The sequence below is a fragment of the Moschus berezovskii genome, chromosome 12 (genome assembly GCF_049115385.1).
Source record: "Moschus berezovskii isolate FMDL1 chromosome 12, NW_MosBer_1.0, whole genome shotgun sequence".
Classification (NCBI taxonomy): Eukaryota; Metazoa; Chordata; class Mammalia; order Artiodactyla; family Moschidae; genus Moschus; species Moschus berezovskii.
The window spans coordinates 62,968,282-63,093,912 of NC_142471.1; the positions used below are offsets into that span (position 1 = coordinate 62,968,282).

Sequence of the window (125,631 nt, forward strand, 5' to 3'; positions counted from 1 at the left end):
ACTGTGATCGACTTTCTTGCCAGCTCAGAGGGAACCAAGATGGGCTTAAGTTAATATAAAGAAAATGAAGGTAGCGAAATTTCTTAAGTACCTAAATATGATGGTTTGAGAAGGAATCTGCTCCATGCTTAGACAACCAAACAAAAAGCAGAAAATGACAGGGGCTGGCGCTATGGGAGGCTATGCGATTTGGCATAGCTGTGATAAACCATGGCGTATTATTTTCTGTTTGGGAGCAGTCTCTTTTTCACAGGGCTTTTTCCAGCTAGGCAGAGGAAGGAACTGGAGGGAAGTTAAGTAGAGAAGGGGGAAGAATTCTTTTTCCTCACTGATCTTCTTCTAACTTGCTCACTTTTTATAACATGAAGCACAATAACATAACTGTACATGTGGTAGATAGTTTTATATTAGTCAAGTATTAAGGAAGTATTATTTCCTGGTAATTTCTTCTCCTTTCCTCTAGTTACATGTCACACTTGAGTATATCCTGTGTTGTCCATGTTGTCCATCCTCTGGATTATGGCGGCAGAAAAAGCATTGTCTCATCAAACAGACATTGTTGACACATAGAGCACAGATCCTTGTGCTCCCGTGTCTGTCCCTCCCACAGATACTTTTCTCAATCAGCAGCTTTCTCTTTGCCATTGTAGAGGCTCTGGAGCAGGGACCTCTATGAAATTTCCATTTTTTTTCCTGGAAAAAATTAAGGTGAATGGTTGTGTGGGTAGGCTTCGAGACATTTTCTATATGTAGTCTGTATATCTTTAATTCTAAAACGTGATAAAAAGAGATTTTTAATGTTCTGAAAGTAGGCATGTGTCTTGTAATTAAATGGCAGAAGAACTCCGTCTGTTTCCAGGCAGAACTGTAAGTTACGCTGTGTTTGTCATTGTGCACAAAGGTGCTCAGTTGCACGGAAGGTATCTTTTTATCTGACCACCAACTCAGCAGTTGTTCGCCAACTCAACAAATTTGTAATAATGCTTAATGTTCAGTTCAGTTCAGTTCAGTCGCTCAGTCGTGTCCAACTCTCCGTATGTAGGTGTATTTTAATTTACATTCTTGATTCCAAGTTGGCTTTTGAAACCTTTTAAAGATTACAATTCAGCAAACCTGACCTTTTATTTTTTAATGTGGCAGATTAGCTGTCATATGCCGAGTAATGAACGTAAGAAACAATAGGAATTGTTACATACTTTGGACTAGATCAGAAAATTTCAGAGTTGGAAGAGATTTGTATGACCAAGTCATGGACTGAGAAGGAGTTTCATTTGAGAATGGTTCATCTAGTAAAACGGAAAAGGCAATGGCACCCCGCTCCAGTACTCTTGCCTGGAAAATCCCATGGACCGAGGAGCCTGGTAGGCTGCAGTCCATGGGGTCGCGAAGAGTCAGACATGACTGAGCGACTTCACTTTCACTTTTCACTTTCATGCATTGGAGGAGGAAATGGCAACCCACTCCAGTGTTCTTGCCTGGAGAATCCCAGGGACGGGGGAGCCTGGTGGGCTGCCGTCTATGGGGTCGCACAGAGTCAGACACAACTGAAGTGACTCAGCAGCAGCAGCATCTAGTAAAAGGTTTTAACTAACTTTTTCCCCTAAAATTTAAGCACATATTCAAAACACTGGCTTGGGTGCTCTGGGATTTGAAAGGGGAGGAGAGAAAAAGAATTTGTAGTCAGGCTCAAGAATTTGAAGTCAGACTCTTAAGTTGTGTATATGAGATAGTCATGTTAGTCGCTCAGTCATGTCCGACTCTTTGTGCCCCCATGGACTGCAGCCTGCCAAGTTCCTCTGTCCATGGGATTCTCCAGGCAAGAATGCTAGTGTGGGTTGCCATTCCCTTCTCCAGGGGATCTTCCTGACTCAGGGATTGAACCTGGGTCTCCTGCACTGCTGGCAGATTCTTTACCATCCAAGCCACAGGGAAGCCCTTGTATATGAGCTAGATCACACTTGAAAAGAAGCTGGAAGTGCAAGGCATTAAGCAAGTGCTATTACTTAGCAACTTCCCTTGTAGCTCAGTTGGTAAAGAATCCACCTGTAAGGCAGGAGACCAGGGTTCGAGTCCTGGGTTGAGAAGATCCCCTGGAGAAGGTAATGGCAACCCACTCCAGTGTTCTGGCTTGGGAAATCCTATGGACAGAGGAGCCTGGTGGGCTATAGTCCATGGGGTCACAAGAATCAGACATGACTTAGCAACTAAACCACCACCAAGTTACTTGGCACTTTGAGAGGAGAATTATGCTCTCAGAATTTGGAGGAGCTTGGAAGTCTTTAAAAATTTTAAGTTTGAACTAGACCTTGAAGGATGAGCTGGGATAACCACGCAATTAATAATCTCAAAAGTAGAAAAATCACTGTTATCTTTCTCTACTCTTGATTTTTTCAGGCTCTGCTGGCCCGGAATGGATGAAACGCCTAATGTAAAGAAGCGCAGGATGCCTGACTTTGTCCTTGTCTCTAGTTTGTCACCCCCACTAAGCTCTGCAGAGGCAGAGACACTGACAGCAACATGAATACCTCTTGCTTCAGACTGGCCTGGTATTGTGGCTATTATTGTCTTCAGAAAATGAGTGTGTGAGCCACCATGTTAAAGTCTTGAGCATAAGACTCTAGAAGCCACGCGTTCTTTAAGAATTTCTCCTGCCTCCTAGCACTAGCAGTGTCCTGAATGAGAAATTTATGTCCTTGGCAGTCTTGATTGCTTAGCAAGTATGGTCCAGCACTTAGGGTCAGTTAAGTGTGGTGAATTTTTCTTAAGTACAACTTGTTTCCTTCTCAGAGCTACTTTAAGTTCCCCAGGCAATGTTCCCATATGAGGGTGGTCGTCTGGAGAAGCATAGGCATTCTCCTCCCTTTTTTTATTATTTTTTTCAGGTTCTGGAACCAGCAGTCAGTTCTCCTTCCTGCCCTCCCCTAGCCCCAGAGTTTGTGACTTCTCCCCGGAGACACTTACTGGAAACTTTTCGAGCCAGTGAGGCTTTTTTCCTTTAGACCAATGGGAATATTGTGTATCATGGATGAAAAGATTTGAGTACTACCATTATCGCGTGGAGTCTGTGTAACAAGACTGTTTCCGTGTCTTGGCACAGAGCCCGAGTTAACTTTGCTTTGCTGGATGTAGGGACAATGAATTCTGTTTGAACAAGAAATCATGTGTAACAAATACTTTTGTAAAACCATGTCCTTTTAGCAGTTATTTTAGTAAAAATGTCCTTCAGCATTAGTTTCAGTACAACAGATGCATTTAAACACATATACAATGCTTAACAACATATTTTTTAAAAATCAACTTTTAATTTTAAAATAGTTTTTGATTTACTGAAAAGCTGTAAAGATTGTACAGAGACTACTCATATACTCCATATCCAGTTTCCTCTATTATCTTAGTGTGATCGATTTGTTATAATCACCTCTACCCTTGCCTGTCTGTAACCTTCCACTCCCACAATTGGAACCCTCACTCATATTGTCATCTGTTTACATAATTGTCCAATGCCAGTATACATATGTAGTAGTATATGGACTATGAACCCGTATCCCCGTGGGAAACAGCTGTATCAACAGAGTCACATGTTTTTGTATGGTTCCTTTTGCCTTTAGTTTTACAAACTTCACTCATTTCCAGAGTGACTCAGGGCAGTACCCTTTTTCCTACTCTCTTCAATGAGGTTCTTTCATACATTTGTAATACAGTTAGATTCTTTTGTCATAACCGACATTTCATTCAGGGATCCCTTTACCTCATGGATGATTTCTTTTTTAACTGTGAACATTAAGTTTCATTCTTTGTCCTTTAAAGTCCCACAGGTTTTGACAAATATTGTCACGTATCCATCATGGTAGTATCATACTGAATAGTTTCACCACTCTAAAAAAATTCCCTAAGCTTCACTTATTCAAGACCTCCTTCTGCCCCAATGGATCTAGGGCAGCCACTGATCTGTTTACCATCTCTATCTAAATTTAACATTTAAAAAATATTTTTAAGTTAAAAAATTTTTTTAAATAGTTGGAGATTTTATAAATCAAATGGGTTTCCCAGGTGGCTCTAGCAGTAAAGAACCTACCTACCAATGTAGGAGATGTAAGAGACACAGGTTCGACTGGGTTGGGAAGATCCCCTGGAGGAAGACATGGCAACCCACTCAACTATTCTTGCCTGGAGAATCCCATGGACAGTGGTACCTGGCAGGCTACATCCTTAGGGTCACAAAGAGTTGAACGTGACTGAAGTGACTTAGCACAGCAGCACATAAATCAATCAGACTTTCATAGATAGTACTTTCTTTAGAAGTGAATATCTTTGACCTTAAAGATATTATGTTTTTTGTTGTTTGTGTTTAGTTGCTAAGTCGTGTCCAACTCTTTGCAACCCCATGGACTGTAACCCACCAGGCTCCTCTGCCCATGGGATTTCCCAGGTAAGAATACTGGAGTGGGTTGCCATTTCCTTTCCCAGGGGATCTTCCTGACCCAGGGATTGAACCTGTGGCTTCTGCCACATCTCCTGCATTGCAGGCAGATTCTTTAATCACCGAGCCACTGGGGAAGCCCAAAGATATTATATCTGTTATCAGTTATTATATCTGAAACTCATGGATCTGGGGATGACCTCTTGAAGTAGCAATACAATTTTATCATTTTTAATGAAGGAACATTTCACTTATTACATCTGCAAAGCTCTGAGACATTTAGAGGAATCAGGATACTTTAAGTGGGGGTAGAAGGATGAAAGAGGTAAAGGGGATGTTTCAACAGAAAATGTAAGAGATTTCAGCTAATGCAGGAGAAGTGACGGGTAGCTGTAGCTCAGAATAGAGTGGTTATGAATCAGTTGTTCAGTACTTGCTGTAAACAAAGATAATACCTAGACAGCAGAGACTTTATCAAGTACTGGGATCAGGTTAGGCATTTACCTGTAGTTCAGGATCTTTAATTCTTCAGATTCCTTGTTGAGTGTCTGCTCTGCTTGATTTCGATGTGCCATGTGCTCGAAGCATGCCTTCTTCTGGTGCAACTGTTTGGTCATGTACTTCCCCTTTGGAAGAGCTGGCCCCATTCTGCAATTCAAGGGCTTCTGCTTCCCTGAACTCAGAGTTCAGGGCATTCCTCCCTGACTTCCAAGGCCGTTTGCTTATCCTCGAAAGAAAAAGGCATGAGTGACCCTTGGTCATACTTCACTCCCCAACCCCCTATTTCTGCATGTCCCTGGTCCCACAGTTGCTGTTGAATATGTAAGATCACAGTAAGTTTGGGGAAGGAAGGTAGAGAGGTCCTGTGTACTGGAGGAGGGAAGGGACTTCTGTTCTCTTCAGGGTAACTGAAGTTGCCATGAGGTTACTTCTGAAAAGTAAATGGAAGATATTAGAGCGGGGAAAGGTAAGGGACACGAGAAGACAATATTTTATTTAATCTGAACCATATACCTAGCGTATAAGTGAAGAGGAAAGGAACTGAAACTTGAAGAGTGCCAACTATGTGCTGGGGTCTCTGTTGGGAGTTCTTATATATTTATTTCCTCCTTTCCCCTACCATGACTCTGTGAAGTAGATTTTTTAAAGAAAACTTCAGTTCACAGATAAGCAGGTTCAGAGAGGCTCACCAACTTGTCTAATTTCACACAGTGAGGATTTAAACCTAGATCTCCTTAACTCTAAAGCCCTGGCACATTAAAATGACCTGAGCCCTTAAAGGGAAATCCTTGCTTGAACCTTAGACCAAATTCCAATTTCTGAGAATGAGGATGGGCATTAGCGTTTTTAAAGCACTGCCAGTGATATGTATAATGTGCAGCTGGGGTTGAGAACCCTGGCTCTGCTCTGAGCAGAGCTTTTCCTTGTACTCAGTCGGTCAATCGTGTATGACTCTTTGTGACCCCCATGAACTGTAGCCCACCAGGCTCCTCTGTCCCTGGGATTCTCCAGCAAGAATACTGGAGTAGGTTGCCATGCCCTCCTCCAGGGGACTCTTCCTGATCTCCTGCGTTGCAGGCATATTCTTTACCACTGAGCCAGTACCTTTCCTACTCCTCTCCTAAAAGAAGGGAAGGGGCATTTTCTGAACCAGTGTGCATTCTAAATACTCCCAGAGTACTTTTAGATCCACCTCATGCCCTGTTTCCTACCCTCACTGTGGTTCTTGTCATCTCTGAATACCTGTAAGCAGGCAGATGGAGTGGGGGCAGAGGTTATTATCAATGATCAGTTCAGTTCAGTTCAGTTGCTCAGTCGTGTCCGACTCTTTGCGACCCCATGAATCACAGCATGCCAGGCCTCCCTGTCCATCACCAACTCCTGGAGTTCACTCAAACTCATGTCCATCAAGTCGGTGATGCCATCCAGCCATCTCATTCTCTGTCGTCCCCTTCTCCTCCCGCCCCCAATCCCTCCCAGCATCAGAGTCTTTTCCAGTGAGTCAACTTGTCGCATGAGGTGGCCGAAGTATTGGAGTTTCAGCTTTAGCATCAGTCCTTCCAGTGAACACCCAGGATTGATCTCCTTCAGAATGGACTGGTTGGATCTCTTTGCAGTCCAAGGGACTCTAATGATAGAGAACTACAAATGTGATTGAGTTAATCTAATCCATGTTTTCTTTTTAATAAGACATGTGCATGTGGTGCTGATAGACTGTCAAAGTACAGTATCAGATACTGGATAGAAACTATAATGATGGATATATGTCATTATATTTTTGTCAAAACCTGTAAATGTACAGGGTTTCCCTGGTGGCTCAGATGGTAAAGAATCTACCTGCAATGCAGGATACCCAGGTTTGATCCTTGGGTCAGGATGATCCCCTAGAGAAGGGAATGGCTATGCACTCCAATATTCTTGCCTGGAGAATTCCGTGGACAGAGGAGCCTGGTGGGCTACAGTCTATGGGGTCACAAAGAGTCAGACATGACTGAGCGACTAACATACATATGCATAGAATGTACAACATCAAGAGTGAACTCTAATATAAGCTATGGACTTTGGTTGATAATGGTGTATCAGTGTAGGCTCATCAGTGGTAACCAATGTATCACTCTGATGGAAGATAGCAAGCAAGGCTGTGGCAGTGAATTATATATGGGAAACTTCTGTACTTCTGTACTCTCTGTTCACTTTTGCTGTGAACCTAAAACTGCTCTAAAAAATAAAAGTCGGCAGACGCGAGAGACGCCCGGCTCCGGCGGCGCAGACGCGAGAGACGCCCGGCTCTGGCGCAACCGACCACGTGCAGAGTCGTGGCTGAGAGTATCTACCCCGCGCCCAGGGTTAGGGCGGTGGCCGAGAGGAGCTGTGCCACGTCCAGCAGGCGGTGGCTGCTTGGGCACTGGAGGGCCGAGAGGAGCTGATCCACATTCGGAGCAGGAGGGGCGGCCTTGAGGAGATACCCCTCGTCCAAGGTAAGGTACAGCGGCTGCACCTTGCTGGAGAAGCTGGGAAGAGATACTCCACGACCAAGTGGAATATAAGAATCCAGTGTTCTGGGGAGGAAGGAACAAGATGGTGGAGGGATAAGACGGCGAGACCACTTTCTCCCCCACAAATTCATCAAAAGAACATTTGAACGCGGAGTAAAGTCCACAAAACAACTTCTGAATACTGGCAGAGGACATCAGGCTCCCAGAAAAGCAGCCCATTGTCTTCTAAAGGAGAGAGAAGAAATCCAGCTCCACCCACCAGAACACCGACACATGCTTCCCTAACCAGGGAACCCGGACAAGTCACCCGTCCAACCCCACACACAGCGAAGAAACGACATAGTAAAGAGAACTCCACAAACTGCAAGAAGAGGGAAAGGCCACCCCAAGCAAAGCAATATAAGCAAGATGAAGAGGCAGAGAAATACCCAGCAAGTAAAGGAACAAGATAATTGCCCACCAACACAAACAAAAGAAGAAGATATAGGGAATTTACCTGATAAAGAATTTCAAATTTTGATGGTGAAAATGATTCAAAATCTTGAAAGCAAAATGGAGTTACAGATAAATAACCTGGAGAAAAGGATTGAGAAGATGGAAGAAAGATTTAATAAGGACATAGAAGAAATAAAAAAGAGTCAATATACAATGAATAATGCAATAGATGAGATCAGAAACACTCTGGAGGGAACAAACAGTAGAATAACAGAGGCAGAAGACAGGATAAGCGAACTAGAAGATAGAATTGTAGAAATAAATGAAACAGAGAGGAAAAAAGAAAAACGAATTAAAAGAAATGAGGACAATATTAGAGACCTCTGGGACAATGTTAAACGCTCCAACATTCGAATCATAGGAGTCCCAGAAGAAGAAGACAAAAAGAAAGACCATGAGAGAATACTTGAGGAGATAATAGTTGAAAACTTCCCTAAAATAGGGAAAGAAATAATCACCCAAGTCCAAGAAACCCAGAGAGTCCCCAACAGGATAAACCCAAGGCGAAATACTCCAAGACATATATTAATTAAATTAACAAAGATCAAACACAAAGAACAGATATTAAAAAGCAGCAAGGGAAAAGCAGCAAATAACACATAAGGGGATTCCCATAAGGATAACAGCTGATCTTTCAACAGAAACTCTTCAGGCCAGAAGGGAGTGGCAAGACATACTTAAAGTGATGAAAGAGAATACCCTACAGCCCAGATTACTATACCCAGCAAGGATCTCATTCAAATATGAAGGAGAAATCAAAAGCTTTACAGACAAGCAAAAGCTGAGGGAATTCAGCATCACCAAACCAGCTCTCCAACAAATGCTAAAGGATCTTCTATAGACAGGAAACACAGAAAGAGTGTATAAACTTGAACCCAAAGCAATAAAGAAAATGGCTACAGGATCGTACTTATCAATAATTACCTTAAACGTAAATGGGTTGAAATTTTCAAAAAGGCTAGGAAACAATTCTCATAGCCATCAATAGTTCAGTGTTGAGTTCATGAATAGTTTTTAAAGTTTGGGACAAACTGTAGTATTTGCTATTTGAAGTACTATTTGTAATTGGCATATTACGATGTAACATTGGTCTTCATTTCCAACTTAAAACGCCTAAAAATGCCTAACAGGTTTTTAGATTTGTGAATTTTAGTTGAAATGTATTTTATGATGTTACTAAACCTGCAGAAATATTGAAATATTTCAGAGAACTTATTCACTGTACATTTAATTTATTTTATTTGTAAAAGTTATGAACTGTAGAAAGTTTTACGTGTTGGGTCAAATGCTTGTTGCTTCAAATGCTTGTTGCATTTGAAGTGCTAGTTACAAGAAAATCAAATACCTTCAATGTATAAATGCTATTAAGTTTTTAAAGGACTCTGGAGTATAAGTAAGTTTGTTTAAAGAAATTTAGTCTGTTCAACTTGAATCAGCTCTGTCAAACATTAATTAAAAGCCTCATTTAAAAAAAAAATAAATAAATAATGGTGGTGGGAGGGAGGGTTGGGAAGCTGGCTGGAGGGGGAGGTGGTGAAGTTTATAAATCTAATTAAAAATGAAGTTGCATTTCCATTTTCCAAAACCACCCATCCACCAGAGTACTGTGTCACTAGACATTATGTACGATTTTACTTTGCGACAGAAACCATTACATTTAAAAATTCATTACAGCAAGGTTAGTTAGACACATGATGGATGCAGCTTTAATCCTGCCATATATTATTACAGTTAAAATGTAAATGATGAAAAATATTTTGTGCTTATCAGCATTTATGTGGAAATGTGTTTTACAGTGATGAATGGTGTTATATTTCTATTATTGTGATGAAAAAGAAAGCAATACAAAAAGACGAAGTGTTTATTAAAACATGAAAGAAAGAAAAAAGAAATAAATGGTTTTGCAGCACTGAAGAGATTATAGAAAGTAAATAAGCTAGATCAGACCTGTTTTATGTAGTAATTTTATAGTTTATTTTAATTATTTCAGTTGTAAAATATTGTTATACTGTTAATTAGTTCTGATTGTTCATATTAAATTATTGAAATGCAAAAATAAATAAATAAATAAATTTTGGAAAAAAAATAAAAAATAAAAGTCCATTAAAAGTGAAAGAAAATAGTGTCATGAAAATTTGATATGATTTTCAAAAGGTCCTGGCAAATTTTGTTTGTTGAATATTCTTACAACAAATACCAAGCAGTACTGACTTAGCATCTCGGTTTATAGCAGGTGTAAGAAGATGGGGTTTGGGTGTATTCCTGGTGGGAAAAAAAAATTATAAATTCCTAAGATTAGATTTTAAGAAGAACTAAAGAACCTCTTAATGAAAGTGAAAGAGGAGAGTGAAAAAGTTAGCTTAAAAATCAACATTCAGAAAACAGATCAGAGCATCTGGTCCCATCACTTCATGACAAATAGATGGGGAAATAATGGAAGCAGTGACAGACTTTATTTTGGAGGACTCCAAAATCACTGCAGATGGTGACTACAGCCATGAAATTAAAAGACACTTGCTCCTTGGAAGAAAAGTTATGACCAACCTAGACAGCATATTAAAAAGCAGAGACATTACTTTGCCAACAAAGGTCCATCTAGTCAAAGCTATGGTTTTTCTAGTAGACATGTATGGAAGTGAAAGTTGGACTATAAAGAAAGCTAAGTGCTGAAGTATTGATGCTTTTGAACTGTGGTGTTGGAGAAGACTCTTGAGAGTCCCTTGGACTCCTAGGAGATCCAACCAGTCCATCCTAAAGGAGTTCAGTCCTGAATATTCATTGGAAAGACTGATGTTGAAACTGAAACTCCAGTACCTTGGCCACCTGATGCGAAGAACTGACTTCTTGGAAAAGACCCTGATGCTGGGAAAGATTGAAGGCCAGAGGAGATGGGGACAACAGAGGATGAGATGGTTGGATGGCATCACCAGCTCGATGGACATGAGTTTGAGTAAGCTACTGGAGTTGGTGATGGACAGGGAAGCCTAGTGTGCTGAGGTCCATGGTGTCGCAAAGAGTTGGACATGACTAAATGACTGACCTGAATTGAACTGAAGATTAGATTTGTTAATTGCCATACAGCATGTAACCTTTTACCCCATGTTTCTTGAAGTATGATTTACCATGTCTAGGATATCCCTATCAATTATAAAACCCCATCCGTTTGGAGTCTCCTTTTAGCCCTGAAACCACCACAAGTAAGAACTGTTTAATATCAAAATGACATAACATTTTGAACACTGTGTCAAATATTATGAAGAACATTTTGGTATATTCAAAAATAATAAAAACTGCATAGGTAAATACAGGCATTCTTGGAATTGGGGAAACGTATCATTTTGCACAGTAGTTACCCTGGCTCTTTCTTTTAAGATACATAAAAGCAGAATACCTCCTTTCATGAGTTTTATCAATAGACTTTTGTTTTAGTGGAGGATTAGAAACAATGTCAAGACCAGAATACCCATTCTCCACCCTATCCCACCAGCTACCCCTGTCCCCCAGATGCAGAAACTACCATCATTACTCTGTCCAATTAATGTTATTCCTATTTGGTCACTGTTGGGTGTATGGAGAGAGCCTCAAGTAGTCAGAACACACTGTGGATACTGCATGTTGGATAGAGTGTATAGTCCTTTTTAATTTCTACATCTAATGTTATGTTCCACAAAGAAATCTAAGAAAATCCTGATATAGCTGGCTGATTACTGTGCCACAGGGAAAAAATGCATAGTGAATACATTTTTCTGGCTTATGCTGGTATAACAACTTTTTAGCTTTGACCAATTTGGTGTTCAATTACTTTTATTTTTCAAATCTTACAAATAATCTCTTTCATCTGACTATTTGCTTCTTAAATGAAATGTTAAGGCTTCAAATTACAGCAATTAAAAAAACCCAGCTGAACCTTGTCCTCTTTCAACCCCCAAGCTGATTTTACATATGGCTACTGTCTCAGTAAATATTAAATCATGTTTTTAAAACTCTGGAACAATTCTCTGATAAAACTATTGCATATCATCAGTTTCCCACTTTTTCACTTAAGAGTCTTTTTTATTTTTTATTGCAGAAATCTCAAACATACAAAATGGAGAAAATAGTAAATCCAATTCCCATGTACCCACTATCCAGCTTTGACAATTATCACTTCATCTGTAATCTTGTTTTATTTATACCTGATCTACTACTCCTTTTTGAAGCTAGTCTCAGACTTCTGTAGATATTTCAGCATGTATTTCTAAAAGATACATACTTTTGAAAAATTATAACTACAATATTATATGTATCTTTAAAAATAACAGCTCTTTAATATTATATAATATCCAATGTTCAAATTCTTCAGTTGTCCTGAAGTTTCTTTTAAATTGGTTTAAATCAGGATTTCATGGCCAAGTTACTGCATTTTCTTGGTATATCTTTTAAATTTTTTTAGGCTATAGGTGCCCCATCCTCTTTTTTCTTCCCCATAACTTCCTTGTTAAAGAAATTGAGTTATTTTATAGTGTTTCCTCCAGATTAAGTTTTACTGACTGCATTCCTGTGGTGCCTTTTAACTTGGTTTGCAGTGCCCCCAGGCCTCCTGTGAGCTGGTAGTTAGATCTAGAAGTTTCAATTTTGGCAAGACTACTTCAGAAGGTGTGCTATGTATCTCCATCAGAAGGTTGTCAATGAATGTTCGTACCTACTTTTGTGATACAAGCGATCATTGGTGATTATGCTTAGGTTCATTCCTTTTTTTTGCAGGGAGGTTGTTTGCACAATGGTTATACTCAAATTTTTTTCTTTAATTATCTGGAATACTTGAGGGAGAAACTTCTCCCTCTTCATCAACTATTTGGCCCTTCTATTGGTGCAGTTTGTGCAGCAAAGGCAGGTTGAGTGTTGATATTTTCCTTTTTTATTTACATTTTTTTGGAATAATGACTTGGTTCCAAAGGTGAACAATGATTTCTTTATAGTACCATCATGAATATGTGAGTGTCAATATATCTAATGTGTTTCAATAGATTTCAGTTATTATTTATTATTGCCACTCAAATTTTTTATTACTTTGGCCAGTAGAAGCCACTTGAAGTTGGCTCCTGAGTCCTTTTGGAATGACCCTAGTAGTTTTAGGTAGTGTCCTTTATTTCTGGTATGATAAAATGTTCCAATCTCATCTTACACACTTCCTGCCTCGGACTTGGAATTTGCCGTCTTTCCAAACAGCCTAGGTTCATTTTCATGGAAAACACTAGAGATCACTATCCTGTGCTAGGATAGAAGATAGTAATTTATTAAAGACTTAGGAATGAGCTCTGGGGATATTTGGGAGAACAGCACCGTAGGCAGAAAGAACAGCAAGTGCAAAGACTCTGAGGCTAGAGCAGAGGCAACATGAAGAGAACGGCAGAAAAGTCAGAGAGGTGATGGGGAGCAAGCCAGGTAGGAACTGGTTTATGCTTGGAGTGAGATGGGAGCCACTGGAAGGTTTTGAGAAAAAAGAGTGATGTGCTTGGTTTGGTTTTAACTGAATCACTGTGAGTACTGGGTACAGAATGACTGAGCAGGATTTAGAGCAGAATCTAGGAGACCAGTGGGAAGGTTATCATAATAAACCGGATGCCAGATGATGTGGCTTGGCCCAGTGTGGAAGCATTGGGGGTAATGGGAAGAGGTCATGTTCTGGAGGGGGCGCTCCTTGACATGTTCAGATACTTGTCTGTTTCTCCCACAAAACCTCTCACTCACTGTGGATTTTGAAAAAAAGATTTTTTTCTCCTTGAAAAAAAGGATTTTTCCTCCTTCTAGCTTTGACAGTCTTTTTTCCATCCCATAGTTCACAGGATATTTTGTAGACATATTCTTTTTGAAACTTTTCTCTGAAACAATGATGCCCAGCCAGTCATAAACCCATTATAAAATTGTTGATTTTTACAGATATATCATCACATCAATTAAAAACAATTTTACCACAATAGGATAAATATTAAACTAATATTTTTTATTAGAAATCTTGATATCTGGAAAAGGCATCCACTGGATTCTCATTTAGTATAACTAGTTTTTATTATAAATGGCAAATGATCTCACTCTGAAACCTTTAGTAAAGTAAAGAAAGAGTCTTGTGCAGACTCAGATTTTTTAAAGCACTAAACTTTTTTTGGGGGGGCGGGGTGGGTGGGCGCTGTGCCATGTGGCATTAGGATCTTAGTTCCCTGACCAGGAATCAAACCCGTGCCCCCTGCAATGGAAGCATGAGTCCTAACCACTGGACCACCAAGGAAGTCCAGCATGAAACATTATTGAGCACAGAGTATGCTGCTGAGCACTGTGCAAATAACAGAAACGCCTAAACTGGAAAAAAAAAAAAAGCCCCTGCCTTCATTAAAGTATGATTAGTGGTTGCTGGCAGCGGCGGCGATGGCGGCGTCTGCGGCTGCGGGGTCTGGGTCGCAACCAGGGCCAGGTCGCAGAGAGTTCGGAGGCAGAACCCTCGCGGCCAGCATTCCCCCCCACGCGAAGTGACTCCCTCGGAGGGAGAGCACTCCAGCCCGCGCCTCCGCGTCCCAGCAGGGCCCAAGCTCTCCCCATCCCAAGAGGCTCCCTGCCAAGATGGCATCAGCTGGAGACCCCCCGACAGGCCAGCGGGATGCAGCGGACCAGAACTTCGACTACACGTTCAAGCTGCTGCTCATTGGCAACAGCAGCGTGGGCAAGACGTCCTTCCTGTTCCGATACGCCAATGACTCCTTCACGCCCGCCTTTGTCAGCACTGTGGGCATTGACTTCAAGGTCAAGACAGTCTACCGCCACGACGAGAGGATCAAGCTGCAGATCTGGGACACGGCGGGCCAGGAGCGCTACCGTACCATCACCACAGCCTACTACCGCGGAGCCATGGGCTTCCTGCTCATGTATGACGTTGCCAACCAGGAGTCCTTTGCTGCAGTGCAGGACTGGGCCACGCAGATCAAGACCTACTCCTGGGACAATGCTCAGGTCATCCTCGTGGGGAACAAGTGTGACCTGGAGGTTGAGCGTGTTGTGCCCACCGAGGAAGGCCGGAGGCTCGCTGACGACCTTGGTCAGTGCCCAACTTGGGCTACAGGCCCTGAACCTCCCAGAACCAAACCTCCATCCCTATGCTTGAGTCCCAGGTCCAACCACAGTCACCAATACTTTGCCCTTTGAAGATCTGCCCAGAAAAATACCTGCATGCATACCACCTGCTACATTTAATTCCAGAGGATTTACCCACAGATAACCTTTACTGCCCCACTGCCCTGGGAACCCAAACTCAGCAAAACCATTTCTGGGAATTTATCCTACAAACACCTGCACCCATGTGGGAAGTGATGGGTGTATCAGATTACAGCACAGTTAGTAGGAGGGAAAGCTTGGCAGCCTCCCAAGTCTCTCACAGCGGGGGAAGCAGCTACACGTAAAGTATAGACACATGGGGGAATACTATGCAGCTATGAAAAAGGATCAGACCATTCTTTATGCTCTGCAGTCTACAGATATATGGGTAAGTGGAAAAAAGCAAACTACAGAATAGTAGGTATGGCTGCTGCTTTTAGTCCAGGGATCAGCAAACATTTCTTTTTTTTGGCTACACAGGTAAGCTTGTTAGTTCCCCAACCAGGGATTGCACCCATGCTCCCTGCAGTGGAAGTGAGGGGCCCTAACCACTGGACTGCCAGGGAAGTCCCATGCCAACATTTTCTTAAAGGGCCAAATAGGAAATATTTTCAGTCCTACGGTCTAACTGCTCAGCTGTGCCTGAAAGCAAGCCTTGGATAATACATCGATGAATGAGTGTGACTGTCTGCCAATAAAACTTTACACAAATAGGCAACAGCACCTGAAACTAACACAATAATAAATCAGCTATGCACATGCGTGCTCAGTCAATCAGTCATGTCCGACTCTGCGACGCAACATACTATAGCCCTCCAGGCTCCTATGTCCATGGAATTTTCCAGGCAAGAATACTGGAGTGGGTTGCCATTTCCTTCTACAGGGGATCTTCCCGACCCAGGGATCGAACTCGTGTCTCCTGCCTTGGCAGGCAGATTCTCTACCACTGAGCCACCAAGAAGACCCAATATACTTAAATTTAATACTTAAATAAATACTTAAATTAAAAAGAAAAAAAAATAAAGTACGATTAAAAGTATAGTGGAAAATATATTTTGTATAGAGTAAAAAACAGCCTTTAATGGTCACCAATTTAATAGCTTATGGAATATATTTGGAAGTAAAATGATAGCTCAGCTGGTACCTGCAATGCAGGAAACTCTGGTTCAATTCCTGGGTCGGGAAGATCCCCTGGCGAAGGGATAGGCTACCCACTCCAGTATTCTTGGGCTTCCCTGGTGGCTCAGATGGTAAAGAATCCACCTCCAATGCGGGAGGCCTGGGTTCAATCCCTGGGTTGGGAAGAGTCCCTGGAGAAGAGACGGCTAGTCACTCCAGTAATCTGGCCTGGAGAATTCCAAGGACTGTATAGTCTGTGGGATTGCAAAGAGTCAGACACAAATGAGCAACTTTTCACTTTCACTTTCAAAATGTCTTATGGTATAACTGATTTTAGACACAAATTCTCATGAAGAAACCATGTAGAAAAAGCATGAACTACGAATCAGTGAAATCAGATTTATGTTCTGCTTTGCTGCTTTTTATTAACTGAACCATTCATCAAAAATCTACTAAGCACCTACACTGTGGGAGAAACTGTATCAGGTGCTGGAGAGCATGGTAGCAAGTAAGAGAGACCAGCTCTCTGCTCTCAACGTGAACATGAACTTGTAGCTTAACATCTCCACATCTCTATCCTCGGTTAGACTACATGTCAGGTCTCTTTCAAACCTAAAATGCTATAGTTTGTGACAGCCTTGTGGAGGGAGAAGGTGCCCAAACAGGCAGCCTTAAGACTCGGGAACTTTACCTTCCTGTGGGTTGTTGCTTATCCTGATTTCAAAATAACTTCAGAGACACAGGTTTTTTTTAATGCTTTGATCAGTTTTTCGTCTGTATTTGGGTCATCTGGCAAAGCCTGGGTGTGGCAATTCCTGCCTATATAAGACTTCAGAGGTAGGAGGTGAAGGTTTGGAAAAGGTAGACAACTTGCATCAGCACAGCTAGACAGCTGTTCCCAGCGAGCAGCCTTCTCTGCCGTCCCACCCTGCCTTCCGACCAATACCAGGGTTCCTCCTGCTGCCGCGTCCTTTGCTTGGGTGACCCGTTGCTCTTCTGGCTTAATGAGAGCCAAAAAGGGATTGCTCATCGGAACCAGAAATGATCGGATTTATGGGGCCAGAAGAACTGTTCTTGAGTCCCATCGTTTTTCCAGTGGGCATCAAGGTAACAAGTTTCTTGTTAGCTTGCTTCAAAATTGCAAAAAGTAAATCGCTTTTTTTTTTTTATTTGCTTGCAGCCAAGATACATTTTTCAAGGGGGAAAATGGATTTCTGTATCAGAGAGAGAGGGAAAATCTGAAGAGAGATCTGAACACACATTGCCTCAAGATACAAAAAGTTACAGCCCGGGCAAGCTTTAGGGGAATGAGCTGCTGAAGTCTGTCCTTCCAGTCAGTGAAAAAGACCTAGGGTTTGAGGTTCTTTCCGAAACGGGGCAGGCTAATTTAGCCCCTCCCACGAGCCCGAGGGTCTGTTATATCTCTGTTCCTTGAGTACCTCTTTCACTGAGACCGACCACAGCAAGCAGAGGCTGAAAAATAAAGAGCAAAGAGGAAGAAAACAAAAGCTGCCAATTATGGAAGATAGAAAGGGTAAGAACAAAATTGATTTGATCTGAATCCTTAAGACCAGGAAAAAATAAAAATAAAAAACAAGGAAAAAAGGAAACCAAAAGCCCAGACCAAAAGCAAGTACTTGAAAGAGCAAAAGGCAAAAAGCCCTATATACACTTTCCCACCCTCTCCTTCCGAGAGGAGGCAGAGAGAAAAAACTTTGGGGAATATTTTACAAAGCCAAGCTCCAGGGTTACAATCAAGGGTGACTCCAGAGCAAGCTGGAGCGGCTCATGAATATTCATGAGCAATTGGTATTCAGATCTGGTTTTTTAGAGGCAAAAGACTTCTTCCGTCCCCTCACAGTTTAGGAGGCAGCTGCCTCTTTTGCAGTCCGGAGTCGTCTTGCTTCGGGTCAGTACCTTACCGAGTTTGCTGGAAGATGCTGGGCTGCGTGTGTAGATTTGCTTTGTTTTCGAATTTCCTGTGTGCTTTCCTGTTGTGAAATTAGCAAAGGCTTCTCTGCCTGAAATTAGACAGAGAAGTTAATGTTGCAAGAGGCTGTCTCAACAGGACCCCAGAGTATGTCTTGCAAAAGGCTAAACGTTTCTTGGGAGGTGTGGGGGAGTGTGCATGAGTATGGGGAGTGAGGGGAGGGAAGGGCTGTAGTCTCCAAGAACAGTTTTATCTTAAAAAAGTAAGGCTTATCTGACTGACTGACTTCAGATTCTGTCTAAAAACTACGAGAGCAGCCTGGTTTGCACAGATGGTGTGCGGTCTCTGTCTTTTACCTCTTTTGGGCATTTTCTGCCAGGACAGAGAACACGGAGAGCCAGCTGCTTGCCAGCCCATGGGAGCCAGGAAGAATGTCTGCAGCAGTGTGCTTGTGTAGGATTGCAAACCTTCATCACCTCTGGTTTCTAGTATCCCCACGTGTTTTTATCACATAGAATGTGGAGGAATGAGATGAGTAGCCAATAGAGTTCTTAATAATGGTAAAAATGATAGCTGTTAACATTTTCGTCTTTCCTCTGTGCTGGGAGCCGTCCTCAGCAACTCCCCACGACTTATAAAGTGAGTGCTATCATCATCCCCATTTCTCAGATGATGGAGTTGAAGTAGTGAGAGAGTAGCTTGCCTTGGTATCACACAGTAAGTGGTGAATTTGGATGCAGGTGTTGGACACAGGGTCCAAGGGGCTATTTCTCCACTCTGTTGCTCCAATTCAAAGTCTCCTGCTACTGCCCTGACACTGTCGATTAGGGTTTGCAAATCTTTGAAGCTACTGGGGAAATGATATTGATGAAATCTCAAGTCTGGGAAGCAATCTGCGTTTTGCTATCAAGTTTACATGCATTTTTTCCCATTTGGTGCCTATGGCCATTCTCTATGGTAAGAGTCCAGGCATTTTTATTATTGCCTTTTATGACTGAAGCCAGGAAGGGATAGATGACAAGAGTCACACAGCTAGTTTTCAGAAGTCCACAGCAGACTGTCCGTTGCCTCTGGTTTCCCTTCTAACCTGCGGATGGAGCTGAGTCATCTTGGAACTTCTGTCCCCACCCCCAGACACTTTTAGTTCCTCAAGGGACTTGGGGAGCGTCTTTCCTCCTTCTAGACTGTTGCAAGACACTTGTCTCTGCCTTTAAGGCTGATTTAGCTCTCTCCTTCACGTTTAGTCTGGAACCACGCTGCTCCAGCTTGGTTTGAATCCAGCTCCACCGTTTACTTTAAGCCTCAGTCTCCTCATCTGTAAAATGGAGAGAATAATGTTATCTACCTCACAGGGTGCTGTGAGGACTAAATAATGGTTCTCATGCAGGGTTCTCAGAACAGGACCAGATGCATATAGCATGTGCTCAATAAATGTTAATCTGTTGTGATCACTCCTTGGTTTATCTTGGCTGTTAGTCCCTCCTCCAAGCCCCCTCCAACCCTTTGAGCCTTATATTAGCCATCTGTTGGATGTTTCTACTACCTCCGTACTCACACCGAAGGTGGCACTTGTTGTACTTGTCCATATTCCTGCTTTTTGCATCACTTCCCAACCTTCCCTGACTGTAATTTCTTTATTCACCTTTGGATCTGCTGTGTCAGGCACAATGTTTAGCACATAATGGATGCTCAATAAATAGTAAGCAAAGTGACATTATTTTAGTTGATACTCATCCAACGATCAGTAGGCTGGTTTTCAAGGGGACCTCTGAGTTTGCAGTAGAGTCCTGCTGGTACAAATTGCTGGTACATATTGCTCTTTTGTGCGATATGTAAAGATACCCCTCTAAGTGAATACACTTGAGAATCAAAACGCATCTCTTCTAGGTGGGTGATCCTCAGAGCTGATGTGACCCTGTGCTAGCTAGGGTGCCCAGTTTAGCCAGTCCAGCTCTGACGAACTTCAGCCCCCAACTCCCCTTCCAGCCCAGGACCAAACTGGAGATTTCATATGCCTCATAGCACTACCTCATATCGCTGAACAGAACATCTGGTTGCAGAAATAGTGTTCTTCCAGCCCCATTTACAGCAGCCAAAGTCTGAGACAATGTGCTCTGGAAATGGAAGACAAACAAGTATCACAGTGGTTGGTCCTGGATAAAATCATAAAGTACATTAAACTTGTTTCCAGCACCCTCCCTTTCCTCTTCCTGGCATACCTTCAAACCCACTTGACAAATATTATTGTATCTTTCATTTGTAAGTCCCTGTGGCAGATGTGGGGTGTAAACAATTTGCTCACAGTCTAGCAAGGAAGGCAGACATACATACAACCAACTCTAATTGAAGCCAGACTCTGCAAAGTGCTAATAATCATAGCTAACATTGGTAATTTATTATGTGCCAGGCACTGTCATTTTTGTGTGCATTGTCTCATGTAATCTTCACAAAAGCTTCCTATGATACAGGTTTCTCCATCTGACAGCTGTGGAGGGAAGTTACCTGGCCAAGGTCACCCAGCTAGTAATATTCATAGACAAAGGGGAGAATCTAGACCCTTATAGTCCAGCGGCAAAGCCTGGATTCCTAATAGATTAAGTTCTCCTACTTCCCTAAGAGCCATACTAAAAGTTTCAGGAAAATCTCCTGAGAAACAGAATAGGGAGTGATGATTTTTGGGAAAACTTCTCAAAGGATGGGACACTTCAGTGGGACCTAGAAAGATGAGTAGAGTCTGGAGCCCACAGTAAGCATCTCCCAAGTCCCTCGGTGCTTAAAGACCAGTTCTCTCTCTTACCTAAACTACAGGCTAGATTTAAGAGTAAAAAGCTCTTTTCCACGTTTTCTAAGTTTCAAGTAGGGAAACTATTTACATGTTTATCCTGGAGATTTGAAGACAGAAATCCAAAGTTTGTCTTGCAAGGTCATTGGGCCCATTTGGTAAACAGTTTTTACAAATGGCAGTGACTGGTCTTGCTTATACTTGGCCAAACCACATTTTAAGTGTATTTTCTCCCTTGTGTGGTCTTTTGCTTGCTTCTGACTCCATAACCAGTGGTATGCCCAAGAGAATTAATGTTTAATCCCACCTGCTTGTGCAGAGTGAAGGTGAAGACTGGGGCACATCCCCTGGTCTGTTCCCTATGAGCTCCATTCCCTGAAAAAGTTTGGAGGGAGACCAAAATTGAGGGCAGCCCTTGCAGTGAACAAACATCAAACCTCTGGATGGTTTGATGAAAGTGCAGATTAGCTGAGGCACTAGCTTTGTCTTGGTGAGTGTGTGTGTGTGCTCTGAGGCAGTGTTTCTTATACGTCAATGTGCAGTGCGTGTGTATCACTGTGGACCTTGTTAAAGCGCAGTTTCTGGTCCAGCAGCTCTGGAGTGTTGGCCTGAGATTCTGCATGTCTGACAAGCTGCCAGGTGGCGGTAATGCCGCCCCTACTTAGGCCAACACTTAGGTAAAGAATCTGCCTGTGAGTCAGGAGACCAGGGTTCAATCCCCGGGTTGGGAAGTTCCTCTGGAGAAGAGAATGGCAATCCACTCCAGTATTCTTGCCTGGAGAATTCCATGGACAGAGAAGCCTGGCGGGCTACAGTCTGTGGGGTCGCAAAGAGTCGGACACGACTGAATGACTAACATACATACTTAGGCCATACTTCAACTACCATGTCATAGGGTCATTGCATGTCTTAGTCTCAGGACTTATTTTGGTACCGAACAACCAAGCCCTCCCTCCCCAGAACCCCACCCACTGAAGCTCCCACTTTGAGTTACTGATCAGCTATGTCATTGCAGGATGATAGGAAACCTAATTCTTTCATTCATCTGTTCTTTCAGTAAATGTATATCCCAGAATTTTGCCACACAAGAAACAAATCTGAATCTTAATCACATACAATCTGTTATTACACAAAAAAGGCCCTGTGTTGGATTTCCTGAATATCTCCCACCTTTTCTGTGTGTCTCCAATATTCCTTAAGCTGCTTTCATTCTCTGCCTCCAACCTGGGAAGTACTGGCTGCCCGAGTACTTTGCTGGGTGTCTGGAGTGCCAGGGAGCTGGGGCTAGCAAGGATTCAGGACTCTGAGACCGGGAGCAGCATGGCAGGGACACTGTCTGCACTGCAGAAGTGAGGTGAGAAGGATCCCAGACACCAAGGAGGAAAGTGAGTGCAGGGAGGATGGATGGAATTTCTTTAGGTTTGGAAACTTGAAGGAATTATAAGGAAAAGAGAAGTTGTTGGAGTAGAGAAGTCAGGAAAGAATTTGCCTAACATACTTCCATCCCACAGTTTTTGTGCTGGAATTTCAAAATGAATTTAGAGACCCAGGAACAATGGCAGTACATGCCCTACATAAAGAGGTATTTCCTTCTAATCCACAGAAAGGATGTAAGGAATATGGCACATACTTGTTAAAAAAAAACCAAACAAACACATGAAATATGAATTAGAGGAGAAAAGAAAAACAATCACCCGTGACAGTGTTTTGGTCTATTTCCTTGCAGTTCCTTCTAGCTTGGGTTCTCTCTCTTTTAGCACTTACTAGACGAGGACTTTGCAAAATTAAGAGATGGCACTGTGATTGTGAGCTTGTATATACAATTTTAAAGCCAGACTTCTAGTGCAGTAGTAAAGGACAGGTATTTTCTGCCTCATAGCATAGTCTTTGTTAGCATAATTTTGATAGTCACATAGTTTAACAATGTCCTTGTTATTGAACATTTAGTCTGTTGCCATTTCCAGCAAACATCTTTGTGTGTGAAGTTTTTCCATGTGTGGGGTTGCATGCTGAGGATAGATTCCCAGAAGCAGAATGACTGGATTAAAATTTGTAAAATTTTTTAAAGTTCTCGATTACTGTCAGCAAGTTTCTTTACCAAAGTGGGACCCTTCGTGCTTCCACAGCAGTTCCTGTTTTGCTACATCCCTGAGAGGTTAGGTTGTTTTTTTTTTAATAGTCTTACCCACTTTTATGTTGTTTTAATTTGTATTTGTTTAGTTGCCAGTGAATTTGACATTTTACACATGGTGTTCTCCTTTTGTGTGCTCTCTCATTGCCTATTTCTTACTCATTGGATTTTATGTTTGAAATTAACTTATGTGAGCTCTTGATATAATAAATATATTCAAGTTTTTATGCTATATTTGTAACAGTTTTCTGAAATCTTTGTGTTTTTATACAGAGATTTACAACTATGAATAGATCCAATGCATTTCTAATCTATGGTGTCATATTTCCAAAAAAGTTTGATATTGCATTTATTGTTTCTTAACCCAGAATAATTTTTATAAAGTGTCAAGTAATTGTCATTTTTATTTAAATCATTACTTTTAATTAATTTTTCATTTTATTTCACAATGATTAGAGAATATGGCTTTAATATTTCTGAAGTTTCTTTGAACCAAAGCATGTAGTGAATTTTTACAAATTTGTGAAAGCTTGTGAATAAGATATATTCTGTTTTTAAGATATGAAATTGTATATTTGTAAATCTATCCAGTCATTTCAATTATATGGTAATCTTTCCTCAACCATAATTTTCTCCTCTGTGAAATTATAGTGTATGTGCTTTAACTTTTATATGCTTTTATTGTTACCTATGCATTTTCATTCCAGGAGAAAGAATGAGCCGGGAATCACTTTTTATTATGGCTTATTAGAAAAGGATGGGCAGTGGTGATGGAGACTTAGGACTATAAAAAGAAGTAAAGTAGATGCAGAGAATGAGTAGTTCAATAAAGTTTTGAGAAAGATGAAAGAAGAGGAGATAAAGTTCTCAGCATCTTAGGCAGCAGAACTTTATATGGCTACATAATTTTAGGAAATATTGAAGTGTGGTGTGAATGAAAATTTGCCAGATCTTTCCCTTTCAAATAATAAGTGCAGGTCCCAGGTGGCTAGAGCCAAGCGGTGGATCTGGTTGGCAAGATTTAGGAGGTGAGGGTCAGAATTTCTGAACTATAAAATTGAAACAGGATTGCTCAAGTGGATAAAGACTCAGACGCACATGCACAAAAGACATCTGAAGCCATGTGTCATCAGCAAAATAATTTTTTAGGCATTGCACTGTAAAGGCAGGATACGGAGGACTTTAAAAGCTTCCAGTGAGCAAGGATTGGTAAATAGAAAGTAATAGTGCAGTGGGCTTTCCTGGTAGCTCAGCTGATAAAGGATCTGCCTGCAATGCAGGAGACCCAGGTTTGATTCCTGGATCAGGAAGATTCTCTGGAGATGGGATAGGCTACCCACTCCAGTATTCTTGGGCATCCCTGGTGGCTCAGATGATAAAGAATCCTCCTGCAAGGCAGGAAACCTGGGTCTGATGCCTGGGTTGGGAAGATTCCCTGGAGAAGGGAAAGCCTACCCACTCCAGTATTCTTGCCTAGAGAATCCCCATGGACTGAGGTGCTTGGTGGGCTGTAGTCCATAGGGTCACAAAGAGTTGAACATGATTGAACGACTAAGCACAGTGTACAGTACTTATTTTTCTAATGTAAGCTGTGTCACATGTTCTTGATACCATCTTTTGTTTAATGTCTTCTTTTTTATTTATTGCTTTTTTTTTGGTGTACTTGCAAATGATGATAAGGGCTTTTTCATAGATTTATTTTCTTTTTCTTCTTTTTTGGTTGATATAGTAATGGTGGTAGGCTGCAAAGATTGCAGCACTGAATCCCTGGAATTTATGAATGTCTCCTTATACAGAAAAAGAGTCTTTGCAGATGTCATTAAATTAAGGAATTTAAACTAGGGAGATTATCCTAGATAATCACAGATGGTCTAATAAGAGAGAGGAAGAGGGAGACCTGACACCGAAGTGCGATCTACAGTGCGATCACTGTAGCAACATGTTGTGCTTTGGATAGGATAGGCTTTGGATAGGGAGAGAGGTCCGCAGCCAAGGAATGGGGAACGCACAGGATGCCATCAAGCAGATGGAAAAGGAAAGGCGGCCCTGCCCACACTTTATTTTAGTCCTGTGAAACTGATTTCAGACTTGGTAACTTCAGAATTATAAGAGTAAATGTGTGTTGTTTTAAGCCATTGAGTTTATGGTAATTTGTTATGCAGCCATTAGGAAACTAATACAGTAAGTATTTAATACATGGATGTGGTGATGGCTTAGTTCATTAACCCACAGGTTTATAGAGTGCATTGAGCCACATGCTGTCCCAATCAACAGCCATATAGTGTTCCAGTCAACTTGCAGTTTTCAAACAACTATTTGAAGTTGGTACTGTCCCGCTCTTACAAAATGAGAAACCAAGGAATAAGTAGTTAATTGACCTTCCTAAAGTCTCTCAGTTGGTAAGTGCTGAGGTTGAGATTCAAACCCATAGTTGTTGATCTTATTATTATTTTTTTTTAATTTTCAAAAGATAAAATTTTTATTGTCAGGTTGTGTAAAACAAATTAAGAAATTATTTATTTTGGACATCTTTATGATAATAAATGTTATAGAAGTTTTAAAATATAGGTATTGGTGACAGTATTAAATAACTCTCCAAACACCTAACAACTCCAGCATGGTGGAGGTTTTCTCCTTGTACATGACACGATGTTGAATCAGTAAACCTGTGAGCAGAGCCTTTCTCTACAAGGTCACTGGGACATCCAAGCTAACAGAAGTTCCGACAACTTAAAGACAGCTTCAGTTGTCATTCTAAACAACTGAAAAGGGAAAAGAGTTTGAAGAAGTACATGTAAAAGGTTTCTATGGGTCATTAGAGCACTGATGACCATTGGTTGAACCTCAGACTCCCGGTCACACTTAAGTGCAGTGGTGGGAGGAACAGATAGTCTGGTTGCATCCAGGAGGAAGAAGAGGGTGTGGAATTTGGTGCATAGAGCAAATTCTCTGCTACAATAGGCAGCATATTTGATCAGGCATTTCCATATTTATCCTAAGAAAATTCAAATTCTGTGCTCTAAGATTGAGCTACAAAGGGTGTTTTTTAAAGCGATCTTTACAGTGGTATAACTATAAAGTATAGTTGTATCCAGTATAACTGGGTACTATTTGAATGTTCAGCAATAAGTTGTGCACTGATTCAAAATACATGGTGATGTGTGTGTATATATACACATATTACATATGGTCTTATTATTTTGAAATATAGCTCACATACCATGTAATTAACACATTTAAAGCCTATGATTCATTTTTTTTTTTGCTGTCTCGCATATAGGGTTATCATTACTATCTTTCTAAATTCCATATGTATGCGTTAGTATACTGTATTGATATTTTTCTTTCTGGCTTACTTAGGTTCCAGTTTCATCCACCTCATTAGAACTGATTCAAATGTGTTCTTTTTAATAGCTGAGTAATATTCCATTGTGTGTATGTACCACAACTTTCTTATCCATTCGTCTGCTGATGGTCATCTAGGTTGCTTCCATGTCCTGGCTATTATAAACGGTGCTGCAATGGGGTACACGTGTCTCTTTCAAATCCGGAGCCCGCCAGCTACCCCTTATTTCCAGAACTCACTTATTTGAACGTTTCAGCTCTCCCTGGAAGACCTTCCATGCGTTGGTCTCCAGAGCCCCCATGCTGGGGTTTCTAATGAGGAGCTGGCCTTAAGCATGCTCACTCCTTGAAGTTTATTTGAATATGCTGGCTGCCTTGGTTTAGGGCTCTGTAAAAGATACATAATGAAATTGCTCTTGAAATGAATTACTGTAAGTGAAAAATTATATACATATGTCTTTTAAAACAAAATACCTGTATCTAGGCCGGGAGTTGGTGATGAACAGGGAGGCCTGGCGTGCTGTGATTCATGGGGTCGCGGAGAGTCGGACACGACTGAGCAACTGAACTGAACTGAACTGAACTGAGGCTTGCTTAAACAATTATGGAAATGATACTTGCTTTTTTAAAAAAACCGATTCATTATTTTTAAACACATTTACAGAATTGTATAGATATCACTATGATCAATTTTAGAACATTTTATCACCACAAAAGGAAACCCTGTACCCATTAGCATGAATTTAATTAACTTCCATGTCTCTTTTCTCACTTTCTCTATTTTTGAGTTCTTAATTTTAGTTCCTTTCATAATGATCTGGTATCTATGAAAGTAATATTTTAGAAAGGGCATCAATGTAGTAAGAGAGTGACAACTTGTCTAAATATAGATACCTTATCCCCTTCAAGTAATTGGAGGTATTCCTCTATTGTTTTGAGGAGTTTGATTCTGTAAAGAAGTTTGAGGACACTGTTTTTCAGCTTCAATATTTTTTTTTTCTCTATTCCTGACATAATTTTCACAGTAAGACAATCGAGTATAGACTTTCTTTTATAGATTTTGCTTAGAAAATGGTAAACCTTCTTGATTTCCAAATTCAGAACTTCTTTAGGGCAAGAAAGATATCTCTGGCCATAACTGGAATCAGTGCTCGTATTTTGTTCATTTGCTTTTCTTCTTCAGTGACTTATTATTTGGATCTCTTATCTCTGAACTTACTCCATCTTTCTTCTCTTTCTTCCTTTCTTTTTCTTTGTATTTTGACAGTATTTTCCTAAGATTATTCTCTATATCACTGATTCAATTTTCCTTAATTATCTGTAGTATGAACTTCCATTCAACTGCAATATTTTAGATTTCCATGAAATCTTCTATCTCAGTGTGTTCTCTTCTCAGAACAACATCCTCTTATATCCAACCAAAAAATAAATATTTTCCTCTCTTTCCTGCATCGTATCTATTTTGGAAGCTCGCTTTCCCTCTATCATTTTTTCTACCTTATTGCAAAATTTATTCAATCTAAGGCCTTATCCTTGAAAGAAAAGAAATATTTTCTGTATGTGTGCACAGATGAATGTGTTTGTTGTAACTAGAAATTGGCCCTTGCCATCTACCTCTACAAGCAGAAAACCATGTGCTGTTGCAGCTGCTGACTTTTAACATCCCCTGAAGGGAGTTCAGAGTGGAGAGCAGAAATGAGGCACTCTGCTCTGGAAAAACTGGCAGAGCAGGTCTTCAGATAGATACTTTCAGAAGCTGATTTTATGAGCCCAATTCTTTTATCTCCTCATCTAGAGAAGCACTAAATTTCTTCTCGGGGACTTCTGCTTCTTTTGATTAGCAGAAACCTTATGCAAAAATGTGTGCTTAATTGCATGGATTCCCCTTTTACCAAAATCACATATATACTGACCTTCCACCTAACTCTTTGGAGCAGTTTCTCAGGGCTGTCTGAAATGCTATTTCCACATCTATATTCCTCATTTGGCTCCAAATAAAACTTAACTTGCGATTCCCACGTTGTGCATTTTTCTTAAGTCAACAGTGTTTTTCGTCTCATTCTAAAAGGAGTTTAAGGAAGCATTAGGGGAGATTCACCCTAGTTCAGTGTTAGAGATGAGGAACGAGTGGTCTCCCCTCGACTCCCTTAGATCCATTTGGATCCTGGAAAAATACAGTCACCAAATTCTAGGTCCCCTTTCTGTGAGTGGGAAGATATCTCAGTCCTCTACCCATAAAATCTCACTAGGATCCAGGAAAGAACAGTTCTGTTGCCATAGAGTCGTATTTCAGAGGATAGTGAGACTAGTGGTGTCAGGATTCTGTCAATATTTTTGTCCAGAGGCATAAAGGCATTCAGGAAGGACCCTTCTCTGGATCTATTTTCTTGCTTTTCCCCTTTTCTACTGAGAGCAAACCTCCATTAAACTGCAGAGTGAGCTCCTGTCCTACTGCTTAGTGTCTTGGCCAAGTAATGCCTTTTTTGGAGAACAGTTCTAAGTCTCCGTATACTCATGGTAGGTCTAAGGTTACCAGTTCACAGAGGCCAAAAACTGCCACACAAACAAGCAAAACAAAGCAAGACCAAACAACAAACCCAGGGGCTTCCCAAAGAGTTCCCTCTCCCTTCCCATCACATCCCGCTTCTCTTCTCCCATCAGTTCAGTTCAGTTCAGTCGCTCAGTCGTGTCTGACTCTTTGCGACCCCATGAATCACAGCACGCCAGGCCTCCCTGTCCATCACCAACTCCCGGAGTTCACTCAAACTCATGTCCATCGAGTCGGTGATGCCATCCAGCCATCTCATTCTCTGTTGTCTCCGTCTCCTCCCTCCCCCAATCACTCCCAGCATCAGACTCTTTTCCAGTGAGTCAACTCGTCACATGAGGTGGCCAAAGTATTGGAGTTTCAGCTTTAACATCAGTCCTTCCAATGAACACCCAGGATTGATCTCCTTTAGAATGGATAGTGCTCTTTAAAAAGAATTATTTACTTATTTTTGGCTGCACTGAGTCTTCATTGCTGCACAAGGGCTTTCTCTAGTTGCACAAGTGGGCCTCTCATTGAGACCAGGTCTAGGGTGCACGGACTTCAGTAGTTGTGGCTCACAGGCTCTAGAGTGTGGGCTCAGTAGTTGTGGTACATGGGCTTAGTTGCCTGGCAGCATGTGGAATCTTCCCAGACCAGAGATTGAACCCCTGTCCCTTGCATTGCAAGGCAGATTTTTAACCACTGGACCACCAGGGAAGCACCCTTAGTGTGCTTTGGTTGGCTCCAAGTTAGTGAGTATCATGAAGGCCATCTGAGACCTCTGCTTATTTGCCCTGGTCATTCTGTCTTGTCTCAGAAAAGGTGATGCTTGCCATTAATGTCATTTCTTTTTTTTTTTTAATGTCATTTCTTAATACTAATGCACTGACATTTTTTGAGGGAAAAAATAATTTATTTTAGGATACAGATACAGATTTTCACAAAAATGTGAGAGCGTATATCAAAGTATTTTCAGTTATGCTATCATCATACTTAGTGGTCATAAGACTTGGCTTTGTGAGATACTCTGGCAGGAATGAACCAAGAAGTTGGTGAGCAATGGGAATAGACTCGTATTGGACTTTGGCAATAGTCCATTAGGTGAGAGATGATGCCTTAAGGCATTGATGGTGGGTAGGGGAGGGAGGTGGACTTCGCTGGTGGCCCAGCAGTAAAGAATCCACCTGCAATGCAGAAGCTGCAGGACATTTGGGTTTGATCCCTGGGTTGGGAAGATCCCCTGGTGGAGGGCATGGCAACCCACCCCAGTATTCTTGCCTGGAGAGTCCCATGGACAGAGGATTTTGGCAGGTTACAATTCATGGGGTTGCAAAGAGTCAGACATGACTGAAGCAACTTAGCATGCATGCACACAGGGGAGGGGGATGGATGGAAGGGGCTGGATTTAAGCAATATTTATAAGGTAAAGTCTGAGGTAGAGGGTGGGTGGTTTTTTTGGAGAGAAGGAGATGGAGATGTTAAGATTTATTCTCAAGTTTAGCTGTGGATGATTGGGTTAATACATATTTATGGATAAGACTAGGAATGGGGGAAGGAGAGTGGATTTGGCAGAGGCGGAGAGAGATAATAAGTTCATCCTGGCACATGCTAAATATGAGATGTTTATAAGACATCAAGGCAGAGCTATTTTGTTAGTTGCTGGAAATTTTAAGTCTAAAGCTTGGAGAGGTTTGAGCAAAATCAAGAGATAATAAGAGCTGGAGTCGGAGCATGGAGTCAGTGGTTGAAAATATGAGCATTTAAAGTATGAGTCACTCTGGAAGCTATAGGGAATGAAAACAGAGAGGCTGAAGAACAGAACCCAAGGAAACACCAACAATAAAGGGATGGAAAGAGAAAGGACTTAAGAAAAGAGAGTCAGAAAGAAAGCCTAGAAAGGTAAGAGAAAGCCAAGGAGAGTCTGAACCTGGTAGCCAAGAAAGAGAGTGTCTTGAGACCAAAGCTTCTAGAAGAAGCACCAAAGCTTCCGATTAGGCAAGAAGGAGAATGAGAGGAAGTATCATATTTTCTCTTTTTCTGGCACACTTCCCGCCTCTACCCCTGCCCCATAGTGTAATATTTTTGGGAGTTGGGAGGCCCTCTATAGTATTTCCTACCCACAGACCCTTAATCCCTCCAGTAAAACCCTTCAAACTCTAATGGTACATTTTAGAGTGGAAGAGATGTGATCAGGCTTGAGAATTTGGAGCTTATGAATATTCTTGGTGGAAACTGACTTAGTAGAATATTAAAAGGTTAAACAGTAGATATTAAGAAAGTAGGAACATTGAGCTTATTACGTGACTCAGAAAGTGAGGTGGTGGAGGGAAAGAGAGCTGACTTGAGGGATGAGTTAGGTCAAAGGAAGAATGTTGCAGACTAGAGTGGACTTGATTATGTTTAAAGGATAAGAGCCAACAGCCGGGGATTCCCTAGCAGCCCAGTGGTTTAGGACCCTGTGCTTTCACTGCTGAGCCAGCCAAAGGAAGATGGACTCATTCATTCAACAAGTATTTACTGAGCAAAGAATATATATCAAGCACTGTTCTAGGCACTGAAGATACAGTGGATAGCAAAATAAAATCCTTAACCTCACAGGGTTTATGTTTTGGGTGGAGGTGTGGGGGCATACAGATAATAAGCAAAGGAAAAAAGTAAGATGTATTTTAGTGATGATAAGTAATCTAATTAAAGCAGGGAAGAGGACTGAGAAGTCTGCTGCTGCTGCTGCTGCTGTCACTTCAGTTGTGTCCGACTCTGTGTGATCCCATAGACGGCAACACACCAGGCTCCCCCGTCCCTGGGATTCTCCAGGCAAGAACACTGGAGTGGGTTGCCATTTCCTTCTGCAATGTGTGAAAGTGAAAAGTGAAAGTGAAGTCGTTCAGTCGTGTCCAACCCTTAGCAACCGCACGGAGTGCAGCCTACCAGGCTCCTCCATCCATGGGATTTTCTAGGCAAGAGTACTGGAGTGGCTTGCCATTGCCTTCTCCACTGAGAAGTCTGCTGCTGCTGCTAAGTCACTTCAGTTGTGTCCGACTCTGTGTGACCCCATGGACGGCAGCCCATCAAGCTCCCCCATCCCTGGGATTCTCCAGGCAAGAACACTGGAGTGGGTTGCCATTTCCTTCTCCAATGTGTGAAAGTGAAAAGGGAAAGTGAAGTCGCTCAGTCATGTCTGACTCGTAGCGACCCCATGGACTGCAGCCTACCAGGCTCCTCCGTCCATGGGATTTTCTAGGCAAGAGTACTGGAGTGGCTTGCCTAGGGAGGTTATAATTTCAGATGAGGATTTTAGATAAGGATCTCTTTGAATAGATCCTGATTTGGGACTTTTTGTGTTTCCTGGACCTGGAGGTTTGTTTCCTTTCCCAGGTTAGAGAAGTTTTCAGCTATTTTATCTTCAGATATGTTCTCTGCCCCTTTCCCTCTCTCTTCTCCTTCTGAGACCCATATAATGCAAATGTTAGAATGCTTGATATAGTCTTAGAGGTCTCTTATTTAAACTTTCCTCATTTTTTAAAATTCTTTTTTTGTTCCGCTTCAGTGATTTCTACCCTTCTCATTAACTGATCCATTCCTCTATATCATTTAGTCTATTGTTGATTCTTTCTAGTGTATTTTTTAAATATTTATTTAGCTGTCTTGGGTCTTAGTTGTGGCACGTGGGATCTCTGTTATGTCAATGGACTGTAGTTGTGGTGTGCGGGTTTACTTGCTCTGAGGCATGTGGGATCTTTAGTTCCATGACTAGGTGTCAAACTCACATCCCCTGCATTGCAAGGCAAATTCTTAACCCCCAGACCACCAGGACAATCCCTCCTTCTTCTGCATTTTTCATTTCAGTTACTGTACTCTTCACCTCTGTTTTTTGTGTTTTCTCTTTGTTAAAACCTCCTAACTTCTCACTCTGTTCATCCATTCTTCTCCTGAGTTCTTTGATCTTTGCAATCGTTACCTTGACTTCTTTACTGAATGGATTGCCCAGCTCCAACTTCACTTAGTTTTTCTTCTGGGATTTTATCTTGTTTCTTCCCTTGGAACGTGTTCCTCCACCTATTTTGCCTAACTTGCTGTTTTTATTTCTATGTATCTGGTAGGTTGGTTAGATTTCCTGACCTTAGAGAAGTGGCCTTTTGTAGGAGATGTCTTGTGAGTCCCAGCAGTGGACTCCCCTCTGGTCACCAGATCTATATGCTCTAGGTGTGCCCCAGGTGGGCTCTGCCTGTCTTTTGTTTGTGGCAGGCTGACTGCTGTGGATGGTCTTTTAGGTATGGCTGGCTCCCATTCTGGTTGGTTACCAGGTCCTGCTTTGTGTGGAGGCTGCTAGCTGTGGGTTGGTGGGGCTGGGTCACGAAGGGGCTGGGTCACGAAGCAGCTGATTGCAGAACCCCAGGAGTCTCCAGGCTAGTGCTGGCTCAGTGGTGGGCAGAGCCAGGTTCTGGAGTAGTGATTGTGGGGTCAGGGTTCCCTGATCTAGTGTTGGCCTACTGGCAGGTGGAGCTTGTTCCTGACATGGCTGGCTGTGGGTTCTGGGGTGTCCCAAAGCTGGTGCTGGCCTGCTGGTGAGTGGGGTCAGAAACTGGGGCAGCTAGTTGAATAGTCAAGGTATCTCAGAGCCATCATTGATCTGTTGGTTAGGGAGTGGTCAGGGCCTAAGGGGTCTCGGGGCTAGTATTGACCTGATAGTGGGTGGGGCTAGAGCCCAGGGGATCCAGGGGATCCTGGATCTCAAAGTCTCTGGTTATAGGGTCTTGAGGGTGTCCAGAAGCTGGTGTCAGCCTGCAGGTGGGTGGGACTGGATCTCAGGGTGTCCTGGGGCTGGTGCTGGCCCACTGGTAGATAGGACCAGGTCCTAGAGTCTCTGACTGCAGAACTCAGGGGTCTGAGAGCAGGTGTTGGAGTGCCTATAGGTGGGGCCAGTTCTTGACACAGTTGGCTACAGGATCTTGGATGTACTGAAATTTGTGTTGGACTTCTGAAAAGTAAGGCCCAGTCCCAGTATGGCTGGCTGAAGGGCTCAACTTGCCCCAGAGCTGGTGTTGATCTGTTGGTGGGCAGATCTAGGGCCCACATTTGTATCTCCAGTACTGTCTTCTCCTCTGAACTCCAGACTTGTATATTCATCTGCTTATTTCAAAATCTCCACATCAAATAGGCGCTTCTTTTCTTTTCTTTTTTACCCTGCCATGAGGCATACAGGATCTTAGTTCCTTGACCAGAGATTGAACTTGTGCCCCCTGCAGTAGAAGTGCAGAGTCTTAACCACTGGACCATAGGGAAGTCTCCAAATCAGATTTCTTAGCAAAGGCATCTCAAACTGAAAACATCCAAAACTGAGATCCTCAGCTTCCCACTCAAACTTGTTTCTCCTACCATCTTTCTATCTCAGCTCAAGGCTACTCCATCCTAGTTTTTGGAAGGCCCAAAACCTTGGAATCAAATTTACTTCTCTCTTTGCTTTCCATCCATATCCAGCCAGGAAATACTGTTGGTTGTCCCTTCACAATCCAATCACTTCTTGGAAGAGTTCTCAAGATGATGGAGTAGGATGCTCATATCCTCCCAAAGGCACACCAAAATTACAAATATTTACAGAGCAACTATTCATGAGAAAGGCCAGAACCCTCCAGAAAAGATCTTCAACAACTAAAGATATAAGGAAGGAACTACATCAAGATGGGTTGGAAGGGCGGAGACACAGTATTGTCAGGACCCATGCATCTAGGTTGGTGACCCCTAGGTGGGTGACCCCCAAATGAAAGAATAACCACAATTACAGAGGTTTCCCCCCAAAAGTGAGAGAACTGAGCCCCACATGGGACTTCCCAGCTGCAGGTCCTGTTCTGGGAAAGTGAGCCCCCAGAGTATTTGGCTTTGAAAACCAGCAAGGCTTACTTTGGAGAGACCCAGAGAGCTGCGGGAAATGGAGGCTACAATCTTAAAAGGCTCACATAAAATCTCAAGTGCTGTAAGACCCAGGGCAGAAGCAGTCATTTGAAGAAGCCTGGGTCAGACCCACCTCTTGATCTTGGAGACCTCCCAGAGAGGCAGGAGACAACTTAGATCTCACTCTGGGGCCATAAACACTGGTAGCAGGCATATTGGGGATCTCATTCAATGAATGGACACTAATACTGGCAAGTGCCATTTTGGAACCCTCTCTCTACCTTTTTAGGGTTTCCCTGGTGGCTCAGACGAGAAAGAATCCGCCTGCAATGCAGGAGAACTGGGTTCGATCTCTGGGTCGGGAAGATTCCCCTGGAGAAGGGAATACTCCAGTATTCTTGCCTGGGAAATCCCATGGACAGAGGGGCCTGGTGGACTATAGTCCATGAGATTGCCAAGAGTCGGACACGACAGCGACTAACATTTTCTCTAAACTTATTAGTCTTGGGACCTAGCCCCAGCCCTGCTTCATTCATGCCTGTAAGCATGAAATCTGGAATGCCTTGGGCCAAGCAACTAGCCAAGCAGGGACTCAGCCCCACCCACAGCAGGCAGGCTGCCATAAGATCCCCTGAGTCCAGAGCCATCCCTGGACACAGCCCTGTGCACCAGAGGGCCCAGGACCTAGCCTCACACACCAGTGTGTAGGCACCAGCCCCAGGAAAACCACAGCTCTGCATCTGCCATGGAAGGACCCAGCCCACCACGAACAGGTAGTCACCATCCCCAGGTGTGTTAGGTGGTGTTGAAACTCAGTGAGACTGGATTTAAATGCAGTGAGATTGAATGAGACCACCATGGGAGTGCAGATGGAATGCTACAAATTTAATGACTGGGAACAAGAAGAGAAATCATTCAAGAAGATAGAGAAAGTGTGTACATGTGTGTGTTTGTGTTGGGGTTGGGGGAGGGGATAAACTAGGAGAGTATTTTGTCCTGAGAACCAAGTAAAGAAAGTGTGTTAAGAGGAGAAAGGGACTTTCCTGATGGTCCTGGACTGCCAATGCAGGGGACACGGTTCGATCCCTGGTCTAGGAAGATTCCATGTGCCGCAGAGCAACTAAGCCCAAGCAGCACAACTATGGAGCCTGTTCTCTGGAGCTGGCAAGTGGCAGCTATTGAGTCACCACAACTACTGAAGCCTGTGCACCCTAGGGCCTGTGCTCTGCAACAGCAGAAGCCTGCGTGCTGCGACTAGAGAGTAGCCCCCACCCACCACAACTAGAGATAGCCAATGAAGACCCAGCACAGCCAAAAATAAAATAAATAAATAAATAAATTTTTTAAGGAAGAGGAGGAAGTGGTTGACTGGATCTAAGGCTGCTCATGGGTCAAATAAAGTGAAACTGAGAAGTGACCATTGCATTTAGCACAGTGGAGGTCCATGGTGATCTCCATAAGAGCCTGTTTGGTGGAGTGCTGGGAGCCAAATTCTCCCTGGACTTCATCCTGTTGCTTCTCCTCTCCCCTTCCTCTTCCCTGAACTAAAGAGGAATCAGTGGTATCTGGAGAATGTGGTTGAGTGTGAGAGAGGCATGGCTCCTCAAAGGAAATTCAGAGTCCTGGTACCAGAAGAAGGGGAAATGGATTCTTGGCAGACAATACAGCAAATGTTCACTTTAGCTAGAAATAGCCTGTTTGTGTCCTGGGTATCCTATTTACAGCCTGTACCATCAGCTCTCTGTAAAGTTTTTTGGGAAAGGAAACTTTTATAGGCAGGCTTATAACTTGGTACTGATAAACCATCCATATGGCAGTCATTTTCTTTGAAAGGCAGAGGCCCTACAGGGCCAAGAAGTGTATACTCTTTTACAAATGTGTCTTTCTCAGTAAGCTTGCTCCAGGATTCAGACTATGAAGACAGCCCAAACACCAGGCTCCCAGTCACTGTTGCACTTTCCAGAACTGCTTTATGGTTTCATGTGTTTGCAAAATCAAATGATTTGGAGAGTTATGCACCCTAAGACAAAATAAGGGCAGGATGAAAGTGACAGTGAAGTCGATCAGTCGTGTCCGACTCTTTGCTACGCCGTGGACTGTAGCCTAACAGGCTCCTCCGTCCATGGGATTTTCCAGGCAAGAGTACTGGAGTGGGTTGTCATTTAGCCTACCAGACACCTCTGTCCATGGGATTTCCCAGTGAGGTGCCATTCCCTTCTCCAGGGGATCTTCTTGACCCAGGGATTGAACCTGGGTCTCCTGCAGGAAATCACAGTTCAAGTGTGGTCTAGATATTTCTGCATTTGGCATTTTAAGAAGACTTAATGAATGTTCGTGCTGGAAGGCCACTTGAGTATCCTCAGATCTCTTCATTAAAATATAATTAATTGTATTGCTCTCTTTTAAAATTACACAAATGATACAAGTTTTTTTTTAACAGAAAACTTGGGATATGTAAAGAACAAATAAGAAAACAAAAATCCTCTGTAAGCTCACTGTTCATACCTCATTGTCATTTAATTTCCCTTTTGTTCTGTTTTCTCCTACTTATTGTTATTTCTTATTTTCTAACAATTTGGAGCCATGTTATCCATACTGATTGTAATCTTATATTTTACTTTATAATTTGCTAGGACAATACTTTGATTGTCCTAGCAAATTATAAAGTAAAATATAGAAGGGGACGACGGAGAATGAGATGGCTGGATGGCATCACTGACTCTGTGGACATGAGTTTGAGTGAACTCCGGGAGTTGGTGATGGACAGGGAGGCCTAGCGTGCTGTGATTCATGGGGTCGCGGAGAGTCGGACACGACTGAGCGACTGAACTGAACTGAACTGAACTGAGGACAATCAAATTGTTTTGGGGTAAGATTTTTTTAAATTAATTTATTTATTTTTGGCTGTGCTGGGTTTTCGTTGCTGTGCATGGGCTTTCTCTAGTTGCCCCGAGCAGGGGCTACTCTAGTTGCCGTGCATGGGCTTCTCATTTCATTGGCTTCTTTTGTTGTGGCGCACGGACTCTAGGAGGAGGAAATGGCAACCCACTCCAGTATCCTTGCCTGGAAAATCTCATGGACAGAGGAGCCCGGAGGGCTGCAGTCCATGGGGTCGTAAAGAGTCGGGTACGACTGAGCGACTAACACACTTAAACACACACGGGATCTAGGGTGCATGGGCTTCAGTAGTCATGATGGATGGGTTTAGTTGCACCTCAGCAGGTAGAATCTTCCCAGACCCGGGATCAAATCCTTGTCTTCTGCATTGGCAGGCAGATTCTTAACCGTTGGACCACCAGGGAAGTCCACTATGATTTTTCATGACCATATATAGTACTCCATTATTTGAACATATACCATATATTTATTTAACCATTACCTTTGTGGAATATTTAGGAAATTTCCAAATATTGTACTATTACAAAAACTGTTATGGGTCATCTCACAAGATTTCTTTATGATAAATTCCTAAAAGTAGAATTTGTAAATTGATCTCCAAATTACAGCAGTATCTGAGTGACAGAAGTATTGAAGTCTTGAGTTGGGAAGGAATCTGCCCAAGCCACCTCGTCAGTGGCTGAGTATTTTGGAGTCCAGCTGCTCTGTCTTTTGAAAGACCCCTTTCCTTGACACCATGCCTCCTGTTACATTCAGCTCCTTGTTAGTGATGTCCTGCAGAACCTTTTGACCTTGATGACATATACTTTTTTGCTGCAAACTCTGCAGTTCCCACTCATGCCAAACTAGTCCTCTAATTCATCTGTGCACATGAACTCTGAACAATTAGAGATAGTTTTTTTTTTTTTTTCATGGAAGACGATGGTACTCTTCAGGTGCCTTTCCCCTTTGGGGCTGTAAATGTTTCTTCATTAGTCAAGAGCCACACCCCCTAGATATTCCTTCACACACATGAAGTGTTACTGAGGTTTCTGTGACTTCTTTTTGCCCTTCCTGATTTTATACTTTCTTTCTAGAACCCTGCTTCACAGTAGTGCTTCTCTAAAGCAAAGCCACCTGTCAGTGGACTCCAGTGGCCGAGTCCCCCTCCTATGCCAGTCATGGTTCACTTTGACACACCCCACCCCATCCAGCCAGTTGGCAGAAACACAGCAAGGCCTTCACATTAGAGCGGGTTGTTTTGGTGGCTCTTCTGTAACTGAGAAACTTTGAAAAGGCATTGGCAGTTTGGCTAGTTCTTAACCTAAGAGACCTTCCCCAATTGACAAATACATTTATTAGGCTGGAGCTTTTGAAACGGACAGTTTTGTAAGATCAAAAATTGTCAACTCTTGGCACTTTCTTATGATTCATCCTAATATGTAAAATGATCTTAGATGTCAAGGAACATACCAGTTGCATACCCCAGAATATCCCCAAGACAGATTCTAGAAGGTCTTCCACTGACTCCTAAACACCCAACAAGGGCTGCATTTCTCACATATCAATAGGAAAAGTTTTTCATTAAAAAAAATGTCCATTGTTTTTAAGAGGTGGGAAAATTAATATTCCCAAATTGTTGGCCAGAATGCAGTGGGTAAGCTTTTCTAAAGGGAAACGTGGCTATAATTATTCAAAACCTTAAAAATGTGTACACTTTGACCCAGCACATCTACTAAGCACATCAAAACTTACCATTAGTGAAGCAACCTGGATATGTGCATAGATGTACCTTCAAGGATACTCTATTAGAGCATGGTTTGTGATAGTGAATGATTAGAAATAACATAAAGTAATGTACATGCTTAGGTGAAACATCAAATAATTAAATGATACAGTGAAAGAATTTCCAAGGACAAGAGGAAAAAAAACATTGTTAAGAAAATAACAAGTTATGAAGTTGAACAATCAAGACCCATTTTGTTAAAAAATTTATAAATGTTGACATTAAATATACACAGGAGGAAGACTGGCAAAATATATAATGAAATATTAAAAGGACTATTTATGAGTACTCAAAAGAGAGTGGATTTTTATTTTCCTCTTTCTGTATTTTTCAAAATTTTAAAAGTAAGCATATATTTTGCAATCATAAAAAATTGTTGTGGAAAATTTTTAATGTTAAATGGAAAGTAACTTACTGACTACTAAATAATTAAGCAGGTAAGAAATAAATCTGAATTTCAAATAACAGAAGCAGATGAATGTAGGAATGAAAATGAAATGAGAAAGTTATATTTTGGATTAAAAAAGAAGAGGTGTTTGCAAGCCTGAAAACCACTAAACTCTTAGCATCATAATAGTAAGATTGGCTACAATTCTCCTTTGTCTGCCTTGTAAATGAAGTTTCCCAGCACAGATCAACAGCTCCACTAGGGAACATGAGGACATCAAGTAAGTCTCAAAGAATTACAGACCTTGATAATCAACTACAGGAGTGGCTACAGGAGTATGTTAATTTGATGTACTGGCAGGATTTCTCTTTAAGAGAAACAGATGTATAGAACAGTCTTTTGGACTCTGTGGGAGAGGGCGAGGGTGGGATGATTTGGGAGAATGGCATTGAAACATGTATATTATCAAATGTGAAATGAATGGCCAGTCCAGGTTCGATGCATGATACAGGAAGCTCAGGGCTGGTGCACTGGGATGACCCAGAGGGATGATATGGGGAGGGAGGAGGGAGGGGGGTTCAGGATGGGGAACACATGTACACCCGGGGTGGATTCATGTCAATGTATGGCAAAACCAATACAATATTGTAAAGTAATTAGCCTCCAATTAAAATAAATAAATTTTTAAAAAGTCAATATCAATTTTTATCAAAGTAATGCATGCATATAATTAAAGTGAAGTGAAAGCCACTCAGTCCTGTCCAATTCTTGCATAGTCCATGGAATTCTCCAGGCCATAATACTAGAATGCATAGCCTTTGCCTTCTCCAGGGGATCTTCCCTACCCAGGGATCGAACCCGGGTTTCCCGCATTGCAGGCAGATTCTTTACCAGCTGAGTCATAAGGGAAGCCCAAGAATAGTGGAGTGGATAGCCTATCCCTTCTTCAGCAGATCTTCGCGACCCAGGAATGAACCAGGGTCTCCTGCATTGCAGGTGGATTCTTTACCAACTGAGCTATCAGGGAAGCAAGTCAAGTTTAATAATCATAGCAAAGAACTGCAGTCACCCAGGCCATCACTTTATGCCCGCCCCCTTACCCTTAAGCCCTGTTCTGCAGATTAACCCTTTAAATCTTTTTAGGATTTCTTTTGGCATTTGTGCTTACTCTGCTAATTTATTAATAGATGTTGTCTGTTGCTTTCCTATTGTGGTAGCTGAGTGCTTTGCTTTCTCATATTCCCCCAGGGTTGTTCTCTCCATACCACCACCATATAGTGATATCACAATTTCTGGAGAAGGCAATGGCAAGCCACTCCATAACTCTTGCCTGGAAAATCCCATGGACGGAGAAGCCTGGTAGGCTGCAGTCCATGGGGTCGCTATGAGTCGGACATGACTGAGCGACTTCACTTTCACTTTTCACTTTCACACATTGGAGAAGGAAATGGCAACCCACTCCAGTGTTCTTGCCTGGAGAATCCCAGGGACGGGGGAGCCTGGTGGGCTGCCGTCTATGGGGTCACACAGAGTCGGACACGACTGAAGTGACTTAGCAGCAGCAGCAGCAGCAGTTTCTGATATTTAAGTTAAGTGTTGTTTGTGGCTTAGATTTCCTTTCCTGTATAGAGGAAAACAACAAAATAGGAAAAACAAGAGATCTCTTCAAGAAAATTAGAGATATCAAGGGAACATTTCATGCAAAGATAGGCTTGATAAAGGACAGAAATGGTATGGACCTAACAGAAGCAGAAGATATTAAGAAGAGGTGGCAAGAATACACAGAAGAACTGTACAAAAAAGATCTTCATGACCAAGATAATCACGATGGTGTGATCACTCACCTGGAGCCAGACATCTTGGAATGTGAAGTCAAGTGGGCCTTAGAGAGCATCACTACGAACAAAGCTAGTGGAGGTGATGGAATTCCAATTGAGCTATTTCAAATCCTGAAAGATGATGCTGTGAAAGTGCTGCACTCAATATGCCAGCAAATTTGGAAAACTCAGCAGTGGCCACAGGACTGGAAAAGGTCAGTTTTCATTCCAATCCCAAAGAAAGGCAATGCCAAAGAATGCTCAAACTACTGCACAATTGCACTCATCTCACACGCTAGTAAAGTTATGCTCAAAATTCTCCAAGCCAGGCTTCAGCAATATGTGAACCGTGAACTTCCAGGTGTTCCAGCAGGTTTTAGAAAAGGCAGAGGCACCAGAGATCAAATTGCCAACATCCGCTGGATCATGGAGAAAGCAAGAGAGTTCCAGAAAAACATCTATTTCTGCTTTATTGACTATGCCAAAGCTTTTGACTGTGTGGATCACAATAAACTGTGGAACATTCTGAAAGAGATGGGAATCCCAGACCACCTGACCTGCCTCTTGAGAAACCTGTATGCAGGTCAGGAAGCAACAGTTAGAACTGGACATGGAACAACAGACTGGTTCCAAATAGGAAAAGGAGTGCGTCAAGGTTGTATATTGTCACCCTGCTTATTTAACTTATATGCAGAATACATCATGAGGAACGCTGGGCTGGAAGAAGCACAAGCTGGAATCAAGATTGCCAGGAGAAATATCAATAACTTCAGATATGCAGATGACACCACCCTTATGGCAGAAAGTGAAGAGGAACTCAAAAGCCTCTTGATGAAAGTGAAAGAGGAGAGTGAAAAGGTTGGCTTGAAGCTCAACATTCAGAAAACAAAGATCATGGCATCTGGTCCCATCACTTCATGGGAAATAGATGGAAAAACAGTGGAAACAGTGTTAGATTTTATTTTGGGGGGCTCCAAAATCACTTTATTGCATCCATGAAATAAAAAGAAGCTTACTCCTTGGAAGGAAAGTTATGACCAACCTAGATAGCATATTAAAAAGCAAAGACATCACTTTGCCAACCAAGGTCCATCTAGTCAAGCCTATGGTTTTTCCCGTGGTCATGTATGGATGTGAGAGTTAGACTGTGAAGAAAGCTGATCGCCGAAGAATTGATGCTTTTGAGCTGTGGTGCTGGAGAAGACTCTTGAGAGTCCCTTGGACTGCAAGGAGATCTAACCAGTCCGTTCTAAAGGAGATCGATCCTGGGTATTCATTGGAAGGACTGATGCTAAAGCTGAAACTCCAATACTTTGGCCACCTCATGTGACGAGTTGACTCACTGGAAAAGACTCTGATGCTGGGAAGGATTGGGGGCGGGAGGAGACGGGGACGACAGAGAATGAGATGGCTGGATGGCATCACCGACTCTGGACATGCATTTGAGTGTACTCCGGGAGTTGGTGATGGACAGGGAGGCCTGGCGTGCTGTGATTCATGGGGTCGCCAAGAGTCGGACACGACTGAGCAACTGAACTGAACTGAACTGAACTGTGTGACTTTTCATTTTTACTGGTATTAATAAGGCCTCATTTTTTCATCTATGCCTCTGATAGTAATTCTTTCTTGGTAAAACTTTTGATGTAATTTCCTGCATAGTCAGTAAATCTTTTTTTTTGTCCCTTTTCTTTTCCTGTCTATTCTTTTTTAAACCCCCGTTTCTGAATCTATTGTCTTGTTCCTGTCTAAGCTGGCTGGTCTCTTGACCTGCTTCATAGTTGCCTTGCTGGGCTTCCCTTGACCTTTCTCCTGTGTTGATTCATGGTTTGTACTATATCTCTTCCTCTTTCTAGGTTCACTACCTCATCTGGGTGGAGCACATCCTTCACTAACTTCCTGAGAAAAGGTGTATTGGAGGAAAAATGTTGAGGCCTTTGTGTATCAGAATTTTGAAGTTCAATGCTATTCTTACTCCCAATTATTTTTATATCAGTTGTTCCTTCCACCCCACCCTTTGTTTCCAGGAAGCATTTAGGATTTTTATTTATCCGATATATACTGAAATTTATGCTGGTGTACTTTGGTGAGTGTTTTTCATCCATTGTGTTGGGCATTCAGCCCCTCCCATCTGGCAATTCAGATCTTTCAGTTTTGGGAAATTGTCTCATATGGTTTCTTTGATAATTTCCTTCCCACGCTTTTCTCTGTTCTTCTTTTCTGGAAGGCCTATTAGTCAGATGTTGTCACTCATGTTAATTACATTTCATTTATTTTCTCTCCTTACTCTTTGACAGTTGGCTGTACTTTCTAGGCTATTTCCTCAACTTTATCTTTCTACCATAACATTTAAAAATTTCTTATTGTTTTTATTTCCTGGTGGTTTCTTTAAACAAAGCTGTACACTCTTTTGGCCTCATGGATATAATATTTTCTTATTTCTCTGAGGCTAAAAATTGAAGTTTTATTCTCTCTGTTTTCTTTTTTTGTCTCTGTTGTTTGTTTTCATTTCTGCCTTTCACGTTGAAGACTTTTTCTTATGTATTATTATTATCATCACACAATTCTATCAGATTAATGTTATTATTATCCTCATTTTATTGTTAATGGTTCTTAGATCATTGTTTTATTTTTCCTACTGTGGATGTCTGAAAAAGGTATCATAGACTGGGCATATCCACAGTCCAGCTTCTCAATCACATTGGGCTCTCTTTTGAATCTTTAAGGTTTCTTACCTCCCCCACCTCCCAGAGAAAGTTGTCTTAATATGTTAGACAGCTCTGTTAGATATGACCGTTATAAAGCCTAATTGAAATGTTTCTCCTTCCCTGCATTTTTCCTTTGTCAGTAGCACTAGTTCTGTCCTCTGGGCCAAAGAGACAGACCAAACCTAAATCCCTGTCCATAGGATAGACCCTTAGATATTTGCAAGGATATCATCATGACTCTTCCATGTCTGCCATTCTCCAATCTGAAGAGACCCAGGTCTCCTACTATATTTCACTCTTCTGTCAAGCTCCAGTTGGCTAATGTTTTGGAAAGCTTTGGATCAGCTTTTAGCTGTCCAGATCTCACTCTAATGCAGACTCCAGATGTGCTTTGAAACACTGAAATTTGAATGGGGTATTCTCATTAATGTTTCCTACCATTGGTTTAGTTTTAACCTGGGAAGTTTCGTGTGCTTCTTTTCCTAGTAGGTGATAGTTTTGAGAAGTTTCTCATAAATTTTAATTTCTGGGCGGTTTTTGATTAGGGTTATGGGTATATTTATCCCTTTTGTTGATTACTGTTTTTTTTTTTTTTTTGTGGGAGTGCAGAGAGGTATGGGTACCAGGGAGGTGAGGGTCAGGGAGGTGAGGGATAAAGAGGTAGAGGGCATAGGGAGGTAAGAGGGTTCAGGGAGGTGAGAGGGTGAAGGAGAGTGGGGATAGGGAGATGGGGCACGGAGTCTGAATCTGAGTTCTGTCTCCACAGGTCATCCAATTATTGGTGGAAAGCCTCTGTGGGGCTAGAGGCTCAGGGTCTGTTGCAAGGACTGAATAAGCAAGTCCATGAAAGCAGTCATTACAGCGTCAGGAGAGCAGCAGGCACCCAGAAAAAGTGAGGTACAATTAAGTGAAGTGAAGTGAAGTGAAGATCTAAGAAACGAGAAGGCAGAAGCTGGGTGAGAATGTGGCAAGGGGAACACAGAGCAGAAAAAGGGAACAGTATATGTCAAGCTCTGTGTCAGGAAGAGTCATGCTTTGTCTAAGGAACAGGGAGGTAGTCAGGGGCAGAAGTGTCCAGTGAAGGGTTCGGGGTGGGAGACTCTCTGTTGGTTACTGTTTTAACTTCTTAGGATTTTCTTTTCAAGGCCAGTTGCACTTGACCTTGTTGTTGTTTCGTCTCTAATTCATGCCCAACTCTTTGCGACCCCATGGACTATAGCCCATCAGGCTTCTCTGTCCATGGGATTTCCCAGGCAAGAATACTGGAGTGGGTTGCCATTTCTTTCTCCAGGGGATCTTCTCGACCCAGAGATCGAACCCACATCTCCTGCACTGCAGGCATATTCTTTACCACTGAACCACCAGGGAAGCCCCTGACCTTAGATGCTAAGAGAAAATTGAAAAATGGAAAGATCTTATTAATATTAAGTGCATAAGTAAAACTATAGTGTGCATATTTGAAGAGGAAAACACAGCAGAAACAGGGTTATTCCAGGCACCATGTTGAGCATTTTGTATATATTACCTCATTTGCTCTTTATAATAATCTTAAGAGTGAGAACTACTGTTATTCTCATATTGGAAGTAAGGAAGTGAGGCCAATGCCTGGTATACCTAGGAGGGCCAAAGGTGAGATGCAGACCTAGAAATGCCAGATTCAAGGCTGACGGTACTGTTCCTAAAGAAATGAAGCTCACACATGACATTTTGTGCTAATTATAGCTGATATTGTTGAACGGAATTATCTGATTTACTAAAGTGTACTGCATCTTTCTCTTTTCTCTAACAGAGCACACCAAGCATTTTAAAATGTATATAATAGGTCAAGATGATGACATTGACATTCTGAGCATTAATTTTTGTGTTCTTTAAGGGCAGGGATTAAGTCTTATTCCTATTTATGTATCTAGAACCACTCACATTCCAGGCAATCAAATATGATTCAGATCAGTGCACGCATGAGTGAGTGCATAATGAATGAATGGATGGATGAAATTATAAAATAGAGCCGATCAAAGTTTTTCTATTAGTACTTTTAGACTTATTTGCCCCTGTACTAAATCCTAAATCGCCTGCTTAGGTCTATGAGCTCACATGTCTGCTCTTTGTATGTTTTTTCCTTCCTGTCAGTGTTCTAAATGGAATATCTGTTGACATGAGATTTGCCTGCATCTCTGCAGATGGGCAAGAGTGGAAGGAAGTTGCCCTGATTAGTTCAGGTCATTATGTCCAAGGGAGGGGAATAAACTCATGTTTGATCCAGGCCATGGCCAAGTTGAAGGGTTTGGATCTGAGGAGTGGGGTCCAGCTCCGGGGGTGTCTGGGGAGTACATTCTTGGTCTGTGGCCACATCGTCAGGTAGGGAGATCTGTCTGCATGAGCACAGACAGAACATCAGAAACTGAATTTAGGTCCTATGTAAAAGGAGTGGACTGAAACCAGTAGAGGGAGTCAGCCCCCTAACAATTTGGTCAACATATATGGCCAGACTCTAGTCTTCGGGTGGAAATGACGTGAGGACCAGGACCTGGGTAGCCAGACAGACTGTTACACACTTTGGGATGGATTTAGCTAAGGAAGTTTGGCCAGATTCTTCCAGAGGGGAAATGAGATTCTTTCCAGAACACTTAACACCAGGCATGGAAGCAATCATGATTTTCCAGATGCTCTCCCACTAAGGTAAAGAAGTTCCTAATATATTCCAGAAGTTAGATGGGGTTCCTAATATATTCCAGAAGTTTTCATCCTCAGGATGAAAACCAATGATATCTTTCCCAGAGCAGGGCAAAGCTGGATAGGGCAAACAGAGAGGGGCAAAATGCTGGTGGACGTTCACTGAGTAAGAGCTTCTTTGTTTTCTTTGGACTTTTTTTTTCCTCCAGTTTGTTAATGTCTTTCTCCAAATACACTGCTCTGAAGTGTGTGGGTAATACTGCAGAGATAGTGCCAGGAAGGCACTGATTTGAAGTGATGCGTAAAGAAGTTGGGCTTCCCCAAAGGCTCAGTGGTAAAGAATCTGCCTGTAATGCAAGAGATGCAGCAGATGGGGGTTCAGTCCCTGTGTCAGGAAGATCCCCTGGAGGACAGCATGGTGACCCACTCCAGTATTCTTGCAGGGAACCCCATAGACAGAGGAGCCTGGTGGGCTGCCATCCATGGGGTCGCAAAGAGTTGGACACGACCGAAGCAACCTAACACAGCACATAAAGGACCCTTTTAAGAGCTTGACTTCCACTACCTCGTTTACCTTTACAACAGCCCTTTTTGTCCCCATCAAGAATAGAGCATTTCCATCACCCCCCAAAGTTCCCTCATGATTCAGTACGTACCAATTTACTTTTGATTGATTTATGGAGTGAAGAACTGAAAATCACATTTTGGGTGGTACATTTCCTCTGTGCATCACATTGAAAGTGAGATGTGGACAAACTAGGTGGGTGGATGTGTCTAGAATGGGGAAGGATCCAGAGGCCATGTAATATAAGGAACATGTGTCAAAGGAGATAATGACATGAATGTGACTGGTACTGATATGGTAGTTCCAAGAAAACACTGGAAACTTGCTCCTGGTCAGTTAGGAAGGTTAGCCAGAAGAATTTAAGAGACTATGCAATAGTGGATTAAAGGGTCATTTGGGGAAGTCCGGAATCTTAGAATAAGCCCTTTGAGGAAGTTCTGAGTAGGGAGGACATGAAGGAGGAAGAGAGAGAGAATTTCCCTGTTGCCTTATTGACTTCATCCTGTGTTAGTTCATCTGAACACTTCCTGTTTGTTTCTCCACAATCTTTCTGTTGTTTTACTTCTGAACTGAATTCTCTAAAAGCTCTAAGGATGGTTTTTAAACTTCCAGTCCTCTGTATCACAAATTCTATTGGTTTTAGGATTCTTGGATGATAATGGGAATGGTGAGGTGGATCCATAGAGAACATCTAAGATAAAATGACATGGGGCTGGACATGGAAGCCTTGGTTGAATTGTACAACCCTGCCATGTACAGGGTGGACAAGTTCCCTTGCTATTTAGCCTCAGCTTTTACATGCCTGAATATGGGATTTGTGTGTGTGTGTGTGTGTGTTTCTTCTGTGTCCTGTAGAGTTTCTCTGGAAATCAGAAAAGAGAATGGGCATAAATGTGTGTTTGCAAACTCTTGTCAAGCTCATCAAAATGTAAAGTTTTGTGAGTATCACTGTTGCCATAGTGACAATGGCATTTGTTGAACCTCATTTAATTTGAAAGCTCCCTAACTCACAATAGTTTGTGTAGTGGGGTCATTACCATGTTGGAGCCTTAATAGAAACTCTATCCATTATTCCCTAAAGGTCAACCACTCCGGAGTCACATGAGAACAGGAAACAAATCTTGTTTGTGAATTGGTTTCAAGTACTGTCAGCTTTAAATGGAGGTCTTTTGGGGTCCTTTGCCGACACATCAAGGGGGCATTTCAACAGAAAGAGGCTAAACCTTGACTAGACCTCAGAGCAAACGCTCCCTCTGCTCTTTGCCTCTCCCTTTCTAGAGGAAAACATTTTCTGCTTGTTTGGGCGCATGTAAGCTTTATCATTGCACCCAGGAAATTAAAAGACGCTTGCTCCTTGGAAGGAAAGTTACGACCAACCTAGATAGCATATTGAAAAGCAGAGACATTACTTTGCAAACAAAGGTCCGTCTAGTCAAGGCTATGGTCTTTCCCATGGTCATGTATGGATATGAGAGTTGGACTGTGAAGAAAGCTGATCGCTGAAGAATTGATGCTTTTGAACTGTGGTGTTGGAGAAGACCCTTGAGAGTCCCTTGTACTGCAAGGAGATCCAACCAGTCCATTCTAAAGGAGATCGATCCTGGGTGTTCATTGGAAGGACTGATGCTAAAGCTGAAACTCCAATACTTTGGCCACCTCATGCCAAAAGTGAGTTGACTCACTGGAAAAGACTCTGATGCTGGGAAAGGTTGGGGGTGAGAGGAGAAGGGGACGACCGAGAATGAGATGGCTGGATGGCATCACCGACTCTGTGGACATGAGTTTGAGTGAACTCCGGGAGTTGGTGATGGACAGGGAGGCCTGGTGTGCTGTGATTCATGGGGTTGCGGAGAGTCGGACACGACTGAGCGACTGAACGACTGAACTGAACTGAACTGAAACTTTATCTGCTTATTCTAATCCATTTTCTCCAAGCCTTCTTTTGCTTGTTCCATTTTAAACATGGAATAATCTTCTAACACACCCAGTTTTTATATTATTTTCTGTTTTAGGACTTTCACAGTATTCCTAGAAATTTTGCCTAAGTGGCATTGGGCCTTAGTTATTTCATAGGTATGCATAACAAACCAATATCCATTTACATTCTTCCTGTCATTTTGATGGTAAGAAAAATAACTGAGTTTATTTTTAGGGCAAGTCACATGACAAAAAGAATAACAAGTATCTGTGGTTGTCTTGGGAACTCAGTTTCTAGATATTGCTGATTATGGAAAGGAGGAACAGATTTGAAGATGGGACAGTTTGGTAACCAACAAATAGAACAGCAGGAGACCCTGGAATAGGGGTGGAAGGAAAAAAACTATCTATGTAAGAAAAAAAATACAGGTTCCTAGTCAATTTTTTCCTTTTTTTCTGTTTCTGATTACTGTATCCTGTCTTCCTGAGGGTGGAATGCTTTATATAACCAAGTGATTTTCTTGTTCAGTTTTGTGTGTGTGTTTGTTTTGTTCACTTTTCAGTAGGAAAGATCTGGGTAGCAATTTGTCCCTTTGCCAAACTGTCCATAAGACAGAGTTTCAAATGGAAGAGACCTGAAGCCAAGAAATCCTGCTTTTTGTGTTCCTGGATCTTTCTTGGAATAACCCATCGTGTGTGCTATCTGAAGACGCAGTACTGGTACCAGCTGTGTATATGAGATCCTTAGAATACACAGACTTCATGGGAGCACTAAAAATGCACTCCATGGTTTGTTGTCAGCATTTCCAGCACTTACTCTCACTACTAACTCTTCGCTCTGGCGGACCTCAGAGATGTGGGGATGTCTGTGAGCTCTGAGGTCTCTTGTAAGAGAATAGGGGCTACTGGCAGGTGTGAAAGCTGGGAAAAGACTCTGGATTTACTCCCCACCACCCCAAGACCCTGGTAGATCCAGGAAGTGGAAATTCTGGAGGCCAATACCTGTATGGCCTTCTGAGTTGCCCACTGCATCCTACTTGCTATTCTCCCAGGAAACCTTTGATGTACACCCAGGGCACCGAGGGCCTGTTGAAAGCACCCTAGGTCTCTGTATCCTCTTCCTGAAGCTGGCAAAGAAGAAGGAGGCAAGAGTTACTTATAGGGAGAGGAAGTAAAGCTGGAGGCTGGGGTGAAGGTAGGATTCAAGGATCAGGGTCTGCAAGGTTCCAAGGTCACTCCATCCTTCAGACCAGATTTGGGATGGGGTGTGTTGCAGGGAGTTTAAGCCTAAAGAGTGTGTCTGTGTCAGGCACAGGTGATGAGGACTGGATTCTTTTACCTGTTTACTTCCCCATATGGATTAGTCAGGAAATACAGATAACAGACTCTACTGCTGCATATCAGCTGCATTGGGGGCCCCTTTGATGAAGGTGTAGCACCAGCTCACATGACTGGACAGCTACTGTGGAGGTATCCCCCTCCGATCTCTCTTCCATGGAAAAAACTCCTCTGATTCTGTTCTCTGCTGTGGTGGCTGGACAACTCCCCTCTGTTGTCACAAATTGATTTCAAGAGGGTGTCTTGTTCCAGGCCAGCGCCATTGATCTTCCTCCCGAAAGGAGATAGAGCAGATGAACCAACTTCCAGTCCTAGTTTTGCCCTTTACTAGCTGTATGACCTCAGGGTGGTAACTTAACTTCTCTGAATAGCAATTTTTCCACCCATACAATGGGATTAAAATATGAGTACTTAGTTTATAGTTTTGTTATAAATATTAAATGAGATCATGAAACCCAGCCTAAGCTTTGGCTTAAGCAGAAATTGCTGGAACAACCTATTGTGGCCAAGATCATAAGATCACAGGATATGAAGGTCAGCCACAAAACCCAACCTAACAACTTATGAGACAGAAACAGTCCATTGCAACTTTTCTCAGAGGATGGCTATGTAAACTGGTTCTGCTTGGCTGAAGGAAGTGGGTGGGTGGTAGGTGGGGTGGGAGGGATAGAAGAGAATTAGATGAGTATCAGTTCCTCCTGATAATTAAGAGCATAGACTTGCCAGACTCAGACATGCTTTCACAAATAATGCATGTAAAGTGCTTCCCTGGTACCCAGCAAACACATAACAAATGATGCTGAACATGACTGTGAGGGTGACGGGAGCTTTTCTGGTCTGTAGTCCTTCTCTTTTCAGCTGGGGAAGCAGGAAGGAGACAGGGTGAGTGCTGGGTAAAACTGGTTGCTGGTGAAGTAGATGCGTTACCTGAGGGCCTCATTTCTGAGCCTCTCATCTACCTCTGATCCTGTATGTCTTTACCACTGAGCCGCCTGTGAAGCCTTCATTAGTGCCCTTCTTCTCTGATTTAATTCTGATTCAAAGAAAGATATGGTTAGAAATGTAGGAGAAATAACTAGTTTATTTAGGCATTAATAATCCTAAAGGTGAGAAATACAAGGCAACCAGACACATGGCTTCAGTTTTTAAGAAGGCAGATTAAAAAAATAATCGGAAAGATGATAGGTGAGATCCCATGGCCAGATTTGTTAAAGAATATGGCTCAAAAATGAAATAATCAACTAAATGAGAGATCTACTTACATAATCACAAGTAATCTTAATAGATAAGAGAAGACAAACATTTAAAACATTCATTTGACCAGAGGGAGCTTGATAAGGAGCTCAGAAATTATGAGTGAGTTTTTTCTTTTATGTGTTTCTCTATTTTCTAAAAATGCCTATGATGACCATAACTTTTATAAAATAAAAAAATTTTCCCCAGATATTTATACAATAGAGAAAAAATAGCGAGTAATTGAGAAAATGTTTAGAAGCTAGGAGAATTCTTTTAAAAATAGTGTCACTTGGGCTAAGTATCATCTGGAGATTAGGCATGCAGGAAAAAATGCTAAAGATAACAAAACAAAGTTATTTTGGTTATGATTCAGTGCAGGAACATGAGCAGGAAGGAAGATGCACGATGACAATGGATTTCACAAAGGAATTGGAACTCTGAATTTCTGTTTTGCTTCAGTCTAGAAAAATGCTGTTCAATCGATTCAAACTAAAACCTGCATTATTAAGAGAGCCCCTGACTTTTCTGAATGAGTTTAAAGAACATGACAGAGATGACCTTTAAACTCTCAGAGTTAGCAATCTAACTTATGAAATACGGGAGAGATTGGATTCAGGAAATTCCACATGAAGTTAATTCTTGGCAAAATCTTAAAATAAATATGGAAGATTTGTTATAACCTAGGAAAATAAGATCCCAACCACTTGAGCTGGCATGGAGTTTTTAAATCAAGTCATATCAAATCACCCCCATTTGGAAGATGGATAGTTGGAGGCTAGAGTTAATAAATTTTGGCAGTCTCTCAAATTTATAAAAATAGTGTACTCTACTGCAGCAAAAGATTCACAAAATTTTTAGTTATAGAAAACATCAAACCAAAAAGTGTATAGTATAATAAACCTCTGCATACCTATTACCCATCTTCAACAGTTATCAATACACGTTCTGAGATTTTTGTTTCCTCTGTTACTCTCCCTTCCACCAAGTCTTTTTGTTGTTGGTATGGGAAATTTTTACGACAAATCCCACATATTATATAGTTTTATATGCAAGTATTTTAGTGTGAGAAAAGATGTATAACAAAGTCTTTCATGATATGCTTAAAGATGAGATGGAGAAATATGGACTGGATAAGAATGAACTAAGAGGATGAGCGTTAGTATGAATCATGGCTAAATCATGTCAAATGTGTGAAAGTGTTAGTCATTCAATCATGTCTGCCTCTTTGTGACCCCAGACACTGTAGCCCACCAGGCTCCTCTGTCCATGGAATTCTCCAGGCAAGAATATTGGAGTGGGTTGCCATTTCCTTCTTCAGGGGATCTTTTCAAGCCAGGGATCGAACCAGGATCTCCTGCACTGCAAGTGGATTTTTCATTAAAAACTTTTTTTCCTAATCCTCAAAGACAAAACTATTTATATACAAAACTATGTTCTGTTGGCTAATCACACTTTCTATGTTTTCTGAACATAGATTGGTCTGAGCCACCAAATCATGTCAAAGACGGTATGAAATACACATTGAAGAAAAGTTGTAGATCACCAGTCTCCAAATTTTTAGGCTCCAGGGACTGGTTTCATGGAAGACAATTTTTACATGGACTGGTGACAAGGTGGGAATGGTTTCAGGATGATTCTCATAAGTGTTCAAACTGGATCCCTCTCATGTGTAGTTCACAGTAGGGTTCCATCTCCTGTGAGAATCTAAAGTTGCTGCTCAGGTGGTAACACAAACGATGGGGAGTAGCTGTATATACAGATGAAGCTTCACTTGCTTACCTGGCGTTCACCTCCTCAGTTCAGTTCAGTCGCTCACTTGTGTGCAATTCTTTGCGACCCCATGTACCACAGCACTCCAGGCCTCCCTGTCCATCACCAACTCCCGGAGTTTACCCAAACTCATGTCCGTTGAGTCGGTGATGCCATCCAACCATCTCACCCTCTATCGTCCCCTTCTTCTCCTGCCTTCAATCTTTCCCAGCATCAGGGTCTTTTCCAATGAGTTAGTTCTTCCCATCAGGTGGCCAAAGTATTGGAGTTTCAGCTTCAACATCAGTCCTTCCAATGAACACTCAGGACTGATCTCCTTTAGGATGGACTGGTTGGATCTCCTTGCAGTCCAATGGACTCTCAAGAGTTTTCTCCAACACCACAGTTCAAAAGCATCAATTCTTCAGCACTCAGCTTTCTTTATAGTCCAACTCTCACATCCATACTATGACTACTGGAAAAACCATAGCCTTGACTAGATGGACCTTTGTTGGCAAAGTAATGTCTCTGTTTTTTACTATCTGTGATTTGGATGAAAACATAGAAAGTGTGATTCACAAATTTGCCAACAGGACATAGTTTTGCATATAAATAGCTTTGTCTTTGAGGATTAGAAAAAAAATTTTTAATAAAGAAGTAAACATACTCTGTGTTGCTTCATAGCTCATTGGGATCAAGGGATAGAATTTAGAATGTAACAAAGCTTGAATCAAGATAGGAGCTTCTTGATAATTACAGATGTCTGTCAAAGGCCAGGACTACATGGACATGTAGTGTAGTCCTGACGCCAATGACTGTCCCATCAATGGAGAAGTTTACTGAAGAAGTTAAATATCCATCTTTCAAGAATTCTGTAGAACTGGATTTGCTGCTTAGAAGAATTTTGAAACCTTGGCTGTGCATTAGAATCACCTGAAGGGCTTTTAAAATGACCGGTATCTGGGCCCAATCCCAGCGATTCTGATACAATTGCTCTGGGTAGGACTGGAAAAAGTCCCAGGTGAGTCTCCTGTGTAGTCAGGGCTGGAACCTTGAAGTGCAGAAATTCTAAGGATCCTTTCAACTTTGAGATTCTTTTTGATTTGAAAAAGATAAACCCCATTCATTCTCCCAAAGTCAGAATGGTGGAAAGCTGAATATGACGCCGAAATCAGACACAAAAATTACTTCAGGGATGGAAAAAGAATGGTGTAAGTGAGACTAAAATTTCTGGAGGTTACCAGGAGGGAGTGTGTCTTAGAGGAGAGGGTGCCTGTGTGGTTGTGGAGAAGGTAGGAGTGAAGCTGAGTGGGGACGGTACAAGGGGGAGGGAGTGGAACTGAAAAGACTGAAAAGAGGTCTGAAGAGATCCTAAAACCAGGATGGTCCTGGGCACCATTAGAGTGCCCCACCGGCCCCCAGATTAGGAGAGCACACAGAAAACCTCTGCTGTCCTAGTCGCTCCCCTTGAAGAGAGAAGATGTCTGTACATCTGAATATATCACACTGACATGCTGAGCAGTTGCTAAGGCTAAAATCTACGTGCACTCTAGCTATTTGTTCCAGTGACAGCATCTTGCTTGCTTGCCCGACATCTTGCCAGGGTGCTGGTGCTGGGCTCAGTAGCTTGCTTTGGGATACCTTGGAATCCCTCATCCTCCCCCTCCCCACCAACCTCTGCTGAAACTCCCTAGAGTGACTGTGAAGCTTGTTTCTTTGAAGAGCTTCTTAGCAATTCCCTCACTGCTATTTTAACCCCTCTTCCACCATTGTGTTAGACAATCCTGAAGGTGGCTTCACAAATCTGGCTGGCTGCAGAAATGGTGAACCAAGGTTGCCTTTTAAAAGGAGCCTGGAGGTGTTTCCTAATTTCCCTGTTAGGAAGAAACTGGAGGCATGCTGCCCCCACATATTTTCACAATCTCTTCTAAAAAGAGAAGTATATGCGTGGGATATGTTGAGTTGTTTACAGAGAAAATCCCTCTGAAATCATGGGAGAAAGACCCATGGTTGTGCATACTTTTTCTTTATAAAGAATAAGTTGGATACAGTCTTTACCCACTGTACCCCTAAAAGCCCTCACAGCTTCTCTATTTTAAGAAAATATCAGCCATTATGTGGGAGGTAGTAGTGATTTTCAAAGTGTGGCCCCGGGACCAGCATACCTGGAAACTTATTAGAAGTACACATTTCTGTGGTCTCAGTGCAGACATACTGAATCAGAAACTCTGAAGGTGGGGTCCAGTGGTTTTTCTTTAACAAACCTTTCTGGTGATTCTGACCAGGTTGATGACTGAGGCCTGGGCTATAGGACTATAGAAAGTATATCCTTAGAAGGTTCTCTAAAGCAGTTGTACAGAGTTTGCCCTCTGACACAGGACTTAACAGGAAAACTGTAAGCTGAAGAAACTTCAACTGCCATTGAGCCAGGGTGGTGAGTGGGTTTGACATTTGCTTAATAAAAAATGGTCATGTGGCAGGAGAGAAAAGCTACTAACAGAGAAGAGTAAAACAAAAAAGAATCAGAATGACAAAGCAGTGGGCAATCCAATTAACTCTTGTCATTACAAAACTAGAAAGTTCCTATTCAAGTGACTATAATTGCTAATGTATATACATAGAAAAGAATTTTAAGATATGAATATTTTTAATATGCTGTATTTTTTTTCACCTTGGAGACATAGCTTGTTGTGAAAATATTTTGTCAAGTAAGTCTAGTCAGTTCTTAATTGAAGCTCTATGTTGACAGGAAAATAGAAATTTGCTGAATTTTAAAAGCATGATTTTGCTGCTATTAATATGTAATTGGAATTTTGTGGTAAAGGATCACAGATGCCAAAAATGTGAAAAAAGTTATAATCTTAATCATAACCATATTGATCATAAGAACAACAATAATAATCATAGCTACATTTACCATTTATTGAGTGCCTACTGTGTGCAGACACTGAATCACAGGGAGAAAGGGATAAAGGGCTCTAGGGATAAAGTTGTGGATAATCAGACCTGGTCCTTGACCTCTGAAGCAATGGTTCCCAACCTTGGCTGCATATTAGATGCACCAGGGAGGCGTTAAAAAAATAGCAATGCTCCACCTTGATGATTCTTATTTAATTAGTCTGGGATGGGATTTGGGGGTTGGTATTTTCGCAAAGTTCTCCAGTGACTTAATGTGCAGCTAGAATTGAGAATGACTGACAAGGTAGAAGATTTCAGCATGTAGCTAATGGATTGATTGATTTTTGTTTAGTCGCTAAGTTGTGTCTGACTCTTTTGTGACCCTGTGGACTGTAGCCTGCCTGGCTCCATGAGATTTCCCAGGCGAGAAAACTGGAGTGGGTTGCCATGCCCTCCTCCAGGGGATCTTCCGGACCCAGGGATTGAACCCACATCTCTTGTATTGGCAGGCAGATTCTTTATTGCCGAGACACCTGGGAAGCCCAGCTAATTAATTACAACAGTCTTAAGCGATATGAAGAAAACCTTTAGAGTGCTGTGAGGAGTGCCAGTTAGTGTGGAGTTCATGGATGGGATTTCTGAGGCATCCTGGAGGAGGTGACTTTCACCTGTAATCTAGAGAGAGTGGGGAGAGAATCTTCCAAGCAGAGTTTAAAAATTGTGCCAGGACCCTGTGGCAGGGGAAGAAAGGTGAGGTGAGGGCTGAAAGGAGGCAGAGTGAGGGAAGAGAGGTGACCAGAGAGGAGGGGCAGAACCTACGAGTCACGTGAAGGACTGTGGTCTTAAAGTAATGGGGAGCTATGAAGGGTTTTAAGTAACTAGTGGGTTTTGTGATTGTATAGAGACTTTGAAAACTTCACCCTGGTTGCAGTGTGGAAAACAAGTTGTTGAGAGGCAGGAGTGTATACAGGGCGACCAGCCTGCCAGGGGAGGAGGTAGTGGTTGAAGTAAGAAGGTGGCAGAGTGGTGGCGGAGGAGAGGGCATCAGAATCTTTTGAGGTAGAATCCCAGGACTCGACACAACTCTCAGGAACGTTTGCTGAGTGGGCAGCTCTTTGGATGTGGACCAGGGTGAGGAGGGAGTGGAGGGCGATGCCATTATTCTTGCTTCCCAACTGTATGAGTGGTAGAGATGCTCGCTGAGGGCGATGGGGAGCTGCGGGAGGAACAGGTTTGGTGGGAAGGGGAAAGCATGAATTCTGTTTGGGCAGAATAGATTTGAGGTGCCTGTGTGTCAAGGAGACAGTTGAAATATCAAGAATCCATATGTCTGGATGAAATATAAATTAGAGTATTTCCCACACATGGATAGTAGTAACTGAGCCCATGGGGCTGGTTGGGATCACTCTAATCCTTTTTTTTTTCATACAGAGCTCACTACATCTTCACACCAGCTTCCCAAATTAAGTGATAGATGTTTTAAAATTTTTAGTCTAGAAAATGAAGATTTAGAAAGATCAAGTGAGTTGCCCAAGTCACAGAGCTAGTTAAGAGGCAGGGGTGAGAGTCCATCCTATAGGATGATTATATAATCAAAACAAGGAAATAGATGGATTGTTACCTAATCATAACGATTAGGTAATCGTAAAATGCTTCTCTTTAATCAGAATGACTCACTCTCAGAGACAATGTAGTTAACCATGCTAGCTTAGAAAGGACAAACTAAATGTGTAGTTCCTTCTACTAAAAACAAATCATTTGAATCTATTATTCTTGGTAATTCAGCGAGAGAATATTCCATGGAGTTTATGACTAAGCTCTGGGATCCAGATTTGGGACTTACTGCCCAAACATCTGTCCCCTTGCTTCCTACAGTACATACAAACTGAAGTTGAGTTGCCTGGCAGCTCACTAAAAATAGTCAGAACCATAGAGTTGAGAAGTTAAAACACATTTGGCAAGATCAAATCAATCTCCCCTTTTCTTGAGGGAAAACACTGTGTACTAGAAATTCAAATCAATCTTATCCATTCATTTATTCAACTGACATATGGAATACTGACACAGACCAGATCCTTTGCTGATTTCTGGAGATCTAAAAATGTGTAGTGTTCTCAAAGTGTGTTAGTCTCATAGAGGAGACTGACACAGACACATGCAAAGGAGAATATTTAATCCGTAATTAGAGAAGGGTCAAGAGACTTCCTGGAAGTGGTGACAGGTACACTAATTATCCTCAACTCCAATTTCTTCGTAAGTTAGGAAAAGATAAAGAAGAGAGGAAAGAAGAGTGCTTCAGGCAAATAAAGCAGCAGGACATGTGGCAGGAGAGAAAAGCTATGAAGATACAAAAGACATGAAGATACGAAAAAGAAGGGCCAATTTAGAAACTAACACCTCGAACTACACATGAACTGTGTGGGGACTTGGCCTTTAAATTGTGGTTAAAGAGTTTAACTTTTATTTTGAAACATATGGGAATCACTGAAGAAGATCACACTGGTGGCGGTCATATAGTTAGGTTTGCCTTTTTAGGATGATAATGCTAGCTTCAAAGTAGAGGATGGCTGGAAGAGGAAGAGCCTAGATGTAGAAAAGCCTCTACAGAAGCTATTGTAGAAGTCGGGAAAGAAATAGATAAAGGATTTGGGAGATATTTAGTGGGTAGAATCAATAAAAACTTGAAGTTTGATTGAAGGGAGAAGGGAGAGTCTAGGGAGACTTGGGGGCATGATGGTGACATTTACGGAGCAGATCCTGCAAAACAGGGAAATTTAGTTTTAGACATGGTGATTTTGGCTGTAGAACATCAAAGCAGGTATGTTCAGTAAGTGACTAGAATTACAGATTTGGAGCTCAAGACAAAGTCCTGAACTGGAGACATAGATCTGGAGGTCATCCCAATAAAGCTTGGGGAACCATCACCATTCAGTTGGTTGTATGCGTATGAAGCAACATGAGCCAAGTTTTCAAGATGAAACACTGTGGCACATCTCTGTTGAAGGAGTATGATGAGAAAAAGATGCCAGGAAAGTAAGGATCAGAGAGATAGGAGGACTACAAGAAGAGTCTGGTGTCATGGGAGCCAAGAAAAGGGAGAGTTTATGTAATTAACAGTATCAAATTCTATAAGAAATGTAAAAACATCCATTGGATACTTGTGTGAGTGGCTTTAAAGAATGGTGGGACAGAAGCCAGGTGTTGTGAATCAAAGAATAAGTGGGTTGTAGAAAGGTAGAGTTTAGGCATGCACAAAGTACAAGGAGGCAAAAAAAAAAAGTCAGAAGTCAAATCTTTAGAACTTGTGTGGCATGGATCAGTTCACTGGGGATGCTGAAGGCAAGAGAAACGGAATAAATGTATCAGTGCTGTGTAAAGGTCTCAGAAAGGAAGTGGCCTTTCTCCACCCAGTCCTGAGAGACTTAGTGGTGAGCCAGCCCAATGGTGTCTTTGTTATCTAATTTAGCTATCCCCCCTAAAGACGGGTCTACTAATGTGGCATTCTCAGAGGTCAATTCTAGGAAACAAAGACTTTAGCAGAAGGTGGAGTAAAAATTTCCTCTTCAACTCTTGCATTCCCCAGAGTCTTTGGGTTTGTAAACATCTTTATAAGGAATTCAACTGTCTTAGCCATCATTTCCAAAGACTATAATGTTGGGTTCCTAGTATGGTATCCTTATGTGGTGTCCTGAGCTTTTGCTGAGAGATACTTTCCCCTCCATTCAGCACATGATGATGATTACAGAAAAGAGAAAGCACATGGGATCTGTCTTGTCTGTTTTGAGCCCCTAGAGTTGCTTCCTTGTTTGGCTGCACCCCTCCTACCTCTGTGAATCTGAGCAAATAAGAAAACAGACTTCTTGGGTGTGAGCAAGAAGTGCGTAAACTGTGCTGCACCCATGGTCTGTGGTCTCCGCATTGCATCTGTATTCTACACGCAGCCTATGTCTCATTGTTGTAGTTTAGTGGCTAAGTTGTGTCCAACTCTTTTCCACCCCATGGACTGCAGCACACCGGACTCCTCTGTCATCTATTAACTCCCAGAATTTGCTCAAATTCATGTCCATTGAGTCAGCGATTCTACCTAACTGTCTCCCTCTCTGCCGCCCCCTTCTCCTTTTGCCTTCAATTTTCTCCAGCATCAGAGTCTTTTTCAGTGAGTCAGCCCTTCACATCAGGTGGCTAAAGTATTAGAGTTTCTGTTTCAGCATCTGTCCTTCCAGTGAACATTCAAGGTTGATTTTCTTTAGGACTGACTAGTTTATGGCATAATACCGCTATTGTTTAACAATGATCAGCTTATATTTTTTATACCTTGTAGAAAAATCATGGCAAGAAACTTGGTGAACATGAAATCATAGTGGGGGTTTAGTTCGATTAACTTAGAGGAATTATCCTTCGTCACTATGGAGAAAGAACTTTCAGGGAAGTGCCCATGACCCAAGACATCGTCTCCTCCCAGCCTGTGCTGGAGGGACCCTGCACTGACCAGTTCTTTTAGTTGCCTTTTCACTGCATGCAGATGGCCCTGCCTCACCATATTCTCACATCTTCATCCAGGATACAAAAGTGAGTAGGATGCCACTTCCTTAGTTGTATTCTGGATTTGAGGAAATACTCAAGTCACGGGACTGAACATACATTTTTTAAAGTGTGAGTGGTTTTGGTAGGAGCTGTTTTCATCTGTTATGGGTTTATCTTTTTAGTTTTGCTCTAAGGAGGACACGCCTTTCTCCAAGGCCCAGGAATCTTTCTCTAACTCCTGCCTTCCACCTCACTGAATGAGTACAGAAAATATGCTTTGAATAATCTAGGGTACTCTCAGATTGTTGTGGTTGTGGTTGATCGCTCAGTCGTGTCCGACTCTTTGCGATCCCATGGACCCTAGTCTACCAGGCTTCTCTGCCTATAGGATTTTCCAGGCAAGAGTACTGGAGTGGGTTGCCATTCCCTTCTCCAGGGGATCTTCCTGACCCAGGGATCGACCCCAGGTCTCCTGCATTGCAGGCAGACACTTTGCCTTTTCCAGAATATCATATAAATGAAATCATACATAGTCTTTCGAGTCTGGCTTCTCTCACTTAGCATAACGTTTTGTGATCCATCCATGTTGTTGCACTCATGAATTGTTTACACCCTTTTTGTTGCTGAATAGAATTCTGCTGTACCACTTTGTGTGCTTTCACTAGTTGATGCACATTTGGGTTTTGAGTTTTCGGTGATGAATAAAACTGTTATAAACAATCAGGTACAGGTTTTTGTGTAGACACATCTTCACTCTTTTTGGGTAAATACCTAAGAGTAGGACTGCCTGGTTATATGATAAGTATATATTTTAACAAGGGGCTTCTCAGGTGGCGCTAGTGGTAAAGAACCCACCTGCTAATGCAGGAGACGTAAGAGATGTGGATTCGATCCCTAGGTCAGGGAGATCCCCTTGAGGATGGTATGGCAACCCATTCCTGTATTCTTGCTTGGAGAGTCCCCTGGACAGAGGAGCCTGGTGGGCTACATTCCATGGGGTCGCACAGAGTCGGACACAACTAAAGTGACTTAGCATACACACCCACGCACACGCACACCTGCAGACACACATGTGTGTTTTAACTTCGTGTGAAACTCCCAAATTCTTTCCAAAGTGGCTGTTCCATTTTGCATCCCCAGCAGCAGTGTATGAAACTTCCAGTTGCTCTGCATCCTTGCCAACATTGTATATTTTTTGCCATTCTAATAAGTATGTAATATTATATATTAAAAACTTTGTTAATATTAAACTTTAAAAAACATTGTTATTCTGATAAGTAATAAATAGTATCTCATTTTTCATTTAGTACATTTCTTTAAGATAAAGTAATTAGAATGCTTCTAATATGTTGACAGTATTTATTTCTTTTTCTTTAAATTACTTATGTCATTTGTGTTTTTGTTTTTTTAATTAATTTAGTTTTTAATTGAAGGATAATTGCTTTACAGAATTTTGTTGTATTCTGTCAAACCTCAACATGAATCAGCCATAGGTATACATATGTCTCCTCCCTCTTGAACCTCCCTCCCATCTCCCTCCCCGTCCACCCCTCTAGGTTGATACAGAGCCCCTGTTTGAGTTTCCTGAGACATGCAGCAAATTCCCATTGGCTATCTATTTTACATAGGATAATGTAAATTCATGTTACTCTCTACATACATCTCACCCTCTCCTCCCCTCACCCCATGTCCATAAGTCTGTTCTCTATGTCTGTTAAATTATTTGATACCATCTTTCTAGATTCTGTATATATGCGTTCAGTTCAGTTCAGTTCAGTCGCTCAGTCGTGTCTCACTCTTTGCGACCCCATGGACTGCAGCATGCCAGGCTTCCCTGTCCATCACCAACTCCCAGAGTTTACCCAAACTCATGTCCATTGAGTTGGTGATGCCATCCAACCATCTCATCCTCTGTCGTCCCCTTCTCCTCCCACCTTCAGTCTTTCCCAGCATCAGTGTCTTTACAAATGAGTCAGCTCTTCACACCAGGTGGCCAAAGTATTGGAGTTTCAGCTTCAACATCAGTCCTCCCAATGAACACTCAGGACTGATCTCCTTTAGGATGGACTGGCTAGATCTCCTTGCAGTCCAAGGGACTATCAAGAGTCTTCTCCAACACCACAGTTCAAAAGCATCAATTCTTCAGCACTCAGCTTATATGTGTTAGTATATGATGTTTACCTTTCTCTTTCTGACTTACTTCAATATGTATAATAGGCTGTAGGTTCATCTGCCTCATTAAAACTGACTCAAATGTGTTCCTTTTTATGGCTGAGTAATATTCCACTGTTTATATATTCCACAGCTTCTTTCTCCATTCATCTGTTGATGGACATCTAGGTTGCTTCCATGTTTTAGCTATTGCAAATAGCGCTGCAATGAATATTGGGGTACACGTGTCTATTTCAATTTTGGTTTCCTCAGGGTATATGCCTACGAATGGGATTGCTGGGTCATACGGTGGTTTTAGTCCTTGTTTTTTAAGGAATCTCCATACCATCTTCCATAATGACTGAATCAATTTACATTCCCACCAACAATGCAAGAGGGCTCCCTTTTCTCCACACCCTCTTTAGCATTTATTGTTTGTAGACTTTTGGATAATGAGCATTCTGACTGGTGTGAGGTGATATCTCCTTGTAGTTTTGATTTGCATTTCTCTAATAATGAGTGATGTTGAGCATCTTTTCATGTGTTTGTTATTCATCTGTATGTCTTCTTTGGAAAAATGTCTGTTTAGGTCTTTTCTCTACTTTTTGATTGGATTGTTTATTTTTCTGGTATTGACTTGAGGTAATTCTGAGGGGTTGTCTTGATCATTGTCTTATAGATTTTTAATGACTTTGTTGTAGCCATGCGTTCTGGGAAACAAACTCACTCAGAAGGACAATGCAGATAGTGGAGTGCAGTTTATTACACTGGCAGGCCCAAGGCAGAGTCTTCTCTTAGCCAAGGACCCTGACTAGTTTTTCTGAAAACCTTATATACCCTAAGTGTATGTGCCCAAACCCACCTCCCCAAATTCCCTGAAACTAGTCTGAACAAAGGAAAACAAAGATACAATCAAAGTTAACCCGTGATTCATATGCCTTAAGCCTAGGTAGTTAACAGTGGACAATTATCAATAGGCCTGTGGTCATACCCCAATAAGCATAATAGAATTTGTGATTCTATTTGGTCACACAGATAATTAGGGTATTCTTTTAGGCAACAGAGAGTCTAGGTACAAGCCCTGGGGCTCTTCCATCCAGAGGGTCTGGTTTTCCGGTTGGTATGTCGTTTCCATAGATATGGGCATATAGCTCAAAGTCCACAGTCCGGCCCAAGATGGAGTCCTGCTTTCAAGATGGAGCCTGTTCTGTCTGTTTCCTCCTTCATTCCCCCCTCTTGATGCTCTTAACTCATAGTATGAGCATCATTCGTAGGAATATATTGCACCCTGACTCTCCGACCTCCAATTTGGAAGAATGACATCAACCTTTGGGTTACAAAGTTCATAATACATTGTAAAATAAAGGGTCCACAAAGCAGAACTATCAAGGCAACTATAACAATGGCAAATATAGTTTTCTACCAATCACCCTTTACCCAAGATAGGACCCAAGTCCAAAAAGGAAGATTATCGTCAGCCATAACTTTTACCTGACCTTTCATGTCATCTAGGGTGGCTGATATATAGCCAGATAAATCAGGAATATATACACAACATTCAACTTTAATTATAGCACAGGTCTCTCTTTGTACTGAAACTATGGTTAGTCTCAAGATGATACCAGCAAGTCCTTGTAGCAGCAGTTGATTATAGAGCTTCATCTCTTTTTCTTCTTTAAGATGATCTTGGTTTCACGGGGATCAGTGCCCAAGGTCACTCAATGGGCTCTTCCCACCCAAAACTAAGCCTCTTCAGGGACTACTCAGGATCAACCAGGCTACTTTGTTAGGAAAAATGCGTTCTTTTTATAACTAAAGTACTGTGAACTGAGACTAACCAGCTAATTAACATTTCAAAGAGCAGAAAGAAAGGATTATGAACAAGGCAAGTGACTTTCTCTGAGGGCTTCCCCGGTGGCTCAGACCGTAAAGAATCCGCCTGCCATGTGGGAGACCTGGATTCGATTCCCTGGATTGGGAAGATGCCCTGGAGAAGGGTATGGCAACCTACTCCAGTATTCTTGCCTGGAGAAACCCCATGAACAGAGGAGCCTAGTGGGCTATAGTCCGTGGGGTTGCAAAGAGTCAGGCACGACTGAGCGACTAGGCACACATAACTTTCTCTGAAGTCTGTGGTTCAAGAGATCTGTGGAACAGAACTTGGGTATTTATTAAATAACCTGTCTCTCTACCTCTCTTTCTATTCCCACCCCGTCTCCCTTCCACTTGTATTCTCTGTGTCTATCTGATTTCCCCTCCTCCCCTTTACTTTTTACCCTTTAACTAATTGACCATCATCAAGGCCTTGCCTTGAAGTGCATTTTTAGCATTTGTCTATTTATTGACATTGTACTGACTTCCTTGACTTAAAAATAGGCAGGGAAAAAACCTCACCAAATTAAACTGCTTTATCTTCAAACTGACTGAATTTAGTAATTGGGAAAATATGGGGTGGGGTGAAATTTAAGATCTATTTGAACAGAACTGGGTTCTTTTGCATTGTTTCAGCCAAGAAGGAATGAAGCTGAGTAAATTCTACACATCTCTAATGCAGGACAATAGTTGGGGCAGTGGAGTGGAGTTGGGAGACTTGGATCCAGTCACTGCTTTCCCACTTACCAGCTGTGTGACTTTGAGCAAGTCCCTTAACCTCCCTGGGAACCATAATCCCAGCCTCTGTCTCTTAGCTGCTAGCTTCTGACCATCAGGGACCAAAAGACTCTATATTTGAAAAAGTGACATTGATGTCATCAGTGACAACAGTCCAGACAACCCCTTCAGCCAAATCCTCAAAGTCAGTCATGGTTCCCTTCTGGATAATGAGATTGGCTCCCACATTCAACACGTATACTGCACAGCAGGCTCAGTCATATAGTTTAGGATAGTGCGTGTGTGCTCAGTCGCTTCAGTCGTGTCTAACTCTTTGCGACCTTATGGACTACAGCCTGCCAGACTCCTCTGTCCATGGGATTTCCCAGGCAAGAATACTGGAGTGGGTTGCTGGGCCCTCCTCCAGATGATCTTCCTGACCCAGGGATCAAACCTGCATCTCCTGCATTGCAGGCGAATTCTCTGCTGGCTTCTGCAGAGCCACTGGAGAAGCCCCATAGTGTAGGGTAGAGTGCTGGTGGCTAAAAGCCTGATTTCTGCACCCAGAATGCCTGACTTTAATTATTTGTCCCTGCATTTATATCAGTGTAACTTTGGGCAATCTATTTAAACTATGACTCAGTTTCCTCACCTGTAAAGAGAGAGCAATGAGGATAATAGTTCCTATAACTGCAATCTTATTTGGAAATGAAGTCTTTGTAGATGTAGTTAAGGATCTTGAGGTCATTCAGGCTTTAGGATGGGCCCTAAATCTAATGACTGGTAGATAAGAAAAAGAAAGAAGAGGGAAATCTAATGCACACAGAGACAGGGAGAAAGGTCATGTGCAGACAGAGACAGGCAGTGGATGATGTAGCCACAGCCAGGGAATGCCAGGAGCCACCAGAGGCTAGACAAGGCAAGAAAGGAATCTCTCCAGAGCCTTTGGCCCCACTGACACCTTGATTCTGGACTTTCAGCCTCTGGAATTGTGAGAGAATAAAATTCTATTGTTGTCAGTCACCCACGTTGATGGTCATTTGTTGTGGCAGCCATAGGAAGCTGATACAGATGATGATAATAGTACCTCAAAGGAGTGTTGTGAAGGTTAAATGAGTTGCTGTGTGTAGAGTGCTGAGAACATAATCTGGAATACAGTGAGGGCTCTTTTGTAGGTTGTTATGTATTGTTAGCTCATTGACTCTTACCTAGCAACCCTATGAAGTCCGTACTATTATGAATCATCTTGCATGCAGGGAATTGGAGGATTAGAGACTGAGCAAAGGTGAGGTTGTCTGGACTGTGCTCTAATTTGAGCCACACCTCAGAAGTCTGTGGAGTTTGGCTTTGGGGTGATGGATCCAGGTGACTTTTGGTTTGGAGGACCCTCATAAGGATGTTCTCTCAGCGATTTAGCAGCTCTGAGCTACCAACAAGAACAGAAGGTATAGAGAAGATCTATCATGATATGGTTTTTACTCCTCCTGGACGTGTCTTCCCAGCCCTGGTCTTGGCACAGGCTCTACTCTAGCAGAGCCAGGCTCTGTCCGAAGTTGAGTGAGTGGTTGTCCTAAGAGCTGACTTCACTGGGTTGCCTCAGCACTTCATTACAAGAGGCAGAGATCTGCCACCTAAAAGACCACACCCTCCTTCTTCAGGGTCTTCAAAGGTCCCTGGTGGTCCCTTGTTTACCATGGTGCTGAATATAAATTATACCAATGATTAGAAAGAAGTCGTATCACTTAGAGTAAGACCAAACCCTCATCAGAACCTGCAAAGCCCTATAGCAAGGCACCCAGTGACCCCACCCCTGATCATTTTCTTACTCTTTTCCCTTCATCACTCTTCCAGCCACACTGGCCTCACACCCAGGTGCTGTTCCACCCCTGGGCCTTTGCACATGCAGTTCCAGTTAGCTTAAATGCTCTTGGCCAAGTGGTGTGCTTGCTATCTCTTTATCCCTATCACTTTTAATATCACCATCTCAGGTCTTTCCTAATCACTCTGTTCGGCCTCTTTACCTGCCTTTTCTCGTTTCTTGGCACTTACAATTATTGACATACTATAAATTTTACTTGTTTTATTTTTTCAAACTAGAATATAAGCACCATGAAATGGAAACGTTTGTTCACTGCTGTAACTCTAGCCTCAGGCAGGTCTAGTGAATAGTGTAATGCATTGAATAAATAATTGTTGACTGACTAATAGAACAATGAATGAAATAACAGCTACAGAACTCCCAAACCAATATAGGCCAATCCATTAAATATCTAGAGGTAGCACCTGAAGAGAGGAGTACTGGAACCATTGAGCTTTGAAGCATATGGAGGGAAGCATAGCCTCCTATTGAGCTTGATTTTGAACGTGACAAGGAAAAAGATTTGGTGGAGAAAGAGGGGAATAGAATTACAGCTGAAGGAAATCTCATGTTGAAAAATGTCAGCATCCAAAATTCATTTATTCATTCAACTAGGACTATAGAAATGAACAAACCAGAAAAAAGTCGTGGCACTTAGGGAGCATACAGTCTAGTGGTCGTAATGTCAGGCAGTATGATCTCAGACACACGCATCTGCTTATTGGAATGGTGAGATGCGAAGCGCTTAAATTTCTAAAGGGCTGAGAGGGCTGGGTAGACAGTGAGGCTCTCATCTGGCAATCAGAAGGAAACTACCTTCATTCTTAATCAGGAAGAGCCCTGGGAATATCAGTTATGGAGGAATTCTGCAGGTGCATGAAGGACGCATTCTGATAGGAAAAAGAATTAGTTTAGGGAGATACCAGAAAGGGCTATTATAGAGAAGTGGTGGTGATTGGAACAGAGGGATGGATGTTGCCATAGAAGAGGTTGAGTCTAAGGGACCTGGAATGAAGCAGCTGAGAAAGGATCTTAAAGCCCTTGAATGTGAGAACAATCTAAGTATGTGTCACCAAGAACTCCCCGATGGAGAGGAAGGAAGATGGCAGAGACGGGGCAGAGACTCTAGGAGCTGGAGAAATGGCAAAGTCAGATTAGGACCAGTCCCCTGAGCTTCAGTGATTGTCCCATCACTGCACTGTGTAAACATAGGAAGGGACCACAGCGCTCCACTGATGTTTACTCTCCAGTGCTTCTCTGTATTGGCTGTTTTGTTCTCTATATGACAAGCCAAGCTTGGTCCAGATGTAACCCATCAGAAGCTGGAAACGATTTGAATCTAATGCGTCACACTGAATCTTCAGAGCAAAATTTCTGGGGTTTTTTTTTGTCTAAAATCCACCACATCTTCCAACACCCCAAATATTTCTTATTAATAGAGTGAAATTTTAAGATAAAGTATCTTTGGTATCATAAAGTAGAGAAGCTGGGATTTTTCTGTATTGCAGAATTTTGACTAAGGACAAATTACATAATTTTAACCTTTAATAGGATGCCAGCTCTGGATGTCATGATAATTGTTTCTGTTCGAGTTAGAAAGAATCAGCTTTTTTGCCTCTGACATAGCTAATTGGCTTGAAATCAGCCTGTTTTGTCAAAGCTTGGGTTTCCTTCAGTTTTGTCTCTGTCAAGTGAAGAATTGACATTTCTACCTGGCTCTCAGCTCAGAGAAATGTTCTCATTTGTCCTGTGACAGGAAGGGAATAAGAGGGTAGGGGCAATCTTGAGTTCCTCAGGATAGTGGGAAAATTCAAAGCAATATAATGCTTTATCATTAAGATATTTTTGATAAAAATGTTTCTTGAAATTGTTTTTTAAAATATAATTTCACATTGTTTGATACAAACCACGTTTCTGTTATCCACAAGGGAAATGAAGGGGGGATATAGTCATCGTGAATTTTCCAAAATAGAACTTGACTGTAGCAGACATGACATCTGAAAGAGCTCTGGGACCTAGGAAGAAGGGCAAATTGCTAAAGTGGTTCCCTTTTATGAGCATGTCTTAGATAAGTCCACCTCTGGACCCCCATGTCTGTTGTTATGCTCACTCTCTTAGTCGTGTCTGACTCTTCGCGACTCTGTGGACTGTAGCCTGTCAGGCTCCTCTGTCCATGGGATTCTCCCGGCAAGAATACTGGAGTGAGTTGACATTTCCTTCTCCAAGGGATCTTTCCGATCCAGGGGTCAAATCTGTGTCTCCTGCATCTCTTGCATTGCACATGAATTCTTTACTCACTGAACCACCTGGGAAGCCCCCACATCTGGTACCACTTCCTAAGAAGAACCTGGCTTGCTCCCATGTGATAATGACTTCTGAAAACTATCTGCATAGTTCATAGAAAGCACAGTATTTTAATTATTCAGAAAAAGTTGGCTTAAAGCTCAACATTCAGAAAACTAAGATCATGGCATCGGGTCCCATCACTTCATGGGAAATAGATGGAGAAACAGTGGAAACAGTGTCAGACTTTATTTTTTGGGCTTCAAAATCACTGCGGATGCTGATTGCAGCCATGAAATTAAAAGACGCTTATACCTTGGAAGGAAAGTTATGACCAACCTAGATAGCCTATTACCCACTCCAGTGTTCTTGCCTGGAGAATCCCAGGGACAGGGGAGCCTGGTGGGCTTCCATCTATGTGGTCACACAGAGTCGGACACGACTGAAGTGACTTAGCAGCAGCAGCAGCAGATAGCCTATTAAAAAGCAGAGACAGTACTTTGCCGTCAAAGGTCCGTCTAGTCAAGGCTATGGTTTTCCCAGTGGTCATGTATGGATGTGAGAGTTGGACTGTGAAGAAAGCTCAGCGCCGAAGAATTGATGCTTTTGAAATGTGGTGCTGGAGAAGACTCTTGAGAGTCCCTTGGACTGCAAGGAGATCCAACCAGTCCATTCTAAGGAAATCAGTCCTGGGTGTTCATTGGAAGGGCTGATGCTAAAGCTGAAACTCCAATACTTTGGCCACCTCATGCGACGAGTTGACTCACTGGAAAAGACTCTGATGCTGGGAGGGATTAGGGGCAAGAGGAGAAAGGGACGACAGAGGATGAGATGGCTGGATGGCATCACTGACTCGACAGACATGAGTTTGAATGAACTCCGGGAGTTGGTGATGGACAGGGAAGCCTGGCGTGCTGTGATTCATGGAATCGCAGAGTCGGACACGACTGAATGACTGAACTGAACTGAAGTAACAGTTCAGATGAAAAACAGTGATTATTTTTTTGATAATACAGCTCTTGAAAAATTCCTAAATTTCCTCTCTGATTTAAGTTCTTTTTGTTATCATATCTTTGATAAGACGAATGCGATGAAAGACTTGAATATATTCTAATACTACGGACGTCACTGCAAAAGCTGGCAAATGTGGGAAAGTATACTTTCTTTTTTAAATTATTTTTTATTAAAGTATAGTTGATTTACAGTGTGCTAATTTCTGCTGTACAGCAAGGTGACTTAGTTATACAATATATACTTTTTTAAAAAATATTCTTTTCCACTATGGTTTATCCCAGGAGATTAGATATAGTTCCCTGTGGAACAATAGGACCTTGTTATCGATTCTAAATGTGAGTTTGCTTTCACTAACTCCAAACTCCCAACTGTCCCTGTCCTTCCGCCCCCTCCTTTTTAACAACCACAAGTCTGCTCTCTGTGAGTCTGTTTCTGTTTTGTAGATAGGTTCATTTGTGCCATATTTTAGATTCCACGTGTAAATGATATCATATGGTATTGGTCTTCATCTTTCCTCCTTACTTCACTTAGTAAGATAATCTCTAGTTCTATTCATGTTGCTGCAAATGGCATTATTTTGTTCTTTTTTATGGCTCAATACTATTCCATTATATATACCACATCTTCATTATCCATTCGTCTGTTGATGGATATTTAGGATGCTTCCACATCTCGGCTATTGTAAATAGTGCCACAATGAATGTTGGAGCACATGTATCTTTTTGAAATATGGTTGTCTCTGGATATATGCCCAGGAGCAGGATTGTGGGATCCTCAGTTCAGTTCAGTTCAGTCTCTCAGCTGTGTGGACTCTTTGCGATCCCATGGACTGCATGCAGCATGGCAGGCCTCCCTGTTCATCACCAACTCCCAGAGATTACTCAAACTCAAGTCCATTGAGTTGGTGATCCCATCCAACCGTCTCATCCTCTGTCATCCCCTTATCCTCTTGCCTTCAATTTTTCCCAGCATCAGGGTCTTCTCAAATGAGTCAGCTCTTCGCATCAGGTGGCCAACATATTGGAGTTTCAGCTTCAACATCAGACCTTCCAATGAACATCCAGGACTGATCTCCTTTAGGATGGACTACTTGGATCTCCTTACAGTCCAAGGGATACTCGAGAGTCTTCTCCAACACCACTGTTCAAAAGTATCAATTCTTCAGTGCTCAGCTTTCTATATAATCCAACTCTCACATCTATACATGACTACTGGAAAAACCATAGCTTTGACTAGACGGACCTTTGTTGGCAAAGTAATGTCTCTGCTTTTTAATATGCTGTCTAGGTTGTTCATAACTTTTCTTCCAAGGAATAAGTGTCTTAATTTCATGACTGCAGTCACCATCTGCAGTGATTTTGGAGCCCCCCCAAAATAAAGTCTGCACACTGTTTCCATTGTTTCCTCATCTATTTGCCATGAAGTGATGGGACTGGATGCCATGATCTTTGTTATCTGAATGTTAAGCTTTGAGCCAACTTTTTCACTCTCCTCTTTCACTTTCATCAAGAGGCTCTTTAGTTCTTCTTCACTTTCTGCCATAAGGGTGGTGTCATCTGCATATCTGAGGTTATTGATATTTCTCCCAGCAATCTTGATTCCAGCTTGTGCTTCCTCCAGCCCAGAGTTTCTCATGATGTACTCTGCATATAAGTTAAATAAGCAGGGTGACAATATACAGCCTTGATGTGCTCCTTTTCTTATTTGGAACCAGTCTGTTGTTCCATGTCCAGTTCTGACTGTTGCTTCCTGACCTGCATACAGGTTTCTCAAGAGGCAGGTCAGGTGGTCTGATATTCCCATCTCTTTCAGAATGTTCCACAGTTTATTGTGATCCACACAGTCAAAGGCTTTGGCATAGTCAATGAAGCAGAAATAGATATTTTTCTGGAACTCTCTTGCTTTCTCCATGATCCAGCGGATGTTGGCAATTTGATCTCTGGTGCCTCTGCCTTTTCTAAAACCTGCTTGAACATCTGGGAGTTCACGGTTCACATATTGCTGAAGCCTGGCTTGGTGAATTTTGAGCATTACTTTGCTAGCATGCGAGATGAGCACAATTGTGCGGTAGTTTGAACATTCTTTGGGATTGGAATGAAAACTGACCTTCTCCAGTCCTGTGGCCACTGCTGAGTTTTCCAAATTTGCTGGCATATTGAGTGCAGCACTTTCACAGCATCATCTTTTAGGATTTGAAATAGCTCAACCGGAATTCCATCACCTCCACTAGCTTTGTTCGTAGTGATGGTTCCTAAGGCCCACTTGACTTCACGTTCCTAGATGTCTGGCTCTAGGTGAGTGATCACACCATCGTGATTATCTGGCTTGTGAAGACCTTTTTTGTACAGTTCTGTGTATTCTTGCCACCTCTTCTTAATATCTTCTGCTTCTTTTAGGTCCATACCATTTCTGTCCTTTATTGAGCCCATCTTTGCATGAAATGTTCCCTTGGTATCTCTGATTTTCTTGAAGAGATCTCTAGTCTTTCCCATTCTATTGTTTTCCTCTATTTCTTTGCACTGATCACTGAGGAAGGCTTTCTTATCTCTCCTTGCTGTTCTTTGGAACTCTGCAATCAAATGGATATATCTTTTCTTTTCTCCTTTGTTTTGTCTTCTCTTCTTTTCATGGCTATTTGTAAGGCCTCCTCAGACAGCCATTTTGCTTTTTTTGTTTTTCTTGGGTTAAAAAAAATTCTATTTTTATTTTTCTGCAGAACCTCCATACTGTTCTTATAGTCGCTGCACCAACTCATATTTCCACCCACAGTGTAGGAAGTTTCCCTGGAAAAGTACACTTTCAACTGTTCAGTGATAATAGTGATTTCGTAAATATTTCTCATTTTAAAAAGGAAGAAACAGTCACTTCAAGCTATTTTCCATCTCAGGGCTTTTTCAGCTTGTGCTTTCTCTTCTTGGAACCTTATTTCTCCTTCTCATAACTAGTGTTTTCTCACCTTTATGGTCTAAGCTTAAATGTTATCTTCTCAGAGAGCCTTTCCTAACCCTTAGTCTAATCTCCCCACCCCAACTCTGCTGCAAGTCACTCTATAAGATTTCTTGGTTTGAATTTCTCCTCCACACTTTTCATGACCTGAAGTCCTTATCTGCAGACTTCTTTTCTGACTTATCTATCTTCCTAACTAGATGTCAATACCAATGAGCAGGGACCATTTTGGTAATTTTCATTGGATTAGCACCCAAATGGATGAAAGGAAAATGAAATAATCAAAATTGTCATATTTACAGAAACAAAAGAAGAGGTAAAAGGCTTTTGAACAGTTTGAGGGAGTATTCACACTCTTGAGAGTCCCTTGTACTGCAAGGAGATCCAACCAGTCCATTCTAAAGGAGATCAATCCTGGTGTTCATTGGAAAGACTGATGCTAAAGCTGATACTCCAGTACTTTGGCCACCTCAAGTGACGAGTTGATTCACTGGAAAAGACTCTGATGCTGGGAAAGGTTGAGGGCGGGAGGAGAAGGGGACGACAGAGAATGAGATGGCTGAATGGCATCACCGACTCGATGGACATGAGTTTGAGTGAACTCTGGGAGTTGGTGATGGACAGGGAGGCCTGGCATACTGTGATTCATGGGGTTGCAGAGAGTCGGACATGACTGAGCAACTGAACTGATTATAGTAGAACTATTGTTGCAGTGTGCAATTTTTAGATTAGATTTATAATTTTTCATTTAAACACGTGCTGCTTGTAAGCCATATTTGTCAATATCACAACTTTGGGAATCAAGATAAGTCAAGTTAGCTAAGGGGCTCTTTTCCAGATTCTACAGCCCTGGCAGCAAAAAGGATATTCCTGTCACAATTGTATAAGGATGTTTTAGCTTCAAGATATTTAAATCATGACTCTAATTGGATCAAAGCTTGAGTCTCATGAAAGGATCAGATCAGGATAAGTTGTTTCAGCAGCTCAAAATGCTTCAAGAACTCAGATTCTTTCCATCTCTCTGCTCTACCATCATTGGCTGGATCATGTGTGGGGAAGAAGAGAGAATGCTTCCTTTCTTTTCCCAGACTTGCCCCAGCAGTCTTCCTCCAGGATCTCACAGGCTGTTTTGGGGGTATATGCCCACCGTTGAACCAGTTACTGGAGAGGGAAGGAGATTATGCAGAACAGTCAGCCCCTTCCCAGGAGGTGTATGTATGGGTTGCTTGGGGGAGTGGCAGGCATCTGAACAAAACTGAGATTCCTTTGGGAAGGAGGAGGGGGACATTTCATTTATTGTGTATTTCATTCATTGTTCCTTTGTTTGGAAGAAGTAGATAATGGTGTTGCTAAAACATTTCCCCCTAAGTTTTGTATTGTTTCGCTTGATGGAAACAAACTTATTCAAGGTTCTAGAGATAGATGCAGACTGGAGGCCCAAGCAATTACCACCCTTTGGATTAAGTCCAAGCTTGTGCTCACGAGCTCAAGGAGGAGCTCCTGTGTTGGCGAAGCTGCTGCTGCTGAGCAAGAAGGAAAGAGGAGGAGGGGACTCAAGTTCCTTTTTCAGTTGTTTTAATCCCTTGCCTTCTCTCTTAGAGAAGTGCAAACTATTTTGGAAAGCCCATCTCATTTCCACATACTTTTTTTTTTTTCTTTTACGTGACCCTGTCCTCCTTCCCCAAAGGCTCAGGAAAAGTTTGGGGGATAGTTTGGGAAGCAAGAGTGGAAGGATGAGAGTGGAGGGGATGGGGTAACCATCCCATTTCCCCTGCCGCAGCCTCTTTTTATCCTGCTCAAAGTAAATTTGACTTTCATAGAATTCTCCTGCTAGAACTTTTTTATGTTCCATGATGATGAGAGTATTTACAGGATAGACAAAATAATTAAAATGATGAAATGTTTAAAACTCCACAGCCCCTATGTTATTACCTACAGTTATTTAACCTGTAAGTGTGGTTGAAATTGAAGGTCAAGCCAGGAAATTTAATGAAGCAGAGGGACTTTGATGTTTATTTGGTGATACATTCTGAATACTTTTTAGTATCGGACTCATATTTTGGTAGATTTCAAAAATGAGGAAGGCCATCTTTGCTTTGTTTCTTTAACCTTGATAGATCTATATGACCTAGTAAACAAGCTGCCAGTTTGGGACTTTTCCTTCTCATTTTGTATCTCATCACTGACCTGATTCTGCCCATTCTCCTTACCACAGCCAATAACTCAGTTTTGGCCCTCATCACAATACAGACACACCCTTTTGTTTTTTAACTTTTACCCAATTACTTTGCAAATGCCTCGTGGATAAAGATCACCTTTTATCTGTCTTTACTGTCTCCTGAAAGCCAGCACAAGGCCATACAGAAAGGGGAGGAAAATCAATGTCTGTTCATTTCTTATTGATGTTTTCTCTTCTTCTTTTGATTTTAGAATCTGAACTGAAGGTATTTTGCTCTAAAAACATACTGAGCATCCTTGGTTTCTCCTGCATCATCGCTGTGATAGCATTGCTCGCTCTGGGGCTGACCCAGAACAAAGCACTGCCAGAAAATGTTAAGGTAACTCAAACCCCTGAGTATGTGTGTGTGTATGTGTATGTACATGTGTTTGAGGGTCCCCGGATGGGGCAGAGGGAAAGGGGAGTTATGGTAAATCAGAGCAGTAAGATTTGAGGTTTTGGAAGCTCAGGAGCAAGTCAGTCTCCATTGAACTAGGTGAGTAAAATGGTAGCGGATGCTTATTCTGGAGGAGAGAATGCCTTGAATCAGTTAGGGGTGGAAAGATGATTGTCTTTATGATTGTCCAGCAAACTGATTAAATCAGTATTCTAACAGAGACAAATGCTTTATTCACCACATCCAGATCTGTGATATACTGTGTTGGTTTCCGTAACTCTAGTACTCTCTCTACTTCCTACTCATTGTTTTCTTGTGGAAACAATGAACTCTTTGTTTACTGAACACTGCATTCTTTGTTCTTACTCCATTATTATCACTATCACCAAAATAATAAACTTTACTAGACAGCTCTGTATAAAGCACTTTGGAAGTCAAAGATTGTGGAGAAGACTTGTTCCTCATCTCTAAAATATTAAAAAGAAGTCAATTTAAAGATCAATTTTTAAAAAGCCCCTGGAGACCACATACATGTATGAATATAGTAATTTGAAATGAATTCATGGATGTATAGATTTCTTGTGAAATTTCCACACTTGAAAAGCTAGTGTGTGTGTGTGTATCATTAAAAATAATTAGGGTCATTAACTCTGCTGTGATTTATTTCTGCTTCCTTTCAAATTCATCAGAGTTCAAAGACATGAATACCTCACTAATACCTTGTAATATGTTCATTACTTAATCCATTAATTTAAAAACATACAGTAAGTAAAGTTTTTATTGTAAATACATTGATTTTAAACTTTCATTTGAATTATAGTTAATAAATCGTCAAGGGCCCAGAGACCAGTGTGCTAATGAACACATACATACATGTGGGCAGTGACATATCCATGGAAGCCCTGAGATACAAATGCAAAAGTATATATATTTTTGCATTTGAATATACTAAACTTTGAGCCTGAAAAGATGGGTGCGTATGCACTCTGAAACTATTGCCACTTACTCAAATCATTTGCTTTATAGCAGAGGCCTGGATGTTACATTGGCATCTGTTTGCCACACACATTCAACCCAGTGGGGCTGTGCACAGCAGTCCCTTTGTCAGCACTGAAGGCTGATACTATCTCACTGTCAATGGTCTCTTGACTTTAAATATTCAGTGATGCTGGCTCCCTTGGCTAAACTTCACTCACAATTGAAGCCTCATGACATCTTGGTTTTGCTATTTGTTTACCAGCTCCAAAAGTATGTGACTGCCTTCTTGATTTGACCTTTTTATATGTTCATTATTGCATCATTGGTGAGGGAGATGGCTTAGGAGGCAAAATCCATGACAGACTTAGGCTCTGTGTTCTCAATGAATACTTGTGGTCATGAATGACTTTTCATTCATGATGGTTGTCTTCAAGACTGTTGTGATTCTGTGTTATTGTGTCGGCCTGGAAAAATGGAACAACGTCTTTGTCATCTAAAGTGAATCTTTATAGTAGTATGATTGGCCCGATCCCACTAGGACTCTATGAAGAGCTGTGGAGAAAGCACTTCTGAATTACTGCTCCAGGGATTTATCCCTGGGTTCTCATCCCTGTTGGTCAAGGGTTGCCCCAGAGGTTAGCTCCTTGGCACTTCCAGGTTTGCGCATATGTCAGAGGGGCTGTGTGGGACTACGAGGTGGTAGGAGAGAAGACCCTGTGAAGAAATAGAGAGATAAAATACAGGTTGAGCTAGAAAAATGTTGGTCAAAAAACATGAAGTGGCCACCAAAGTTATCTGAAGCATCTCTGTTCTGATACCCTTTTGTAGGAGAGAGTTGTTTGTACACATAGTTTCAGAACAATAGAGACATGTGAATATGGAGGTAGGTGTAGTGCTATGGCTTCCCAGGGGAAGGAGTCACCAACTGTGCCTGGTCATGTGAAGACTTCACGGAGGAGGTTCCCTTGGGGCCAAGTAATGAAGAACACTAAGGAGTTTGACAGGAGGTGACCTAAGACATTTTCTGGACAAAGACCATACCATTTGTTGCAGAGTGGCAGCTTAAAATAAACAGGTGATCCTGGGGAATCACCAATAGTTCCTCATGGCTAGAATATTGAACATAGGGCAGGAAGGCATGGTGGGAGAGGAGACTTCAATCTGAGTATGCCTAGCTCAGTGATGGATATCTCATTCAGCTGTAGCAATGCTAAAGATTGGCTCCATATTCAAAGCTCCTGGGGAGCTTTTTAAAAAATACTCATTTCTGGACTCTACCCTGGATCAATTAGAATCTTTGGGGGTGAAGTCCAGGCATTGATATGTTTTAGAACCTTCCCAGGTGATTTTAATGAGCAGTCATGCTTGTCAACCACTGCTTAGATTTCAAACAGGGTGTGTGCATGCATGCTCAGTCGTGTCTGACTCTTTGCAACCCATGGACTGTAGCCTTGCAGACTCCTCTGTCCATGGGATTCTCCAGGAAGAATATTGGAGTGGGTTGCCATGCCCTCCTTTAGGAAATCTTCCCAAGCCAGAGATAGAACCCACATCTCTTGTGTCTCCTGTGTTGGTGGACAGATTCTTTACCACTGAGCTACCTGGGAAGCAAACAGGGAGGTGGGGCGCAGATTGTGTTTCTGAGATTCTTCTTGGCTGGAGAGCAGATTAGAAGAGGAAAGACCAGGTAGGATATTCCTGACATTGTGTAGACAAGGCAGATTAGGCTAGAAGTAAGCTAGTGACTATATCCGGAGAAGGCAATGGCAAGCCATTCCAGTACTCTTGCCTAGAAAATCCCATGGATGGAGGAGTCTGGTAGGTTGTAGTCCATGGGGTCGCTAAGGGTCAGACACGACTGAGCGACTTCACTTTCACTTTTCACTTTCACACATTGGAGAAGGAAATGGCAACCCACTCCACTGTTCTTGCCTGGAGAATCCCAGGGACGGGGGACCCTGGTGGGCTTCTGTCTATGGGGTCACACAGAGTCGGACACGACTGAAGTGACGCAGCAGCAGCAAGGCATTGCCATGGAATTAAGGTATTAAGGAGATACTGTGAGAGACACTGAGGTCCACCAGATCTTAGTGATTAGATTCCTTTCAGTTCAGTTCAGTCGCTCAGTTGTGTCTAACTCTTTGCGACCCCATGAATCACAGCATGCCAGGCTTCCCTATCCATCACCAACTCCTGGAGCTTGCTAAAACTTATATCCATTGAGTCGGTGATGTCATCCAACCATCTCATCCTCTGTCCTCCCCTTTTCCTCTTGCCTTCAATCTTTCCCAGCATCAGGGTCTTTTCTAGTGAGTCAGTTCTTTGTATCAGGTGGCCAAAGTATTGGAGTTTCAGCTTCGGCATCAGTCCTTCCAATGAATATTCAGGACTGATTTCCTTCAGGATGGACTGGTTGGAGCTCCTTGCTGTCCAGGGGACTCTCAAGAGTCTTCTCCAACACCACAGTTCAAAAGCATCAATTCTTCAGCACTCAGCTTTTTTTATAGTCCAACCCTCACATCCATACATGACTACTGGAAAAACCATAGCTTTGACCAGACGGGCATTTGTTGGCAAATTAATGTCTCTGCTTTTTAGTATGCTGTCTAGGTTGGTCATAGCTTTTCTTCCAAGGAGCAAGCGAGTTTTAATTTCATGGCTGCAGTCACCATCCGCAGTGATTTTGGAGCCCCCCAAAATAAAGTCTATCACTGTTTCCACTGTTTCCCCATCTATTTGCCATGAAGTGATGGGATCGGATGCCATGATCATAGCTTTTTAATGTTGAGTTTTAAGTCAACTTTTTCACTCTCCTCTTTCATTTTCATCAAGAGGCTCTTTGATTTTTCTTTGCTTTCTGCCATAAGGATGGTGTCATCCGTGTATCTGAGGTTATTGATATTTCTCCTGGCAATCTTGATTCCAGCTTGTACTTCATCCAAGCATGATGTACTCTGCATGTAAGTTAAATAAGCAGGGTGACAATAAGTAGCCTTGACATACTCCTTTCTCAATTTATTTATTTATAATTATTTATCATTAGATTCCTTAGAGGACCTTTTAAGATAAAGATGGAACACCTTGGATGTCATGTTGAGAATAATCTCCCCTTGCTTCTGTTTAAAGAGGGTGGTGGCCATATGCTTCTGAACGGGAAGGCTTTCGGCTGTCTCTCTACACATTTCCTAACTCTTCATACCTGTCTTATTGTGGGGATCATTAATTCTGTCTGCTCGGAGTGCAGCACAGCAGGGGCCATGGATTCATACCACCTGGGTTTAAACCTCAGCTCTGCTCTTATAGAGATAGGACATAATTTCTCTGATCCTCAGTTTTTCCATTTGTAAGACAGAGCTGATCACTGATATCTTGTATATTACTATAGGAATTCAGTGGGATAAAATGCAGTGTGAAGTGCAGAACAGGATGCTGGCCCACCACGCACCCTTGTTATTGGTAACTTATGTGTTATCATGATCATCTTTGCAGTCTGTCTGCCTGGTGACAAATTGCCACTTATCTTTTTCCCTGCCTCTTCCCATCTGACTCGCCCTCTTCTAGCCCAGTTCAGGTCAGCCCTCCAGTTCCAAAGATCCAGTCTTGTCATCTTCCTGCCTGATCCAGTTTGGGTTCAGCCTGGTTGGAAAGTGGCTGCCTCATGCCTGACCATATCTCACAAAACACAAGAGCTCTCTTTTGTACTGATGGGCTCACTTTCCCAGCCACCCAGGTTGTAAGCATTCTGAGGCAAGGACTGGGTTTCATTCATCTTTGCATATATCAATATTTTCTTAACCTTTCACTCCATTCATTCATTTAATAAATAGTTGTTGACCATCTACTCTGTTTTAGGCCCTAGGAATACAGCAGTGAGCAAGACTAACCATGTCTTGATCCTCATGAAGCTATAGTCTAGTGGAAGAGACAATCATTACCTGAACTATCAACAGAATAAATGTTAAATTACGGCCAGCACAGCATTTGACTGAGGTGGTTGCCTCACAGAAGTTTGCTGACTCAGTGAGTAGAGTGGACTCCCTGCTTGGATGCGAAGAGGAGGTGAAGAAGGACAGCAGAATTTGTCAGTGTGGGAGGCAGGCCTCTGCCTCAGGATGCCCTCTGGGTCCTGGCTCCCCATCCTCATTCCCAGAGCCTACATAATTCAGACCTCCAGTGTGTAGGGCCCAGGAATCTACACACGTAACAGGCATCCTGGGCCGTTCTCATGACATTAAAGTCTGGGAACTGCTGCTGGGTAAATATGCAGTGACCACGTTAAAACAAACAAACTTGGATCTTAATATACTGAAGAATCATTAGCTGTTCCTAAATGTCCCCTGGGAAAGTGTTTTTGTCCTGTGGACCTGGTGGAGAGGTAGCTTTGAGGTCTGTTTGGCTCACCACTTCCTAAATTGCTAGCTTGTCACTGAACACTGGCGGTTAGCGACCTGTCAGGATATTGCTACATCACAAGCTTGCACATTCTGGCACACACTGAACCCCACAGGTTTCTCTCTAAGACACCGAACTGACCCTGTCCCAAGCCACATGCCTTCATTAAAACTTGCCACTTCCATGGAATGCTAGCTCAAGGGCCAGACAGCTTTGATTTCAACCCCAGATCTGCCATTTGCTAGCACTGAGACTTCTGGCAAGCAAATTCTCTCTCCACATCAGTTTCCTTATATGTGACATGGTGATAATAGCTACTCGGAAGATGGTTGTAAGGATTAAATGGAATAGGACTACCAACTCACTTATCAGAGTGCCCAGTGCATCAGAAGCTCTCAGTGGAGAACAGCTGTCCACACTGCTTTGGCGATGAGTGTGAGGAAAGGCCCTTAGCTCTTGGTGTGTTGTGGTCACTGAGCCAGTGCTCCCAAGCTTTCCCACTGCTGCTAACCTGTGCTGGGCATCTGCTTTTGTCACTGGGAACTGAAGTGCTATTTTTAGAACAGTGCTTGCCATTTTATCTTTTTTTAATGGAGAATTTGGAAGAATTTGCATCATTTTTCAACCTCAAATACTCTTGGAAAATATCTATAGTATTTTCACTCCACTGGATTTAAAAACAAAACAACAAAAATAAGGCAACAACACCTGGAGATGAGAGGTGGTGATGGCTACACAACAGTATCAGTTCAGTTCAGCTCAGTTCAGTCGCTCAGTCATGTCCGACTCTCTGCGACCCCATGAATCACAGCACACCAGGCCTCCCTGTCCATCATCAACTCCCGGAGTTCACTCAAACTCATGTCCACAGAGTCGGTGATGCCATCCAGCCATCTCATTCTCTGTCGTCCCCTTCTCCTCCCGCCCCCAGCCTTTCCCAGCATCAGAGTCTTTTCCAGTGAGTCAACTCGTCGCATGAGGTGGCCAAAGTATTGGAATTTCAGCTTTAGCATCAGTCCTTCCAATGAACACCCAGGATTGATCTCCTTTAGAATGGACTGGTTGGATCTCAGTATACTGTACACTTAAAAACAGTTAATGTGGTCAATTGTAGGTTCTGTGTGTTTTACCACAATTAAAAAATAAAAATAATAGACAACAAAACTGCAGTTTGTATTAAAGTTATAGTAACTCCAGCTAAACAAAAAAAGAAAAGAAGAAAATGACCCCTAATTGTTTCCAGGTGCTGCCAGCATCACTGTAGCTAATGGAGACCTGATTTGTTTATAGAGCACTAGAGTCATTCAAAAGGACAAGCTCTGTTTATTCCAAAGGGCTCACAGAAACAGAGGGATGAGGTTACTGAAGTTACCGTTAAAACTACAGGGCTTTTAAGAAAGATTGTGAAGGACCAATATGTGTGAAGAAACCAAAAAAGTTAATTCACACTGTAGCCCATGTTACCTGACTTCTGGGGTTTTTGTTGTGGGGGACGGATGGAACTCAGCCCCGTGGTATTACTTTATATTAGACTGTGAATATCCACGTCTTTTAGGACTGGAAAGAGTTTAGGGACCATATAGTTATAACTCCTCTCATTTGTTCATGTGACTCAGCAGTTGTCTGTTGAATACCTTCTTTGTATTTAACACATAATAGGATCTACCATAGTAGATAACTGGATATACCATAGTAAGCAACACAGACCTGCCCTAACATGGCTTAGAATCTTAGAGGGAAGACAGATATTAATCAACTAGTCATGTAAATATGTAATTACACATTGTTATAAGTACTGTCTTTAGAGGAAAAACACAGGCACTCCGAGGCATGGATTAAGAGGGTAGATTCGAATCTGAGAAGGTCAAACAGGACTGGGTCTCAGGTGAAGGCCTCTCAGGGCCAAGGCTCTAGAACAGAAATCTCATGGCAAGTGGGGAACTGAGAGTAGAATAGTGTGAGGGTAGTTGTTTTCTGAGCAAGGAGAGGGTTGAACATCCCAGTTCTGCCGAGTCAAGGGTAGAAGTGTGTCATCTGATGTTCCAATTTTCTCTTTCTTTTCACATTGAAGGAGACTTACTCAGAAGCTGGGCTTATGACATTTGCAGAGGTAGAGTTATTTCCATCCTAAGACAGGATCTTCCCCACCTCCACATGGCCTCTAGTCTCCCTGAGCTTAGGCTTAGTTGCTACCCCATCTCCGGATATTCATCAAGGCTCCAACATTCGTGTCTCATGAACTGACACCCTCTTTCTAGACCACTGCTTCTATTCACTCAACATAGCTCATCAAGACCAATTATGATTGATAAAATCATGTGCATGACCAAAAACTAGCTTAACATCAATATTTACACAGTCTGATCACAACTATATAAAAATTACCACGAATTGAAAAAGATCAGAAGGGAATAAAGGAACAGTGATGTCTAGTTGGTGAAATTGTAAATGTCTTTTTTCCTTTTCTCTTAATTTTCTAGATGCTATTTAATAAACTTGTAGTACTTTAAAAAATGAAGTAATAGTGAAAATAATTTTAAGAGGATGTCAGATCTCTAGCTCACTACTCAAATCTTTGATTTTTCTTTGATGTGAAGGACATACAGGCTTTGAGAAATGTCTTAAATATGAGCTACAGAGAAACACTGGGTAGAGTGATAATATGGCAAGCATTTCACAAAGCATTTCTATAGGGTGGAGATTGTATTTAAAACATAATTCTGTTGTCACCGAGACTGGGGGATGCCAGTTTAAACAAGATTAAGCGGGTTTCTCTACTGTCAGACTTCTCTGAAGCAGTCACTACATAGTGGGTTCATGAGCCCAAGATGGGGAGCAAGCATTCCCCAAACTTCTGAGACGCTTTCTTCACCCAGGTCCTTGCAGGTTAGTGCTTTGGAAAATGCTGGTGTGAGGAAAGAGAATAAAAGCTAGTGGCTCCTGGGGTTCTAGATTGGTCAGGTAAGGCATAACTATTTAAGTACCCATTCAAGTCAAACTGCTCTGGAAATGAACTGTGAAAGTTCATTTCAGTTAGGTGAAATGAACTTCTAAATCTATAATGAGCCAGCGATGAACGGCAAATGAATATGCTTTTAGTGTTGCAACAATGAAAGGCAAATGCCCCATATGTTCAAACTTAAGAATTTTCAGACAATCAAGCTTTACCTATCCATAAACAGCAAGCAATGCCAATTTTTTTTTATTGTGCAATCCATTTTGGAAGACAAAAAACATTTAGTACGATTCAACAGTTTAGCTGCTATACATATAAGGTGAAATGTATACATCAACTCCTGTGTTAAAGTCGCTCTACCCACCCTTCTCAAGCACTTGTCAAATGAAATGTGGTGAAAGTTTTCGTTTCTCAACTACCTCACTCTGTAAGGCCTTGGTGAAACTGGCTGATAGGAGCAAGCCTGGTCCCTCTGTTCTACTGGAAGAGTAACTTTCATGTTAACAGAGTAGACAGTAGAACATCCTGATTGCAAAGTAAGACTGCTTGCGCTGCTGCCTTGCTAGCTTTTATCATGTACTTCTGTGGTTAGAACATTTTCTGGCAGGGAGAATTCAGGAGCCCTGCTAGGGAAAAGCAGGGTTTTCTGCCATGTAAACCCTGAGGCTCTTTCTCCACTCTGGGAGGTTTCCCACGGGTTCAAAGGCCCCAAACCTCAGTTAGATTCCTTTCTGTCCACAGAGGTCACCCCCTCAGGCAGTTCTTGGTTTGATCTCACTGCAGGCCTAGTTGCAGAGGAGTCTATGCCGTTTCCTTCTTCACCATGCCCAAAACCAGCATGCAGGCCCTTTTCTTTATAAAGGTGTAATGCTGGTCACCATAGGGAAGTCCCACTGTGCAAAAGTGGGCAGAGAACACTGTGGAGGTTATGGAAGGTCAGGGAGGCTCACACAGCAGGACAGTGGCACTCCCTCATGGCAAAATGGAAGAAAACTTGACACCTCAATAAGCTTGACATTTAGCTCTCCACAGTGGTTCAGGGAGACAGGTTAATTCTAATTCTTCTTTTCTCCCTGGAGGCTCTTAGGTTCTTCCCAGGTGATAAGACAATATGAGGAGACAGATGTAAAACAACTGCTGACTTAAGCAGTATCAAGTGGCAGACCACACTGTGAGGTCCGCAGCTCAGATGGACAGCAAAGTGTGACTCAAGTGAGTGGCTGGCTCACACTTGAGATGCACCTTCTAGGTTTCTCATCCTTTTATTTTCCTTTCTCTTCCATTTACTTTGCTTCATGTCTCTCTCTAGGATAGGGGTGACAAATAAAAGTACCCAAGCCACCGTACTCTCCTCACAAGCCTGTGGCAGACATTGATAACCATGTCATTTATTTTCCTGATTAAACCCAGGGATATCACCAAAGATGAGTATTAATTGCTCAAAATGGGCATTGGGTAGTCTGCTTGTGTGCTAAGTTGCTTCAGTCTTGTCCAACTCTTTGTTACCCCATGGACTGTAGCCCACCAGCCTCCCCTGGCCATGATATTCTCCAGGCAAGAATACTGGAGTGAGTTGCCATGCCCTCCTCCAGGGGATCTTCCCAACCCAGGCATTGAATCCACATCTCATATCTCCTGCATTGGCAGGTGGGTTCTTTACCACTTGCGCCACGTGGGAAGCCCATTGGGCAATCTACTCCTGGGTAAATACCTGAAATAAATGGGTGCTTAAGCCCACAAAATGTTTTTCACATTTGGAAACCACTCCGCAGTCCAACAGTGGAATGGATAAACATACAGTGCATATAATGAAGCACTCCACAGAAACGACAAGGGACAAACTATGGATACTCACAACCTGAATGCATCTTAGTAGAATGAAAGAAGTTAGACACCAGGGAGGCATACATACTGTGTGAGCCCATTTACTGCAGTTCAAAAACAGGCAGAACTCCTCCATGGTGACAGAAGTCAAGACTGGCTTCCTGTGGGGGAAGTTGACTGAGAGGGGCACCAAAAACAACCTGGGGACTAGAAAATGTTGTGTACCTAAATCAAATCCCTTATGATTATACAGTGGAAGTGAGAAATAGATTTAAGGGACTAGATCTGATAAACAGAGTGCCTGAAGAACTATGGACGGAGGTTTGTGACATTGTACAGGAGACAAGGATCAAGACCAGCCCCAGGAGAAAGAAATGCAAAAAAGCAAAATGGCTGTCTGAGGAAGCCTTACAAATAGCTGTGAAAAGAAGAGAAGTGAAAAGCAAAGGAGAAAAGGAAAGATATACACATTTGAATGCAGAGTTCCAAAGAAAAGTAAGGAGAGATAAGAAAGCCTTCCTCAGTGATCAATGCGAACAAATAGAGGAAAAAAATAGAATGGAAAAGACTAGAGATCTCTTCAAGAAAATCAGAGATACCAAGGGAACATTTCATGCAAAGATGGGCTCAATAAAGGACAGAAATGGTATGGACCTAAAAGAAGCAGAAGATATTAAGAAGTGGCAAGAATACACAGAACTGTACAAAAAAGGTCTTCACAAGCCAGATAATCACGATGGTGTGATCACTCACCTAGAGCCAGACATCATGGAATGTGAAGTCAAGTGGGCTTTAGGAAGCGTCACTACGAACAAAGCTAGTGGAGGTGATGGAATTCCAGTTGAGCTATTTCAAATCCTAAAAGATGATGCTGTGAGAGTGCTGCACTCAATATGCCAGCAAATTTGGAAAACTCAGCAGTGGCCACAGGACTGGAAAAGGTCAGTTTTCATTCCAATCCCAAAGAAAGGCAATGCCAAGGAACACTCAAACTACCGCACAATTGTGCTCATTTCACGTTCTAGTAAGTTCAGTTCAGTTCAGTCGCTCAGTCGTGTCCAACTCTGCAACCCCATGAATCACAGCACGCCAGGCCTCCCTGTCCATCACCAACTCCCAGAGTTCACTCAAACTCATGTCCATCGAATTGGTGATGCCATCCAGCCATCTCATTCTCTGTCGTCCCTGTCTCCTCCCGCCCTCAATCCCTCCTAGCATCAGACTCTTTTCCAGTGAGTCAACTCGTCGCATGAGGTGGCCAAAGTATTAGAGTTTCATCTTTAGCTTCAGTCCTTCCAATGAACACCCAGGATTGATCTCGTCTAGAATGGACTGGTTGGATCTCCTTGTAGTCCAAGGGACTCTCAAGAGTCTTGTCCAGCACCACAGTTCAAAAGCATCAATTCTTCGGCAATCAGCTTTCTTCACAGTCCAACTCTCACATCCATCCTAGTAAAGTCATGCTGAAAATTCTCCAAGTCAGGCTTCAGCAATACGTGAACCATGAACTTCCAGATGTTCAAGCTGGTTTTAGAAAAGCCAGAGGAACCAGAGATCAGATTGCCAACATCTGCCAGATCATGGAAAAAGCAAGAGAGTTCCAGAAAAACATCTATTTCTGCTTCATTGACTATGCCAAAGCCTTTGACTGTGTGGATCACAAGAAACTGTGGAAAATTCTGAAAGAGATGGGAATACCAGACCACCTGACCTGCCTCTTGAGGAACCTGTATGCAGGTCAGGAAGCAACAGTTAGAACTGGACATGGAGCAACAGACTGCTCCAAATAGGAAAAGGAGTACGTCAAGGCTGTATATTGTCATCCTGCTTATTTAACTTATATGCAGAGTACATCATGAGAAACACTGGGCTGGAAGAAGCACAAGCTGGAATCAAGATTGCCAGGAGAAATATCAATAACCTCAGATATGCAGATGATACCACCCTTATGGCAGAAAGTGAAGAAGAACTAAAGAGCCTCTTGATGAAAGTGAAAGAGGAGAGTGAAAAAGTTGGCTTAAAGCTCAACATTCAGAAAACTTAGATCATGGTCCCATCACTTCATGGCAAATAGATGGGGAAACAGTGGAAACAGTGAGAGACTTTATTTTGGGGGGGCTCCAAAATAACTGCAGATGGTGATTGCAGCCATGAAATTAAAAGACACTTGCTCCTTGGAAGGAAAGTTATGACCAACCTGCTGCTGCTGCTAAGTCACTTCAGTCGTGTCCGACTCTGTGTGACCCCATAGATGGCAGCCCACCAGGCTCCACCATCCCTGGGATTCTCCAGGCAAGAACACTGGAGTGGGTTGCCATTTCCTTCTCCAATGTGTGAAAGTGAAAAGTGAAAGTGAAGTCGCTCAGTCATGTCTGACTTGTAGCGACCCCATGGACTGCAGCCTACCAGGCTCCTCCATCCATGGGATTTTCTAGGCAAGAGTTATGGAGTGGCTTGCCATTGCCTTCTCCGATCTAGATAGCATATTAAAAAGCAGAAACATTACTTTGCCAACAAAGGTCCATCTAGTCAAGGCTATGGTTTTCCCAGTGGTCATGTATGGATGTGAAAGTTGGACTGTGAAGAAAGTGGATTGCCGCAGAATTGATGCTTTTGAACCGTGGTGTTGGAGAAGACTCTTGAGAGTCCCTTGGACAGCAAGGAGACCCAATCAGGCCATCCTAAAGGAGATCAGTCCTGGGTGTTCATTGGAAGGACTGATGCTGAAGCTGAAACTCCAATACATTGGCCACCTCATGCGGAGAGCTGGCTCGTTTGAAAAGACCCTGATGCTGGGAAAGATTGAGTTCAGGAGGAGAAGGGGACGACAGAGAATGAGATGGTTGGATGGCATCACCGATTCAATGGGCATGAATTTGGGTGGGCTCTGGGAGTTGGTGATGGACAGGGAGGCCTAGTGTGCTGCAGCTCATGGGGTCGCAAAGAGTCAGACAGGACTGAGCGACTGAACTGTCCTTCATCTTGGGGTGGTTCATATGGATGTGCATATGTGCAAAAACTCATCAGGACACTTTGCTGTAGTCATCCCTCTTTAGAAGTCCTTCCAATGGGGCACCAATTGGAAAACTATTGTCCCCGACCTTGCTCCTCTGTTCCTCTGTATTAGAAACACAAGGCCTTAGTTAGGTCTAACTCTGATCCAAATCCAGGCTCCATCACCTAATCACTTTGTATCTTGTGGAAATTACTTAACCTGTTTGTACTTTCGTTTCTCATCTGTGTACTGGGGATGAAAACAGTGTGTACTTTATAGCACTGAAGGTTAAGTCAGATAATTCTTATGGAATACTCCTTACAACACTTGCTGGTGCATCTCCCATCCTCGTGAAGTTTGAAGTGGCAACTTTCTGTTCTGGCCACCTCATTCTTTCTCATATTGTCTTCTCTCCCCTCCTTCTCCACCCTCTTCCTTTGCTTTATTCTTCTTCCCATGCCTTCTATGCTTAAGAGCCAAAACCATGAAATCAAAGTACAAATCTTTTTAAATTTATTGACTACAATTTATAGTTAAATTTGTAATAAAGAAAACAGGTACACTTAATATTTTTGATATCTCTCTTCCAGACCTCATACATACCAGACCAATCAAATCACAAATCTGGGGGTCAGACACTGGCAGCAGTAGCCTTTGAAACTCTTCAGATGATTCTGACATGCTTCCAGGCTTGGGAACTGCTGGATTAATTGCTTTTTATTCCCTTTCTATTGTCTCAGCCACTTCAGTATATTGATCACCTGAGAAGCTCCAATGGCAGGCCCCTCCTTGGGTAAAGCCTGGATGTTGCTAACGTGCAGCAAGCACTGAGAGCCATAGTTCTAGAGGGACTGGTGTGTTGGTAGATCTTCTGATCAGCACAACTCCAGGCACTCACTCCCGCAACACCCAATCCACCCTCACCATGAGTTGAAATACTTTCTCCTCATGTTTCTGAAAGCCCCTGTCTTTGTATCCTTTCTGTTGCAAGCTGAATATGGAGAAGAACGATGGAACGCTGACAAGTTCTCGGTTTGTTTTGCCCTCAGTTTGGGATTGTGCTGGATGCGGGCTCCTCTCACACGAATTTGTACATCTATAGATGGCCGGCAGAGAAGGAGAATGACACGGGGGTGGTGACTCAGATAGAAGAATGCAAGCTAAAAGGTAAGACGAAGAAAAAGGGACCGGGAGAGAGTGGGCACAAGAGAACAAGAGGCATGTGACAAGTGAAACACACGAGGAAAAGGGAAGCCAGGTGAGAACGTAGTGGAGCTGCTATTGTTGCTATTTTATAAATAATTTATTATCATTATAAAAGAGTATTGGAATCAGTCCTTAATGATAAAACCCTTGAAAAATAAACTTTAGAATAATTGGGTAATAGCTCCCGTCAACAGGACACTTCTGTGTGCTATGCACCAAGTACTGAAAATGCGTTATTTCATCCTCACAATCTCCCTGCAAGGACTGTATTCCTTTTGTTTGTTTGTTTGTTTTAACGAGGGCACTGAGGTTTCAAGAAGTTATGCCACTTGTTTAAGGTTACTTGAGCTAGTAAGTGATGAAACTGGAGCTCAAACTGAGATCTCCAATTTAACTAAACCCTTATCGGTCATCTCATTAGCAAATATCTCCTCCTATTCAGTAGGCTGTCTTTTCATTTTGTTGGTGGTTTCCTTTGCTGGGCAAAGATATGCACAACTTTAAACCCACGTGTTAGATAGTGGTTCTCAAATTTGAGCCTGCATCAGAACCGCAGATGTCTGCTCTCACCTCAGAGTTTCTGGGTCAGTAGGTCTGAGAGTTTGCGTTTCTAACAAGGTCCCAGGTGATGCTGATGCTGCTGGTCCAGAGAACTGCTGCTCTCAATCTTTGTCCTCTAATTAGAGGCTTGGAAGAAATTTCTAAAAGCCTTTAGCTTCTGTATAGGCAGGCAAATCATAGACCCTTAGAGCTGCAAAAAAGACCCTGTGGATCACTGAAATCTTGTTTTACAGAAAAGGAAGCAAAAAATCTGAAAGTCCAGTGACTTGAAAGTAGGAACAGATCTAGGAAAAGAATCTCGCCTCCTAGTTACAACTCCAGGTTTCCTGCTACTCTGAGTCACTGCATTGCATGCTGAGTTTTTTTCCTAGTCAGTTTTCTTTTAAGGTCCCAAAACAAGACACAGTTGTTGACAACAGCTCCTTCTGCTCCCTCCCATCCAACACTCCAGCATGCACTGAATGTTACCACATGGCACTGTCATCTTCTGACTTCTCTCTTGGCCTTTGGAGCCGGGGACCTACTGTTTAGTTTTAGTCAGACAGGTTACCTACGCCCCAGAAAATAATTGACTTTTCATAGTTTGTCAGGAAAGCTGTAAATACGAGGTGTTTCTAAGACAGTGAGTCATGGTACCCAGTGCCTGATGTCCTGTTTGGTCCCATAACTTCTGAGATAGTATTTCAAACATTTCTTAAAATCCGAATCCCTCATTTTATTGACTTCTATTTAATTATTCATTGCCTTCCATTTCTGAAAGTAGTGTTGCTGTGTTAACCTAGCAGCTATCTATGGAGATTTATCCCACACATATTTGGTCTAATAAATGCAGTAATTTTCCCTTCTCAAAAGAGAGAGAGAGAAAGAGTTCTCTAATCAGATATTTAAACAGAAAGGTTGAGTTGAGAGCCACTAGTTACTGAAGGCCAGACTTTCTGGAATCAAAACAGTTAGCTGATAACTTGGAGCTGATTTTTCTTATTACAGTGAAGTGGACAGGCTGTTTAAAATTTGGCGAATGATACTGGTGAATGATATGGATAAGATAGGGGCCTCCCAGGTGGCTCGGTGGTAAAGAATCCCTCTGCCAGTATAGGAGATGCAGGTTCAATCCCTGGGTTGGGAAGATACCCTGGAGAAGGAAATGGCAACCCACTCCAGTATTCTTGCCTGGAGAATCCCATGGACAGAGGAGCCTGGTGGGTTACAGTTCATGGGTCACAAAGAGTCAGATCCCACTTAGCAACTACACAATAGCAGCAGCATGGATAAGATCTGGATACTTACTGTTAAAGCAAATATATAAAGCATTATATATAACATTGAAAGCATTGAAAATGTAGAGTTTTAGCTTAAAGTGAGCCAAAATTGTTGTGCTAACTTCAAAAAATTTAAGGAATCTTGGCTCTAATCCTCTCCATAGCAACAGTTTAAAAGGCTCTAAAACTGGATAAACAGTTTTGCTAGGCAGTCAGGATATCAGAATGGGAAAATTGCTGAGGAATCATGGATACTATTCTTGTTTTTTGTAACAAAGGAAGAAATTTTGCTTCAGAAATTTTAGGGGACTTGCCACAATTACGTAGCCAGTTAGTAGCCGTTCCTATCTTTTCAGTAAAAGCCCATGTGCCTGGTGCATATTTTAATTTTTATTCTAAATGTTACCTTTCACCTCTCTGGTCTTCTAGGAATTAGTGTTTTTAACTACAACTTTGTGGAAGAAATGTCATAAAGCAGCTATATATGGAGTAGTTATCTCTAAGATCTCCATTAAAATCTGAGAGCCTGTTTTTAGGAAGGTTATGTCATTGAATGTGAAAATTGCACCATCCAGTGGCAAAATTATTGAACAGCAAACAAAACTAGCTCGAGGTGTGACAGTAAATCCTACCAAGGTTAGATTCAGTGAGTTACCCTTTAAGTACCCAAACCTAATGTTGTTGTTTAGTTGCTAAGTCACATCTGACTTGCAACCGCATGGACTGTAGCCTGCCAGGCTCCTCTGTCCATGGGATTTCCCAGGCAAGAATACTGGAATGAGTTGCCTTTTCTTTCTCCAAGGGATCTTTCCAACTCAGGGATCAAACCTGGGTCTCCTGCTTGGCAGATGAATTCTTTACCACTGAGACACCTGGGAAGCCCACCAAAACCTAATAAATATCAAAAAAAGAAATTATCTGCTTGCATTTTCTCAGAAAACATCACTATTTTCTCTAATAATGTGACGATATGTCCTTTACTTTTAAAAATGATTTTTGTCTGCTTCTACATCTTTCTCTAGGTCCCGGAATCTCAGGCTTTGCTAAAAAATTAAGTGAAATCAATATTTATCTGACTGCATGCATGGAAAGAGCCAGGAAAGTGATTCCATCAATGCAGCACACAGAAACACCTGTTTACTTGGGAGCCACGGCTGGCATGCGGTTGCTCAGGTATAGTAGCCTGTAGGGACTGAGAGCGGCTGGGAGTTAGATTTGGTTGCCCTAGAGCCTCTGAACTATGAGCAAATGCCACACTTCTTAACACAATTTTAGATATGCTAAATGTCCACACCTAAGAAAGAAAATCTCAGTGAACAGATGATATTCCCAAAGTCTTTGTATGTATAATAATGGGAGTTTACATATGTTTAAAAAGAAAAGAAAAGCCCTCTTGCTGATCTCCCCACAGGGAATTCAAGGGAGTGATGGCACAAAGAGAGAAAGATTGAGCCTGTATATTCTGATATTTGGGGTAACAGATTTAGCCATTCCATATCTGGGAGTAGGAGACTCAGGGAGATCACAGATTTCCCAAGACACAGATTGTCACAGCACATCATTACTGGTCACCACTTAGTACCTAGAGGCATTATTTTTTCATTTGTTTGTTCACTTGTCCATTCAGTGTGTAGTGACCACCTCCTCTGTCCCAGGACATGGGAGTAGACTATTCATCTCAAAGATCTGAGTTTTGATACGGGGTGACCAATTCTTTGCTAGAGGAGTGCTCAGAGCAGCTGCGGGAGCATACCTGTCCCTGCCAAGGATGGGAGGAGATCAAGAAGACTCACCAGAGGAGGAGTACATGAACCAAATCATTGAGGGCTTGTTGGAGGTTGGGAGAAGAGCATCAGAGGCAAAGTAGATATTATGTATTCCATAACCTGTGTTTATTGGACAACTATTATATATCAGGCACAAGTCCCTCCTTTTCCTGGATCTTGTGTTCTAATTACTGTGCCCAGGAGGGACATGTGAGAGACCAGGGCCTGTTCAGAGGACTATAGATCTGCACAAATGGAACATAGGGTGCGTAAGGTAAATATCAACAGTGACAATGATAGTGGCAGAAGCTTGTATTTGTTGGGCCCTTCCTGCGTTCTCAGCACCATGTTTTAATCTCTGTAACTCTACAAAGTAAGAAGTACCATTAGCTATTATTATTAATCAGATTAAGAAAGTTGTGGTGTACAGATATTAAGGAACTCACCAAAGGTCACACATCCGGCAAGTGGTAGAGCCAGGTTCTGAGTGGGATTCCGAGAAGGCAAGGTTCAAATCACAAAGTGCCTCATGGGCCATGCCAAGGAGTTTGGAGTTTATCTGGGAAATAATGGGAAGCCACGAAAGGATGCTACACAACTGGCGACACAGGTTGTTCTTCAGTTACCCAGTCGTGTCTGACTCTTTGCGACCCCACAGACTGTAGCACGCCAGGCCTCCCTGACCTTCACCATCTCCCAGAGCTTGCCCAAGTTCATTGTCATTGCATTGGTGATGCCATCCAGCCATCTCATCCTCTGACACCCTCTTCTTCTTCTGCCCTCAATCTTTCCCAGTATCAGGGACTTTTCCAATGAGTAGTCTGTTAGCATCAGATGACCAAAATACTGAAGCTTCAGCCTCAGCATCACTCCTTCCAGTGAATATTCAGAGTTTATCTCCCTTAAGTTTGACTGGTTTGATCTCCTTGCTGTCCAAGGGACTTTCAGGACTCTACTCCAGCACCACAGTTCGAAGGCATCAATTCTTTGGTTTTGTTTTCTTTGTGGGCCAACTCTCGCAATCGTATGTGACCACTGGGAAGACCATGGCTTTGACTATATGGACCTTTGTCAGCAGAGTAATGTCTCTGCTTTTCAATACACGTCTAGGTTTGTCATAGCTTTCCTACCAAGAAGCAAACGTCTTCTGATTTCATGGCTGCAGTCACCGTCCACAGTGATTTTGGAGCCCAAGAAGAGGAAATCTGTCACTGCTTCCACCTTTTCCCCTTCTGTGTGCCATGCACATTAGTAGAGAGGTGGATTGGAAGGGAGGAAAACTAGGGATAAGGGGGCCACTTGGTAGGGTATGGAAGGCATTCAACTGAGAGATTATGGAGTCTAATGCCAGTTGGAAGGCAGCATTTTCTGACCCAGAGACTCTCAGTATTGTATTACCTAGATCTTGAAAGGGCTTCCTAGGTGGTGCAGTGGTAAAAGAATCCACCTGCTAATGCAGGAGACACAAGAGACATGGGTTTGACCCTAGGTTGGGAAGATCCCTTGGAGAAGGAAATGGCAACCCACTCCAGTATCCTTGCCCGAAAAATCCCATGGACAGAAGAGTCTGGACAGAGGACTACAGCCCATGGGGCTGCAAAGAGTCGGACATGGCTGAGCATGCAATCCTTGGTGAAAACAGCTGTAGTCCATCTTCATTATGACAATCCTGGAAGATTTCTTCTTTAGATCTCAAGATTTCAAACCCAAAAACCAAGGCATAATATGAGAAAGTTGTTTTCTTTTTTTTAACCAGTCTGGCACCAACTGAGTTTGGGTGTCTGTCTCCGGACATTTGCCACCTGGAATTTACTAGAGCCCTAATTAAAAACCTCAAGGAGAGTTCTGAGGCTGTGTAAGCAGCTCAAAGCATCCATCAATAGCTAATGTAGCACACCTCAGCTCTAGGTTTGGTGATCAAGCAATATCCAGCTACCACCACCACAGTAATTAAAATTATTCTGATAATTTCCTGGAGCCAGGCAACAACAATGAAGATGATCTTTTAAGAGGACCAACCTACGTAGGGATTGGAAGGATTTGGATTTGGAGAGAAGGGGCCAAAAGAGTAGTCATGCCTCACCCCAAGGGAGGGCTCCCCAGACAGCCATGTGTGGGGATCTCCATCCATCTGTTTAGTCCAGTGAGTTTGTGATTCAGCTTCCTAGTAGAACAGGCTGGAAGCTCTGGCTGCAGTGAGTAGTTGTAGTTATTCAAACAAAACCAGTAACCTCAGCTCTTTGTGCAGGATGGAAAATAAACAGATGGCAGACAAGATCCTGGATGCGGTTGCAAACAGCATCAGCAAGTACCCCTTTGACTTCCAAGGTGCCAGAATCATCAGTGGCCAGGAGGAAGGTGCCTATGGCTGGATTACTGTCAATTATTTGCTGGGCAAATTTACTCAGGTGATTATCTCACAGCACCCAGAGAGGTGGCTCCCTGGGAGTCAATGCCATTGATATTTCTCAGGAAATACCTGGATCACTAAGCAGAATGAATGATGGATAAATGAGCAAATTAACTTCCCCTCATATTTGCAAGGATCACCAGAGGTGTACTTTTCTTACAACTACTCTTACTATCAGAGAATAAGGGAGCCATATCTTCACCTTACAGAGATAAAGAAAAAAATAAAAAATATAGAAATGTAGAAAAATCGGGCTTCCTGGGTGGCACTAGTGGTAAAGAACCCACCTGCCAGTGCAGGAGACATAAGAGAAATGGATTCGATCCCAGGGTCTGAAAGATCCCCTGGAGGAGGGCATGGCAACCCTCTCCAGTCTTCTTCTGGAGAATCCCATGGACAGAGGAGCCTGGTGGGCTACAGTCCATAGGGTTGCAAAGAATTGGACAGGACTGAAGAGACTTTGTATGCACACACGCACACATAGAAAAATTAAAAATCTATCATTGAAAATAAAGATATCTATTATTTTTCTAGTGCTATGTGTCTTGTGCTATATGCAAAGCATTTTTCATATACCATTTGATTTAATCTTCGGAATACTTAAAGGAGATGGTCTCTCATTGAAAAGCCACAAATGGAGGCCTAGAAAAGGGAATTATTCTGCCTGAGGTCACATGGCTAATGAGCAAATGAGTGAGGATTTGAATTTGAGTCTTTCTGGCCCCCGGTTGTAAACTGGCCCTGTATTGCTACAATCTGAGCTGAGTCTCTGAAGCCCCTCTTTTCTTGCTGGTGATTTGATGCAGACTCAGGAACCTCTGGTAAACTTGTTGTCACCTTTATGCTCCTCCTCCTGTGCCTTAGGAAGTTCTTGAGTCCTAGAAATCACATGAAAAGGCAGATGTACAGAGGCTTCTACATCTGGTGACTGTACTCTCTTTCAGAAATTGAGTTGGTTTAACCTGAAGCCAAGCAAAGATGATACTCAGGAGACCTATGGAGCTTTAGACCTTGGGGGAGCCTCTACGCAAATCACTTTTGTGCCCCGAAATGAAATGACCGAGTCGCCAAACAGCAACCTGTACTTTCGCCTCTATGGCAAGAACTACAGTGTATATACACACAGCTTCCTGTGCTATGGGAAGGACCAAGCACTTTTGCAGAAACTGGCCCTGGAACTTCAGGCAAGTATAACTGAATCCAGACCACCCTCCCAACAACTGGGGGCCTCCAGCCCCCACATCTTGTTGTTTTCTATTTCTACTGCATAATTCGTCTGAAGTTGGTTGCTGTACTTTCCAAACTTTTCCAGGGAGGATATCTAAGAACATCTGGTCAATCCCTGTGAACTGTCCCTTCTAGACATCACCTCCTATGTTTGTTTACTGCACTGTCTCCAAGAACACGACTCAAATCCTTTCTTTGGAAATAATTTCTCATCCCTGTGGAGCTGACAATGAAAAACCTAGAGTACTGTATGTGTGTGTGTGTGCATGCATGCAATTTTTAAGCTCTTCCCCACTTTTCAATCTCCACTTCCTACAAAATGCAGAAAACACGGTTCTTTAAAAAAAAAAAAAAGCTGGAGAGGAGGAGGAAAAAAGACTTAAGGGAAAATACAGAGTTTATTGATCAATGGTACAAATCTTGTCCCCAGACACTTTTTCCACTTTGAAGCCAATTATAGTTAAACAGCCTGACAAACACAGAGCAACAATGTCAAATTCAGCTGTTCCCTGTCTCTACTCAAGGGACAACCGGTTTTCTGCTTTCCTCCCAAGCTTTCTGCACCGTCAACAAGATGACTGCCATGGGTGGAGGGGCTGCTGCCCTAAGGTTCCACTAAGCCTCTCGTCCACAGCAGCCCCGTTTCTTCTCTTGAACAGATTGGGCTGTGGGCTAAAAATCATTTTGATACTCCTCTGTCAATACGATTTATGGCACTTCTAGTTCTTGGGATTTTTGCTTCTGGCTTAGAGGTGGGGGCAGGGAGATAGGCAGACCCCCAGAGAACTACCTCAGGCTCAGAATTTTGAGACCCTTGAGAGTGTTCCTTGTGGATCTACTTCTGACCTGAGCACTTGGGGCAAGTCCAAACAAGTGGAATCTCTGGGCCCAGCTTCAACCACATTAGCTTCCTATGAGTAGAAAAGTTTATTTACATCTGATACCACTTCTGGTGCCTGTTAAACAAATATGACTATTCCCAAGGGTCAAAAAGACAGAGCAGGGGCCTACTGATGCCAGTGCTGAGTGTCTGGATGTTGTTCAGTTGCTATACTTTAATGAAGTCAGACTGGTGCTTTTGTCCAAAGCATTTGCACGTGATGCTTCAAGTGATTTTTTTCCCCTTCAGGGTACAAATGGAATAATCCGTGATCCATGCTTTCACCCCGGATACTTCAGGAAAATGAACATGAGTGTCTTCTACGAAGGTTTCTGTGCCAGGAGACATGAGTTCAATTCTTTACTTTATCCAGTCTTTGAAATTGAAATCCATGGCACTGGAAACTTCCAACAATGCCAGCAAAGCATCATTCAACTTTTTAACTCCAGTTACTGCCCTTACTCCAGTTGCTCCTTCAATGGGGTTTTCTTGCCACCACTCCAAGGGCAGTTTGGGGTAAGTTTGTGAAATAATGATAGACTTGTTAGAATGATTTTGGTTGCAAATTATAGAATATGTGCCTCCAAAGGGTTTAAATAACAGGATTCTTTACCTTCTCACATGGTAATAAGCCTTGAGATAGGTAATTCTGGGCTAGTTCTTTAGCTTAACAATGTCAGGACTTGGGATCAGCTTTCAATTATTTTCTTGGCTTTATTGTGGTGCTAAGCTGATGCTAAAGCTGAAACTGCAATACTTTGGCCACCTCATGCGACGGGTTGACTCACTGGAAAAGACTCTGATGCTGAGAAAGGTTGGGGGCGGGAAGAGAAGGGGACGACGGAGAATGAGATGGATGGATGGCATCACCAACTCTGTGGACATGAGTTTGAGTGAACTCCGGGAGTTGGTGATGGACAGGAAGGCCTGGCGTGCTGTGATTCATGGGGTCGCAGAGAGTCGGACACGACTGAGCGACTGAACTGAACTGAACTGAAGATGTCAGGTACTGCTCTGTGCAAAGCCAATGCAGGAAAGAAAGAAGTTTATCTTGCATATATTTCTCTCCAACTCTGCAGAAGTGTCAACAGACATCTTTTTAGATACCATTAGCCAGAATTTGGTAAACCAACCTGTGATAAAGGGGAATGGGTTACCATGGTTGGTTTAGACAATCACTGTTCATCCCCTGGAACTGGGGAGTCTTCTTGAGCAAATTGCTTTCCTCTACAGGTAAAATCAGGAATCTGTAAGCCAGATTGTAAGGAATCTGTAAGGCTATTGGGTAGGCACCCATTAGAATCTGCCACAGGTGGCATCTCAGATGTCAGAAGAAGAAGAAGGTAAGGATTTATAGAGGTAAGGATTTTCCTCTATAAAGACACTTAGGAAGTAGAAACTCAGTAAGTCTCAAGGAAACAAGAAAGACAGTGTCATTTTCATTACATCTTGAAGAGTTGGGGGACCATTTGAATCCTGACTCCTTCTTTTCTTCATTATTACAGAAAGAAAAAAATTTAAGCAGAGGCTGAAGAGGTGCCCCTAGATCTTCTCATTATTTCAAATGTCATATTTCGGTCCTGAAGACCAAGAATTATAGTTCAGTTCAGTTCAGTTCAGTCGCTCAGTCGTGTCCGACTCTCCGCAACCCCATGAACCACAGCACGCCAGGCCTCCCTGTCCATCACCAACTCCCGGAGTCCACTCAAACTCATGTCCACAGAGTCGGTGATGCCATCCAGCCATCTCATTCTCTGTCGTCCCCTTCTCCTCCCGCCCCCAACCTTTCCCAGCATCAGAGTCTTTTCCAGTGAGTCAACTCATTGCATGAGGTAGCCAAAGTATTGCAGTTTCAGCTTTAGCATCAGTCCTTCCAATGAACACCCAGGATTGATCTCCTCTAGAATGGACTGGTCAGATCTCCTTGCAGTCCAAGGGACTCTCAAGAGTCTTCTCCAGCACCACAGTTCAAAAGCATCAATTCTTCGGCTATCAGCTTTCTTCACAGTCCAACTCTCACATCCATACATGACCACGGGAAAAACCATTGCATTGACTAGACGGACCATGGTTGGCAAAGTAATGTCTCTGCTCTTTAATATACTATCAAGGTTGGTCATAACTTTCCTTCCAAGGAGCAAGCGTCTTTTAATTTCATGGCTGCAGTCAGCATCTGCAGTGATTTTGGAGCCCAAAAAAATAAAGTCTGACACTGTGTCCACTGTTTTCCCATCTATTTCCCATGAAGTGATGGGACCAGATGCCATGATCTTTGTTTTCTGAATGTTGAGCTTCAAGCCAACCTTTTCACTCTCCTCTTTCACTTTCATCAAGAGGCTTTTGAGTTCCTCTTCACTTTCTGCCATAAGGGTAGTGTCATCAGCATATCTGAGATTATTGATATTTCTCCCGGCAATCTTGATTCCAGCTTGTGCTTCTTCCAGCCCAGCGTTCCTCATGATGTACTCTGCATATAAGTTAAATAAGCAAGGTGACAATATACAGCCTTGACGCACTCCTTTTCCTATTTGGAACCAGTCTGTTTTTCCATGTACAGTTCTGACTGTTGCTTCCTGACCTGCATACAGGTTTCTCAAGAGGCAGGTCAGGTGGTCTGGGATTCCCATCTCTTTCAGGATTTTCCACAGTTTATTGTGATCCACACAGTCAAAGGCTTTGGCATAGTCATTGAAGCAGAAATAGATGCTCTTCTGGAACTCTCTTGCTTTCTCCATGATCCAGCGGATGTTGGCAATTTGATCTCTGGTGCCTCTGCCTTTTCTAAAACCTGCTTGAACATCTGGGAGTTCACGGTTCACATGTTGCCGAAGCCTGGCTTGGAGAATTTTGACCATGACTTTACTAGTGTGTGAGATGAGTGCAATTGTGCAGTAGTTTGAGCATTCTTTGACATTCCCTTTCTTTGGGATTGGAAAGAAGACACCTTTTCCAGTCCTGTGGCCACTGCTGCGTTTTCCAAATTTGCTGGCATATTGAGTGCAGCACTTTCACAGCATCATCTTTCAAGATTTGAAATAGCTCAACTGGAATTCCATCACCACCACTAGCTTTGTTCGTAGTGATGCTTTCTAAGGCCCACTTGACTTCACATTCCAAGATGTCTGGCTCTAGGTCAGTGACCACATTATCATGACTATCTTGGTCGTGACCCATCCATACATGACTACTGGAAAAACCATAGCTTTGACTAGATGGACCTTTGTTGACAAAGTAATGTCTCTGCTTTTTCATATTCTGTCTAGGTTGGTCAGAGCTTTTCTTCCAAGCTACCATCAACTGAGTTCTAATTATTGACTAAAATATATGTTATCTCAATCACTTAAGATTACGTTCAAAGAAACAATGGGTTTTTGTCTGCCTTCACACTCTTCCTTTTTCAGAAAGTAGATCAGCATGTGAGGAAGGGGGTTCAACTCTTCTCTCAGACCCCAACAGCAGAGGTTCTTCCAAGATCTCTTGGCCCAATTCAATGTCGCAGAAAGAACTTCCTGGAGAAAGCACAGGCCCTGTAATAACCATACCTGGCTTAAAATGTGGCATTACCATTTGAAAATGATATGGAGGTCTTCATTCCCTTGGTCTCTGGAAAAACAACGGTGGGTAAAATCATGGATCCTGCTCACCTAAACCATGGCCTAGATCACAGTTTACCTGCCTCTCCAGTTTTCTCAGGGAAACACATGACTGCACAATGGCTGGCAAGGTAATATTTGGTCATTAATTGGGTCCAAATCCAAACTCAGAACAAACTACACTCTCACCTGGATGCTCCATAGCTGAAATGGCACTGGCTGCCTGTTTTCGGTTTTTCTGAGCCAAGTTCCTTGCCTTGGATCTAGCTGCTGGAAGAGAAAGGAGGGTGCCACAAAAGGGAAGAAGGTTGCCGGAGATGCTGGGGACGGCCAAAGGCCCTTTCCATTCCACTCACTCCTGGGAACTACATCTCAAGGAAAAGGGGTATATTATTTTGTATTTGCTTTTTAATTTTTTTGAAACCTTTCCTTCCTGAAAAACATGGCCCAATTTTTAATTTCAAGCTTGACAAACCCTTCTGACTTAGCACAGTTGGGGGTGGAAAGATGGGGATGAGAGTGGAATTTCTTGCCTTTGAATGCAATTCCCCTAATCAAGGTAGGATGGGACTGAAAAAGCATGGAGGAGCCTTGAGCTTCTCCTGGTAGCTTTTCTGTTTGGCCCCTTAGTTCCTCAGAGAAAGACTTGTACACTGAAAACCACAAAACACTGATGAAAGAATTTAAGAAAGACACAATGGAAAGACAGCCTCTGTTCATGAAAGACTTAACATTGTTAAAGTACCCATACTGCTAACAGTGATCCACACATTCAGTGCAATCCCCATTAAAATCACAGTGGTTTTTTTTTTACTGAAATAGAAAAAATATATATATAATTCATTTGCAGTACAAAAGACCATACAAAGCCAGAACAATCCTGAGAAAGTAAAACAAACCTGGAGGTATCCCACTTATGGAATTTTAAATATATTACATTTAATTTAATTAAAGGTGCTGTAATAAAAACACAACGGTGCTGGCATAAAGACAGACATGGAACAGAATAGAGTCCTTGGAAAAAAAAAAACCCACATATATATGATTAACTGATCTTTGACAAGGGTGCCAAGAGTACACAATGGGGAAAGAATAGTCCCTTCAGTAAATGGTTTCAGGGAAACTGTGTATATCCATATGCAAAAGAATAAAATTGAACCTATATATTACAGCATCCACAAAAATCAACTCAAAATGGACTGAAGACTTTAACACAAGACCTGAAACTGTAAAATTTCAAGAAGAAAATATAGGTGAAAAGCTTCATGACATTGGTCTTAGCAATGAGTTCTAGATATGACACCAAAAACCCAGGCACCAAAAGCAAAAATAGATAACCGAGACTACATCAAACCAGAAAGTTTATGCACAGCAGAGGAAACAATCAGCAGAGTAAAAAAGCAACCTACAAAATGGTAGAAAATATTTGCAAACTGTATATCAGATGAGAGGTAGATTTCCAAAATACAGAAGGAATTCCAACAATCCAACATCAAGAAGAATACTAACTCGATTAAAAATGGACTACAGAGTTGAATAGACATTTCTCCAAGGACAATACCCAAATGGCTAGTTGGTATATGCAACAGTGAAGAACATAACTAACAGTCTGGGTAATGCAAATCAAAATCACGATGAGGTATCACCTCATACCTGATAGAATGGATATTATCAAAGAAAAAGCAAAAGACAAGTGAAGAACATGGACCCCTTTGTATATTGTGGATGTGGCCACTATGTAAAGGCATATGGAGGTACCTCACAAAATCAAAAATATATCTATCATATGATCAAGCAATTTTTCTTTTGGGTGTTTATCTGCCCAGGTGTGGAAACAACCTAAATATCTATTGATGAATGTTGAAAGAGGAATGGATTTTTTAAAATGTGGTATACACATACAGCAGAATATTATTGAGCATTAAAAAGAAGGAAATCCTGTGACATGAGACAAAAATGAACCTTGAAGACATTGTTGTTGTTCAGTTGCCCAGTCATGTCTGACTCTTTGTGACCCCATAGACTGCAGCACACCAGGCCTGTCTGACCCTCACCATCTCCTGGAGCTTGCCCAAGTTCATTTTCATTGCATCGGTGATGCTGTCCACCCATCTCATTCTCTGACACCCTCTTCTCCTTCTGTCCTCCATCTTTCCAAGCATCAGGGACTTTTCCAATGAGTTGTCTGTTCACATCCAATGACCAAAATACTGGAGCTTCAGCATCAGTTCTTCCACTAAATATTCAGGGTTTACCTCCCTGAAGATTGGCTGGTTTGATCTCCTTGCTGTCCAAGGGACTTTCAGGAATCTTTTCCAGCACTACAGTTCAAAGGCATTGATTCTTTGGCATTCTTCCTTCTTTATGGTTCAGCTCTTGCAACCATACGTGACCACTGGGAAGACCATAGCCTTGATTATATGGACCTTTGTCAGCAGAGTAATGTCTCTGCTTTTCAACACACTATCTAGGTTTGTCATAGTTTTCCTGCCAAGGAGCTATTATCTTCTGATTTCCTGGCATTTGAAGACATTAGCTATGTGAAATTAGCCAGTCACAAAAGGACACATAATATGTGATTCCATTTACATGAGATATCTAAAATAATCAAACTTACAGACTCAATCAGAGAGTAGAATGGTGGTTGCCAGGGGCTTGATGGAGGGGAGAGATGGGGAGTTGCTAATCAATAGGCATAAAGTTTCAGCTATGCAAGATGATTAACTTCTAGAAATCTACTGTACAGCTTTGTCCTGAGAGTTAAACAGTACTTCACTGTATACGTTAACGTTTGTTGAGAGGGTAGATCTCGTTAAATTTGTTTATATTAAAAATATAAAGTTTACAGTAAAAACTTAGGTCTTTCCTTCCTGTCCCACAATCAGTTCACTGGAGGAAAACACTCTTAATAGTTTTAATTAATAGGGGAGAACCTTTTCAGGATCCACTATGCATATTATGCTTCACCAGTGGCTCAGCAGTAAAGAATCCACCTGCAATGCAGGAGGCTTGGGTTTGATCCCTGGGTCAGGAATATCCCTGAAATAAGCATGGCAATCCACTCCAGTATTCTTGCCTGGAAAATTCCAAGGACAGAGGAGCCTGGTGGGCTATAGTCCATGGGGTTGCAGAGAGTAGGACACGACTGAGCATACAGACTCCTCAGAAAATGCATATTATAGCTATCCAGTCTCATATTATAGCTCTCCAGTCCCCTCAACAGAGACTTGCCAAGTGTCTCTTACATTCTAGCCAGTGCTCTAGGAATTAGAGAGAGGGTAGTTCTCTGCCATTTACACATTTATAGAGCTCTTCCATGTGCCAAGTGCCATGTTAGTGCTGCAGATTCATCTGAGAGCCAAGGCAGATGTGGTCCTGACATCATGGAGCTGGTGTTCTAGAGGGCAGGCAGACAAGAGACCAGAGATACAGACAAAGCAAGTCAAACTGTGGCAACTGTTGGGGAGAAAAAAAGTACTGTAAGAGGGATTAATAGAGCATCTTAGTCTAGGTGGGTGATTAGAAGATCTCTCTAAAGAGGAGCCATGGAAGTGAACTCCAATAGAGGGAAGAGCAATGATATAACTGAGGGGGAAGAAAAGTTTGGCATGCTTGAAGGCCTAGGTGGCTGGGATGTGGTGGGTGGGTCAGCAGTGGTATGAGATGGTATTGGCCTAGAGGGTGGGGTTAGAACATGCGTGGCTTTAAGACATCTAGTAGAATTTGGTCCCTGAAGGCTTTAAGCAAAGAGTGATATGATCAAATTTGTTTTTAAAAGATTCCTATGACTGCCAGTTCAGGATGGGTTGGGATAGGACTAGAAAGATAACATGGGAGACCAACAAGAGGTCATTGCAGTGTCCACATAGGAGATGATGATGGCTTGGCTTAAGATGGTAGAAATAAGACTATACCATGATCTTGCTCTGTAACTGGCATACAATATTTAAAGTGTTGGAATTACCAAGTTCAAAGGATGTGGAGGCTGCCTTTTAGAGTTCCTACAGAGCTCATCTCCCACTGAGGGATGAGCGCACCAGTTCACAAGCTAAACGTATAGAGGTATTTATGGCAACATTGCTTATAGGAAAAAATACTGGAATCAAAGGAATGCTCACCAGTAGGGAGTTGCTGAATGAACTCTGATACATTGACATTATGGACTCTCATATAGCCATTAGTGTGTTCCCATTAGCCATTAGAGTGATTTTATTTATATATAAATATCCTTTTCCAATTCTTTTCCACTCTAGGTTACTGTAAGATATTGAACATTGTTCCCTGTGTTCTGCAGTAGGTCCTTGTTGCTTATCTGTTTTATATATATTAATAACAAATTCCTAATTTATCCCTCCCCATCTCCCCACTTTCCCTTTTTGGTAACCATGAGTTTGTCTTCTATGTCTTTTGAGTCTGTTTCTATTTTGTAAGTTCTTTTGTATGATTTTTTTTTTTAGATTTCATATATGTGATATCATTTGATATTTTTCTTTCTCTTTTTCATGTAGTATGATAATCTCTAGGTCTATCCATGTTGCTGCATATGGAATTATTTCATTCTTTTCATGGCTGAATATGATTCCATTGTGTATATATACCACATCTTCTTTATCCATTCATCTGTTGATGGACATTTAGAGTGCCTCCATGTCTTGACTATTGTAAACAGTGCTGTTTTGAACTCTGGGGTGCATGTATCTTTTCAAATTAGAATTTTCTCTGAACATACGCTCAAGAGTGGGACTGCTGGATCTTATGGTAACACCATTTCTAGTTTTTTTAAGGAACCTCTTGACTGTTCTCCATAGTGACTACACCAATTTACTTTCCCACCAACAGTGTAGAAGGGTTCCCTTTTCTTCATACCCTATCCAGCATGTATTATTTTTCCATTCCGTTCCGTCGCTCAGCCGTGTCCGACTCTATGCGACCCCGTGGACTGTAGCCTACCAGGCTTCTCCGTCCATGGGATTCTCCAGGCAAGAATACTGGAGTGGGTTACCGTTTCCTTCTCCAATAGTGATGGACATTTTGACTGGTGTGAGGTGATAGCTCACTGCAATTTTTATTTGCATTTCTCTAATAATTAGCAATACTGAGCATCTTTTCATGTACTTGTTGTCCATCTGTATGTTTTCTTTGGAGAAATGTCTATTTAGGTCTTCTGGCCATTTTTTACTTTTTTATTTTATATTAAGCCTTCAGTTCAGTTCACTTCAGTTCAGTTGCTCAGTCGTGTCCGACTCTTTGCGATCCCATGAATTGCAGCATGCCAGGCCTCCCTGTCCATCACCAACTCCTGGAGTTCACTCAGCCTCATGTCCATTGAGTTGGTGATGTCATCCAGCCATCTCATCCTCTGTTGTCCCGTCTCCTCCTGCCCCCAATCCCTCCCAGCATCAGTCTTTTCCAATGAGTCAACTCTTCACATGAGGTGGCCAAAGTATTGGAGTTTCAGCTTTAGCATCAGTCCTTCCAATGAACACCCAGGACTGATCTCCTTTAGAATGGACTGGTTGGATCTCCTTGCAGTACAAGGGACTCTCAAGAGTCTTCTCCAATACCACAGTTCAAAAGCATCAATTCTTTGGGTGATCAGCTTTCTTCACAGTCCAACTCTCACATCCATACATGACCACGAGAAAAACCATAGCCTTGACTAGATGGACCTTTGTTGGCAAAGTAATGTCTCTGCTTTTTAATATGCTGTCTAGGTTGGTCATAACTTTCCTTCCAAGGAGTAAGCGTCTTTTAATTTCATGGCTGCAATCAGCATCCGCAGTGATTTTGGAGCCCAAAAAATAAAGTCTGACATTGTTTCCACTGTTTTTCCATCTATTTCCCATGAAGTGATGGGACCAGATGCCATGATCTTAGTTTTCTGAATGTTGAGCTTTAAGCCAACTTTTTCACTCTCTTCTTTCACTTTCATCAAGAGGCTTTTCAGTTCCTCTTCGCTTTCTGCCATAAGGGTGGTGTCATCTGCATATCTGAGGTTATTGATATTTCTCCCAGCAATCTTGATTCCAGCTTGTGCTTCTGCCAGCCCAGTGTTTCTCATGATGTACTCTGCATATAAGTTAAATAAGCAGGGTGACAATATACAGCCTTGACGTACTCCTTTTCCTATTTTGAACCAGTCTGTTTATGTCCAGTTCTAACTCTAGCTTCCTGACCTGCATACAGGTTTCTCAAGAGGCAGGTCAGGTGGTCTGGTATTCCCATCTTTTTCAGAATTTTCCACAGTTTATTGTGATCCACACAGTCAAAGGCTTTGGCATGTCGATAAAGCAGAAATAGATGTTTTTCTGGAACTCTCTTGCTTTTACCATGATCCAGCGGATGTTGGCAATTTGCTCTCTGGTTCCTCTGGCTTTTCTAAAACCAGCTTGAACATCCGGAAGTTTACGGTTCACCTATTGCTGAAGCCTGGCTTGGAGAATTTTGAGCATTACTTTACTACATTTGTATATTTTGGAAGTTAATCCCTTGTTGGTCACATCATTTTCAAATATTTTTCCCAGTCTGCAGGTTGTCTTTTTGTTTTGTTTATAATTTCCTTTGTTGTACAAATGCTGTTAAGTTTTAAGGTCCCATTTGGTTATTTGGGGTTTTATTTCCATTACTCTAGAATGTTTTCCTTTTAACTCACTTTTTAACTTTTTATATAGTTTTCATATATGACGATGATGATTTTTTTAAACTTTTAATTTGTGTCTAGCTCATGATAGACCTGCAAAAAGTATCTGTTAAATAAACATTGGCTATTTAAAGAAAGAACTTGTACATTATAAAAATAGGCCCAAAATTGGATAAATAAAAAGAAAAAAACACCTTATAATTTTGCTAGAGATCACTCCCTTTACCTCTGTGTAGAATTTTCCAGGCTTTATTTATTAAAAATTCATACATAATAGCTTTTTAAAGATGGGATTTTTCTGACCTCTTCCTCTCTCTTTTATCTTCTCTTTTCCCTATCTTTCTCCCTGATTCTCTTTCTTTCTCCCTGATTGTAGGGAAAATTAGCTACCAAACAGCTCAGAAATACCTGTCAGCGGCAAAGTGACACCTTCCAGGAAGGAAGCAGTTCCTGGATCTGGAATATCACCTGATCGCTGATTTATTCCTCAGAGATTTCTAGGCACATTCCCTAGGGATTTGGCCTTCTGGAGAGTGAATCAATGCCCCTCTGTGTTGGACACTGCACCAAACTCAGCACTTTTCTCTTGTAGGCATTTTCAGCTTTTTACTATGTGATGGAGTTTTTAAACCTTACATCACAGGAACCAATATCTGTGAAAAAGTTGACTGAGAAGTTGGAAGAGTTCTGCGCTCAGCGTTGGGAAGAGGTAAGCAACTGGAAACAGCAGCTGTTATCGTTGTTACCATTGCCCTGTGCCCTTGACAGCAGGGAGGACGTGAGTCTGCTCTTCAGGTTGTGCTAATGTGACCAAGATCCAACACACATATTTGAGAGGCCCAGACGGTACACTTAGAAATAAACTCACCAGCATTCCATGATAACTGGCCATACAATGGATTAAACAAAAAAGGTCGTAATGATTTTCAGCTAATTTGAAGTGTGCCAATAGGCAGTTGCTGGCATGGGTTCAACAGCTTGACTATCTTCAGTCATTCTTCGGTTGTTGTTAGGCCACTTTCCTCATGGAAACAAGGTGTAGCTTCAGCGATCACACCCAGATCCATCAGTTCCTTTTTACAGGAAAGCAAAACCTAGCCCAGAAGCTCCTTAGTATTCTTTTCTCTTACATCTCATTGGCCAGGGATGGCTGAGAAAGCAGGATTCAGGATTTTACGACTGGCTTAGAGCCCTAGATCCATGACGAGCTACTTCCTGGAGCTGAGCACATTGTCTTCCACTACTTCCCTTAACTCTCGAGGAAGACAGGCAGTTCACAGAATCTGCCACAGACACCACTGTGGTCAGACCATTTTTCCATCAGACAGGTTCAATATATATCCTGCTTATAATAGAAGGTCTAAGGTCTAAGGCTTTTCCAGTGGTCATGTATGGATGTGAGAGTTGGACTGTGAAGAAAGCTGATCCCTGAAGAATTGATGCTTTTGAACTGTGGTGTTGGAGAAGACTCTTGAGAGTCCCTTGGACTGCAAGGAGATCCCACCAGTTCATTCTAAAGGAGATCAATCCTGGGTGTTCATTGGAGGGACTGATGCTAAAGCTGAAACTCCAATACTTTGGCCACCTCATGCGATGAGTTGACTCACTGGAAAAGACTCTGATGCTGGGAGGGATTGGGGGTAGGAGGAGACAGGGACGACAGAGAATGAGATGGCTGGATGGCATCACCGACTCGATGGACATGAGTTTGGGTGAACTCCGGGAGTTGGTGATGGACAGGGAGGCCTGGCGTGCTGTGATTCATGGGGTCGCAAGGAGTCGGACACAGCTGAGAGACTGAACTGAACTGAACTGAACTGAAGGTCTAAGGCACTGAGTCATTCAAGATCCAGTGCTACCTGATGAAAATTTCCAGGGACGCAAGAGAAAGATATGGCGTTTACTCTGCTCTTAAAAAAAAACAAATCATCTAGGAGTGGCTAAAAACAGCAGCTGTTTTAAGTCGACACTGTTGCAAAATGCACGATGCTTTCATTCTGAAGATATGCGATTAATTGAAAATGAATGCTGTTCTCTTGGGCACTGACAACCGAGGAAGAAAGATTGTACAAGAGCCTGGACATCTGAAGGTTGTGCAAGAGACTGGACATTTGGAATTTTCCCTTAAGTATTTTGTCTGAGTTGGGACATGAAGGAGGGTATTCAGAGCTTTCAGAAAGAGCAGCTCAGATATGCCTCAGCCCTTTACAAGAGGTGAGGCTTTTTGCAGCTGCTGATCTGTGGAGAAAGATGAGCATCTTGGATTCTTGAGCAAAATGCTTCCTGAACTGGGTTCCAGAGCAGTGTTTGTCGAATGTAACTGTGCCAACTCACTGGAAAAGACCCTGATGCTAGGAAAGATTGAGGGCAGGAGAAGGGGAGAAAGAGGATGAGATGGTTGGATGGCATCACTGACTCAATGGACATAAGTCTGAGCGAACTACGGGAGGTAGTGGAGAACAGAGGAGCCTGGCATGCTGCAGTCCATGGGGCTGCAGTCAGACACGACTTAGTGACCGAACAACAGCAAAGGGCAGGAAGCTGAGACGGTATGGACAGAGTCAGGACTCCAGCCCTAGTTCTTTTGATTCCACACGTTGAAAGATCACATTTTCCCCACACTTAAAGATCTGTAAAATGAAAATACAGATACTATATTTATTGAGTAAATGTGTGTATAAGTGGACAAGCTCATTAAACAAAAATTAATGATTTCGTTCATGTAACAGTTTTTCACAGTTTTGAATATGTGTGAAAAATGTAATATAGTAAAATTCAGTGTTATTGAACCTATTAGACTGCAGAAACTAGGTGTTTTTTTTTTCCTCCTGGAGCACTTATTAATGTATCATAGAACCCTGGAGAGGAAAAGATTCCTTAACAGACCCTAAAGTATGAGCCCCTGCACCCATGGAAGGCATGAAGCACCACTCCCAAAGCCCTCTGCAGAGGCCAACCCTCAGGCCCATGTGAGCTGGGGCTTTCTACTCCCTTGATCAGCTCCATAGTGAACATGACAGCTATGGAGAAGGGCTTGTTGTACAAGTATGTTTTCTTCACTTTGCTTCTAGGTGCAGATGAATTTTGGTGAAGTGAAGGAGAAATACCTGAGTGAATACTGCTTTTCTGGCACCTACATCCTGGCTCTCCTCCTGAATGGCTACCATTTTACAGCTGAGTCCTGGAAAAATATTCACTTCATGAACAAGGTTTGTTGGGTTAAGGGGGAAGTTGGGTGGTAGTGACTGAGACAGCTTTGAGTTTGAAAGAGGTAGGAGGCAACCTGATTTAAATTTTGGCCTGATGTATTGTTCTGCCACCTCACCTTTAACCCAAGCTGGCATTCTGTGTCTGGCTCTCCTGGTATGTTGACCAGCCAGTTGTGGGCATCCTGTCTAAGGAGGTCTACTTGCATCCTCAGCCTCACCCTTCTGCTCATATAACAGTGACTAACCCCTTATAAGACAAAATATGAGATAGTAAAGTAATATAACAATATTTCAACAGCCACAGTGATTCTGTGTGCTGACTTCAACCTCCATCCCAAAGGCCCCTTCATGAATCCAGAAAGGATGATCATGGTTTCTCGTAAGGGGTGAAGGCCTTGTTGGTTGCAGCTTTAAGAATGACCAATCTGAAAGCTCACTGTGAGGAATGAGAGGAGTGACTGTGCATGGGGGCCTTTGCTTAAGAAATCAGGCTTAGCATAAGCCTTAAAGAAGCAACCTCATGGCTGTGCATTACCAAAGCATCACCTGCAGGCATTCAGGCCTGAAGCAACATTTACATCGGCAGTGAGACACATGAGCACACTCGTGCCTGATGAAAAATATTAAGGACTGTGTTTCTCTACCTTTTAAACTCATACCAATTAATGGCAAAAACAATTTACCCCTTTATTAAATATGGTGACTTCAAGCAAAACAAAGAATTAAGGCGGAGGACTGTGGTGGCCTTGAAAATACTAGTTTCATCACACTCTTGTCAATATTGACTCTGCTAATTTGAATCTTTTCCTTGTTTTAACATCCAAGTTTTCCTTCTGTTCCATCATAGTTTGTCTGTTTGAGAGAGATGTCTATGTCAGACTTATATTCTCTGAGGTACAAACTCTGATCTGTTATTTCTAAACCCTAGGTGATAACTCCGGTAACTCTGGAGGCTTCTTTGACACAGGCAGTCAGATAAAGTTCCAGTTTCCCATAAAAGGAAGTGGGCATTTTACAAATTATTAATTCCCAGTACTGGTAAAGGCTTAGGGGAGAGGAACATTTCATATGATATTGACTGGAATGTAAACTGGCATAACCTTTAGGAAGACTGTTTTGGCAATATGTGCTAGAAGCCTTAAAATATGTACATCACTTTGTCCAACTACTCCATTTCTAGGATTTATAAATAATTGAATAAAGTGAGTAAAAAATGACCATATAAGGCAGTTCATACCAGTGATGATGCTGCAGAAATCCCTTAAGAGATGTGGGATAATATTTACAAAGAATTGTTAAGTGAATTCTACATGCAATTTAATTCCACTTTTTTCTGTGAAAAACATGCACAGAGGAATTGGTAGGATATGACACAGAATGATAATAACAACAACTCTGAGTGATGAAGCAGAGGTGGTTTTATCTTCAAAAAAGAAGATATCTGTACTTCGCGATTTTCCTACCATGACCACATACAACTCATGTAATAGAAACATTTCCACAATTCTTTATTATTCACAGACTACCTATATTTCAATACGTTTCGAGGTGACTTGAAAATATCCCTAGGAAGATGGCAGGGTTGGAGAATGTTTTTTCATTTGAGAATAATCCTTTCTCATGCATACGCAATGACTGACTTGGTGGGGATTATTCCCCAGTTTTTCCCTAGTTGAATCATAACAGAAGTCCTGGTTTTGTATGGATGAGATTCCTGGGCCTGACATGTATATAGAAGGACAGGGACAGTCATCAGTCTCTCATCTTTTGCTTGCTTCCTGTCAGCCTCCAGCCCCCTCCCCCACCCCACCCACCCACATTCACACAAACAGCAAAAGAGGAATGCAAACTTCCAAAGGCCTAATTTGAATTAAGTTCTTGGCAGGAGAACTGAGCCATCATTCGCGAAATTCCTCTCTGGATTTGGGGAATACAGTAGTGAGGCCCCACACTTTCCTTACACTCTGCTTCTAATCACTTGCTTCCGTTTCCTCACAGCCATATTCCCAATAGAAGTAATCTCTTTAGAGAACTGAACGTGGTGCTTTCACTTCCTGGTGGTTCAGTGTTATGGGTAGGGTTGAATGAAAGCTCATTTAATCCTCAAACCAAAAACAACACTTTCCCCACTGTTTGCAGGTCCGGAGCACCAGCGTTGGGTGGACTTTGGGCTACATGCTGAACCTGACCAACAAGATTCCAGCTGAAGAGCCAATGTCCCCACCCCTCTCCCACTCCACCTATGTCTTCCTCATGGTCCTCTTCACCCTGATCCTGGTCGCAGTGATCATCGTAGGCATACTTGTCTTTCACAAGCCTTCGTATTTCTGGAAAGAAACGGTATAGCAGGAGCAGCTGAAATCTTCTGGCTGGAGTGAGAAAACTTGCCCAGGAAGCACTTTTCTCCACAGTGGTGCACAAGGTCACCACTTCTTGCTCACCAAGGCCAGTCTTGACCAGCATGAGGCTTCCTTGGCTTTTGCTAAAGCCTCTCCGTGGGAGGTATTCACCACCCTCTGCTTCAAGGACTTCCTGGCAGACACTGTCTTTTCTGTGAGTCTTTCCAAACTTCCCTCCTTTCTCTTTTGTACTCTTCGTTTGTGTAGGTTTTAAAGACCTGCCTCCTTTCATGATCATTGCTTTATAAAAGAACAATATTGACTTTGTCCAAAAGAACTGAGAATCTTGAGTCCTGTGCTGGGATGCTGCCCTGGCTAAAAGAAGAATCTTGGGAACTAATTCAGTTGTGATCTTACAGACCTATTTTCCATTTATTAAGAAAGCCATACAATGCCTTTGGAGAAGACAGACACACACCCAAGCCCAGCCTGCCCTTTCCATGGGAAACTTTTCTAGACTAAGGAAATGTGTGCTAGGGCAAGAGTCTTGCAAAGGAATTTCTGTGCTTATGCAGTAAATACAATAGTTAAGCCAAGCCAAAAGAGGGTTTTTGCCTAAGTCACATATTCCTGGGTGATGCCAAAAATGCTACAGAGTGGGACACCCATACCAGAGATTATTTTAAAAGCTGCTGTACATATATATATATAGGCATTCAGATATCAGGGCATATTATTTAGTAGGTGTACACATGTCAGGAAGAAAAATACAGTTACAACATAAGGTTGGAAAAATGCGTCCTCCAAAACATCTCTTGGGGTTGGTTTTTATTGTGGTAAAGGCATAGAACCTAAAATTCACCATTATAACATAAACAGTTTAGTGGCATTTAGTACATTCACAATGCTGTGCAACTGTCACTACTATCCAACTCCAGAATATTTTCATCATCAAGAAATTGGCTGGGTATAAGACCATCCTGAGGTAGACATGAACCATCAACCTTTCCATTTTACTAAACATGCTAACCAGTTGCACCACAAAGATGCTCACTAAAGCCATGCTATATCTTACTGTCCCAGGATCTAATTTACTGAGAGAACTTCATGAGTGAGAGTGGCATGCCTTTTTGGTGTCATGGTATTTACACAACAAAATGTGCCAGGAACCACATCTACAAGTGTTACTGCTGGTTTTAGGTACTTTTGCTTTAAGCATCTTTGCCACTAGCACTTGTGGCCACATTTTCACTGTAGTAATTGGCTTGGAAGCAATTTTGGCATAAAATATAAAATAATGGAAAATAAAAGAGGGACAATTAAAGGACACAATGAAATGAATAACAAAATTCAAGACACTATGAAATATAAAATGTTTGAGTACATTTAAAATGTGTGTAGATTCATGGCAATACTGTACAAACAGCTTATTTTATTTTGCAGGTGGTACCTAAGCACTTGTCTTCCAAGTCTTTCATTCATAGCATTTTATACGGGTTTTGTGTTTTTTTTGGCTCATTGGTTTGTCTCCTCATTCTGCATCATACTTTTTCTTGTTCACTAAAATTTCTTCCTTCATAAAGAGCGATGTAAGTTTCCAAGTACTTAGAGGCATCTTTGTAACTGAGCTTTGTGCTGTGTTGTGAAAGCTTCTACACAGTTGTTGTTTGTTCTTGGCGTATTGTCATGTGTTCGTTGACAGACATTCCAAAGTCATGTGGGAAATGTGGGTTTCCCTCTCCACCTTCTAGGACTGTGGCCTCTTTCTCCTCCAAAGTAGTGTTTCAAAATAAGAAACCAACTCTTGGGACAAATCACGGTCATATGCCAGCTCAATAAAGCCATCGATAATGTTGCCAACTAGAAGAAATGCTAACACATTTCAACCAGTTGAAACCAAACTGTCAAACCAAAAACTCTCACCTCGGTTATTTTACCTTTCACGGAGAATGTGTCTTATAAACAATGAGTTATTTGATGAAAATGTTTGCCGCAAAAACACTTGTGGCAGAGGTGTCAATGGTAAAGATACTTATGGTGAAGGTGCCTAGAACTCATTTCAACATGTAATTAATATGTAATTAATGAGATTTATTATTTTTTAATATTAAGTTTTTGAAATCTGTTGTGTATATTACACTTAGAGCACATCCTAATCAGGACTACATTTTAAGTGCTCAATAGCCATGTGTGACTAGTGGCTACCATATTAAACACCACATATCAAAAAGTACATTCAAAGCTAAAAAAACACAGGCAATAATACTTTGTCTTTCTCTGGGTGGGGGGGAACTTTTTTAAACAGCTATAGATGCTATAACATCCTTGTTATTATTTATTATATATGAAGTTTAACATTATCCTTAACAAGTTTTTAACATCCCAGCTCAGAATTTCACATTATTCCTCAGATTCTGTTGCATTTTTTTGTGATAATAGAGATGCCTGACATTCAGAGCAAGATGCTTGATGATTTACCCCAAACTTTAGAAAATTTATTCTGGATTTAAAGATAATACAAGATAATTTGGATGCTTATATTCTATAGTCAAAGTGTAAATTTGAATATTAAAATAAAGATTAGTCTCTTAAGAGCTCAAAAAGTTTACCATATAATAGTAAAGTTACTATTAAAATATATTCTCATGTATTGTCAGTTTGAAAGACGAGTTGAATTTCACCAAAATGGTTTTATCCCTCTCTGATTCAGAGTCTGATAATTGCTATCTTGTTTGAACATAACAAGTTGCTCACAATTAGCCTGCACTAGCCAGGTATTTCAGTTTGTACTAGATTTTTTTTTAAATTTCTTATAACAACCTCAACATTTCAGTGGCTTAGCACAATAAACATTGATTTTCATGTTCATGGGTCTCAAGTCAGCTAGTATCTCTATTTCCAGCAGTAGGTCAAGTGCAGGGCTGCTCCATGTACCTCCTACTCTCCTTGTCTGGTGGCTTCCTGGGCTATATTCTGAGTAGAAGGGAAACGAAAAGGACAGAAAGTGCAGGATGCCTCTTCAGGTCTTGGCCCACACATGGCCCTGTCACCTCCTTTCACATTCTACTGACCAAAATAAGTCATATGACCAACCCCAACTTTACCAATTGAAGAAACACTGGGAAGAATGGCAGAGTCATGTGGCAAAGGACATGAATGACTAATTGTGACAGAAAATTCATGACACACTGGGCACAATGATTCAGTCTACCACAGTTTCTCATTAACTAAAACATAAAGTATGTTTTCCATAACCTGAAATCTACTTATCCTGCCAAAGAATATTCTTAAAAAAATGTCATTTCTTCCAAGACATCATCAATTCCATCTTCTTTCCACAGCCTTAACCAGGATGCTCTGGCACCCCCCACATTAGTCTCACATTCTAAAATGACAGATTAACTAAGTGACCATCTATTTATTTTCCTTATATGCTTAAGACAGTGTATAGTTAACTACCCAAGTTTTTATTTGCACAAGAATCTAATACAACTGAACATAATTGGTTTAATCACAGGTACAATAGTTATTTTAATTAACTGGGAAAAGAATGTCTCCATAAGCCTTCTTCTTCCAAAGTGGCATTTAAGACTACATGTTTTAAAAGTGTTGTTATGCCTTTTGCATTTCTCTATTTTAAGTAAATTAATTTCTGAATTTATATTGATGATATAATGATGGAATCACCCTCATCAGCACCTGAATTGACTTTTTATTTATATATCCCTCTTGCACAATGAATGTCAGAGAACATGGATTAGTCAATGAAAAGTGAGATACAGTCTCCTAAGAAACAACATCATTTCTTATAGCAAGGTTCTCCTTGGAAGGAAAGTTATGACCAACCTCGATAGCCTATTAAAAAGCAAAGACATTACTTTGCCAACCAAGGTCCATCTAGTCAAGGCTATGGTTTTTCCCGTGGTCATGTATGGATGTAAGAGTTGGTCTGTGAAGAAAGCTGAGTGCTGAAGAATTGATGCTTTTGAACTGTGATGTTGGAGAAGACTCTTGAGAATCCCTTGGACTGCAAGGAGATCCAACCAGTCCATTCTAAAGGAGATCAGTCCTGGGTATTCATTGGAAGGACTGATGCTAAAGCTGAAACTCCAATACTTTGGCCACCTCATGCGACGAGTTGACTCACTGGAAAAGACTCTGATGATGGGAGGGATTGGGGGCGGGAGGAGAAGGGGACGACAGAGGATGAGATGGCTGGATGGCATCACCGAGTCGATGGACATGAGTTTGAGCAAGTTCAGGGAGTTGGTGATGGACAGGGAAGCCTGGTGTGCTATAGTCCATTGGTCGCAGAGTTGGACATGCCTGAGCAACTGAACTGAACTGACATACATTATATTAGTTTCAGGTGTACAACATAGTGATTTGGTATTTTTATACACTGTGAAATGATCACAGTAAGTCTAGTTAACATTGTCACCGCACCAAAATTTTTCTTATAATGAGAACTAACGACTTTCAAATAGACAATACAAATATTATTAACCATGCTAGCACACTGCACATTACACATCCCCCTATGACTTAAGTTTTTACCTTTGAACCCTTTCACCATTTCTCCCTCCTCCGGCAACCACCAATCCAATGTGTTCTGTTGTGTGAGCTTTTTTCTTTAATTTGTTTTTGGCTGATTGTTGTTTGTTTTTAGAGTCTTCCATGTAAAAGTGAGATCATACAGTATCTATGTTTTCTGATTTATTTCACTTAGCATAATGCCCTCAAGGTTCATCCACGTTGTAGCAAATTCAAGATTTTTTTTGTAGGTGAATAATATTCCACTGTATATACAAGCATATCTCATTTATTGTGCTTGACTTTACTGCACTTCGCAGATATTGTGTTTGTTTTTTACACATTGAGGTTTGTGGCCACCTTGCATCAAGCAAGTCTAGTGGTGCCATTTGTCCAAAAGCATTTGCTCACTTCTTGCCTCTGTCACATTTTAGTACTTTTGGCAATATTTCAAGCTTTTCCATCATTGTTCTATTTGTTGTGGTGATCTGTGATCAGTGATCTGATACGATTGCAAAAATATCACAGCTTTTAGAAAGCTCAAAAAAAAAAAAAAAAGCAAATGGGCTCATCATTTGCATCTCGGAAAAATTGACAGATATTTTGCTATTTTGCCTTAATGGAAAGAATAAAGCTTAAGAACCACCAGGTAAAGTTCATCAGCCAAGCAAAACTTTAGAGAGGATTTTCAACTGTTAAGATATAAATATTATTTCCTGTGGCCAAGAGATCATAAGAATTGAGGGCTTAAGTTTAAGAACAGGCACTATGAGGAAAGGGTGACAGAAGAGATAAAGGTGGAAAGAGAGTAAGGTCAGGAGTACTAAAGTACTGGACATCAAACCTCCCTGAATCCACCCTTCCATATATTTTCTCTGAGTACCCACTCTTTCACTATCTGAAATTACCTTATTTGTTGAATCAGCACTATCCATCTATTCATTAACTTGTCCATTCAGCAAATATTAATACTTATTAGGAGCCCTAAATGTTCCAGGAACTGTTTAAACACTTGTGTGTGTGCTCAGTTGCTAAGTTGTGTCAGACTCTTTGTTACCCAAGGACTGTAGCCTACCAGGCTCCTCTGTCCATGGGATTTCCCATGCAAGAATACTGGAGTATGTTGCCATTTTCTTCTCCAGGGGATCTTCCTGACCCAGGGATCAAACCCACATCTCCTGCCTGGCAAGCAGATTCTTTACCACTGCACACCACCTGTTTAAACACTTAAGAGATATAGTAATGATCAAACAAGGCTAAGTCCCTGTTTTCAAAAGGGAAGTAATAGTTACTTTGTAGGAAATTCAAGATAATGCAATAGGCAGTGACTGGTGGAGAAGGACAGTATTAAATAAGACAACTAGGGAAGACTGACTCTAAAGTGGTGATGTTTAAACTAAGAGGTCAGCCATGCAAAGATAGAACATTCTAGGTAACGGGAACAGCAGTGCAGAATTCCCTCATATAAGGCATTGCTAGTCCACACAAACACAAGGTAAGAGAAGGAATCTGGTCTTTCTTATTCAATTTGACTTCTCAGAGCCAAGCAGAGTTCTAGGATACAGTGGGTACTCCATAAATACTTATAGAATGAAAAGGAATAGACAATGTGTCCTGTATTATAGCGCCTACTCTGTTTGCTGGTTAACTTACCTATCTATTTGAAGGCAAGGACTCTTCCTGACCTCTGTAGCCATGTTTAGTACTATATCTGACATGTGGCGATCTTAGGAGAACTGCTAAGCAGCATATAAAAGATGCTGAGTGAATACTATATTAAAGAAGAGAAAATTAAACAGAAGATATTCTTTATGAATGCCTGATGAAAATATGCTAAAAGATACATACAATTTTTGGATTGTTCCAATGTTGTTTAGGTTCTTTTTTTTTTTTTTAAGGGGGGTGGGTGCAACTGTTGCACCAAACAGTTTACAGGATCTTAGATCTGGGACCAGAGATTGAACTGGGCTCCCAGAAGTGGAAGTGCAGAGTCCCAACCATTGGACACCCAGGGAATTCCCTGTTGCTTAGTTTCAAAAGGAAGAAAACTGACATCTGGACATGTTATAAAGGAAATTTTCTCAGAGATAATGGCTAGAGAAGAAGATGGGAAAAATTATATCTTAGTTTAGGAACAGCAATCCCTACCTTAACAGAATACTGAGTTCAAAAAGTGACTTTTCTAAATTCTAGTAAAGGTTCTTAGTGTTGATTTTCTGGTACTTTGCCATCTGTTGGGAAGAACATTTCCTTAGGTAAGAGCTATAAATAAGCACAGGCAAAAGGTTTCTAAGAGAAGAAAAACATGAGAGAAATTTAATTGAGGACTTCTTGTAAGAAATAGAAATGAGTTAACCAGTAAATTTTCCTCCTAGAATACCTGAATAAATACTGGGAAGGAAATTTCTAACTCCCAGGCAAAATTCAGTTTCTAGCTAAATTTTATTTAGCCTGTGTGTGCTAAGTCACTTTAGTCATGTCTGACTCTTTGTGACCCTATGGACTGCAGCCCTCCAGGCTCCTCTGTCCATGGGGATTTTCCAGGCAAGAATACTAGCGTGGGTTGCCATGCCCTCCTCCAGGGGATTCCAAACCCAGGGATCAAATCCAGTCTCCTGGATTGGCAGGTGGGTTCTTTACCACTAGCACCACCTGGGAAGCCCTTTATTTAGCCTGCTGCTGCTGCTGCTGCTAAGTCGCTTCAGTCGTGTCCGACTCTGTGCGACCCCATAGACGGCAGCCCGCCAGGCTCCGCCATCCCTGGGATTTTCCAGGCAAGAACACTGGAGTGGGTTGCCATTTCCTTCTCCATTATTTAGCCTATTAAGCACTAAAAAAAGACTTTAGTTTTTAGAATAAAACAGATGTAGTCTCTAAAAACAAATATAAAACAGTCATTCTTCTATGAGCTATTAAATAAACTTTACCAAATACTTAAGAAAATGTGATTTTAAAAATGGAGTATAGGAATAAAAGCACAAAGCCAGAGTCTATAAAGTATCTACAGTGAGAAGGAAGGAGAGACAACTTAAGGTGATTGACAACTACCAGAAAATTAATAGACGAGCTTGAACAATAGTGTGCAAAACTAAAAATATAAAGTATACGTGGAGAGTGGTCAATGAAACCAGAGATCATTAACAAAGAAAAGATGCAGTATTTGACTGCATTGTTGGTGATCTCTGGGAAGGCAATTTTAATTAAATGGTAAAAGCAAAGTAGATACAGTAGTCCCTGCTTATTTGTAGGGAACACATTCCAAGACTCCCAATGGATGTCTGAAACTGTGGATAGTACTGAACTATATATATACTATGTTTTATCCTATATCATATATATGATAAAATTTATAAATTAGGCACATGAGATTGACAACAATAATCAATAATAACTTTTATTACAGTATATTGCTGTTTTATTATTGGTTACTGTCAATCTCTTATGTGCCTAGAACATTACAGCAATATACTGTAATAAAAGTTATGTGATGTGGTTGGTCTCTTTAATCAACTTCAGCTCTGTTGGAAATGTGGCAGATGCAACTTCTCCAGTAATTGTTATATTTTTCAGTACAAAACTGTTCCTGAATCTGTATAACCTTCCCTTACTTGCAGAAAATGGCTTGATGTCATTTGTTTAATTGGTTCTTTTGCTGAAGTCTTTGTACAGACTACATCACAAGTGATGGTACAGCACACTACTCAAGTTGTGATAAGACAAAGTGCAAATTCATTTTGTCTCAACCCTGAGGAAGGAAATAAAATTAACCCACAGCAGATGGGAACTGTATAGAACAGGGGTTGGGAAGCTAAGCTACATGTTTTGTAAATAAAGTCTTACTGGAACACAACCTCGCCCATTTCTTTATGTTGCCTATGGCTGCTTTCAGGCTACAGTGGCAGACTTCAGTAACTGTGAAAGAGGTTATATGGCCTGCAAACCTTAAATATTTACTATCTGGCTTTTTAAGAAACAGTCTGTTAACCCTGTATAGAATACGCTGTCTTTACTGTCAAACTAGGTTCACACTGGGGCTTCCCTGGTAGCTTAGCTGGTAAAGAATCTGCCTACAATGCAGGAGACCCTGCTTCAATTCCTGGGTCAGGAAAATCTTCTGGAGAAGGGATAGGCTACCCATTGATGAGATTCCCTGGTGGCTCAGATGGTAAAGAATCTGCCTACAATGTGGGAGACCTGGGTTCAATCCCTGGGTTGGAAGATTCCCTAGAGGAGGGCATGGCAACCCACTCCAGCATTCTTGCCTGGAGAATCCCATGGACCGAGGAACCCGGCAGGTTACAGTCTGTGGGGTCGCAAAGAGTAGAACACAACTGAGCGACTAAGCACAGCACAGGTTCACACTGAAACAAAGACTCAAATGGAAAAGAAAAATAACTTGCCCATAATCATGGTGTCCTATGTGAAGAGTTTCAGGAGTATTTAAAGCTTAACCTGAAGAACTAAGTGGCCAGGATTAGGAGCTGGTGAATTGAGAAGACACTGTACTAATATAATAATAATTCCAGGAGTTAGATGTACATAAGGAACACCACAGATCACATGTTATTTGCACATGCCCACATACTCCATAACGTTGCTATTTAAAGGAATTATTTCTAGACTTTTTCTCTCTTTCTCCACTATCATTTTTCCTAAATTCCTATACAGAAGAGCTCTAGAAAATCAAGATGGGAGACGCAGTAAGGATTTTATTCAGAATGAGTTTGGCCAAATGATTTCAAGGTTTGGACACGTTTATCTGTATGCATATTTTCAGATTATTAGGTGAGCAGAACTTCAGGTCTGTTTCTACTTATGTCATAATGTACCAGGATAGGCTGGAACATTAGTTTTGCAGCAGTTTCTTTACTTCCACATCTCCCCTCCCCTAAATGTACAAGGTTTGTTAGAAGTTTTAAACATTTTCTAAGTTTCTCTAGAATTAAAGTGCTAAGCACAACGCCTTACAGAGAAAGCAGCTAACAAACATCTGCTAAACGTTTGAATGAATGAAAGCGTACATAGCACCGCTGTGCGGCTTTCCATACTAGCAAGTTTCCTCACTTTCCCCCACGCCCCCGCCAAGAGTTTGCCCGGACAAATTTCCAACCACAGAACATTTTATTTAACTCTTTATTTGAACACGGCGGTCAATCACTGGGAAAAGAAGATATGACAATGTAAAGTTTATTATTATTATTAAGCAAAGATGACATGAGTGAGCGTGTCCAGCATGCCCTATTTTAAGCTTGAAAAAGAAATTGGTTACACTAATAGCAGGCTCCGGAAAGAGAAAGACCCGCCACCCCCCACCCCTGCATATTCCCGGCGGTCTTTTGAGATGCCACACCCAAAGCGCCTTAACTCAAATCATCTCTCTCCTCGCGGCAAGGCAGAGGCAGCGCAGAGCGAAGCAGGTCGCAGGCTCCCGGGCGCACCTGGACGGCGTGGGCGACCGCACTGCCACGGCCAGCTGGGGAGCATCCTCCACCGGGAGCACCTGCTCAGAGGCGGCTCGGGTGGTCACCCCGGGCCCGCGCAGGCCGGGGAGCGCGCAGCCGATACTTACCCGTTGGGGATACAATTCTTCACCCGGACGAGAGATGTGGGGCTGTCACGATCCAGGCCAGCCCGCTTTCAGATCTCTTGCAGAACAGCCACCAGGGCAACTGCGGCTACTGAGGCACAAGCTCAGCGGCGGGTGATCAAGCCCCGCGGCTCCCACCAGGCACGCTAGGCTGAGACGAGGGTGAGTCCCAACCCTGACAGCCAGGTGAGCAGAAGTAGCGCACGGAAGCTTCCGGAAGACACAGGCTCGGCGCGCGCCCCCGCCAGGCTGGCTGAGAGGCCACATCGCGCATGCTCCTGGACCGCCTAGACGTGGCTCCCTGAGGAGGAAGACCTCCGCAGGCTGGGGGTGCGTGGGGTGTAGACGTCGCGAGCGCTGCGGGGCGGTTGGTGCCGGCTCAGAGTCCGTGGTGAGCTGCGCGTCCTGACTTCGCCGCCCAGGCGTAGCAGAAGTGCACCGACCATCCAGGTGAATGTCTTAATGACCCATAAAATGTCCTTACCCTTCCCTGTCGGACGCTCCAATATTTTGTCTGGTTGCAGCCCTACTCTGTGGAAAGAGCCCGCGGAGTCCTCAGACTACCAGGACCAGACTCGCATGGGCCAC

At 42.1% G+C, this 125,631-nt stretch overlaps 1 protein-coding gene and 1 pseudogene across 7 annotated transcripts; both read left to right on the forward strand.

The window, feature by feature from the left end:
* The first annotated feature begins 14,329 nt into the window (after positions 1–14,329).
* On the forward strand, positions 14,330–15,087 carry LOC129555149 (ras-related protein Rab-3D pseudogene; annotated as a pseudogene).
* Positions 15,088–17,003: 1,916 nt separating this feature from the next.
* On the forward strand, positions 17,004–115,260 carry ENTPD1 (ectonucleoside triphosphate diphosphohydrolase 1). 7 transcript variants are annotated; one of them, XM_055425013.2, is made up of 10 exons: positions 17,004–17,259; positions 76,504–76,631; positions 90,883–91,000; positions 93,882–94,032; positions 96,874–97,033; positions 97,980–98,219; positions 99,392–99,658; positions 109,968–110,084; positions 112,447–112,584; positions 114,724–115,260. In XM_055425013.2, the coding sequence occupies exons 1-10, from the start codon at positions 17,157–17,159 to the stop codon at positions 114,928–114,930; spliced, it is 1,629 nt and encodes a 542-aa protein (XP_055280988.1). In that variant the 5' UTR covers positions 17,004–17,156; the 3' UTR covers positions 114,931–115,260. The 7 variants fall into 7 exon arrangements, with proteins under 7 accessions (XP_055280988.1, XP_088698326.1, XP_088698322.1 ...); XM_055425014.2 differs by lacking the exon at positions 17,004–17,259 and adding an exon at positions 17,329–17,686; XM_088842197.1 differs by lacking the exon at positions 17,004–17,259 and adding an exon at positions 17,802–18,061 and having other exon boundaries at positions 90,825–91,000.
* Positions 115,261–125,631: the final 10,371 nt, after the last annotated feature.

Coding starts and splice junctions, on each gene's coding strand:
- ENTPD1 (XM_055425013.2), top strand. CDS start 17,157: ATGAGAGCCAAAAAGGGATTGCTCATCGGAACCAGAAATGATCGGATT. Junction 17,260..76,503: donor TTTTTCCAGTGGGCATCAAG/GTAACAAGTTTC, acceptor TTTTGATTTTAG/AATCTGAACTGAAGGTATTT. Junction 99,659..109,967: donor CACTCCAAGGGCAGTTTGGG/GTAAGTTTGTGA, acceptor TTTCTCTTGTAG/GCATTTTCAGCTTTTTACTA.